Here is a 143507-nt window from a genome sequence, read left to right on the forward strand (position 1 = left end):
AATGCCTCTGTGTGTGTGTGTGTGTGTGTGTGTGTGTGTGTGTGTGAAGTGACAGGACTAAGGGCCACTCACACTTCTCCTTGATTGATGTCTAAGGAGAATCTTGAATAATGGCCACTTAATGTTAATGATGCTTATTTGGGCATTGGGCCAATGACAAGATTTGTGGTGTTTGGGGTTTTTTTTTTTTTTTTTTTTTTTTTTTTTCCTTTCCCTTTTGTACGTTTGCATATTGCTTAAATTTTTAAAGTCATGAACATCCATCATTTTATAAAAACAGCGATAATTCTGAAAAGTAGAAACTGGGGCACAGGAAATAGAGCACAGGAGGCAGTAAATCCTTAAGGGGCATTTTGCACCCGTCTCCATCCTGACTGCAGGGCTGGTGAAGAAGGTACAGTCCCAACATGTCCCTGACGTCAGGCACGGGCTCTGCCCACTGAGTCCACTCCTCACTTTAAACTGAGAACCTGGTGGGGTTCCTGCTGCGGGTTAGTGAGTTAAGAACTCAACTAGTGTCCCTGAGGATGGGCATTCGATCCCTGGCCTCGCTCCGTGGGTTCAGGATCTGGCGTCGCCATGAGCTGTGGTGTAGGTCGCAGATGTGGCTCAGATCCAATGTTCCATAACTGTGGCTGTGGTGTAGGCTGGCAGCTGCAGCTCTCCTTCAACCCCTAGCCGGGGAACTTCCATAGGCTGTGGGTGTGGCCCTAAAAAGGGGGGGAAAGGGGGGACTTGGGCTGACAGCTTTTACTTTCATCCCATTCAAATGTAATTTCATAAAATATCTATGAATGAATAATTTTGTGATCTAGAAATTTGCTTTATCATGTGCTAATGAAAGCATTTCTGGCTCATAGCTCAGGAACTAAGAGACTGCAGTTCCTAATGAGCCACGAAAAAGCCCTGGGACATCAGATGGCGGCGCTCCTCCTAGAATATATTTGGGACCCGCTGGAGGGTCCCATCTGATCCAAGTGTCAGGATTCTGTGTACGAGTTGACGGAGAAGCCTTCTGGAGATGAACCCAGGCTAAATGCAATAAAAGCTTGCAACTGCCTGATGTCACCTGAGAAGGATCTGAATTTACGTTTGGGTTCCTAAGGAAAAGAGCAATGATGGATTGGTTAGGTCTGCACTGTTATGAGAGGAGATGTTGGAGCAATAAAATCTCTCATCTGGTTCCAAAGTCTTTAGACGCAAGCAATGTGATCGAAATCTTTGTTTGTTGCTGTTGTTGTTGTTTTTACTTTTAGGGCAGCCCCCGCTGGGTATGGAAGTTCCCAGGCTAGGAGTGGAATCAGAGCAGCAGCTGCCAGCTATGGAATAGCCTCGGGAACGTGGGATCCAAACCTCATCTGCAACACACATCATGGCTTGTGGCAATTCCATATCCTTAACCCACTGAGGGAGGCCAGGAGTCTGCATCCTCCCGGATACTAGTAGGGTTCTTAACCCGCTGAGCCCAACAGGAACTTCAGAACCTTTGTCATGCTAACTCCTCAAGACGCATAAAATTACCTGGAATACTGCAGAGTGGCACCTGCCTCCCCAGTTCTCCACCTTTCCTGCTCTCCCAGGAAAAAAATCCTTGTGATTTCTTCTTTGATACACAAATCATTAAGAAGTATGATATTTACTGTTGACACTTTTGGGGAATTTTCCAGATGTCTTTTTGTTATTGGCTTCTGTTTAATCTCATTGTGATCAGAGAACGTTTTTAGTATGACTTCGAACCACTTAAATTTATTAAGACTTGTTTTTATAGCCTGGGATATCATGGGTCTTGGGGAATATTCCTCATGTTCTTTAAAAGAATGTGCATTTTGTCTCTGTTGTTGAAGATGTCAGGTCAAGTGGGTTGATGGTGTTGATCGGTAGTAAGAACTTCTACACCCTTCTTCATTTACTATTTGTTCTATCAAGTACCAAGAAAGGAGTATAGACGGCTTCAACTGCAATTGTAAATTTGTCTATTTCTCTCTTTAATTTTATCATGGTTTTTGGACATAACGTTCTCGTACAACATACATATGCATTTAGAATTGCTACACCCTGCTCATAAATTAAATTGCTCTAGGTATGCTATTGAGGTTTATCATGTTCTGTTTTGTTTTATTTTATTTTTATTTTATTTTATTTTATTTTATTTTATTTTATTTTATTTTATTTTATTGTCTTTTGTCTTTTTAGGGCCGTACCTGAGGCATACGGAGGTTCCCAGGCCAGGGGTCCAATCAGAGCTATAGCCTCCGGCCTACACCACAGCCACAGCAACACCAGATCCGAGCTGCGTCTGCAACCTACACCACAGCTCATGGCAACACTGGATCCTCAACCCACTGAGCGAGGCCAGGGATTGAACCCAAAAACCTCATGGTTCCCAGTTGGATTCGTTTCCACTGCGCCACAACGGGAACTCCCCTTTTATTTTTTTTTAATATAGTGATTTTTTTTCATTATAGATGGTTTATAATATTCTGTCAATTTTCTACTGTACAGCATGGTGACCCAGTCAGACATACATGTATGCATTCTTTTTTCTCACACAATCATGCTCCATCATAAGTGACTAGACATAGTTCCCAGTGCTACACAGCAGGATCTCATTGCCTATCCATTCCAAAGGCAAGAGGCTGCATCTATTAACCCCAAGTTCCCACTCCATCCTACTCCCCTGACTCCCCCCACCCCCCGGCAACCATGAATCTGTTCTCCAAGTCCATGATTGCCTTTTCTGTGGAAAGGTTCATTTGTGCCATATATACATTCTAGATATAAGCAATATCACATGGTATTTGTCTTTCTCTTTCTGACTTGCTTCACTTAGTATGCGAGTCTCTAGTTCCATGGATGTTGCTGCAAATCATTCCCTTTTATAAGTGATTCTCAACCCTTTTGTCCGAGGCGCACTCAGGAGGAGCGGATGATCCTCAAGTTCATTGCCCAATCCATTCCCATTTCTAAACAACTGCCAGGGAGCAGAAAAAGATTAATCACATTAAAAGCTGTTCTACTAATATAGGTACCAATGTGAACCTAGACACCGTTGAAAACCACCTATATTCAAGACCATGCTGATGATTCACTGATAACAAAGTGTGCTTTCCCCAAATTAAGGACATTTCAACACTTTACCTACGCTCTTGATCTAGAGAACTTCGCAATATTGGCAAGAAGTCAAGAATCCTTGATGAAAAGGAGTTCAGTAAACTCCAATAATGCACTAAATTTAATCCTTAAAAACGATAGTTGTTAACTTTTAACAAGTCAGTGAGTTACTGCTGAGCAAACATCAGCCACACATCACAACAAAAATCAATGGGGTTGTACATCATTCACTGCTAAAAATTGGACCCAGAATGTGCATTTTACATGTTTGTGACTTTACAGGAGTCCCTTACCTCCCACCAGTGGGCACTGGACTGAAAAACACAACTCTGTACGAGGATTCATTCAAGAAACTGCTTTCAGATTAAAGTGTCAGGACACCCTCTGCTTCCCCTGAAACATCACAATGGTCTTTTTCACACTGATGATGGTACTCACTTGTATCCCTTTTCTCTTTGACCACCAGGAAGCTCAGAGCTCAACTTGCAAATCAAATTTTAGGACCCTGTGCCTAGAATGTTTTCATCCTCAGTCTTGTATCTAAAGTCTTAATCATACTGTTGATATTGTTCTAATTTATTGAACATATTTTTTATCAGCCATCTCTATCTTTTTTCTTATTTGTGTGTGCATTGCACAAAACACTGGCATGCATAAATAAATGCATGACTGTCTGTGGATCACTTCAGATAGTCCCACCACCCATGCATGCAAAATTCTTTCTGCATTCACAGCATATGGAAGTTCCCAGGCTAGGGGCTGAATCGGAGCTACAGCTGCCCACCTACGCCACAGCCACAGCAATGCAGGATCCAAGCCGTGTCTGCGACCTATACCACTTCTCCCGGCAACACTGGATCCTTAACCCACTGAGTGAAGCCAGGGATCAAACCTGCGTCCTCATGGATACCAGTTGGGTTCGTTTCCGCTGCACCACAATGGGAACTCCCATGCATGCAAAATTCTTGATCTCGGCTTTCCATTCTGCTAGTCCAGCCCCTTCCAAGTCGCTAAAAATACCATTGTGTATTTACAAGCCTACGTCTTCTGAGTTAGAGGAGAGACAAAGTCAGCTTCCTGCCGGCCATGCTGGCGTAAAAATACCCAGGAACTGCAGACACGCCGGGACCTGGTGGCATGAGGTGACTGAGGAATGAGAAGCTATCCTGGCCACACGGCATCGCAGTAGAAGCTGGCTGCCAGGGATGGCTTGTGCATTCTGCTAGGGGGGCTACCAAGGTCTAGAGTCCCCGTGAACATGACCTTGTAATCTCAGTTATGTTTTATTTATGGGGAGTGGTGGCACAGCGAGGGTGTGTTAACAAACAAAGATGATTGCTTCTGTGCCTCTCTCGTCCTGAGGTAATTAACACACAGTGATGCACCAGTTGGGGGATTCAAAGAGCCGACAACCAACCTCCGTAGGAAAATGATCTGCCACACTCAGGCCAAAAGGCGGGAATCTGGAGAAATCAGGACATGTTTTATTTTTGGTTAAAGGTGCATCATTAAAAGGCACAGCATACATTATCCTTCCTTTTAAAAAAATCCATACAACATTAAGAAAACGACGGAGTATAAAATGTCAGGGGCAGAGACGTGTGGATTTGCAGCTGTTGGCGAAGTGGGCCGGGGGCTCCCTGTGTATCTGGAATGGCATAAATTAAAACTATTGACTGCCACCAAAACAGCATTTGCAATCAGCTCGATGTTGCAATGTGTTATACAGACCATTTGCTTTTAAAAAAATGAAAATATGAATCAAACTTGGATGACAAAGAAGTTCAACTTCTCGGGAAAAATCAAATACATCATCAAAAGGTCACAATTCGTAGACAAATTGCCGTTAAAATTTATGACTTGTTTGCAAAATGTACTGTTGATCATTGGTAACTGCTAAATGCTTGGGCACCTTCCGACAAAATAAATAAATAAATAGCGCACTCCGCGTGCACTGGGGGGAGGTATAGAAACCACCTGGGCTGCTACCCCCTGGCTGAGGGAGGGTGGCAGCTGAGGCCTGGGTGAAGCAGATGAAGGATTCAGGGAGCTCAGAATCCAAAAGAGAACATCCGCCAGGCTGACCCACGATGGCCCCTCGGGAAAATGAGAGATGGCCAACAGCCTAAAAAGCACACATGTCTAGAGTATCTAAACATTAACCAGCAGATTCTTGAGGCCCCGGGGGTGGGGGCGGGGGGCATGCTTACACAGCCTGTGCAATTCCAACCTTCCCGAGGGCCCCACCTCTGACCCACTTCTATGCCCCCTTCTCCACAATCATTCCCTCCACAGCTTGGAGCTCCCTGGCGGCAGAGGCCACGCCCAGGCCCGAGTGCCCCCTCCCGCGCCCAGCAGAGCACCCAGCACCGAGCAGGGCAATGTGTAGGGCTTGGTGGTCTCTCCAGCATCCCTTCTTGCCTTGGGCGGCAGCAGCTTCAAATCTGGGGTAGTGGAGAAACGGACTCCCCTCTCCGTCCCAGTCCTGGGTCCCTTGCCACTGTGACTGTTTTAGAAAACCAGTTGGTCAGAGTTCCCCGGTGACACAGTGGATTAAGGATCTGGCATTGTCACCACAGTGGCTCAGGTCACTGCTGTGGCTCAGGTTCAGTCCCTGGACCAGGAACTTCTACAGGCTGCAGGCACAGCCCAAAGAAAGAAAAATAAAGAAAGAAAAGAATAAAGGGAGTTCTTATCATGGCTCAGTGGTTAACGAACCTGACTAGTATCTATGAGGTGGCAGGTTCGATCCCTGGCCTTGCTCAGTGGATTAAGGATCCGGCGAAGCTGTGAGCTGTGGTGTAGACGGGCAGCTACAGCTCCAATTTGACTCCTAGCCTGGGAGCCTCCATATGCTGTGGGTGTGGCCCCAAAAAGGCAAAAAAAGAAAAAAAAAAAAAAAAGAAAGAAAGAAAGAAAACTGGTTGGCACATGGCTTCTTCTGGCCAAGGAACCATTTCAGGCATAGCCACGTGGTCCATTTCAAGCTGATGAGACGTGAAGGGGCGTTGGCCAGGGAATCTACAAAAGGGCAGCTTCCTCTGAAGTCAGGTCTGGCTAAAAGGACAGGGGCAGAAGTGATATTCGCCAGTCCCAGCCCTGGCCCAGGAGGACATCTGGGTGGGACTCTCCACATCACCCAATGCTCAGCGCAGGGCCTCCAGCCGAGACCCCTGTGGAGCCCAGATCAGCGCCACCCAGTAGAACTTTCTGTGAGCATGGACGTGTTCTATGTCCATGCTGCCCACTACGACGGCCACTAGCCACGGGTGGCTATGGTGCCCTTGAAATGCGGCCAGTGCCACTGAGAAACTGAATTTTTAATTTCATTGATTTTTAAACCAATTGGAATTTAAATGGTCGCTGGTGGCTACCCGCTTGGACACCCCAGTTCTCAAAGGTGGCAGCAGCCCAAGATGGAAGGGGCTGGAATCCCTGAATCTCTCCATAGAAAGCTGCCCACCATTCATTTTACGGGACTGTGACATTCACAAGAAATCTGCCTTTATTATGTGGAGTCACGGGATTTTGAGACGGTTCCAGCTGTCGCATGAATGATCCCAACTGACCCACTGGTACTTATTGTGTGTTTACTCAGTACTCCGTGCCAAGCACCTTGCGTGCCACGTCTTAGCTAATCATCTCAGCAACTGAAGGAGGTGTAGGCAGTATTATCACCCATGTTACAGATGAAGAAACGGAGGCCTAGTGTGGTCACACAGAGAGAAAGAGGCCGAATGGGATCCCACCCAAGTCATACAGCCCCCCCGAGGCTGAAACAAGGGGCCTGGGCGGGCTGTTCTTATTGGGACCTAGAGGGAGTCCGTGGCCACGTTGGAGATGAGCCCCCCCAGAGTTCTGCACCCCAAGGGGGCCTCAGAGAAGTAGGCTTCATGGCCGAAGAGGTGCCTCTGCCTGACGGTCTCGTTTCTGGCTTTAGACGTCTCCCCGCCCCGCTGCTCTGACAGCGCTTCTTCGTGGAGGGCAGCCGACTCCCGGGGTTCTGCACCCCCCACAACAGGCGGGTGTTCCCACCCCCGAGCACAGTGGGACGTGCCTCCTTCCTCAACAGAACCCTCAGGACCCGCGATGCTAAACGCCACAGGGAACCATGCTAGGGCATCAGTGCCCAGAGGTGAGAAAGATCTCAGGTGTGGGATGCAGGGGGTCCAGAAGATGGGGCGGGAAGGGACGTTGAGCCACGTGTCCTGTAGGATGTGGATGTGAGGGCACAGGTGTTCCCAAAGGAGGGGACAGCATGGAGAAAGGCCAGATGCTTGGGAAGCGCGTGGTGTTCCCAGGGGCAGGAAGCTTTGTCTGAGGGCTGCGGTGCGGCAGGTGAGGCGGACCTGGACCGGCCGCCACCTTCTGCTGTGCATCTAGGAATGTGAGTGCTTCAGACCTTTCCTCATGCATCACCTCATCAGTCTCCCAACCACCCCAGTCTGCACTGAAGGAAGCAGGCTGAGACTCGAGGCCTTGGAAGGAGCAAGGACAGGAGCCCGGAGGCAGGCGCTGACAGGGGTGCAGCCTGGGACCACCTGCTCTGGAGCCAAATGCTCATTTGACCCCCACAGGGCTTCTCACAAGTGGCCCCCCAAAACCCTACATCAGAATCTTTCAAGATTTATGTTTAAAATGAATATTCCAGGCCCCAGACCTCCTGATTGAGAAGCTCAGAGTGGCATGTGCTGGGAAGCTGTACCGTGTGTGTGTCTGTCTGTCTGTCTGTCTGTCTTTTTAGCACTGCATCCATGGCATATGGAGGTTCCCAGGTTAGGGGTCTAATTGGACCTCCAGCTGCTGGCCTACACCACAGCCTCAGTAACATCAGATCTGAGTGCCATCTGCAACCTACACCGTAGCTTGTGGCAATGCTGGATCCTCAACCCACTGAGTGAAGCCAGGGATCAAACCCGCATCCTCATGGATTCTAGGCGGGTTGGCTACCGCCGAGACACAACGGGAACTCCTGTTTTAAATGCAAGCTTCATGGATGATGCTTCTACCAGTTAACGTGTGAGAACTAGCAGACCAATCAGGTTGTTGGGCTCAGGTCTTCAGGGAGCCAGCGGGCCTCTGGATGGTGCCACCATTCCCTAGGGACCTCAGGATGACCCAGGTGGGTGCCACTCAGCATCTTTGCCCAGAGAGATGCTGGGGGGCGGGGACGCGTGCACTGGGTGTGCGAGGCAGGGATGGAGGAGAGGAGAAGCCAGAACAGCAGGCGAGCCAGAGGCCAGGGAGACTCAGGACGACAGACGGCAAGAGCGTGGGGAGAGAGGCAGGGGAGGGGGCGTGGGAGAGGCTAGAAAACAGAGGGAGACAGTGTGACAAGTGTGGCTCCATCTGCCAGGCTGCTAGCCCCTCCCTCGGGTGCAGGCAGGCCAGGCAGGATCGGCGCCCCAACTCCTGAGCGGGCCCCCGCCCCACATGCCAACCACCCTCTGCCCAGCTGCCAGGCGTTCGGGGCAGGGCCAAGTGGGTGTCTCGGCGACTGTGGACCATGAGGCCCCCCCTAGGCGCACACATGGTGGGGGGGTGGGATGGAGCAAATGTCCCCGTAGTCCAACCCCAACAGCTGGCAGGAGGCAGGCGCCAGGCTGCAGGTCCTTGGCAGACCTTTCCTAGTGGACATGGGTGGGAGGTAGAGGCAAAGAGGCTGGAGTGGTAAGGAATGCGGTTGAAGGCTTGCTGGGAACAAGGGACCACAAGTGGAAAGGGAAAGAGAAAGCACATGGAATTTTCTCGGCATCTTCCATGCACCAGGGGCCTTGGCTACCTTTTCTTGTTTGATCTTTACAACAGCTCTGCAATGAAGAGAACTTGTCCCCATAATACAGATAAGGAAACTGAGGTTAAGAGATTACAGAGCCCAGGGGAGTTCCCGTTGTGGCTCAGTGGGTTACAAAACTGACTAGGATCCACGAGGATGTGGGTTCGATCCCTGGCCCCACTCACTGGGTTAAGGAACTGGCATTACCGTGAGCTCTGGTGTAAGTCACAAATGCGGCTTGGATCCCACATTGCTGTGGCTGTGGCACAGGCTGCCAGCTGCTGCTCCAATTTGCCCCCTAGCCTGGGAACTTCCATATGCCTTAGGTGTGGCCCTAAAAAGCAAAAAATAAAAATAAAAAATTTAAAGAAATAAAGAGATCACAGAGCCCAGGTAATTAGCTGATAAGAGGCAGAGCCAAATTTCCTACTTAGCCTCAAGTGCATCCAATTCTAAATTCCATAGTCTTTCTACTGCACGAATGTTTCCAAGTTCTTAAGAAGGCAACGAACAACACACAAGATTTTGAGAACAGCTCAAAACCAGAGCCATCACAAGGCAGTCACAACCAATCGTAGATAGGGAGCTTCAGACACAGCAGGAGACTGGAGGAAAGCAGAATAGTTTCAGCAGAATGTCTTGGGATGGCTGCATGCGGGTGGAGGGAGTTATCTATTTATAATTATCTATTTATAATTCTCTACTCACCATCTTCTAAACAGTATTGAAGAAGTTACAGTAAGATCACATGTACAATAGAACTGTCAAAATAGAAACTCAAAGATAGTACAGAAGAAGGGATATTTTTTGAAAATCTCAAACTAATAGGGAGGCTGGGATTGAACATTAAGTTTACGTGGAGCTTCCTGGCAGTTATGGCAAAAAGGGAAATGTAACCAGCTACATCATTCAAATACAAGATGAACTATACGGATGTATCAAGAGAGAGATTTATTTCCCAACAGTAAGTCCTAGAAATCAGGGATAAGGGTTCCAGGTGAATAAAATGTCACAAACACTTGTTATCGCATTATATTTTTATACACACAGACACACACATACATAACTACATATAAAAAAGATGTGTGTATGTTACAAGATACAGTTATATGTAACTACACAACTATGCTTGTATATATAACTCTATGCATTCTTATGGTTTTATATATAATTATCTATGTAGTATGTAACTATAGTTATATATACAACTGTAATTATAGTTATATAGTACACAGTTATATGGCACATATTTAACATAGCTTGTGTGTGTGTGCCTAAGCTCAAAAGAAAGAAAATCCTTCCTGTAATAAACCATAATGGAAAAGAATATAACAAAGAAAAAAATATATTTTATATATAATATGCATAATGAGTCACTATGCTGTACACCAGAAACTAGCACGTTGTAAATCAACTATACTTCATTTTTTTCATGTTTTTTATTGGAATATAGTTGTTTTACAGTGTTGTGCCAATTTCTGCTGTACAGCATAGGGGCCCTGCCATACCTATACATGCATTCCCTTTCTTATATCATCTTCCATCATGGTCTATCCCAAGAGACTGGGTAGCATTCCCTGTGCGGGACAGCAGGACCTCATTGCTTATCCATTCCAAATGTCATAGTTTGCATCTATCAAGCCCAATTTTTAAAAAGTTAAGTTGGAGGCTGAGAGCTCCGGATTGGTCCCTGGGAAGCTGGGCACCAAGAACGGAGCCCTCTGTGTAAAGCCTGGATTCCGAATTGCTGCTCTGGAGGCAAAAACAGGACAAGAATTGCTACACGCCCTGGGATGCACAGGAGGAGTGTGTGGCCTCTCTGGGCCGTGGGTGGAAAAAGCACTGGGGCCAAGCCTGTGTGGGATCCCGGTTTACACGCCCTACTTGATCACCTGCAGATGCTGGGGTCCGACAGAATCAGCCTGAACGTGTTCTAAAGGATGCACTTATACCAGAGCTCATTGGACTTCCAGGTGGGGGTGGGGGTGGGGGGATGCACAAAGATAAACACACAATCTGAAGTCCCCGACCACCAAGGAATCGGAACCGGCAGAGTCCTCCCTGGAAACAAACAAGAGAGAACGAGAGAACCAGGACGATGCACAGACCAGAGCAGAGCAATCAAATTACTGGGTTCAAGACGTCAAAGGACATAACGGAAAAGGCCTTTAATGGCTTTTCTGTTTGTTCTCATTGGACGCAGTTGGGAGAATTGCTAGGTGACAATAACTGCTTCTGTGGCTAGCCCTGGCAGTGACCATTCATGGCAGATGAAAATATCCTATTCCAATGAATTGCGTCCTAGGTGTTGCTGTAGGCAAAGCTGATCACCTCTCTAGAGCAGTGTCGGGATGCTGTGCCTGGAAATGAGCTGGAACATGAAATTCAGAGAGAACTAGGTAGCCAGGGTGGGAGGTGGGGGGGGGGTACCTTTACTGATACACGTGGTCAGACTGTGGCGAGAGTCTGAGCTCTGGTCCCCTGAAAGAAAGGGGACAGCCGTTAGGCCCAGTTAGAGGTGCTTAGAGTTTCCTGCATGGTTGGTTCACCAGATATGGACGCAACTTACAAATACTTATTAACTGCATCCTCGTCCTGTCTCTCCAAGGGAGTGCCTGGCTCGGCTTGGGCTGCCAGAACAAACTGCGAGAGCCTGGGTGGCTTAAAGAACAGAAACGGAATGTCTCACCATTCTGGGGGCTGGAATGCCAAGATCACAGGGTTGACAAAGGTAGGTTTCATTCGGAGGCCTCGTCCCTTGGCTCGAAGGGGGCCACCCTCTGGCGTCACGCTCCATGAAGCCTTCTTGGTGCGCACAGGGAGAGTAAAAGAGCGAACTAGCTGGTGTCTCGTCTTGTAATGACGCTCAGTCCATCATGAAAGCCTCACCCCGTGACCTTCATTACCTCCTAAAGGTCTCGCCTCCGAATACCACCCTGCTGTGGGGTTAGGGCTTCAACTTATAAACTGGGGGGAGGGGAGGCACAAACATCCTGTCCAGAGCAGGTGGGCACTGTGATTATTCCCGCTTTTACAAATAAGGAAACCGAGGTACAGCCAGCTTAAGGGATTGAGCCAAGATCCCCAGCTCCGAAGTGCTGGAACCAAGCTCTAAGCTCAGGCAGCCTGCACCCTGACCGTCTGATCTTAGTGACTATGCTGTGCCGTTGCTTCGCAGATAGGTATTCCTGAATTCTCTTGACAACGCAGGGAGACACATGCCATCAGCATTTAACTAGAAGCATCCCTCGCTTCCCATGCCAGGCAGTACCCTGATTACCTTCACACCTGACCTCTGCTTGTCATCTCCACCTCTCTGGATTTGAGTCCGAGCTACCAACTTCTGTCCCTCCACCACCTGCTTTACCTCCTGTTCAGGACAGTCCACCCTCCACACTCGGCCAGAAGAGTCCCCCTAAAATGTAATCCAGAATCAGGCACCATTACCCTTCCCCTGCCTTTCCTTCCAGCAGTCGGTTTGATATGTGTCTTCATCACATATCTGTATATAACAGACCCTGTAATGTGCTCATTCTAAAACCTAACATCCCATCATGGACCTCTCTGCAATGCTATTGAGGTTTGCTCCCAGAGTATTATTTTTGATATCTGCATAATATTCCATTACATGAATGTCCTATCATTTCACTTTTCTAATTCCACGTCATTGGGCATTTGCTGCCTTACAGTTTTTGCTATTATAACTATAAGCTCCATGGGGAGTTCCCATCGTGGCTCAGCGGTTAACGAGCCCGACTAGCATCCATGAGGTTCGACCCTAGGCCTTGCTCAGTGGGTTAAGGATCCATCGTTGCCAGGAGCTATGGTGTAGGTCACAGACTCGGCTTGGATCTCGCATCGCTGTGGCTGTGGTGTAGGCTGGCAGCTACAGCTCCAATTGGACTCCTAGCCTGGGAACCTCCATATGTCGCGGGTACAGCCCTAAAAGGACAAAAAGACAAAAAAAAAAATTAATGATAAGCTCCAGTGAACATCTTGTGGTGAAATCTGTGACAGAAATATCTTTAGGGTGGTATTTTAGAAAAGACATTATTTCCAAGATGAATCAAAAAAGACAAGTTTTCCTCTGTTGCAATAAGTGCCAGGCTTGGGGCTGTATAGGCATCTCCCAGCTGCCCAGTTGATTCTATTTGGAGTCTTTACCTGTCTTAGAAAATCGTCATCTAGAACGAATGGCTCCCAGAGAGAACAAATACTGCAGAGACATTTACGAGAGGCTCCCTGACACACAGTATTCCCTTCAATATTTTCCATTGCAAAGGCAATCAGAGTAACCTCCTGAAAGTGTGGGAAAGGTAGGAGAAATTTCTTTCTGGCGAGGCTCCCCCTCAAGCACCCATAGCTGATATACAGCCATTGCCACGCACAGGTGGAGCCAGATAATTTGGAAATCGCGGTAGGTGAGCATGTTCAACTCTATTCCAACTTAACATTATCTCACATACAGCTTTTCTACTGTTACCAAAGCCATCAAACCCCTCCTTTTATTTATGTATTTACTTTGCCTTTTAGGGCTGAATCCACGGCATGTGGAAGTTCCCAGATTAGGGGTCGGATTGGAGCTGCAGCTGCCAGCCTACACCACAGCTCGCGGCGACGCCGGGTCCCCCCCCAGCGAGCACGACCAGGGATCAAACCCGCATCCTCATGGATACTCGTTGCATTTGGTCCGCTGCACACACAACGAACTCCCAATGCCCTCCTTTTAAATGGATGCAAATACTCCATTTGAACAAACTCTTTCTCATTCATTCATTCCTTTTTGGTTGAATAAAGGCGATGGCATCAACGTTTTGCCATCATGTGTGTCATTGGCTGGGATGCTTCATCCTCATGAATAATAAGCCGTGTGTCTGATTCTTTTTTCCCTTCGGCTACCAAGAAGCTTAGCCTCAGATTTATGATTTCAGGGTAGCAACGCGTAGCCTGCTTCTCTAAGGTGTATTTTTACATATGTGTATTTGCCTTACTCTATCTTTTCATCTCTCTGGTCTTGATGTTTTATCACTCCTTTACAGTTTATTAGATTTCCTAGCGGCCTCCTCAGAGCTTTCTGAAGGGAAGGAGGCATGCAAATTACTAAAAAAGAACTTAATGAAATGTCGAGTTGATCATCTGCAGGCATGTAACCCTTTTACTCGTCAGGCAATGCTAACTAGGGTACTTAGTACGGTTTCTGAGAATAACCTGACCAGCTCAAATAATCAAAATATCATGAGGCCTTTGCTATTCACTACCCCCAGAGCTTTCAAAAGCAAATAGATGAACATGGGAGAAACGTGATAGAGATAAGAAAACTGAACCCTCAATCACACCACCAAACACAGGCCAAAGAGCTGAGTCACACGGAGCACCAAAGGTGACTGGAGGTCTGAGAGTGGCACCTGGTTACTGCCTCATTCTTCCTTTCACTTACCGGGCTCCTTGGTTCTGCACAACTGCTTCCCCACCGTATTGTGGGACACGGAGCAGATGCTGCGACCTGTCTTGTTAACGGAAGGGAAGAAGAGGAGGTACATAGAAAAAAAGAGGGAAGGAGATGTCATCTTTGATCCTCAGTCGCTCTTTGCTTTGCTGGAAAGCCTGCCTACCCTCAGGAAATCAGCCTGCAATCCTTTTGACCCAAAGAAGTTTCACACGGCCTCGGCCCATGAATGACACGCCAGCATCGCATTGTATCTTGGGATGTGGACAGGGAGAATGTCCGCCCATTTCTTCTGGACAGGACGCCAGAGTTCACATCCTGGATGTGTCCTAAGCTGGACATTTCTTATTTTTTACACCTTTGATTATGAACGGTCACAGACACACAAGTGTATTTTTGTCATGGCCTGTGAGAAAGAAACCATAGAGAAGGAAGCCACCTTGGACTGTGGTGGGATACAGTGGGTTCCCTGATCTGTAATCCTGCAGCCTCCTGCTGGACCCTGCGCTCCCACACAGAAGACAGAACCCTGACTGTCTGTTCAGTCCCTGCCTCTCCAGCTAACTGGGAGTCACCCGGGCTGTGGACTGCATCTCCAGGGTCTGGGAGTGTGGGGTACTCTTTAGAACTCCAGGAACGTGAAGGGGATAAATAACTGAATAGATGGCTGAATGTCCCACGTTGCTCACTGAAAGGTAATGTCTTGGAAGGCAGGAGTGACTCTTAATGGTTTGTAACTTCCCAGTGGAATCTATGACACAGCGTAGATCTTTGATAAGTGCTTATGAAGGGAACAACTTATGGATGGTTGGACGGATGGATGGGTAAATGGATAGGTGGAAGGATGGAATAGATGGAAAATGGGTGGATGGATGAATGGATGGATGGATGGATGGATGGGTGGATGGATGGATGGATGGATGGAGGGAGGGAGGGATGGATGGATGGATGGACAAATGGATGGATGGGTGGATGGATGGATGGATGGGCAGATGGGTGGGTGGGTGGATGGATAGATATGCTGTACTTTTAGGGTTTGGGAGAGATTCTTACATTAGGTGGGCTTGAACTAGATGACTTTCAAGAGTCCCAGTCAGCTGTAAAGTTTTGCTTCTCTATGGGCCTCACTGTGCTTTTCCAACATGCATTTTCCTATGCCATACCCTCTGCAAGGCATGTCATTGCCCCTTCACCCATCCTCATCTTCCTAGTGTATCCTTACTCATCTTTCAAGGAGCAGCGCAATTTCCATAATCTTCCCTCTCCCCAGCTCCCTCTTCCAGGCTCCTCTCACTGCCCACATTGGCCCATCCTGCAGCCTTGTTTCATAACGCATTTCTCTCACTAAACGAGGAGCTCTTTGAGAGCAAAGAGCAGGCCCTAGACCTCCCTGTGCACCCAGGCCTGACATCCAGCTCAGTCTTTGCTTTGGGAATTAAATAGACTTTTGAGCTCAACCTGCTTTGGCTTCTTTAGAGCATCCCAGATGGTATTTAACCAGCATCCTCTAAAGCTGTTTTGAAGGTTAGACAGTTCAGGCAATTAGTGACTAAGATTTTACCTGAACGCAAGAAAGTCAGAATTTCGGCCTCTGTGGCTTGAAAGTTACATGAGTTTCATTATATATTTCATCATGTTAACAATAGAGCTTTTTAAAAAAAGCTCTGCTCATCTGGTTTTCTCTCCAAAGCAGAAGAGGCTTTCTAGCTTTAATTACTGAGCTTAAGGTTCAAGAGCAAGTGGTCCAGTAGCCTGCTCTGATGCCCTAACCATGCTTTGAACTGCTCAGAAAGTAGAAAGACCCATGACTTACAGGGTAGCTGTAGACTCAGGGTGCAACCAGCAAAAACATGGGAAGTTTCTATTCTCAAGAACCCATTCTCCTCTCGATTTCCATAATCTGAATAGGGAGCATTTTTTACAGTAACCCTCCCATCAAATTTTGTTACCCTGGGCACACACAGCACGCTCACCAGGGTCCAACTATCTGAAGGCAGAACGGGTTTTTCCAATGGGGTACATATATTGTATATGTAACGGACTACTACTCAGCCATCAAAAAGAACAAAGTAATGCCATTTGTAGCAATGCGGATGTAACTAGAAGTTACCATACTAAGTGAAGAAAGTCAGAAAGAGAAGGACAAATACCACAAGATAGCACCTATATGAGAAATCTAAAATATGGCACAAGCACCCTATGTACGAAACAGAAACAGACTCACAGACATAGAGAAGAGACTTGTGGTTGCCAAGGGGGAGCAGGAGGGAGTGGGAGGGAGGGGGAGTTTGGGGTTCGTAGGTGCAAACTATTCCACTTAGAACAGGTAAGCAAAGAGGTCCTGCTGTCCAGCACAGGAAACTATATCCAGTCTCTTGGGGATGGACCATGATGGAAAATAATATATATTTTTAAAAAAGGATGTAAAAAAATTAGGTCCTTCCGGGTCACCTTAAGGCTCCATTTTACAGATGGGGAAATGAGGTCCAGAAAAGGGAAAGGACTGGCCCAAGGTCACACTGATACTGATGTGACAATGAAAACTGAGTTGAGCTTTTCCTTTGCCCTGCTAGTAATCTCCAGTAGGGGCCCCCTGGGAGGGCCAAGGGAAGGGACAGGCTGTGAGTGTGAGCGACAGGCGCTCACAAGGGTTAACGCCTTATCCCCAGCAACCTTTTTGTACTTGGTTTAGGTGTTTGTTTCTCAGCCCTAAGACGCAAGTTCTTCCTCAAACAAATGAGCATCTCTGTGTATTCCAATCAGAAAGCAACTGAGCATTTCAATGCTGCTATTTACACGGTGTTCCAGGCAGAAAAAAAATCACTAAGTCTCCAGGACCTGTGTTTTAAAGCCAGACTTGGAGCCCAGCACCTGCAGAAAAGAAGAGACTGGCTCTTTGGGAATTCGTACTGCCTGCAGCCCTGGAAAGGTAGGCAGGTCTTCTCCTGCATAACCAACTCCGTTTTTGGTGCTGGAGTTTAAATCCTGCTTCGATGCATCCAGTGGTTCGATGGGTCCTTGAGAAAAGAGTGACTTTTTGAAAACAGGACGCAAAGGAACATGCCACCTTCATTTCTCCTATCTTCTCTGTGGGCAGCATCCATGCAGCATCTCAGCAAGCAGGCCCTGGTCTTTCCTCTTCTTTTCTTTTCTATGGCTGCACCCATGGCTGCACCCATGGCATATGGAAGTTCCGGGCCAGGGCTTCCATTGGAACCACAGCTGCGGCAACACCAGATCCTTTCACCCACTGCACCGGGCCAGGAAGGGAATTGCGCCTCTGCAGCTACCCAAGTGGCTGGAGTCAGGTTCTTAACCCCTGGCACCACAGCAGGAACTCCTATTTTCACTTTTTGCAAAGTCTCCTGGCAAAGGTTCTCAGGCCGCCTACCTTGGTACCTGGTTCCTAGCTGGTGCCTAGTGAGTTTGCAGAAAGACGCCTGAGCGGAAAGTTCTTGTGCTTTTAAGAGGAGGAAACAGAGGAGGGGTCAAGAAACCGGTGGGTCTTTGGTGTTCGTTCAGGAGTGCGCTCTGACTCTCACTCACGAGGAGGAAAGCAATGGTTCTGTGGTGCCTGGGTGGCTGAAACCCAGTGGAGGGCTGCCATCTTCCTCCTCCATCTTGTTGGTGGCTCAGGGTGGGGTCCTGGGAAAAACCAAGCTGAAGCCATTTCCCTCTGAAAGACCTTGCCTCCTCCGCCTCCGGATCTGTGAGCTTTCTCCTCCAATCTATCAACATTTGGCACACGGGAAGGGAAGGTGGGCCTCCTGCGTGATCGTGTTAGAACTCACAGGTGGCTGGAAGGGGCTCTCCAGTCCAATACCCTCACTTCCCGACGGGTACCCAAGCGGACAAGCCCAGACCAAGGACCCAGGGCAGCAGAGCCTCTGTCCCGCTCACGTCTGACCCCTCGATGCCTCATGCAATGGCTCTCCCTGGGAATTCAGGAAATGTTAGCTGAATTAACCTAGACCCGAGCCTCATCATTCCCAGACAAGGACTTTTTCTTCTAAACCACCTGTTCTCAAGCCTGGCTGGGTGAGAGTCTCCCAGATCACTTTCAAAGATACGGACACACGGATCCCACCTCCAGAGATACTGATAGAAACTGGCTTGGGATGGGGCCTGGACGGAGATTTTTTTTTTTTTAATTTTTTTAAATTTTTGAATCAAAGTATAGCTGATTGACCATGTTGTGTTCGTTTCAGGTGGACAGTAAAGTGATTCAGTCATACAAACTTTTTTTCAGATGCTTTTCCCTTAAGGGTTATTACCAAATATATGAAATATAGTTTCCTGTGCTCTACAGTAGGTCCTTGCAGGTGATCTATTCTGGACACGGGGACTTTTTAAGAAAAAAAAAAAAAAAAAAACACCTCCTGTGTGATTCTGAGATTTAACCAGGACCGAGAACCACTCTTCTGTACCCCAGAACCTCACTGGGGTCAATGAAGAGGAGCATGGGTCTCTCGTGCCATTATTTCCTGGATGTGGGAATAAGGTTTGGGTCAGGAGAAAAACGGAGAAAGACCTTCAATTCCCCGTTGGAAATAAGCTGTCCCTTCCCTACCCTTGAAAGACACAGAAAAGGACAAGGTTTGGAGATCAAGTTAAATGTCCAATTTATTTTTATAACTTGAAACCAGAACAAACTTGGTTTTGAACAAGCGTACAAATGAAATGGCAGACATGCTGAACTCAACATTGTGACATTAAGGGGAAAAAGAAGAGGCCCCAAATCTTGTACAGAGAATAAAAGGAACAATAAATATTTTACTAAGCCATATTGAAATGACCTCCTGTCATCTCAACATTTTATCCATAATAATAAAAAAAAAAAGTGCCTGTTTCTTAAACAGAGCACAAATACCAAGCAATAATAAATAGTTCCAAACTTGTAGTAAAAGACAGAACCTCCAGGTAAACAACAAAAGCTCATACAATAATAGAAAAGGTAGTAAAAATATTTCGCCTTGCCAGTACAAATGCAAATACTTAACTCAATGTAACTTTGCTTCACAAGGCTGATACAAAGAGCACCAAAGTCATGGGTTTGTCTGTGTTCCAAAAAGCCTTTGACTGTCACTCAGGACCGGGACAAAAAGGCCCATTTCCCTACTTTTCACATTTTGCCTAGAGGAATTCAGCCTCCTCCTCTCCCCATGAAAGACCCTCCAATGGCAAGTGGCAGGTTCCAATTTGGGGCAGCTTTGAATCAAGTGGTGGCAGCATGGAAACCAGCCTGAGGTCGGCTGGGTCCCCACCCCTCCCCGGGGCTCGGGCCTCTCTCTCACGGAGTCGTCTGCTTCAGCGTTGGCTTTTTAAACATGAAAGAGAAGCCACGTACTCTTTTCTCTGCCTTCGTCATCGACAGAGACACAATCTTTGTGCTTTAGGATGGCTTAGTCCTGGCATTGGGGTGACTTTGCACGGGCTGGCACGCGCTGGCTAGCATTGGTAACTACGGGAGGATCAAGACCGAGGCTCTCGGGGACCTTCCCGGGGCATCCAGGGTAGCCCCCGGGTCTTGGGGACAAGCAGGCAGGACAGGGACATCTCAGCTTTATCTCGTACTTCCTCCCCTTTTCTTTGCACTTTGCAAAGGTAAGTGGCAAGAAGGAAAGGGCGTGTGGAACAGAAGAGCGCCCAGAAGAAAGATTTCTGCATTTGGTAAAGAACTGCTCAAAAGGATGCTTGGTTATACTTTCATAACCTGAAATAATGGTTTCTTAGAGTTCCTGAAATTAAAAAAAAAAAAAAAAAAAAAAGGCTTCCTGATATAGGTTTTTTTTAAAAAAATGTATTATTCCCTCATCCAAAAAAACCACCAGTTTATTATCTTAAAGCTACCTGGCTTTACAAAAAAAAAGGGGGGGGGGACAGAAAGGGAGAAATAAATCAAATAAAAATGAAAAGGACAAATCAAAGACCGACAGAGGCTGGAGGATGGAGAGGAAATGCAGAAGAAGCAAAGAGAAAGAGCTATGGAAAGGCACCGAATTCAGCCCAGGCCCTAGGCATTCGGAAACTGACGGAATGTAGGTTTCAGAGAGAAAAGCAGCAAAGCAGGTAAGAAAGACAACAGGCCAACCCTCTCCATGGAATATAAGGTCCTGGTTGTGACAGGGACTCCGATTTGATTTGCGCTGGTCCCAGCCACAGATCACGTCACCTGCGCCTGATACGCCAGCTCCCTTTATTACATTTTTCTGTTTAATGTTTTCTCAAGGACTAAAGAAAGCTCGGTGTGCACTTCTTTCTGCTCTGAAGGGCGGGAGATGTGGCGGTGGCGACGCCACGGTGGTGACAGCAGAGGAGGAAGATGCTTTTGGCCTCTCTTCCTCCACAGCTGCCACCCTTACCGATGGCCTCGGAGAGAAAGGGAGGACAGTGAAATGCTACCGACATCTTTACAAAAACTGATTTTTCCACTCAACACGAATACAGAATTTCCCGTCTGGTCTGCTGTGGCCACACCAGGGAGCCTTGATGCAAGGTTGGGGGCGTTCAGAGTGAAGCCCTATCTATTCCAACAGTCCTTTGTCGAGGCCAATTCCGACAAAAATATATACAACTAAAATGATTTGTGAACCAAAGCATTTACCTACTTCCTTTTGTTTCTTTTCCTCAGAGGTTGTCAAACAACCTTTTTTTTTTTTTTTCTCCTGTACAATAGGACTTAACATACAAATTTTTTTTTGCAATATTTTATCCTGCCAAATTAAAAAAATATATTATGGCAGCCTGCTTGTTTTTGTTTTTTTTTTCTTTTTATTTCCAAATTCACTAACAAAAAGGTACATTAAATCCCTTTAAAAGGACAAGCTTACAGTTAAAAAATTACAAGCTCCAGTAAAAATACAGCAAGTGCCTACATTATATGAACCAACCAATATATCCATTCCAGAGGGAGGTGGGAGGAGAAAAATAAGTACAGATCAGAAATGTGGATTTTTTTTTTTCTCTGCAAAGCAATAACAATATTAAGCACTTTTTTTTCTACATACTTTTTCTACATGGTGTAGCAATCCCCTTTTAATCCCCCAATACAAGTTTCTATACATTTTTTTTTTTGAAATAAAAATTCAACACCCAAGGCAGAAAAAAATTTACTAAAACTCCGACTTTACAGTTACTGTGACAAGAACAAATTATTAGAGACCCACCATTTAAATTTTACTGCAACATTTTCAAGGAAAAGAAAAGGGTTTTTTTTTTTTTCTTGTTTTGTCAAATGCCCAGGCATTCTCGATTATTACAAATACTGGTCCACTTTTACAGTAATCAAGAAATTTTAATATATATAATATATACTAAAACCCCGTCACCAAAAGAAAACAATATACACGCAGCCGTTGTGGCATTTTTTTTGTAACCTATTAAGCAAACTTTGAAAAAAAAAATGATCGCTCCAACACACATACACACAATTTTTTTTTACCCTTGTATGTATCCAATACTGTAAACGTATTTTTAAGACAGAGTGCACTAAATTTAACTTTAGAAAAAAATTAGCCGTTGTTCCTGAATTGTTTTTGTTTTTTCATTCAACGATAGCAACTTGTAACTTGTGTCACTTGAGTTTTAATTCAGCAGTAAATCACCTCCACTCCACATGTAAGCAGCGTTGTCCCACAGACAAAAGGGGCTGAGGATAATTCAGCTAGTGATGTCCAAGGTTGTGCTGGGTTTATTTCTTCATTTGATTGGGTCTTATGGCATTGTCATGTCTTCAACCAGGATTTTTAAAAATTTATTTAAAGGAAATGTGGCTTTGTTTGTTTCTAAAGAAATGTACTTTTCTCGTTTTACTTTTTTAAAAAGTCTTTTCATTTCAAAAAAAAAAAAAAAAGGTTTTGCATTTGTCTCAAGAGACTCAAATAGGAAGATCAGTTTTCAAGGCACTCACATCAAATTGAATGGCAGTAGAAAAACTGTCCAATAAATTATTATTTTATTTTGTTCTTTATAGTGCCAGTATTGTGAATGCCACGCTTAGCAATACTGACACTCAATCTCAGCGGTCCCTTGCAGTTTAACCCACCTCTGGGCCAAAATGAAGAAGATGCTGCAATTTCTTGTTTAGAAGCCATTTAATTTAAATGCAAACAAAAGCTTTAAAGTGCGGGTCAACAGAATCCAAATGTCTAATCTCAACAGTCCAATGTTTAGTACTTTCCAACCTAATGGGACAGAAAAACAAACAAACAAACAAACAAAAAACACACACACCAAAAAAAACCTGGGAAGTAGCGCTGGGTACCTCCGGGTGGAACTCTTCCCGATTTCTGGTAAAAAGGGAACTGAAATTCACGAGATTTCCCCCTGCCTGTCTGCACCAGGGCATCAGGATGCATGACAAGAGAGAATGCGAACTTCCCTCATTTTGCCATCAGGACACTTGTCTGCTTGAGAAACGATCGGTTGTCCCCTGTAGCAACATGTGACTTAGGATTTCTGTGGTGGGGGTGATTAAAAAGCTAGAGAGAAGCAGTCAAGCCAGGAGACGCCTGAAAGGACACCGCTGGTTTCTTGTGTTTGGAGTTCCTGCGGGCCACCACCATCCACCCCCCAAAAGTATCCCCAGCCCATCGGAGGCAGTCTAATCTACCGCAAATAGCGAAGGGGGCATCTCAGGGCACATCGACATTCCAAGAAATGGAGATCGGCCAGAAATGCACAGTTTTAGAACGCTCTTGGGCCATCTCCCTCAAAAACCCCTGGGTCTCTGGCAGTGCTGAGGTTTTTTGGTGGGTGGGGATGCCTCTCCCCACGCCGCCACCACCACGCAAAGGTTTCCTCATGTACGGTAGGGTTGAAATCAACACAGAAAAGGCCTCTGTTATTTGGGACAACATCAGTGCTGCATCCCCATATTCCAAATCTGAAACAAAGTGCTACAACTTTAAAGATTGTTATCGCTGTACATCTGCACCCCCCCTTTAAAAAAAAAAACAAAAAGCATGCCACTTTTTATTTCAGGACTGAAAAAAGAAGGACTAAAAAAGTAAACAACTTTCAAAGTCATTTAAGTGTTGGCTTCTTCACAAGAAATTACACATGCTTAGCTTAGATTTCAAAAAAGCAGCGCCCTCCCCCCCAAAATTATAATTTAAAAGATGTTTCCCTTCTAGATAGCTTGGGAGTCATTGCTCAGGCTACTACCGGGTTTAAAAAAAAACAAAAAAGGAAGAAACTGAAGAAGGGATGGCTACCCAACAAAATCTCTTAAAGGAATTTCAACAGAAAGAATAATAATAAAAAGTACCTGCACATGCCAAAAAAATTACAAAACCCAATAAATACAGAAATTATTGCACAGTTAAAAGGCTCCACAATTTTTACTGCCTTAATCAACCCTCGGGTTTCCATAGGACTTCGCAGACACAGGTTAGGTTGGAGGGGCCGCCTCCCCCGGGCTGCCGAGTGGCGGTGACGACGACGACGACGCGGCGGCAAGTCAGCATTCTCTCGCTTGGCAACGGGGCCACTGTACAGGTGCGCGGGGGCCCGGGGCCGCGCGCGCTTAGCTCCTCTCGGCCTGCTCGATTTTGACGTCGTTAGTCAGCAAGTGCTCGCCGTGCCACTTTTTCATGTGTTTCTCCAGGGTGCTGTAGACGCTGAAGGGCATCTGGCAGATGTCGCAGCGGTACACCTCCTTGCCGATCTGCCCGTGCGTCTTCATGTGGCGCGTGAGCTTGCTGCTCTGCGCGCACGCGTAGTTGCACAGCTCGCACTTGTAAGGCCGCTCGCCGGTGTGGCTCCGCCGGTGCACCGTCAGGTTGCTGCAGTTCTTGAACACCTTGCCGCAGTACTCGCACGTGTCGCTGCGCCGGCCCTCCTTGGAGCTCGGCCGCCCGGGGCCCGGGCCACCCAGGTGCGGCGTGCTGCCCCCGCTGGCCGTGCCGCTGCGGCCCGACAGGCCGCCGTCCAGCAGGTCCCCGGGCGGCGTGGAGAAGCGCAGGCTGCCGTTCTCGGACGAGTGCTCGGACGACGTGGCGAAGGGCGACTGGCGCGCGTCCGTGAAGCCCAGGAAGGGGTCCTTCATGAAGTGCCGGGACGCCGCGTAGCCCACGAGCCACTGCGAGTACACGTTCTCGGACGGGATGAGCGCGGCGGGCGGCAGCTCCAGGTCCTTCTCCACCTTGATGCGCTTGGCCGCGCTGTTGAGCCCGGGGCTGGGCAGCGGCGCCGGCTTGCGCGGGAAGAGGCCCGGGAAGGGCTCGGCGCCCGGCGCGAAGCCGCCGCCGCGCCCGTTGACCGCGCCGCCCGGGCCCGCGTCCCCGCAGCCGCCCGCGTCGTCGTCGTCGCCCGGGTCGCCGCCCGCCGCGCGCTTCAGGAAGGCGCCGCGCTTCTGCTTGTCGGCCAGCAGCTCGCCGTACTGCGGCAGCGCGCCCAGGCCCACGTTCTCCATGACCTTGCCCAGCACCAGCGCCTTCTCGTCGGCCAGCGCCTTGGCCGCGCCGCCCGCGCCCGGCACCCCGGCCACGCCGCCGCCGCCGCCCCCGTTCTCACGGTTGCGGCTCAGCTCCGAGTCCATGCTGAAGCTCGACTCGGGCCGGCTCTCGTTCTCCAGCAGCAGCTCCTCCTCTTCCTCCTCCTCCTCTTCATCCTCCTCCTCGGGCTCGTGGCCCAGCGACGGGTCACTCTCGTGGTGGCGGAAGTCGCCGTCGGCCGCCTTGAGGCCCTCGCCGGCCAGCTCGCTGGTGCCGGGCTCCGGGGAGCTGGCGGCCGAGAGCCCGTCGTCGGAGCGGCCGGCCAGCGAGCCGGCCTTGTGCATGTGCGTCTTCATGTGGCGCTTGAGCTTGCTCGCCTGCGAGCACGCGTGGTCGCACAGCTGGCACTTGTAGGGCTTCTCGCCCGTGTGGCTGCGCCGGTGCACGATGAGATTGCTCTGGAACTTGAAGGTCTTGCCGCAGAACTCGCACGACTTGCTCTTGGCGGGCGGCTGCGGGGGCGGCGTGCCGCCGGGGGCATGGGCGGCAGCGGCGGCGTGCTCAGGAACGGGGACTTGGGGCTGGGCTGGAAGGGGTTCAGGAGCCGGTGCATAGGGTTGCCGCGGCCCGGCGACACAGGCGGCGGCGTGGAGCTGTTGCCCGCCAGCTCGCGGAGCCGCCGCGAGAAGTCCATGGCGGGCGAGTCGATGGCCATGGGGTTCAGGCGCATGACTCGGTCGAAGGCACTGGGGTGCTGGGCGACGAGTCCCATCTCCTCGGCACTGAGGCGGTGCGGGTCCAGGTGGTGGCGCGGCGGCGGGCTGAAGAGCGGCGGCGTGCCGGGCAGGCGGCCCTCGCCGAAGCCCGGGTGGTCCCGCAGGATGGGGCCCGTCATGCGCAGCAGGTTGAAGGGGTTGCTGTCGCCCAGGAAATTCATGAGCGGGGACTGGGCCACGGCCTCGGGCCCCAGCGGCGGCGGGATGGTGAGCCGCGGCGTGAGCGAGCTGCTGGCCGGCCCGGGCTCCAGGTAGATGCGGAAGCCGTGCGTGTTCTGCGCGTGCTGCAGCAGGAACCACGCGCTGTTGAAGGGCTGCTTGCATGTTGTGCAAATGTAGCTGGAAGGCTCATCTTTACCTGGGGAGACACACGGACAGAAAGGCAGAGAGAAAGCGTGAGAGGCGGCCAGGGCGCGCGCACCGCAGGGCCACTGGCCCTGGAGGGCATCCGCGGATGTCCGCGGCGGCCGCCGGACCCCTCCTGAACAGGCCCAGGCCTGCGAGAGCGACATACCCCCGGCAGAGGGACCGGGAACCTGCTCTGTGGGCAGGTGGTCGACAACGCCCAGATGGAGCATGGACTTCAGCCAGTTAGACCTTGGTTTATGCCCCTAAAATACAGGGTCCCTTACACCCATTATCTCAAAGGCCAGAGGAGCTGTGTTGGGGAGAATGCCTGATTCCAAGCGCAGGGAGTATCGGCCGGCTGGACAGCTGGACGGCAGAAAAGAAGGCGGAGCACACGTCGAGCATTCAGCGCCCTCCTCACACCAGCCACAGTTGGATCCGCATTGTCAAGCAAGGCCCTGGGGGCGTTCAGAGGGCAAGAATTCTCGTGGGGGCTGTCCTGTGCCTTGCAGGGGGTTCAGGCGCATCCCCAGCCTCTGCCTACTAGAAGCCAGGAGCACTCTGCTCCCCAGTCATGAGGGTCAAAAATCTCTCCAGGCACTGCCAAATGTGGGGGGGCGGGGGACTGGCAAAACTGCCCTGGCCCCCATCACTCAGCAAAATATGATCCAAGGAGGTTCTGAAAAACACACTGAATCACCTTGTAAACATTTTAAGGGAACTAGCTGATACCCCTGTGTCGTTTAGGATTTTTTTTTTTTTTTTTTTTTTTTTTTGGCTTTTCTAGGGCCGCACCCATGGCATATGGAGGTTCCCAGGCTAGGGGTCTAATCGGAGTTCTACCTGCTGGCCTACGTCAGAGCCGCAGCAACGTGGGATCCGAGCCACGTCTGTGACCCACACCACAGCTCACGGCAACGCTGGATCCCCGACCCACTGAGCAAGGCCAGGGATCCAACCCGAATCCTCATGGATACTAGCCAGGTTCGTTTCCACTGAGCCACCACGGGACCGCCCAAGCACTGTCTAATTTCAACACGGATGTGTAGCGACAGAGGAAATTCAGCATGTTGTAAAGATCACGACTGGGTGATGGCTCCCACCCGCATTGCTCGAATGGCCTCACACAAGTTCCCCCCCAGCAGTAGTGTCTAACCTGGCCTCTACAGACGCCAGGCGGGGGCAGGGGTGGCCACTGGCCTACGTGAGGTCATGAAGTCCTGTGCCAGAAATGCTGAGTGAAGGAATGTCACATCTGACAAGACAGTCAGGATGAATGGCAGCAAGCAGGGATTTGTGACAAACTGGCACTGGTGGCATCAGGAGCAAATCCGAGTGGACACTGGTGGCACAGAACCAACACGTCCCTGTCTGTGTCCCTCACTGGAGCAGTCACTGCATGGAGCCTGCATGTTCCATCCAGAGCCGGTCCTGTGGCCGCTGTCCTTGACCTACAGGTGAAACTGGCTGCGTCTCCAGCCAGACTCTCTCCTGATGCCTCCCGTGGATGGGGCGGGTGTGGGCAGGCCCTGCCTCCCACCATCAGATCTGCTCACTGACCAGGGAAGGAAAAGGGAACAGGACATCACAGCCACAATCTTGAAAACCCCCTTTTGTTTTTTCAGACTTTCTTGTACCTGGGAGATTTGAACGCTGATAAAGTACAGTAGCTGCAGGCATGTTCCTTACCATAGGCTGGGTCCGTGTGTGTGTGTGTCGGGGGGGGGGGGGGAGCCAACCCCCATCTCCCCGGGAGATTCACCCACAAACTACGCTTCTCCAGGGCTTCACCCTTAGCAGTAAAAACCAAGCGGCTCCGGGACCAGATGCCCCGAGTTCTGTACAGTTTAGACCCAACAGGTACCAAGGGCCTGCACCCCCGCAAACCAGGCAGGGGGGCAGGGTGGAGAGTCTCCCAGACACAGAGCCAACTGGGCCAGATCACCTACTGCCAGAAACCAAGACATGCCTCCCAAGCCCGGTGTCTGCACGCGGGCCTCACTGCACACTCGTGTCTTGTTTGGTCTGCATGTTTGGTGGTTGAGACCAGTGTGGGGAGCCGGTATAGGCGGTGGGGGGGTGGGGGGAGAAAGGAAAAAAGAGCTCTAAAGTTCAGAGCTTCTTCTAAGTTCTTCTTCTTCTAAGTTCAGCTTTACCTCACACACAGCTCCCAGAGAAATTCTGAGACGATTCTCTTTCTCCAGGATGCCTGGGTACCTGCCTTCCCCCAGTTACATCTGCATGATTCGGTTCCCCATGTGGGCACCTCCGAGGGGGGCTGCCCCCCCGAAAACAGGCAGGAGGCCCTAGGCTGGAGCAGGCAGGCCGCTGCACTCCCCAGCCCCCCTTGCTGTGTGCCACACCGCTGGCACAGAAAAGCACCTGCTTCTTGGCGGCACCGGCTCCTTCCCTAGCTTATTGGTTAATGGATGTGGGGAGCAGAACTCTCCCCTCAGACAGGCTCACAGGAGGACTGGCCAGCAGCCATCGTATGCAGAGTCCCCCTCAAACTTTTTTCTGGAGCAAGGCACAATAAATAAGTAATACATAAGAAGATAAATAAAAACTCCCTTTCTGACCAGCCGCTAAAAACACAAATGAAGCGCCACTTCCACGAGGTCATAGGCCTTCACGTGAAGCTCTGTACCCTGGCTGCAGCCACTCTCATTAATCGAGTGACGGCCCACGGCTGCTTGGCTCCTCGTGTTTTTAAGTCGGGCCCCCTCCCTTGGCCCAGTCGCCTTTGTCCTCATCTTCATGTCCTTCATGTCTCCAGAGCACTTCCTGTTTCTTATTCTGATGTCCACACAGTTTCTAGAAAGTTTTATGGCTCCTGAGGAATGCAGGTATCAGAAGCCAGCGCAGAACTCCCGGGCAGGCCAAGAATGAAGACTGCAATGCAGCCAGAATGGCCCATTAAAATATATATGTATTTTTAAAACTCAAATGGCAGCTGCCGAGAAGCATGTAGTTGCATGTTCTAAAGAACTCGGATGTTTCCATTTCTTGTTTAAAATTAAAAAAAAAAAAAAAAAGAGCAAAAGATACTTTTAAGATTCTAACTGAAGCCGCCTGGGGAGGAGGTTACCTGTCCATCAGGTGGGGAAGCGTTCTGTGTTGTATCCATCGAATGGGATCCCAGGGCCCCTCTTCCCCCACCCCTGAACCAACTTGGTTCCCCCACGTCCCTCCACTGCAGGTGGCAATGTTCATTGCAGGTGACTCACTTCCCAGGACCTGACAGCTTCCAATACTTTTTAAATCTCCCAGCCCTCAAAGGCGCTCCCTAAACAACGCTCTTTCTACTCTCCTGGAATTTCCTTTGAAAATAAAACGTTCTTTTCCATGTCACCACTCCTGGTTATCTTTCGCCTGGAAGTAGCCTTCAACACGGGGGCTGCTCGCTTTTTGAGAACTGAACCATGTCAGAGAAGAGCCACTTGGAACATTTTTTTTTATTTTTCTCTTCGCCACCTTGCTGAGTATTTTAAAGCCCCCACACACATGGTCGCAGACGGCTCGTGTTTAAACGCAGAAGACCCCTGGGAGCCGGCTGCTTCAGACTCAGGGCTGTCACCCCGTCCTGGAGCTCCAGGCCACCTGCCGGGGGAGGGGGCTGGAAGATCCACCTTCGCCGGCGGCCCAGAGAGGATCCATGTCCCAAGACGCTGCCACTGTGGCTGCTGGGGTTCCAATGGATAGGTCCATGCCGAAGAGATTCAGAAGCAACCTAGCCAGCAATGCAGCCTACAGACCCAGAAACGTCAGCTGCACTCGGATCCTTCCATCGGGCTTGGAGACACAGAATCCAGGGCCCACGTTTTCCTGGTCTGCTTGCGCGCTTCCTTCCTCAGACATATTAGAATCCACTGGACCTTCTTGGCTCTGCACGCTCCAAAGGGAGACCTGTATGTTTTTCTCAAATTCCAAATCCTCCCTGCAACCTCTCAGTTACGAGAACCCTGGACAGCAGCCCGGGTGCCTACCTCTGCCTTATTTGCGGCAGAGTGATATCAATCGAGGTACCTAACCTCTCTGAGCCTCGGTTTCCTCATCAGTGGAGGGGGAACAACACGCCTGCTTCCGAGGAGGGACGAGGGAGCAAACGAGATCCCGCACGTGGACACACCCGACAAAATCTGCGCATCACCGTGCAGGTGTTACGGCTGGGCTCTGCATGTTTCATTTTTTTATGATCCGTCTTGTACCTGGCAGTGGCTGGTTCAGGGAAGCCTTCCTGCGTAAGGCTGGCAGTAATAAAACCGCGGCGGAATTTTAAAGCAGCCTGCCTGATGCAGTCGAGGTGCCAGGGAAGTCAAAACATGCAAACGCTGAGGAAACATCATTTTTTATTGTGACTCTTGGGAACCAACCTGCAGTTGGGCTCCTGCAACGCAAGGCTACTCTCCCTCTGCTAGGAGCTGTTTGGTGTTTTGTGTGTTTTTTTTCTTTAATGAGCATTTAAATAATTGTTCATCCTTATTATTCGGGTTCCTGAAATAACACCAATAAAGGTATCAGGGATGCTCAATGAAAAGCACACCTGAGTTATTATTCAATAAAAAGGCCGTAATTGAGCGCCAGAGTTTAAGAGGCCCCTCCTAAGGCTAAGCGATAGCAAATAGAAGGGGATTCCTGCCTGGGGGGAATGTGGTCGTTCATGGCTGCTCAAGAGGGAGCGGCAAGCAGACGCCACCTCCCAGTTCAAGCAGGGGATCGCCAGCCCAGGTCTTTCTCCCCCAAAAGCTGGAGGCAGAAATGAGAAGCCTGACACTTGGACACGAAAGTCAGAACTGGGTCTTGGCTTCTACACAGAGCACTCTGCAGTTTGCAGGGCTCTTGACTGTTGGTTTGGCATTTCAGCATCCCTCACGTGACCTCTGAGGGAGGCAGGTCAAGGACCACACGCCTGCCAGCGCGTGATGAGCGGGAGCTCAGAGAAGCAGCTCAGGCTTCCCGCTCCATCCCAGCCGCCCCCAGCACCCCTGAGAGATGGGGCGTTCCCTTTACATGTGGCAGGTCCTGTTTCACAATGGAAAGGCCGAGGTCCTCCTGCCACACCATGTGTGTCCTCCCCGTGACGGGCGTAGATTTCCCACTGATGGACCACAGTCGGGTCCACCAGGGTCCCTGGTCTTGGCGGGGACGTGTTTCACGGAGCAGGTGAGCCACTCAGGACCTGGTGGGGGATCATGGGATGCCAGGCAGACCCGTCCAGGGGCAGGCTGGCTGCTGGACCCAGGGGCCCCTGGGCAGGCCCCTTCCCCTTTCTGGATTTCGGGGTGCCCAGTGTCCAAGAAGAGGGCCGGATTCACTGGTCAACCACCCAGTCTTTCTCCAGAATCCATGCCTGCCAACAACGCCATCTCCTCCGTCCCAAAGTGATGGCATTTATGATCACTATTGTCTCTAGGAGGTCCTGTCGTGGCTCAGCGGTCAAGGAAGCTGACTAGCATCCATGAGGACGCAGGTTCAACCCCTGGCCTCGTTCAGTGCGTTAAAGATCTTGCGTTGCCGTGAGCTGCGGTGTAGGTCACAGATGCGGCTCAGATCTGGTGTTTGTGGTGGTGGTGTAGGCCAGCAGCTGCAGCTCCAATTCGATCCCTGGCCTGGGAACCCCCATGTGCCGCGGGTGCAGCCCTAAAAAGCAAAAAAAAAAAAAAAAAAAAATCACCATTATCTCCCGATCAGGAGACCACTTATTGGGCTAAAGACTGCCTCCCCTTTTCCCCTTTCGTGACCCCAGAAAGAAAATGTCCACTGGTCTTGGTTAAGTTTTGTGTTCAGATTATTTCTGAGCCTGGTCATTGATTGACAAAACCTATACGTGTCCCTGCTTGTTCTGAATGCTTCCTCTCAAACAAACCTCAGCCTCCCCAAGACAGACGGCGGAGCTAAGGGAATGATGACAGCAGTCACAATAAACCATTATTAAACCCCCGACATCAGCCGCCCACAGCCAAGAAGAACTGTCCTCACCACAGCTCCCAAGGTCAAGAACTGTCATGGGCACCATTCTACCGAGGAGGAGAGTGAGGCCTGGAAGAGAAGAGGGGTTTGGCTCAAGGCCACACAGCCAGATGTGCTCCAGATAAACACCCCCAATGGAAAGCGGAAAGGGCACCGACCTGGGCGCCTCCCGCTCCCAAGCCCAGGGACCCGGGGGAGGTGACGGGCCCATTGTGTGTCTCTGTACCTCACCTTTCGTTCCAACCACGAGCTAGCGAAACGTGGAGATGCGTTGTTCTTGACTAGAACTGCCACAACTTGGTGAAATCAGGCCGATTATCTCATGGAAAGGTAATAAAAGCGCTTGGCTGGGTGTTGCTGCTGCTGGGGGCGGTGAAAGTAGTAAGAGAACGGCTCCTAATAACCAGTGTGCCTGGTGATGAAGGCCTAAACCAGCCTCTGTCTAACAGAGCCCACGCCCCACCACCAGGGCCCGTGCCAGGCATGCCCAATCCCTCCCCGCACTTGCCCTCCGGGCCTCGGAATCCTCTCTGACCCAGACAGCCATCACCACCACACCGAGGGGGTGTCGGCCTCGCTGCGGTTCCTGGATTCCAGCTCACATGAGCCCAGGACGTGGGGGACCAGGACCGACAGGGCTGAGTGGACGAGGTGGCAGGGTGTGTCCTGCTGGGAGCAGTGACTACACCTGCCTCTCATTCATTCATTGAACGGGCGGGCACTGGAGACGCTTCATCCGCTAGGAATCTGCTGCTACCGAGAGACAGTAGCGCTCAGATTGGGGGGGGGGGCACCTAATAACCTCGGTGATTTCATGAAAAGCACGGGCGCTGCCAGGGCGGCGTTCAGGGTCCCGGGAGAGAGACGCGTTCGAGGGCTGGAGGTGGGGTGAGAACCTGCAACATGAGTATCATGATAACGGCTTACGGGAGCCATAAAGGAGGCTCAGAGAGTGGACGTAAGTTGCACGAGGCCACGTGACTGGCCTTGGGTTATGTATGTAATAAGGATTACCTGGGCCGGATTCCAGGCTCCCTCAAGACCGGGACCCTAGCTGATCTTGTCCACGGCCGTGACCCTGGCCGCCGGCAGGATGACTAACGCACCGTGCCTGAGAATCGCCAGTGCCTGTGTCCGTGCTGTGTTCTGTTTGCGCCCCCCTGGCCGGCGTCGCTGGGTCATCACCAGCAGGACACGTCATCCCCAGTGTCTGCCCAGGTCTGGGTGAACCTGCCCAGGCTGTGCCGTCTGCCCTCCGGGCGAGGCCGCCTCAGGAGCAGGGCGCAGCTCAGACTCAGCAACGCCCCGCTTCCCGGGCTCGCCGGTTGGGGCCCCACCCAGCACGCCCACGCCTCTCTGCTGGCTGTGTTCCAGCCACCGGGCACGCTGAGATGCCAGGTGACTTGAGCAGAGCCCAGCTGCTCCGCCACCACCCTTGTCCACCTCTAAGCCGCCCGGGGAAGAGCGGGTGAGCGGGACAGCCGTCCTCCCTGTGCCCGGAGGAAGCACCGGGCACTCCGCCTCCAGGATCCAGCCAGACTCACTGCCACCTGCGCACTGGCCACACACCCTCCCGTCCTCTCCTTGCCTGAGCTTTTTACACCTCTTTGCACCTGCTGTTTCTGCTGCCTGGAAGGCTTGCCTTCCTTCTCTCCCTGCAAGACATCTGAGACCCAGCCCAAGGGAGCCCCCCCCCCCCCGAATTCCCACAGCCTCTGGGAAAGCTACTTGACGCTGGCGACACACACCTTGGCATCATCCACCCTGGACTTTGGTGGGCCGGACTCCCATCCAAGCTGCACGTGCCAGTGGTGGACTTGGGCTCATGACTCTGGAAAGTGAGTTCTAATCCAGATTTTAACTAAATGGGGAACTCGGTCTCATTAAGTTAAGCAAGGGGCCCAAGGTCACATAGCTCCCGGGTGACAGAGCCCAGATTCACGCCTAGGTCTGAGCCCAGGGCCTGTGCTGTGGCCAACACACACCTGGCCGCCCGTTCACCAGGACTGCAAACTGCTGTCACCGGCCCCAGCAAAGTGCTCCTGCACCACGCACACCAGCGAGCTGGCCAGCGCCAGCAAGCTGCAGGCTCTGGGCAGGAAACGCCACCCGTAGCTTGGCTGAACAGAAAGAGGCCTAACAAGTGAGAAACCTCACTCAGCAGCAGTCCACCTGCCCCGAGAGCAGCGGAGGTCAGCGTTGTGTTCCAGCTGCCCAGAGTTAACTTGGTCTGAGGAACTGGGCCTCCAGCCCTCACTGCAGCCTCAAATGGAGGCCCCTATGTCCTCCTAGACAGCCAGGTGCACAAAAACACCCACGGATCTAGCTTCGAACAAAAGAGCATCCGGGGAAGTCACAGGACCCAAGGAAAAGGAGTCTTATCCCCGCTTTCTCATCCATTCACTCATCCGTTGTCATTGCGTGCTCGGTGCTAGTCCGCACACACACAGGGACTCCTTGGGGGCATGGGCCACGGGTGGGGGGGCAGGGAGCAGGGGTGGGTTAAGCTGTGGGCACAAAGGATTCTGTGGCACAGCAGGATCTGCCCGGGGGACCTCAGAGCCTCCAGGGAAGGGGCAGGCAGGGCAGGGCGGGGGTGTGCACCAAAGAGAAGGCAGCTCCTCTGTTCCCACCTAAGGAGGTGGGGAAGGGGGGCTGGGAGAGGCGCTGAGAAAGGCTAGCACGGGAGGAGAACTCTGCAAGGGTGCTTCCAGCCATTGGATCCATCCCCTGCTCATCCTGCAGGGTTTCCAGGACAGAGCCGTCCACACCCGCCCACCCTCATCACCCAGACCGAGGCTCAGAGACCCTGCCAGGAGGACACCTGGCTCACGTTCCCATCCTCCTAAGAAAGCCAGGGAGCCTGTCCGGACCACACCCAAGGTCACACCACATCTGGCACCCCAGAAACCATATCGTCGGAGCAAAAGATGAGAGGCCCATCTCGACGCATGTCTGCTGTGTGCCAGGCCCGCGCTGGGCAGAGGGAGGCCCTCAAGGAGCCCGCGGTCCAGGGCAAGATGCTACTGACACCATGGACATCCAGGAAGGGCTCAGGCCACTGGGTCCCTAAGAAAGGCTGTGCCACGTGGTCCAGGACCCAGAGGAGGAGACACTGACAGCCTGGGAGGGTCAGGGGAAACTTCTCCCGGGGGACCCCAGAGCCAAGCTCAGAAGGAAAAATGAGTCTAAAGGGTGTGCCTGGCTGAGGAAACTGCACGCACACAGAGGCGTGGAGGTGGGATCCTGGATTCACGATGGGAGGACCTGGATGTGGAGCTGAAAAGGGAGGTGAGATCCATCCGAGAAGGCTCGGAAAACATGCGAAGAAACAGGACCAGGTACAGACCAAATGCCATGGCGGCGAATTCCATCACAATGAAAACTTTGATTTTTTTTTTCTTCTTCTTTTTACATGTAGGCCACACTCAAGGCCTACTTGAATCACAAATTGTTCAGTATAACAGAATCTCGATACAACAAAGGGGTGGAGGTGAACCCCTTGCAGAGTTTTGCTTCAGACCAGGCCCATTCCTTCCAAATTATGAAAACACTAGATAACAAAGAATTGAAGCTGGAGAGGAGAAAACACAAAAGAGGAAATTTAAAATCCAATCAGTGAGGACCACTAGCCAACGACGGAAGCTGGCGTCTAAGTCCCCTTCTCCAGAAGAAGTCCTATCATGCTAGCACAACTCCTGTCCAAACACCCAAGGCTGTGAAGCCACCTTCAGGAACGGGGTGGTCCAGCTTCTCAGTGGTACAGGGACGTATTCAAACTGAGCCACAGCTGCAGGCACCATGCACCCTAGATTTCCACAGAACAGTCTCGCTTTCAACTGCTCGATTCTGTGGTCACACCAGGTGTGCAGTTCAGGCTCAGGAAACAGCCCCTGGCCCAAACCCAAGTGACATTGCTGATCGTGCGGGTATCTCAGGGCAGGCTGAGAACTGCGGGGTTTGCTAGTCAGGCGGAAGAACCAGAGGCTGGACACTGGAGTGGTGTTATACGTGGCAACTCATTGACAGTGTTTTTGAAAAAATACAGCACAGGAGTTCCCGTTGTGGCTCAGTGGTTAACGAATCCGACTAGGAACCATGAGGGTGCGGGTTCGGTCCCTGCCCTTGCTCAGTGGGTTAACGATCCGGCGTTGCCATGAGCTGTGGTGTAGGTTGCAGATGCAGCTCGGACCCTGCATTGCTGTGGCTCTGGTGTAGGCTGGCGGCTACAGCTCTGATTTGACCCCTAGCCTGGGAACCTCCCTATGCCGCAGGAGCGGCCCAAGAAATGGCAAAAAGACAAAAAAAAAAGTACAGCACATTCCTCAAGACTCTCTTTATACAGATGACCCCCTTTGCACATGGCACTCAAATGCCCTGGAAATAACACCTTCCCTGAAACAGACAAATGCATTGTTAGGGTCCCCTGAAATGTGCCTTCTATAGATGTCTCTGAAAAGGCCCTCCGCTTGCCCAGTGGGTGCTGATGGGCTGATAGATGAACGGACCCCCCCCCCCGCCCACAATCCCACAAGACAGAGCTTTTCTGAAAGGATTCTGGAACTCTGGGGACAGGGATTTCACAGAGAACACGAAGAGGAAGCAGAGAGCTAATCATCCTTATCATTTAATGGAAAAATCAAGAGTGACTTAAGAAATAAACAGGCAAAAATAATCCAGCAGTGAGCTGCATGCGCGCTCGAGCGCCGTGTACACACGTGGGCACACGCCGGGCACCTCGCACGCACACGTTCTGGCTGGCCCACCCGGGACGTCTCCTTTCCCAGCGACACACAACCTCCTTCGAGAGGCAGGCCCCCATCCCTCCTTTCCTGAAATCCACAAAAATCTCCACCCTTCCACCCCAAGAAGTATTGCAGGGGCAGTAAATCTCGATTTAATGGAGTGTCCGTGGAGCTGGGAGGAGATAACTGACGTTATGGAGAGCCTGGCGGCCGAGTTATATAGGTTAGCGAATGCAAAAGGGACTCATAGCCACACGCTCCAAACAAGCAGTAATCTATGTATATTGTTCTGAGTGGCGTTAGAGCAAAAGTGTTCGGGTCCGCGGGGATTGATAAAACACAAGAAAACAGCAGACGTGCACTTGTAAATTTGTCTCATTTGTCTCTGAAGTTAAAGGTTATTCCCTTGTTCTGAATTTGTAATAAAAACATGCTAGCCCAAGGTTTGTGGAGGAGGTTTGAATATTTAAATGGTGTATAATGATAGGCAATTACAGGGTGAAAACTGGACCTCAGGAACGGGAGAGCGCTGTCAGGATCACCCAGTGTTTTCCCACCGATGACGGTGTCTCTTTAATGCATACGCGCTTCCCACCCCGACGCCACTCCCCACCCAAAGGGCTGCAGGGACCATTGGGAGATGCCACCGCCATAACCAGCAACCACCCAGGGTTTGCCTGCATGGGTGGATTCTTTTCTTTCTTTCATGTTTGATTTCTCAAGTATACCTAGTACATCTCAGCGCCAGCCACGAGCTGAGACCGGGTCATGACTCCCAGGACCACCTCTGCACCCAGCTGGTCCGTGCCTGCCCGGGTGTCACGGGAGAAGAGGGCAGGTATCCAGAGGGGCCTCTGTCCCCACGTGGTCGCCCCGCTCCCCAGCACCCTCCCTGGAGGAGAGCAGGACGGGGGGCGGAGGGGGGGAAGCTGGAGGGGAGCCCCAGCCGCGTGCCCCCCCCCCACCCCGTGGCAGGGCAGCGTTCCGGCTGGAGCCAAGGTGCCCGCCTGGCCCCATCCAGGTTAACCAACTGCAGTGTTAGAGTAACTCCAGCCAGCTTGTCACCGAGCACAAAAGTCATCAGCGAGTGAATGTTCTTTTCTGCACCACAATTAAGACGAATCAATACGACGTGCCACAAATGGTATTTTACTCTCAATAAGAACTCGAGCTGAGTTTATTCAGAATATTTTAGCGCTTCCCCGGGGGATTTGGGGCCGACGCAGATGGCAAATAAAGTACTCAGCCTAAGGCTACAGCACATTATGGTAATTCTAATGTCAGATGTACTTTAATATACAGCTCTATTTAATCACCCCATTATTTCACATTTCCATATGAAAAACCTGCGGCACTTCTGCGGCGCTTTGCCTCTGCCGCGGTGCCAGCTTCCTCCAACCCGCGGGCAGCCGGGAGATGGTCATCCTCGCCAGGCACGGCTCACAGCACCCGTTTCCGGTGCCCCGGTGCCCAGCGGAGCGGCCAGCGTGATGGAAAACCAGAGGATTCGGAGATGTACCAAACGGGAGGGTAGGGAAAGAGAAACGAGCATCCCACCCCCACGCACTGGTCTGTGCAAAAATGCAAGGAATGCAGGGGTGTGTCACACACACACACACACACACACACACACACACACACACACACACACGGGAGCCGGGAGAGGTTTTCACCACGATCGCCATGTGGCCCCTCTCCAAACCCCAGCGCCCCACATGACACACGTGGCTGGGTGGCCTAATGACGGGACCTAACCACGTCTAGATGTGCCTTCTGCCCATGGCCCAGAGAGCTGTGCCCGCTGGTCGTCACAGCACTGCCCACCCACCCGCGAGGGCGAGCAAGGCAGCAGCGACGCCAAGGGGCAGGAGGAACCATGCAGGGGCAGAGGAGGCCATCCGGTGACAGAGGAGGTGAGGGAAGCCCGAGGTGGAGTGGGAGGGGCCGGGGAGCCACAGCCCCAACTGTCCCTGCAGACTGGAGCCAGGGCGGCCCCCTGAAGGGTCCTGTCGGGGTCTGCCCTAGAGAATCTGAAGCCAAGGTGCCTGGGCCCCCTTTGAGGGGAGTCCCGTGAGTTCCAATGGCTCCAGCACCTCAAGGCTGGTGGGGCGGCCGGCTGGCAGGGAGAAGCCGGCGCCGGCGGAAGCAAGGGTTTGGGCTGAGCCCAGGAAATCACTCTCACGCTGTCACATGCACACTTGGCCACACGGTGTTCAGAAAGCCGGGCACAAAACCCGCTGACGGCCCAATTCTAGATTTCTCAAAGATGGGTGGCTGATGGGTGAAATGAAACCTGGCACCTGGCACCTGGCCCCATCAGGTGACCCACGAAGGAGTCAACGTTTCAAGCCACAGAACAGGATTCCTGGAAATGGTTACAGAAATCATCCTGCCTGTGAGAGGCCAGGGCCCGCTCCGGGGGAGGGCGGGGGGAGGGAGGAAGGAGAGGCAATGACACCGAAAAAGGCCTAGCGAATGTTGCCAAAGGCACCAGCAAATGCCTCAGATCTGTCCATTTACCAATAAGACGATGGGTTACCTAATTCTAGCAGATCCGTCTTAGAAGCTCAGCCTGGGAACATTGTTGTTAAAGGAAAAGTCTTGATTATTTGAAGGTACAGACTCTGGCCCTACCTGGCCATTCTAAGTCCCGTGGGTACCACGGGGCCAGACAGCTCGTCATCCCACGTCCCCCACACACCAGGGTCGCCCCTGAAACCGGGAACAGCGTTTGGCTTCTTTCTAAAAGACACTTTTCGGGGGGAACTCATTCTTAGGTGCCAAGGCCTTTGAGTCCACTCTGTTATTATTGGTTATGCGTGAACCTAAAAATAGATGCTAATATTCTCCACTCCTTTTCCTGGTTGTAGTGACTGCCAGTTTGGGGGGGGGACCCCACTCCAACAGTGGTTCTGAACTGAGGACTATTTATCCGCTCTGCAAGAGGAAAGTGGGAGTCGGGGGACAAAGCAGAGAGGGAGAAGGGGGGGTGGAGAAACTCTGAGAGGCCAGAGCAGAGGAGGTGGGGGGGACCTCATCGTTGACTTTTGGCAGTAAATGAACTTGTGGCACCCCAGATCAATTTCATCATTATGGAAATCATTTGAATTCCAGAGGTGCCTGGAGCTTTGGATTCGGGCTCCTAGGGAGCTCTGTGCCTTGGAAAGGGGACTGCCAGCCTGAACAGGCGGGGGCAATCGATGTGTCAGCACACATAACACCCCCCCCGCCGCCCCTGCCACCAAAAAAGCCTTCATCGTGACAGACGCCTCCCTGCAGAACAGGGCTCGGCCACCAGTGCCGGGGTGTCAGGGGCTGCCCTAGATTCGGCTGCTCAGATGTGAGACTTGCAACGGCGGCTGCAGGAGATGAAAACCCAAATATACTTCCTGAAGTCAAAGAGATAAAAATACAATTTCTGCTGCGCACGCCACTCTTTTACAAGGCAGCAATACTGACGCATGGGGGAGGGGGGGAGGATGACCACGCACGCTTAAGCCATTAAAAAAAAAAGCGAGAGAAAGAGATTACATAAAAAGTACAATTAAGGACCGCTCAGAATCCCGAGGCCTTGGAGAACGTGCTGCCTCTGGAATATTTTTAGAACAATCACTGGAGTGATTCTTCTTAGTTGTAGAAATACTCCAAATCAGAAAGTCAATTTTTCCTCTATTTGCAGAAGTGAGCCGGCTCCACTGGACGGAATGCGTGTGTTTTGCTTGGCGGCTGCTCACAACGCTGTCTTGGCAGCGTTTCCTTGGAGCACGCACGGGAACCTGGCGCTCACACACAGTAGCACTTTCATCCGAAGCGCCCCAGCCACGCTTCCTAACAACAGCCTGGGAACTGCAACCCCCCTGGAAGCCCAGCTCTTTAGAGGGGGAACAGAGGCGGGCTTGGGGGGGCCCCTCTGGCCACAATAGGGATTGTAAACTGGGGCTGGTGCTTTCAATAAAGCTGTTAAAAGGCGGAAAATAAAACAATGCCAGCAGTTCTGGCCACTTTTCACCTCACCCCCTGCCATATACACACACACGCACACGCACACCCCTTCCCATAACTCTGCCTTCTCTTCAGTTCTGGCCCAGAGACCAGATTATCTCTGGACCTGCTAAAGTTTGGATGGCAAGGGACACGACGGCCAGTTCCAAACCATGTTGGGGCTGGGTTCTTGGGCCTAACTGGTCTGATTCTCCTGCTTGGCAGCCTTGGCTGAACGTGAATGGGCAACCTCAGCTGTGAGCTTCAGTTTCCTTCTCCACAAATGGGGTGAAGACCCGTATTGAGGATCCAGGATACGGGTGTAAAGAACCTTACATCTGGTCGGTACCCAACAGAGGAGGCTGTGCATGGGTAAGAATGGGAATGAGTGAATGAATGAGCGAACAAATGGGTGAATAAAGGGAATGAACAAGAGAGTGAACAAAGGAGTGATACACGAGTGAGCAAATGAATGAATGAGTGAAGCAATGAGTGAATGAATAAGTAAATGAATAAATGAGTGAATAAATGAATGAATGAGTGAATGAAAGAGCCAATGAGAGAATAAAGTGAATGAATGATTAAGAGAGTGAATAAATGAGTTAATAAAGGAGTAAACAAATAACTGAGTGAAGGAATGAGTGAATGAATGAGTGAAGGGATGCACGGATGACAGCAGAAGGCGCTGGGACGAAAGGGGAAGAGAGGGGGCGCTCATGAGCCCGACCCTCTCCGTCCACTAGTCAGTAGCCCTGGTTCCTCACCCCCATCACGGGAGTCATCACTCAGAAAGGGACTTCCAGGTACCATTTCGTTCCCTCCTTGGCATCAAGCAATGTAGTTATTTCAGCCTCTTAGAACTGGCTCATCACCACTGTCTCTGCTTCACACATTCCTCTTTCTTTCTCTCTGTGTTGTTTACAAAGGTTTCATTATGTTTTCAACTAATCAGAAAGGCCCCGCTAATACACAATTAACATGTGATTATAAAAAAAAATTAAAATAGCTTCCAGAAGAAGGAAATGTAATTAAGTAGAGAATGCTTTTCAATAAGTGCTTGCTTTAACCCATTGTCAGAACACAGTCTACGTTCGTCCACAACGCCTGGAACAGATGCCAAGGGCAGAATGTTAAAAGCAAGTTTAAAAAGAAGGACCTTATTTTCTGGGGGAATAATAACAACCAACTTGGCATAACATGCTGGAGAACTCCGATTCCGGCTGCAGAGGGCTGACCTTCCCCCCTCCTCTCACCACTCTTTTCTGTTAAAAAACGCATCCCTTCTAAAAAATAAAAGACACAATGAAGCCCCAAATCTAACATCATGCATGAAACTGAGTGAAGAAACAATAGCCACACACACACACACACACACACACACGTACAAACTCCACCATAAACAGCAGTTCTAGTCCAGTTCTCAAAGAGAGTCTGATATCACCACTTTTTAATCAAGTCTGGCATCATTTCATTTTGGCCAGATTTCGGAAGGGATCTGTCTTTTTAAAAACCTCAAATCTGAAGAGGATTTTGAACCCAGGTTCGAGAAGCAGGCTGACCAATCGAAGGGTTTAGTTTTCTGCCCCCCTTTGCCTGCCGCCAACTCAAATCAATTCTCTATGCCAAGGAAATCCAGCCATTCCACGCGCCCGGATGCTTGTCAACGGCAATGAGGGCCCTGTGGCTTTTGATGGTTCCTGCCAACCAATATGGCGCCACAGCAGGCTGCAAAGTCAAGGAGTTCCCATTTCTTCAGGGACGCGTGTGTCCCCCGGCACACGAACCACCTGGCCTTCGCCATATTTCTCCCAAACACGATGGCGTGGAAACAACCTTGGGAGGCCGGGGGCTGGTCACAGGACCACTCTACCAGGCATGCTGTCCTCTATGCCTGAGCACAAAGCAAACGCTCCCAGCCCCAGAATGTCCCCAACCACAGAGGCAGCAGTCCGTGAAGGGCCGAGACCCCCACCCACCAAGAAGCTGGGGCTTTCGGACAAGTGGCAGCAGGCTTCTGCCCTCTGGGCCACTTAGGACACTGTCCTGTGCGGCCACCTGCACCGGGAGCAAAGGACGAGACACTCCGCAGGCTTCTGGTCTCAGCTGGTGATAGCTGGGCGACCCCAGGCAAGGTGCTCAGCTCCTCTGAATCTGTCATCCAGGGTGACAGTCCTTGTCTGCAAAAGGGCCTCAAGAGGAAGCGAGCATCTCTGTCTTACTCAAAGGGCTGAGGTGTCCAGCCTGAGGTCCTACAGGAAGTGAAGGAACAGAGCCCCAGGCCTGGACAGTACGGCCCCAGAGCCTGTCTTAACCATGCGGCCAAAGCCCTTGGGGACAGCGGGCCCCAGGAGCTGGCAGACCAACTGGCACGGGGTCAGCAGGTCCTCGTCTCATTCCACAAGGTACGTATTTTTGCGGCAGTCTGCGGAGGAGGAGCCCGAGGCTGAGGACTTACTCACGTCTGCCCACGGCCACCCAAAGTGGAAAGTCAAGGCAGGCAACAAGCAAGGCCGCCCAGCCCTCCCCATGGTACCCGGAGGAGGAAAGACCCCCCCACACACACAAGTCACACGTGTGCTTGGCAAGCCAACCAGGATTCCTGACCCTGGCCTCTAAGGGCCCTCGACAAACCCAGCCCCAGAGGCTGGTCTGCCCTGACCCAGGGCTCCCTCTGAAGAAAAGGAAGAGAAGCCAGCAATGAATCCCCCCATCTCCTCCAGGGGTCCCCCAGCACACCCATTTCATAGAGACCGAATGCCGAATGCAACAGCATGCCCATAGCTTATACTTCCCAGCTTAGCACCCCTCATCACCCCATCCCACCCACACCCCAAGACCCAGGACCCCAAAAACAATGGCCCACATTTTCCAGCGTTTCTTTGCTGACTTCTACTAGGGTCGTTGCCTTGGATTCAGATGGAGAATTCAAGGCTCAGAGAAGCAAAGCGATCTGCTTGAGGTCACACAGCTCAAACCCATCCAGGGGCCAGCAGTCCAGGTGGCACTCAAAACCAAATGGAAATCCATTTCCCAGTAACAGCACTCCCACCTCGCCCCCAAGCGACAACAGATCTCTCCATCTTTGAATGGCTTCATCACTGGGCAGCATCTGACACATAGTAGGTGTTCTGTCAGCACCTGCTGGACCGAAACCCACCTGCCACCCAAAAGAGCCATTAAGATTCTGCAGCTAAGGAGTTCCTGTTGTGACTCAGCATTAACGAACCTGACTAGTATCCATGAGGATGCGGATTTGATCCCTGGCCATGCTCAGTGGGTTAAGGATCTGGCGTCGCGGCGAGCTGTGGTGTATGTAGGTTGCAGATGCAGCTCAGATTTGGTGTTGCTATGGCTGTGGTGTAGGCTGGCAGCTACAGCTCTGATTCGACCCCTAGCCTGGGAACTTCCATATGCCTCGGGTTCGGCCCTAAAAAAAAAGACTGAAAAAAAAAAAAAATTCTGCAGCCGATGCCTGCCCCGCACGTCTGCAGGACGCAGCAAGAACTGACAATCCTTCCTAGATAAATATCTGGAAAGAAGTCGGGAAACAATTAAAACTAGGAGCTAATAAATGATGGAGAAGCCCATGAGCCAAGTCCTGGCCCACTTCCCAGTCTTCATTCATGCATCAAAAAACCCCAGCGGTCCGAGGCTTCAAGAGGGCAGCTGGGCAGTGGGGCTGTCCAGCGTAATATAAATGGGAATTAGATATGATCAAATGTACTCATTGCATTCCCAACAGCAGACACTATCTCCCGACGCCCCCTCCCGCGTCCCCCCAGCCAAGCCCCCTCCTCGGGAACTCGAGACAGATGATCTTGTAACCAGGCAACCAGGCGGAGGGAAGGTTCCAGAGTTCCTCCGCTGGCGCGCGGCGGGCTGCGTTCTGCTCGGGGTGGCTACTGGGGTGCAGTGCCGTGATACCCTCTTTTGGACCATAAAAAATGGGGGGGGCGCTGAGGGGCTCCAGTGTCTTCCCTTTCACTCCAAGCCAGGCCAGTGGCCGGCTTTGCAGGGAGACAGGTCCTGACCCCCCAGCAACAACCATGGCTACGGATGGACCTGCATGTGATGCAAGGTCCCAGGCCACAGTCTTCCCAGAAAGACCCTCCCTCAGAGCAGCCCAGCCTCCTTGACTCTTTGCCTCTGCGGCTGTTTTAACAAATGCTCCCAAGATTCTGGTGAGCCTCAGAGGTTCAGCCAGGTCAGTGGCACCCGGGCATATATGTGCCTGCAAAGAGAATGCCCTGCACCCACATGAGAGGGGGGACGGAAAAAGGATCCTGGGCTTCTTGACCGACCAAACGGACGCTCTGTGAGCAGGGAGCACGTGCAGCTGTCCACCCTGACGAGTCAATGCTTTCAAGGCCCTTTTAGACACATCGAGGGCTCTTTCACTGGGCACCTGGCACAAGCCGGGGGTCCCCACACCCAAGGTGACACTGGCTGCTCACGGGGTAGGTGGCTATTGGGATTATCATGCTGATCCTGCTAACAGTGAGGCTCGGGGACAGAGGGGGACATGCAACGTGTACCACGAGCAAGGAACTGGCTAGGAGCTTGGCCAGAAGGATTTGTATACACGTTCCCATGAACTTTACTCTCACCCGCCAAGTATACGGAGACCCAAGATCCACACCTGGGAGCCCACTGCGTGATGCGCCCACGCCCGCCCTGCACCCTCCCCAGGCAGAGCCTTTTGTTAGTGGCCATCCCATTTTAGGGCGCTGTGTGGGATTATGCTGGCGGCAGCCAGCGGACAAGTGAGAAGAGGACTGCGGGCAGACGTGCACCTCCGCAGAGGGCCTGGCACCACCCCTGGGGTCTAAAGACCCCCCTGTTCCCTTCCCACCAGCCGGCTCAAGTCAGGAGGCAAAGCAGAGTCCACATACTCTGAATTCAGGGCAGAGCAGTCATTTTCCTTCTTTCTCTCCAATATTCAGAGCGCACTCACTAAAGAAAATGAGTGACGTTGGAAAATTGGAAATTGCAAAGAGAATCATTTTTTTTCCAGGAGGTTCCTGTGGGTATCAGAGGGCGAGTAAGGGGAGGAAATGAAGGGGGGGGGGATATCACCCGAGTATCTGATCCGATTCGCTGACAACACTAAGATACACACACACTCCCCACACCTCCCTCTGCTTAGCCGCGTGAATAAACAGGAGTGTGTCTCGCATCTCTATCTGAATGGAAATGACCGTGGCCAGAGGCTGGAGTGGAGAAGAGGCAGAGACCACAGCCCATCAACTCAACACATGGCCTCATCACAGGGCCCCACTTCTGGACCACGCAGCCTCAGCCCCGGAGGAGAAGAGCCCCTGACTCCCCATGTGGGGCCGCAGGCAGGCCATGGAAATAATGCCGATAAAACTAATAATGCCTCCCGATGCACAGGGATCCGAGCCTCCCAGGTTGGGAAGCTATCCATCACCGCCGGACTGACACACGCGCTCTCAGCTCCTATCCCCCTGTTCCATCTAAGGGCTGAATGGTTTTCTGGGAAGTGGGAGGAGCTAATGAAACCACAGGCTTGGCAGAGCCCCATGCAGGGAGCCCGGCTAGAAACGTCTCTTTCCCATCAGCCAAAGTCACCCCAACTTTAAACCAAAGTTACTGCCCCTTCTGACTTTTAAAGGGACACCTTCTCCTCGGAGAAAACGTCGCGGATTGAGATTAGGGTACAGAAGAAAGTAAGAACCAGGTTAGAGATTGGGATACAGAAGAAAGTAGGAGCCAGGTTAGAGACTGGGATGCAGAAGAAAGTAGGAGCCAGGTTAGAGACTGGGATGCAGAAGAAAGTAGGAGCCAGGTTAGAGATTGGGATACAGAAGAAAGTAGGAACCAGGTTAGAGACTGGGATACAGACGAAAGTAGGAACCACCAAAGTGACTTCCCATAACATCTTGGTGTTCCCTCCCGGTCACTTTTTCGGGGACTTAGACACACACGCACAGACATGCACTGATTGAGCTCTGACTGTATACAGTTTGGGTCTGCGCTTTTCTCTCTCGATACTACATTGGGACCCTCCTCCCACCTCGCTAGAAACGCCGTGGAATCGTGATTTGTAATCGCTATGCCATGTCCCATCCCACGGCTGGGACACGGCTCAGGCAGCCCTCCTCCTCCTCTTGGAATCTACGTGTTTTCAAAACCTGCCACTGCGACAAGGACCCCGCAGCTTATGCATCTGTGTTATCAGGCACATCCCTGGTGAGTCGTCAGGGTGGCGTCCCAGGAGTAGAATTCCTGGGTCCAAGGCTAGGAAGGCTCTTGTCCCGTGTTCCCAGCCGGGCCCCCCAGCCCTCCAAACACCGCTCGGCTTTACGACTCACCCTAAAAAGGCACAGGACTATCCGTGGATCTGCAAGTCAAGAAAGCATTTTGTTTGCTCAGTAATTTTGGAAAAAAACCCTTCCCCAGCGGGGTTGGCAGGCATGTGCTCTCCTGGTCCCTGCCAGGCTGACAACCTGTTGTGTGGTTCCGCCGTCTCCCCCACGCCCCCCGAAAGCAGGCCCTGGACAGATGACCCACCAGTGAGAGCCTCTCTCGGACTCAGACGCCCCAGACGCCCGCTCCCCATGGATCGGGGCCATTGTCCACACACAATCATTTAAAAAAACCAAACAAACAGGACGAGCACATCACCGATACTTTTGCGAGATCCTTGTCCGCTTTCTGAAAATGCGAGATAATGAATAAAAATGTTCATTACGGAATTATTCACTTTCCTCCCTGATTCACGTCCTGGTAATTACCGTGACCAGCCTAATAAAAACTGCTACAGACCGAGGGTCAACTGGCAGTTAGAAGTGTTCATTTTCATTTCAATGTGTTCATCTCTGGCTCCTAATGGCCTCATTTTCTCCCATGCTCCTTAATAAATACCACTGAATTACAGGTTAAATAGCTAAATTAAATTATTGCAATTACAGCGTGCAGAGCCCTGAATCTGGGTTTACCTTTCCCAGTTCAATTAGAAGCGAAGTTTCAACAGCCGTGGAATTGTGATTGCTGTCGATATTCTCAATTGCCGAGACGCCACGCGGACGCCCAGATATTTGGTGAGAGGGTTGTGTGTGTGTGTGTGTGTGTGTGTGTGTGTGTGTGTTTTATTCCCCCTGCCTGTTTCTGAGGGGCTGATTGGAGCACTCTCGACTGAAACAAAATCACACAATCAAAAGTGGTTTTTGGAAAGAGACCACAAGGCATAATTGATTCTTCTCGACTGAAAAGGGAAAAAGACTTAGCAGGGTTCTGGCTAAATGTTCTGTGCGTGTGTGTGTGTGTGTGCGCGCGCGTGCACGCGTGTGTGTGTGTGTGTGTGTGTACGTACACAAAAGGAAACCCCATCTTCTGAAGGGGAAAAGAACATTTCAATAAATCCAGATCCTCCCTCCTTCACGCCACCGGCCCACAATTATTTTACGGGTCCACATTAAAGAGCTTCCTCATTATTTAAATATATTCGAATGATTGTTGCTATTGCCTCGCCGCAGGATTAATTATCCAACATCCCTTATAAGACAGAGTGTCTTAATAATACAGAGTGCCTGGGAAGGGAAAAAAGAAAAAAACACCTCGCCAGTTCTGTTTCCCCAAATCCCAAGATGTGAGAGTCTATTTCTTGTGAAAGAGCTCCCCCTTACTTCATCCCTCTGCTTCTAAAGGCACCAAATTCCACCACGGACAGGGACTCCTGTCTTGTTTCAGTTTTCTTTTCTTTTTTTTTTTTAACAATCTTATTAACCCAGGGTGGGTGAACAGCAGTGAACCCCCTCCCCCGCCGGCTCACCCGCGAGTGTGCAGAGATCTGAGCTGCTGCGGGGTCCACACCACGGACAGGCGAGCCCACCCACTGCCCCGGCCTCGGCGCCCAGGCCTGGTCAGACTGCTGGGAGGGTGGGTTCCACTCGGGTGGGCAGGGGCGGCTGAAATCCCGTTTGGAGCTTTGTCATCCCAGTTTCAGGAAGCCCACAGCTGAGCTGGTGCCAAGCACTGAAAGGCCGGTTGCACTGCACGGTCAGTGCCAGGGCTCGAGATGCTGGCACATCGGCCATCAGGGCCAGGGGTCTAGGCCGTGCACTTGGCTCCAGAACGCACAGCTGGCAGCCCTCCAACCTCGACAGGCCTCCTCTGGAGGCCAAGGGCGCTTTGTCTGCTCCCCCAAAGGTGAAGGATTCTCAGCCCAGTACCTGGGGATGCCACCTTGGTCGTGACACTGGGGTGGGAGGCATCTGTGTCCTCTCCCCCTCCTGCCCCCACCCGTGCTGTGTGGCCCGCCCCTCAGGCCAGGTTCCTGGTTCTGGACTCCCCAGCACACGGCAGGAGGCTGGCACGGCCGCCTCCAGGTCAACCCAGAAGGAACTCGGGAGCAGGGAGCTCACTGAGGACAGGGCCTGCATGGGGGTCACCTGGGGGGCCCTTCCCCAGGCTGGGCACAGACCGGCCCTCCATCAATATTTGCTGATCCAAACTAAATGGGAAGCCTCCCCTCTGCCAAAGGGAGCTGGGCCTCCCCACCCAGGGCCAGCTGCCTCGGGCCTTTCTGCCTCCCAGACCACACTCTGCTGACCTAGGGAAGCAGGCATAGCCCGGCCCGGCATGGGGAGGCGCGGCCTGGGCCTTGAGGTGGGTCAGAGAGTGGACACACATCGTCCAACTTTCCAGGCCCCCAGCATTCTCCTAAGGACGGGAGCAATGCCACAGAGCATCCAGTTTCCCAGGAGAAGTGGCCAGCGGCCCATGCAAATATTTCTACAGAGGAAAAAGCAACTCCAGCCAGGGATTCCTACCCCTGGAAGCCAAACCGAGACTCATTTTAAAGAAAGCCTGAAAAACAAATTGACCATCAACGGCTTAAGAGTGATCACTAGTTGAAAAGCTGTCACACACAATTAACACATCAGACCCTGGGGTTGGGGGGGGGCACAAAAGGTGACAGGGCAATGCTCCCGTGCACTAGGGCTGCGCACGTCTAGACCCTTATTCGAGCCCCGTAACCATCAGCATCACCAGCTTCCCCAGTTTACAGATGACCACGGAAGGCTCAGAGAGGTGAAGTGATTCTTCCTAAGTCACACAGCTGGGAACCCTCCATCTCCCAAGACAAGGGAGAAACAACAGACCCCCAAGCCTGGCACCTGTGCACCCCTTGATCTGCTGCTGGTGACCTGTTCCACCCCCTCTGCACCGTGTCCTAGGCTCCCGACGTCAAGCTGGCTACTCGCAGGGCCCAGAACACCCCGAGTGCCGTCACTCCCTCCGCCTCCAGTGGCCTCCCATCCTCCACGGGGAATGGCTTTGCCTCTTTCATGTCCCGGCTCAGGCCCCTTCCAGAGCTCTCAGCCTCCCTCGATGGTCCCTGAAGGCATCGCACGGCTCCCAGTCCCTTTGCCCGGCATCCTCCAGGGGCTGAGCCCTCATCTCTGTATCCCGCTGCCTAGAACAGCGAACAGCCTGCGCCTGGGTCTCTGGCTGGGGAGGGACTTAGGCCAAACGACCCCCCCACCCTCCACCAAGAACCCTGGGAACTTGGGGCAGGGGCAGCCACTGAAAGGTTCTGTCCGTGGAGACGCGCAGAGGGGCCCCTGATTCCTGTCCTCAGCCGTTTGATGCCACAGCCCACCTGGACAGAATGAATGGCAGCTGCCTTTCCAGGTGTCCAGCATGCCCAGGCACCAGGCTGGGCCCTTCCACGCGTTATCTCAGTTAACCCCCCACTTCCCAGAGGAGGAAACAGAGGCTTAGCCGTGGGAAGAAGGTTCCCAGCCACCGAGCACCAAGGCAGCAGCTGCTCCTCTGCCCGCCGGCCCCCTTCTCGTCCCTGCGGCCTCAGCAGACAGAAAGGGCGTCAAGTGCCACGTGAGCAAGGACCCACGAGAGCATCCACAGTGAGCTCAGTCCACGCCTGTAAATGCCACCACCGGGGTGGAAACAACGCAGACGTGCCCAGGCTCTGAGCTGACGGGGATGCAGGTCTAAAAGGGACCCCCCAACACACACACCTGAAGGCATCGTTACAGCCCAGCACAGCAGGAAGCTGCCACCTTGCTTCTTGAGGTCTAAAGAATCCTTTTGCCATACGCCCGCCCCAGCCCCTGTCACCCCACCTTCGAGCCAATGGGCATCGCAGAGAGGTCCTGGGTGCTGGGTGGCCCCTGTCCTCCCAAGACTGCTTCAGTCGGAGAGGCTTCTTCCTCGTGGGTCTGCCCCTGCCCCAGACTTCCAGGCTCTGTGCAGCCCCCAGAGCGGGGACCCTCTGGGACCCCACTCAGAGCTGACCTTGGAAATGGAAAAGGCCGCCCGGGCGTGATGACGGGGTGTGCAGCTGAAGGGGGACAGTCACCGCTGTGGGGGGTTGCTGCCGACGGGATCCACCCCCGAGCTGTGTGGTGGCCCCTGGTGAACTTGGAGACCAGCCACTCCCTGGCATCGGGCAGAAGCTGAGGGCCTGTGGACCCGATACTGAGCTCCCTGAGCGCCTCCTGTCTGCAGTGATGAGGCATCGTGCCCTCGGTGGGGGGGATGGGGGCATGGTGGGGAGGGAGGCAGGTGGTGGGGGAGCCAGAAACTTGTGCCCCCCACCCTGGCACCGCACCCCAAAGGCACTCAGACAACCCCTTCCCCCAGGCAGTGCCTGGCAGGGATCCCTCCTCTGCTCACCCCGCAGTCACTCAGAGCATCAGTGATGGGCGAGCGCTGGCCAGCAAGAAGCCGGACATTGACATGTGCTTCCAAAGAGTCCAGAACCTTCTCCCTCAAAGGTGACCCCCCTCTTTCCCTGCACCCAGGCAGAGGGGGAACCTGCACCCAAAGGCTGGAAGGCATATGCTTCAGACTAAACCGAGCACCAGCATCTCAGTTCCAGCCTTGGGTCCCTGAAGGTAGTCGCGAAGGGCATTCTCTATTCAAACATGTTAAACGTGCCAAAATCTAAAGAAACCCATGAATTTATCTACAATAAGGCCACATGGGCAACGTGAACACGACTGCTTGGCTTGGGTCCTAATTTAAGCCCACCTGGGCTGACAAGACCTCTTATCAAAGGGTACCTGGGACAGGACAGGTGGGCCAGGTCCCAGACCTGTGGGCAGGTGTACAGAAGATGCAGCGTCACTAAATTACTTTGAAAAGGCAGTTTCCATCGTGGTTCAGCGGTAACGAACCCAACTAGTATCCACGAGGATGCGGGTTCGATTCCTGGGCTCACTCAGGGGGTTAAGGATCCAGTGTTGCCATGGGCTGTGGTTTAGGTTGCAGATGCAGCTCAGATCCCGCGTGGCTGTGGCTGTGGCTGTGACTGTGGTGCAGGCCAGCAGCTGGAGCTCTGATTTGACCCCTAGCCTGGGGACTTCCATAAGCCATAGATGCAGTCTTAAAAAATAAATAAAAAGGAGTTCCCATCGTGGTGCAGCGGAAACAAACCCAACTAGTATCCATGAGGAGGCAGGTTCGATTCCTGGCCTCGCTCAGTGGGTTAAGGATCCGGTGTTGCCGCGAGCTGTGGTGAGGTCAGCGGCTGCAGCTCCAATTCGACCCCCAGCCTGGGAACCTCCATATGCTAAAAAGCAAAAATAAAAAATACATAAAGAAAGAAAGAAAGAATAAAAACATAAATTACTTTGAAAAGGAGGGTGAAATGGTCGTTACTTAATGGAAACGCAGTCTCTCGCAGCCATAGGAAGAGAGAATGAAAATAAAACAGTCGTGGAAGGAACGGTAGGACTGGCCGGGGAAGGGGAGAAAGAATTCTGGGGCTGGTAACTCGGGGGGCTCGACCCTCAGCCGTTTCTTCCAGGCGGTGTGGCCAGTGGTTCTCCAGACCCTGAAAACAAGCACGCAGGGACCACCCTACCTCAGACGCCAGGGCCAGCTGGGCTCCCAGAGAAGTTGAATCCACACTGTGGGCCCCATCCCAGTTCTAGACCGCCTGGAAAAATTCAAAGATTTTCCCAAAGGCTCCGCCTCCCCCCCTGGACATTAGACACACGCAGCCACGCAGGGCAAGGTGTCAGTGACCCTGGACCCTTAGGAAAGGGGACAGCCGAGTCTCAGCAGCTCCCGGCCTCACCCTGGGAGCTTCAGCAACCTCTGTTTTCTGGAAAAGGAAAAGCAGCTGAGATGTTCAGCACATCTTGGCAGGCCTTGCCCACCTCCCAGCCTTTGTGGAATGAGGTCAGGAGTAAGGAGATAAACAAACTGAAAGTCACTGCTAATGAGCAGAACGCACAGAAATTTCCTTTTCCTATATACCACCCCCAGCAATCAGAACAAAATGCCACGATAACTACCTCTTAACCCACTGTGGAGCCACACCGCCCTGCTTCCAATACCCTTCCTTCCTTGGCAGAACAAGCTGGTGACAGAGGGTCAAGGTCAACCCACAGGGGCAGCCTGTACAGTGAGGTCACGCAGGAAGGGAGCCTGCGGGGCCAAGGCCGGGGCTTCGGGAAGGGCGCACCCAAGCTGGCGAGGTCCATCTGCCCCAGGCCGATGCCGCTGGCTTCCGTGACCAAACCTCTCCCTCTCCAGGGAAAAAGATGCAGAGTGAGGTCTGGGGGTGCCGAATAAGAGGACCAGACCCCCTCTCTCTGACGTTCTGTCTCACTTTCTGCGCGGGTCGATGTGAAAACCTGTCTCCATTTTTGGATGCCACAGGCCATCGTGATGCGTCCGCGTGACACTCACGGCTCCTCATCTTGGAGACCCGACAATGACAGTTCTTGGACTGGCTGCCTGTTTTTGTAAAAATAAAGATTTATTGACACTGCCACACCCACTCAGTACACACTGTCTGTGAACACTCTTGCCCTGCCATGGCGGAGCTGAGTAGCTGCAAATGAGAGGACAGGGGCCCACAGAGCCTCAAATAGCTACCAACTGGCCTTTTATCTTAGAGGAAGCCCTGCCTGATCTAAAAAACTATGGGATGGAGTTCCTGTCGTGGCGCAGTGGTTAACGAATCCGACTAGGAACCATGAGGTTGCGGGTTCGGTCCCCGCCCTTGCTCAGTGGGTTAACGATCCGGCGTTGCCGTGAGCTGTGGTGTAGGTTGCAGACGCAGCTCAGATCCCGCGTTGCTGTGGCTCTGGTGTAGGCTGGTGGCTACAGCTCCGATTGGACCCCTAACCTGGGAACCTCCATATGCCGCGGGAGCGGCCCAAGAAATGGCAACAACAACAAAAAGACAAAAGACAAAAAAAAAAAAAAAAAAAAAAAAAACCCAAACTATGGGATGGACGCTCCTAGACTTGAAGCTGATCTCTGTCCTGAACCATTCAGCTTGTATTCAGATGCAAATCCAAATTCACCAGGTTTCCCTTTTTGCCAAGGCCGCCGGGAAGTTCAGAGCTAAATTCTGTGCTCCATTGCAGTGCAGGTTACCAGAACAACCCTTTCCATCCCTTGAATGTCTGACTCCCAGCCTTTCAACATCGTTTTAACGCTTCTGATACTGGTTCACTCAAGGTAAGAGATTGTATAGTCCTTTCTCGTGGAGGCAGTTATGGCACACATAATAAAGGGAAAAATAGCAAGAGAAGAAGACAGCACGCCAGCTCAGAGGTCCCTCTGCACCGTAAGCCTCTGCAGCCCCCACGCTCAGAACTCACCTGGGCAAGGGCTCCCCCTTCCCTTCCCTTCCAATCAACTCCCTCCAGCTGAGCCCTCTGGACTGGGGGTTCCCGCACGAAGCCGGGCGAGCTTTGGGCACACGCTCGGGTCACAGACAGTGCCCACCTGCTTCTGGTGGGCAGGACATTCCTCTCTCCCCCAGACCCTCCCGGGTGCTAAGGCCTTGCCCTGGGTGCTGAGGCCAGAGACCGATGCACAGAGCTCAAAGCACAGTCAATGCCCTGGGGGGAGGGACACAGGTAATGGGCTCAGCCCAGGGGTGTGTACTAAGTGCTGCCCGGGGGAGCAGGGACCAGAGATGCGGCAGGGAGCGGGCTCTTTGGGAGTAAAGAGGCTGCTGGGTGACCGAGGGGCTTGCTGGGCAGAGTCCAGCCAGGTCAAAGGGCAGTGGTACCCAGGGCCCAGCAAGGAGCCCCGGAGGCCAAGCTCAGCCACCTGCCAGCAACCACCAGCCCTCAACAACACGGTTCTGGCCCAGCAGTGTCCCACAGCAACACCTGGCAAGCAAGCTGCAGGCGGGCTGGGTGACCCGAGCCAGCTACAGATGCTCCCTGTCCTCGCCCCCACAGCGCCGCAGCAGCCGTAGGAAGACGGGAGACAACAGGTGCACCAGCCTGGCGCGGAGACGGTATTTCATCAACGGAAGCTACGACGGGGCCTGGTTGGGACGGCGGGGCCCAGGGGCAGCACTGAGAGGCGAGTCCAGAGGCCGTGGAGGCTGCAATGAGGAGCTCCTTCCCCCCGGGCGAGCCTCAGAGCCCTGACCTTGAAAAGCAGGAGCTGAAGGGTCGAGTGCCTCGTCCTCCTGAGCAGCACTGCCTGAACTTGAGTTCAGCCAGGTCCGCCACCCCCTTCTCCCTACGGAAAAGCCCAGGTGTCACCAGGGCGTCAGCCACAGGCCCTGGGACTTCGTGGAGCCCTGGATCCCAGGTGTGGACAGGGATCTGCCCCCACAGAGGCCAGCGTCTCCGGGGCCGCCATCCCGCTAATCAGCACATTATTTACTTGGAGTTTATTAGGCGGTTGCTGCCACTGGCTGCTGGCAGGCGTGCGTATTTACACCTGCTTTCTCGAGGTCTCCTGAAGTGTGGACCTAAGAAAAGGCCATGCGCCACCGATGGGAGACTAACGCAAGCAGAACCAAGTGTGGGGCTGCGTTTAACAAAAGGAAAGGGGCTTTCAGGCCCTCTCTGGCTTGACTGCAGGACTCTGGCTACTAACACCTGAAGAGGACACGCCAGCTGTCTCCATGCTGTCTGGGGAGGCCGGGAGCAGAACTTCTGCCCCCAATTCAGCCAGACTTGTGGAGGCCCACCTGGCCCAGGGCACGATGAGGGGAGTTTGCTGGAAGGACCCCTCTGGCTTTCCACGCACCCATCCCCCAGACGTCATCACGTGCCTCCCGTGAGCCGGGCAGGATGCTCACATCAGAGATACTGAGGTCTCAAGACGCGGCCCCTGCCTTAGCCAAGGCCTGTCTAGAGGGGAGACAGGCAGACAGGCACCCACGCTGCAGCCAGGCCAGGGCACCCAGGAGGAGGAAAGGAGTGACGCTGTGTGGGGAGCATGTCCCAGGGCAGAGGACAGAGACAGCTGCCCCCCGAGGAAGACCCTGGACTTCAAACCACACCTAGAGGGAGGGAAGGAAGGGCTGGGGCCTCGGAGACCTGGTAGGAGCCTCCTTCTGCAGCTTCTTTACAGCCACGCGGTTCTATAGGAGAGCCTCGACCTGCTGAGCCTCGGTTCCCCATCTGTGAGATGGGAGTGGCCATCCCATGTCAGGGAGCTGTGACGAGGATTCAGGAGGTAAAGGGGGAAGCACAGGCTCCCACGGGGCCCCAGTGTCTCATCTCACATTCCTGCTGGACCCCCAAACTCAGCTTTTTGTTGATCAAAACACACAGCCTGCGCTGACATCAGCAGTAATTCTCAGGCGACTAAGGAGCAGGCCACGGCTCTGGGGTGGAAACCCATGGAGACCACGGAGGCCATGTGATGGAACAAGCCGAGTCCCAAGCCAGGACCAGGTCAGTGCAGGGACCTCCCCGGCCTGGAGCACCTGGCATGAGCAGAGGAGAGAAGCGGGCACCCACAGTCCCACACTCTGCCTCCAGGGCTCACAGGGATCTCAACCAGGTACCAGGGAACCCAGGTCCCCAGTGCCAGGTGGGCGGGGAAACCGCAGCCTCGGGGCTGGGCAGTCCACTGCTCCAAGCGGTCAGGCCAGAGCAAGACCCCAGAGGGTGGGGCTGGGGCAGGACCCCAGAGAGCCCACCTGTGGCTCGGGGGAGGGGTCAGAGCCCCGGGGCTGAACAGGTGGCGTCAACCACCCTCCCCGCCTCTAAGTCTGTGACCTCAGCCAGGCCTCACCTTCTGCGCGTCTCCACTTCGACACTGGGCAACATCGTCTGCCCGGAGGGTCCGACTGGCCTCTCACACACCAGCCCCTCAGCAGGGCAGCCACCATCTTTCCAATGGCAGCGCTTAAGCCAAGACCTCCCAACTGTCCAATAACCCAGAAAGCCCCATACAACCCAGGCTTCCCCTCGAGGCTGAGGAGACACTGCAAGCTCTCCTACCATGCCCTCAGAGCAAAGGCATACCCGAACGGAAATTCAGTTTCAACTTCTGAGCCAGTGGGATCGATTACTAGTGGCTGCCTCACCTATTACTTGAGGTGCTCAGCCCCAGGCTCAAAGGAGACAGGTGCTGTGATCGACTAGTGATGTCTGCGATGGGTACAGGAAGGGGCAGGGGAGGTACATATGCTATATACACGCCTGACCCTAACACATCTCCGGACAACAGAATCCGATTCCACCAGGAAGAAACAAACAAACACAGATGGAGCAAGGATGGTAGAAAATAGGAAAGCTGGTACAGCGGGTCCAAAAGAATGGCCCAGCACAGGGAGGGGAGGAGGAAGAGTTGCCCAGACTGTCCATAAATCTCTGGGATTTACCAACAACAGTAAACACAAGGCCACAGGTTTTCCAGTCCATCTTGCCTACAGAGGTGTTTACTGAGAAGGTTTTCTCCAGGGAGAAGTAACTGAGAATAGATCTCTGCTCCACTAGCCACCTCCCGGCTCCAGCCCTTTGTTCTGGGTCTGGAACAGGCTCCCAAAGGAAGCCTAGGTCAAGTCCATCATCCTTTCTCCCCAGGGCGACCTCCTTAACACAGGCGAACCTGCTGCCACCGCGTCCAGAGGCTCTGACATGCTGGCTCTTCTCCCACCCAGAGGTGCCCTTCAAACTCTTACCCACCCTGCGGAGTCCCCAACCTCGGGGTCCTCCGCTCTTAACCTTTGTTTATTTTCTCGGAAATTTAACGGGTAAACACGCTGCCTTTCCAGCCAGTGCCTCTCAGGATCTGCATGGGCTTTCACTTCTTCCTCAAAAAAGAGGAAACTTCAACTCCACCTAGTAGCGGTAAATGTCACATCTTGACAGTTCCACACTCAAGACACCACACTCCGTATCAGATGCCAAAGCAGAAGCCTTTCCATATCCCTGGCTGCCGACTTCCACAGGTTCCCTCCTCCCCCCACACCTTCCATCTTTCTCAGATGCAGCCCTGAGCACACTTCTCCTGCTCAAGGATTCACCTGAGTGGTGGGCAGGTTAGAGCATCTTGTGGGATAAAGAGAAGCAAAAGCAAAATGGACTCCCCCCTCCAAAAAAGGCTAAATTTCCAAAAATCAAATGGCACACCTGAAGCCGAGGGAGGTAATTCCTGGTTGGTCTGACAGCTGCATGTGCAGAACCTCAGATCTCATATGTTTCCTCAAAATGCAGCCCTGCAGCTTCCCGGCCCAATAGAGACTTCCCAGGACACTCGCTTGCTGCCTCCCTGCCCCCCAGCTCCGGTGTCTGGGCCAAAGATCAGCCTTCCTGTTGCCCAGGCCCACGGCAAGAGGGCGAGGGGAGCGGGGAGGCGTGGGACACAGTCAAGGGGGCTGACACTGTCCTCCAACCTCCCCCGCCTGCCCGGGCTGCTCTCCCTCGAGCAGGATGCTCGGCCTCCACGTAAGAAGGTCTGAGTCTACCCCCCTCCCCCAGTGACACCTCCCTATCTTGGTCTAGGACTTGGGCATCGCAGGCTTCGGGGAAAGATACACCAACTCTAGAGACCAGTTTCTAGGAGGGAACGAAACCCAGCCTCTGCATCCTCACCTGAGCAGGAAACCCACCAGGGGAGCGGGGCCCTGGGATTCTGTGCCAGGGCCAGGCAGGGAGCAGGGAGCCCCCTCCGCCCCACTCCCATCTGCTTCCAATTCGCATGAGCAGACAGATATGGAACCTTTTCAACTGGACATTAATCATTCGCAGCAATTAGATCCCGGAGACCTCGCAGAGGGAGTCCCATTAGCCCAGGGGCGAAGGAAGCCCTGAAGCGCTGCACGGCGCGCGGCTCCGCCAACCTAGGTGTGCGACATAAAGGGAAATAAAGTCCCGGGCTTTGCGCCCTCTCAGGTGCCGCGTGCAAAGCCCCAACCGTAATCAGATGGCAGCAGGCCGCGATGCAAAACGCCTGGCGGATTATTCGGCAATAAGGTATAATTGAAAGGATTAACATGAATGCGATGCTTTCCTTCCAAAAATTCGAGGAACGCCAGAACGACTCTCATCTGGGCTGGGATGACTCATGGTTTAATAGAGGAACTTAATTTTCACTTCTGAGGAATCTGGGCTCTGGGGGAACATTGTCTAAGAAACAGTCCTTATACCCCTCCCCATGACAAGAAGTACCGCCCCTCCGGAAGTAAAAATAAAGGTGCCCCTGCCCGTCCCTTGTCTCCCAGAATGCACCACAGCCACAAGGGTCAGGGCGGGGTGCGGGGGCCTGGACAAAGCACGATGTCTCTGGGAAAAGGGTGGAGTCCAAGGTCAACCAGGCAGGTCCTAACGTGGCTTGGTGGCCAGGGACCAGTCCCTTCCTGTTTCCAAGGTGCTGCTCGGGTCCTGCTCACCCAGAGGCATCTGGCAACACCGCCCAGGGGCACCTGGCATGGTGGGCCGTGTGGGTAGAAAGTGAGGCTGCCCACCAGCACAACGGGCACAGGGCATCTTTCCCCTGATCCCCAAAGGCTCCGTGTGACACAGCACCCATCTCAGCATCCGATGCCACAGCGTCCTCCTCCCATCAGCTCCCAGGAGACGGCGCCTCAGGATGCTGACTCCTCCTCCTGCTGGAGCCTGGTCCGCACACCCAGCAAGGCCTGATGGAACCAGGGCTCAGAGGTCGGAACAACCTGCCACCGCCCACCAGCTGCCGCGTGAGTGGAGGTGAGGTTCCGTACCTCTGTGACGAGACATCATGCAAGTTCCAGAAACGCCTATCCCTTCCCAGACCCCTCCTTCCCGACACAGTCCGTCGTCCACAATCCGCGTCCAGACCCTGAGTCCGTCCCCACAGAGACCCTGCTTCCCAGGGACCTTCAGGACCGCCTCGCTCCGTTCCAGGTTCCAAAGAGTGTCGAGTTTTACATAAAAACTGAACCCAAGTTGAGCATCTGGGGTGCAGATTTTTTGCAAGCAGCAGTACCTGGCAAGCCACTGGTTTTCTGCCTCTTTACCTTCCAGGCTGTATCTTATTTACATAACCCCCAGCACCCACACGCTTCTGGTTCCTAAAGGGGAGTGGGGATCAGCCAGCCCACTTGAGGCCGCGGCACCGAGTACCAGCATCACAGCGCTGAAGCGGCCCGCAGGTGAGAATTTCCCATCAAGCATGCCTGGACAGCGGATGCTCCAAGATCACACGGAACCTTCGAAGCTCATCGCGGCATCCTGGCAGCTGTCACCAGGCCGCACACCATTCACCAAGGCTTCCACAGGACCCAACAGTGACCAGGACGGCGCCCGCCACCCCTGCCCCCGCCCCGCGATGGAGAGGACCTCCCAGGTCCCCTCCCCAACTGCTCCCCACCGCGGCGCGGGCCAAGGGAGAGGCACAGGGAGAGGCACTCGTTTCTAAGTTGCAGAGAATGTCGTCTACCGTTCCTCCAAATTTGTCACTTACATCCCATTAGACTGTAATTATTTTTTAATTAAAACTAAGAAAACTGGCATGCCTGTGCCGACTTTATGCATCTGTTATGGGTTAAAATAGCTTTTAAAAAATGTTTCGGAGACCGCAGTCTATTGTGGCCACGGCCTCTGCCAAAGAAAACGCAAGCTTGCTTATTTTCTCCGTGGGGCGCAACAGCGCCTGTGTGTGCCGGAACAGAATCGGCTGGCCGTGAAAAGAATTCTAAATAAAACACAAACATGGAATTTGGCAACGCCACAGAAGCAAGCTTAAGACTAATTCCAGCATGCGGACGGCTCTCACATAGTAAGTCTGGCTCCAGCATAAATGAAACCAGGCCCTGTAAAATACCAAGCAAGTTAGAATTTCAACTTAAAGGGGCAGAACGCTGGTTCCAGGTATAAAAGCTTATTAGGCCGGTTGGCACGGGCTCCATAAATCCATAGGTTATTAGCTGTTTGCTTTCAGCCGATCCCTCCTTAAAGAGATGCATGTTAAGAGAGAGAGACCCAGAAATGAAAACCATCACTTTGCACTTGACTTTCAGTGCAGTGGTTCTGGAACCACTGTGTTCATTATCTCAATTAGGGGAGAAAGACAATCAGACCTCATATACACACAAACCCAAAAGGGAGGGGAGGGCGAGGGGGGGGCCAAAGGCTGCGAGGTAAGGACGCCCATCGCCTGGGAAGGACGAAATGGTCCCCCTGGGAGCCAGAGAGGTCAGGGGGCAGGTCTGAGCCACGGGGGTGGGGGGCATGCAGATGCCAGGAGGATCGCGGTAATACCTACAGCCATAACAGCCATAAAAACAGTAGAGTAATGCCTGCCCCTACTCACCTCCTCCACACACCAGCGGCAGCTGGAGGTGGGCGTGTAACAGGGAAGGTTCTAATCTAATCCAGCCGTTCAGGGCTCTCAAGTCAGACTCGCCTCAGTTTCCACATCTGCAAAATGGGGACAACAGCGCCTCCCTTGCAGAGCTGGGCTGAGGAACGCTGAAAGGGTTTAGCAAAGTGCCCCCATCAGGGTCGGGACTCGACCCCAGGCGTCCACGTCCAAGTTGGCATCCCCCCATCTCCCCCCACCGCACACCCTCCCGGGCGGGCGCACTCAGGACTGGCCACACGCTCCGGGCCTGGGAACCGCAGTCTCCCTCTGAGATTGGGGTGGGACGGGGGACGCCGTCTCCCCCAGAAGGGACGGAGAAGGCGAGCTCACCCCCAGAGAAGGCGAGCTCCCTCCCCAGAGGGAGACTTGGCCTCAGCGCCGAAACCTGATCGCACACAGAGCGATCCAGGAGACGGCAAAGTTCTGGGAGGAAAAATAATCCAAAGTGTCTCCACCATAAACACCCGGCACTGGGCCGGGGCGGGCGGGGAGCTGCTCTGTGCTGACAGCGCCCCCACACCACAGGCCACTACCACCACGCACGCACACACACCAGGGTGCCCACCTCCATACACGCGTACACACACGCACGCACACACAACCACACGCACTCACATATCAACACACATCTACGGTCACAATCACATACATGCACATACATGTGCGTACACATGCGTGCACAACTACACACTCGCACACACATATGCACACACACACATGAACATATGCGGAGATATTAATGCACAAACACACAGGGCCTTTTATTACGGGGTCTGTGCCAGTCCCAAGGCCCCTGGCAGAGGCAATGGGAAAAACCAGGGAGAAAATTACATGAGGCAACGTTTGGCTCCAAAGGAAAAAGCCATGGAATGTTCTCCCTCAAGTCTTGGTTATTTCTTGTAGGTCCACTCAGACCCGGGTCAGCACAGGAGGGTGGGGCAGGGCGGCCCCACCCAGAGGGAATCCCTGGGCCTCCTGGTCCCAGAGCTGCAGCAGATTCAGCCCTCCCAGGGGGCCCAGTGTGGCCACAGTGAGGTCACTCAAGGACTGTCCTCCCCGCAAAGACATGCACAGCAAACTGGGGGCCAGGACCCGGCTCCTGACCCCGGTCCCCGCCCAGCTCCACAGGCCACCTGCCTTGGGGCCTCACACACGTGCATCTTCCTGAGAAGACGCACCACGTCTCAGACGATGCAGACGAAAATACTCCTGGCTTCTCAGAGCCTATGTCCCAAAATAATTACATTTTCTTAAAAAAAAAAAAAATTATAGGCAAGTATGTGTCCAGCTATTTTTAGCTCCTATGCAACTCTACTAATTTTTCTCATAATAATCACTGCAGACTTTTTTTTAAAGCTACCCCCCTCTCTGGTAACAACCGCGTTCTGTGGCATGGGGCCAGAGCTGGGGGGCAGGGGACACAACCTTCCACACACCGTGGAGGTCTGAGTCCTGCCCAGAGGTGACAGCATCTGAGAGCCACCCGGTTCCTGGGGAGAGGACCACGTGGCCGTCCCATCGGACACCAGCTCCAAGTTCAACCTGACCCACCTTTGGGGGACACCTCGCCTGTGCCTGAAACTGCTGGGATCTTGGGAGTTCCCGCAGGGCACCCACCTGGGGTTCCTGCCCCGGAGGGCACACCGTGCAGGAGGGGTACATCACGGGGTGAAGGGCAGACGCCGAAATGAAATGTCCCTCATCCTTAGAATCTGTGACTGTGACCTTACTTGGGAAAAGGGTCACTGAAGACACAATCGGGTTCAGGAGCAGCGATGACGGCCCTTCTGCATTCTACCCCCGGGGGCTCCAAACCCAATGCCGATTGTCCTTTCCAGGTTTTTTGTTTTTTGGGGGGGGTTTTTGTTTTTTGTTTTTTTTTTTTTTTTTTTTTTTTGTCTTTTTGCCTTTTCTAGGGCCGCACCCGCGCGGCATACAGAGATTCCCAGGCTAGGGATCGAATCGGAGCTATACCCACCAGCCTATGCCAGAGTCACAGCAACGCCAGATCCCAGCCGCGTCTGCGACCTATACCACAGCTCACGGCAGCGCCGGATCTTTAACCCACTGATGGAGCCCAGGGATCGAACCCGAAACCTCATGGTTCCTAGTCGGATTCGTTTCCGCTGAGCCACAACGGGAACTCCCTTTTAAATTATTTTTTTTTTATGTTCCCTTTTTTATGGGTGCACCTGTGGCATATGGAGGCTCCCAGGCTAGGGGTCAAATCAGAGCTGCAGCTGCTGACCTATGCCACAGCCACAGCAACACCAGATCCGAGCCGCATCTGCAACCTATACCAAGCCTCATGGCAACACTGGATCCTCAACCCACTGAGCGAGGCCAGGGATCGAACCCACATCTTCGTGGAGACAACATCAGGTCCTTAACCCGTGGAGCCACACCAGGAACTCCTGTCCTTTTAATTTTAATCATCCACGAGAGAAGACTGACACCAAGGCGGAGGCCAGCTGACCAGGGAGGTAGAGGCAGGAAGGACACAGCCCCAGGCTAACGAATGCCTTGAGCCACCAGAAGCAGATTCTCCCCTTCAGAGGGAGCCCAGCCCAGCCGACACCTTGCTTTTGAACTTGTGGCCTCCAGAACCGTGAGACAGCGACTTTCGTTGCTGCTACTGCAACCCCCAGTAACTAAGGCAGGGCCACGGGGAGAAATCACAGCAATAACCCGCACTGCAGCCCCTCGCCCTCTCCCTGCAGCAAAGCACCCAGGGCTCCGAACCAGAGTGGCAGACCCAGGACGCCGCCCTGTACTCCACCTAAGGCTGCCCTCCAACTCCTCCCAGCCCAGCGGGGTGGGCAAGGCTGGCGTGGTGACAGCAGGCAGACAGGAGATGCTCAGAGAGGACGGAGAGGGCCCAGGACACCAGCCAGCTACCCTGCCCCCACGTGTCCCCACTCTGAACACCCACTCTTTCTGCTGAACTGAACCCAAAGCAACGCCCTGAGGACACAGCAGAAAGGAAAGTGAAAACTGTCCATCTGCAGAATTTCTCACCGCCACCCCCCCAACTCTCAAGCTAGTGAACTGTTTAGCTGACTGCAGAAAACCAGCATCCTGGGAGATGAGAGCTGATGTCAGAGACCCTCAGAGAACCCTGGAGGCACTGGCCCGTGATCACGGCCGCAGGCGCCAAGGCTGGGGTCAGTGGGGGCCGATCCCACTCCAGGCTCTCAGGTGTATTAACCACATAACTTGGGCCGATTGGTATCCCTACACCTGAGGCTCGGGGTCCCCAACGACAAACTCCAGAGGTCAAGGGCGGGGGTGGAAAAACAGGGCCCCTGAGCACCGCTGGTGGGAATGAAGGCAAAGCCGCGCAGGCACCGCGGGAAACGGGTGGGCGGTTCCCGAATGAGTTAGACCCAGAGTTACCGTACGATCCAGCAATTCCACTCTGGCCATTCACCCCAAAGAACTGAAGGCAGGGTCTCCAACCACGAGGCGTCCACCCACTCACAGCCGCACTGTTCACGGCAGCCAAAAGGTGGCAACGACCAGCGTCCATCGCACGATGAATGGATAGACTGCGCCCCGTCCACACAGCGACTCTTACTCAACCCGAACCCGGAGGCGATGCTGACACCGGCTCTTATGTGAAGGATGTGATGCTGCGTGAGATGAGCCCCGCATAGGAGACCCCCAGGGCGGTCAAAGTCACGGAGACAGAAGGGGAAGAGTGGCTGTGGGCTGGGAGGCGGGGGGTGGGGGGTCAGTGTTGACGGGGACAGTTTCAACTTGGGACGACAACGAAGTTCTAGAGACGGAAGGTGGGGACGGTTGCAGAACAATGTCAGAGGACTTAACGCCGCTGGGCTACAGTTACAGTGGTGACGTTTATGCTCCGTGCAGTTTATCGCAATTAAAAAAAAAAAATCCAACAGGCCGAGCCTCACACCATCATGCGAAAGAATGCGTGTACAGAGCCCGTGCACACAGTAGGCCCTCGAGCACAGATTCCCTTTACTATGATATCAAGAATAAAATGAGGCGCTCGTTAATAAAGCACCAGGGGATTCTAGAAGAGGGTGCCCGCATCAGAAAGGACCCGTTAAATACAGCTCCACGGCCAACGCCCGGGCCCAGAGGGGCCTTGTCCCCCCAGCCATTCCTCACCTCTTATTAACAAAGGCAATAATTAAAAATGGCTGGATTTATGCAAAGACTCCTACCACCCCGTCTCTGCAGGTAGAGACGCCGCTTTCGCATTAACCTCCTTGCAGGAGTCCCGCGCCCTCTGATCCCTCCCCCTGAAATCATAAAACACAGGCGTTCTTATTATCCCGGGCTCGGCCAGCCCTGAGCAGCTCCATGATTTATTGGCGTGCCCCTCGCCCTCACACGTGCCAGGGAGAAGGCCCGCGGGTGGGCAGTCTGGAAGCCAGAAAGCAAGGAGAAGAGCAGGCCGTGGCCCCCCAGACCCAAGAGGACCTGGGTTCAAATCCCACCTCTGCCAGCCGTGCCATTTCAGGCAAGTCACCTCACCTCTCTGGTCACAGACTTCTCACCTGTGAACTACAGAAGATGTTACCTTCCTAAGAGAGACGCTGCCAGGAAGCTCAAATGTGTGGGAAGAGCCCTGCAGAGAGCCTGACACACAGCGGGGTTGCAGGAATGATGACCTGGGGTGCGGACCAATGACTCTGATCATAAAGAAAATTCTGCCAAAGGCACCCACCCCACCCCGACCACACACCACCCCCCGGGCTCTCGCTATTATGGAAGAACGCCCGAGGAGGCGGTGGCAGTGTTGAGCGGGCTACGAACCCCCACAGGTAGAATTCCGGGCAGCAGACCTCCACGCAGAGGGACCCCTGCCCGCCGAGGGTTTCTTCCCACTGCTTTTTGGATTAAATTGGCCAGCCTTGATTATGTTTGGATAAACTTTATTTCATGGTTTAGACTTTTGGGGTTTGATTGTGAAATACATACAGCACGAAGCCCCTCCGCCCTGCCCGGCCCTCGGGTTGGAAAGTCAAGTACATCTAGTTCGCCCCCACCACCGAAAAAAATTTTTTAAAATTAAAAAAAGTAACAAAAACACCTCCAGCTGTAAGGAGGATGCAAGTTGGTTTCTCTTGCGTCTAAGGAACTGGGTAGGAAAATGAGGGAACAAGGCGTTCCCATCGCGGCTCAGCGGTCACGAACCCGACTAGTGTCCCTGAGGACGCAGGTTTGATCCCTGGCCTCCATCAGTGGGTTAAGGATCTGGCGTGGCTGTGGCTGTGACATAGGCTCCAGCTGCAGCTCCAATTCAACCCCTAGCCTGGGAACTTCCACGTGCCTCGGGTGTGGCCCTAAAAAGACCAAAAAAAAAAAAAAAGAAGAAGAAGAAAAGGAGGGAAGTGACATCACTCCCTGCATTTCTGCTTGTTCCCAGGCGGCAACACACCTTGTCTGGGTCTTGTCCTCCATCGGCACTTCCTGAGCACAGAAGGCAGGGCCCGGCCAAGCGCTGGGAAGACCCGAGAGGATCTACACCGACCTGGTAGAGGAAGGAATTTGAGGGTGGCTGGATGACAACATCTCGTCCCATGCTCCTGGCCTCTTCTTCAACCTCAAAGCTGCCCTCCGGCGGTATGAAGTCCATTCTGCTGTGTCCTCTTAAGTCACTAACAACCCGGACCTCTTTGGGGCCAGCCGGGGCTACAGAAGGCTCACTGGGTCAGTGGGACCTCGTGGCAGAGGCCCACACCCACCTCTGTCACTGGCCCACACTGTGGAAGAAGCTGGTCCCCACGGCCGGCCTCGCCCTCTCCCCAGTAGACTACCGGGGCCGTCCCAGCTCCCGTGAGCCCAGTTGTTTAATTTTCTTTAAGCAGAGAAAGGCATCTCGAGGCAGAGACAACCCCCCGCCCCTACCCCGACAGCCCCAGGAGCTCACTTCTGGATCCCTACATCAAGGCCAGATCAGGCACCAGCCTGACCGGGGAAGGAAGAAAGGAAAATGCAGGGACCATGTCTGCATGTGGTTTCCCACAGGCCAGTGGCTTTTCTGCTGCCCACGTCTGAGCTCCCAAGTAGCCCAACTCGAAGCCAGAAGGGAGAGCTGAGAACATGACTCCAGGGCTGGCCAGACCCAAGTTCCAGTCTCGGTTCTGCTGTTTGTGTGCTGTGTGACCCCCGGCACGTTGCTTGGCCTCTCTGAGCCCAGGTACTCTCCTGAGCAAAAGGAGGGGGCCGCTTTTCCTTATGGGATTTATGAGGAGAGGTGCCTGAGCGAGGTATGCAAAGCACCCGGGACAGTGCTGCACACAGTAGGCCCTTTAAATACAGCAGCCAGTCTCAGGAGCAGTGGTGGCCACAAGCCTTTCTTCTCTTTCACGGAAACTAAGAAAACCTCCCAGGCAGGACTTTCAGAGATGGCAACCAAGTCAGCATCCGGGTACTTTTCAACAGCCTGGCTTTCTCCTTCCTGCCTCCCCCACGTCCCTCTGCCTTGACCTCCCCACATGCAGGCAACCAGCTAAGGCCACCTCAGGATGAAGGTCAGGTATTGCTAGTGTCCCCATTTCCCAGGTGAGGAGACTGAGGCTTAGAGAAAGGAAGCGGCTTGCCCAGGGGCCCATATTCACACCCAGACACCTTAAGAATAAGGACCAAGCATCTCTGGAGCCTCCCACAAGGCCTGCAGCTCCTCCTCCTACACGTGTCCACCATGGCATCTAATTTCAAGCACAGGCGTTCCCACAGTGGTGCAATAGGATCAGCGGCATCTCTGCAGTGCGGGGACACAGGTTCAATCCCCGGCCCGGCACCGCGAGTTAAGGATCCAGCATTGCCACATCTGCGACCATACTTCGCAAGTGCAGCTCAGACCTGATCCCTGGCCTGGGAACTCCACGGGCCAAGAGGCAACCAAAAAAGAAAAACAAAATTTAATTTAATTTAAAAAAATAACTTCAAACCTAAATCCATGGCCCGGAAGAGATGCCTGAGATGAGACAGGGCAGCCAGCGATCAGAGCACAACAGAAAGCTGGGACCCCCGGCAGCTGACAAAAGTAGGGGTCCCAGAGGCTACGGAGGACCTCAAAGCAAATATTCTCTCTGTTGCCAGGTCTATAAGCTACGACGTGGCTTCAGCCCGATGATGAATTTCCTCCTCCATTTTCAACAGAACGCAACAGGGCCAGCACGGCCCGGTGGGAGGAGCCTGAGGGACGCGGTCCCAGGCAGCTTGCCGCCCACAGCTTGTGGCCTCTTCCCCACTCTGCCTCCATGTCCCCATCTAGGTAAGGAAGGGGTTGGGTGAGATGATAATCTCTGATCCTAGAGCGTTAAAAATTAACTCAAGCCTTCAGGTCACCCGTGGAGGACCCGCTTCTGGACCATCCATCCCCGCTTTCGGATTCCCTTTCAAGCTACAGACGGTGGCCGCCTGGCTCTGAGACCCCGGATGCCGGTGGCCAGGGCTGGTTCTTCACATCCACTAACTGCTTTAAAGCGCTGCATCCAGCGCTGCATTAAAAATTAATTACACATGCTATTTTATTGCCAGTGCATAATGTAATGAGCACCAGCTGTGCTAAACAGCCAAACTCCTTTTTAAGACAGCTATAAAAAAAAAAAAAAAAAAAAAAAGAAAGACAGAAAGAAAGAAAAGAAAAGAAAGAAAGAAACGGCACTTCCAAATGCCTCTCCTGTCAGAGCAGAAAAACAGCAACATCTTGTGCGGATTTGAACAGAATTCTTTGATTTAGCTCTGCTTTCAGAACGTCTGAAGGGCTGGCTTGGAGACGGAAACGAAATCTGGCCAGGCTGCAGCACCTCTGCTCCAGGACATCGCTGGGACCCCCTTTCATCCAAGGACAGCCCCAAGGGTAGGTGGCCCTGCCCCCCACTGGGCAGCTCTGCACTGCTTCTGCCCCACCCCCACCCCCCACCCCGATCCCCAGCTCCTCTGGCACCCATAGTGCTGGAGGAGATGTCACTTTGCAGCTCTGGCCACCAGGGGACTTTTCTGGAGTCCACTCAAGCCCTGCCACCCTCGGCCACCTCTGCCAGCCCGGAGAGGCGGCTCCCTCTGCACTGGGGGCCTTGCAGCTCTCCGTGGCCTCTCCCAGCACTTCCTCCAGTTTCGGAAGGAGGCGTCTGGGTTCCAGAGGCAAGCGGTCAAGGGCAACCTCGGCAGTGATGTGATCCCCAGAAGCCAGCAGACACTGGCGCAGACGCCAGGAACCTGATGAGCTGGACCGCCAGCCCCTCTCGCGAAGCAGACATCAGCGCAGGGCGTACAGATGACTCTCTGAATTTTTAATAACTCCCCCGGGAGCCCGTTTTCCACAATGAGCTGAGCCCCGTCGACCTTGGGACCTGGTCGAAGGAAAGAGCCCACCACGAACGCACCTTCATGGAATCGAGAGAATGGCGAGGGCGGGTCTGGAACCCTCCCCGACGCCGCCGTGTTTCTGGTCCACGCACGCTCACCCACACTCACTCCTCTTCTTCTCCCTGTACTCACCCCTCCCTCCAAGGTCTCCATGGAGGCCCCCAGGCCCCACCAGGGCGCCTCTGCACCCCCTGCCCCAGAATGGGGGTGCAGGGCCAGCAGGGGCCTGGAGAGCACGGCCACATAAGTCCACATCGCCCTGTGACTGCCCAGGGATCCTCCGGTGTTAATCAAACCCAGTCCAAAGTGAAACTACAGCGTGCGTCTTGTTCTGGTATGAAATGTGCAAAGCACAGACCATATCATTAACATAAAACTTCCAGAAATAAGGCCACTTTCCAGACAGACTGTATTAATTGCATCAAGCTTCCACAGCTAGGGTGGTCTGATCCACACACAGCAGATCCCATTGGAAGGTTCTGGTGATAAAACCAACACAAAACGAACACTGGGATATAATTGAAGGAGGAGAAAACGACAGATTCTACTGTGAAACCTACTATTTACGCACAGGTATTCTTTTATCTTTATTGTCCCTTTAACCCATGCCAAGAAACCCCAGACTAGTTAAATAACACAGCAAGTACAATTTCAGTAGAAAAGTAAATTGAATTTAACTTTACAAGATTGCCCTGTGATTTCAGCATATACTAATGACTGCAACTGACTCCTTCTATTAAATCCAAACACTTGGCTTCCCAGGGCCGGGATCCTGTGTGTTCTTGCCCAAGACCTTAAACTTCACCAAGCGTGCGTATTAATCACTGTGGCTGATGACCACTGGCGGCTCTTAAATATGCAATGAAGTTTCTCGGTTCCTGTTCCAACCTCCCAAGGAGGAAGCCAGCCAAGAGGCTAAATACCTTTAAGAATGGAAACTAGGGATCCAGCTTGACCATGATCTGAGACAGTCAAGGGGCCAACGGCCGTTAAGGATGGGAACCAGGGATCCAGCTTGAAGTCGGCATCCACATGGTGCCCGGCAGGTCGGGGTACGAGGTGGTGAGACATCCTGCTGGGGCATGAATGTCTGGAGGGCATGCTTGGCAAGACGGATTGTTCTCGGCACCTGGCACATATGACCTCATTCAATCCTCAGAGCAATCCTTCAATTACCCCCATTTTATAGGTGGGGAAACTGAGGAAGAGGGCGGAAATGACCTGTCCAAGGTCACCCAGGGCACATCAGCCTTTACTCCGCAGTCTGATACGCTGATGACGGCCTCCCGATGGCGAAGACCTCAGAACAAGGAAGGGTTCAGGGGATCCACAGCCCCCCGGTTCTCAAACGGAACACCCCACCCCTGCCCTGGGAACCCTAGCCAAGTCCCACCCGCAGGCAGACACAGCATTTCAGTCATCGACTGATCAATGTTCTGTCTCAGAGATCAATATGAGGAGCCTCGAGGCTTGGGGAGGGTTTTTTGATTATTTTGTTTCTTTTTACGGCCGTACCTTCAGCATATGGAGGTTCCAGGACTAGGGGTCAAATCAGAGCTGCAGCTGAGGCCACAGCCACAGCAACACCAGATCTGAGCCACATCTACAACCTACACCGTAGCTCATGGCAACATCAGACTCTTCACCCATGGAGCCAGGCCAGGGATCGAACCCACATCCTCATGAAGACTATGTCAGGTTCTTGACCCGCTGAGCCACAACGGGCTTTTTTTTTTTTTTTTTTTTTTTTTTTTTAGGGCTGCACCTGTGGCATATGGAGGTTTCCAGGCTAGGGGTCAAATCACAGCTGTAGCTGCCAGCCTACACCACAGCCACAGCAACATGGGATCCAAGCCGAATCTGTGACCTACACCACAGCCCACGGCAACACCAGATGCTTAACCTACTGAGCGAGGCCAAGGATCGTACCTGCGTCCTCATGGTTACCAGTCAGGTTCGTTTCCGCTGCGCCACGACGGGAACTCCAAAGCCTTGTTTTTAAATGTTACATGTATACCATAAATATATACATGCGTTAATATATATATTTACAGAAGGGGAAACTGAGGCCCAGAGAGGTAAAACGACTTATTCAAGGTCATAGGCCAGGTGGAGTAAGGGCCAGGACCACAGCCCCAGCCTTCTGACTCCCCAGACACCTTGGAGAAGTTCCTACCTGGAATTTCTCAGGGAAGAAATGTCAGTTTCCAGGAACACTCAGACTCAAAGGCCCCTACTATTTCCACGGAGTCAAAAAGCAAAGGGGACCCCTAGTCCCTTCTTCCCACTGTGACCATCAGAAGGCGATCTGGGGGTGGGGTCCTGGGAGGCAGGGCTGTTTGGCATGCCGCCAGCAGGCAAGGTACACAGACACACACACCTGTGCGCTGTCTCCCCCACATTCGATACCTAACCACAAGGGCATTCAAAGGCATGACACGGTTACACCGAAGTTTTCCATGTTAATTTGAAGAGACAGGTTCAGCACATCCTGATCCGAAAAGGGACAAAACAAAGCGAGTGAGGCCGGCGGCCCTGTTCCATCTTTGCCGAGGACTGGTTCCTCCGACCAGGTTACCGGGAATGCAATGACTCCATTCCAACTACAAATTAAACAGGTACTAAAAACACTTAAGCCAACAGCCCAGTGCCAGGGGCCGAAGCCACAAAGGGACAAAAACCGCTGGCACAGGATACTTCCAGGTATTGAAGGTGATCTGAAAATATGATGGTGCCACCAGGCCCAGCCTAACTACTGCAGACCCAAGCATGCTGGGGATCCAGGCAGAGCGTCGGAGGCTGAGAGCTGGCTCCTGAGGACATTGGGAGCTGGTCCAGGGACCCCAGGAACTGAAACTGTGCCTCCCTACCCTCCCAGACACTGCCAGCCAGCCTGGGGGCTGCCCAGGGGCGCTGAGCCTTCATGACATCAAGTTCTAAAATCCAAGAAGGCCTCTAAGCCAGGTGGGCCAAGCCAAAGATGAAGCAGGTGCGGAAGGAGCAGCCCAGGATCAAACCCCACCTCTGCTCCTCCCTCCCCTCCCCACAGGTCCCCATTCCCACCGTGCCACCCTGCCCGCCAGACTGCAAGCTGCTGGAGGGCAGGGACCTGCCGTGCTGGGCTGCACTGTGGTTGGCACAGTGCCTGCAAACTAAGTGCCCGAGAATGAATGAATGAGTCAGTGATCGAATGAACAGGAACCATGACACCTCATGTCCCTGAGCCTCGTTTTCTCATCTGTAAAGTGGGGATAGCAAGCCTACCTGCTAAGGTGATGGTGAGGCTTAAATTCAAGAACATTCACGACATATGCAGCACACGGCAGGCACTCGATACACGGCCCCTAGACAGGGCGAGAAGGAACCCTGGATGGAGGGAGGCAGCTGGCTCAGTGGAAAGAGGGGTGGCCTTGCCAGGAAGTATCCTAAAGACACTTCCCTGTTCTGGGACCTGGGCCCAGCCACGCACCCCTGGCTTTGCTTCCCCATCTGTAAAACGGGGATGTTAACAGCTCCGCCCTGCACCACAGCTTCCAAGCCGAGCCTGAGCCACCAGCAGGATAAGCCAAGCCCCCAGGCGGTCACTGCCAGAGAGGTCATGTTTCTGCACCACAGAACTTGACCACGTCCAGTTGTAAACACCCGGGCTGGGCTTTGATAGTGCGGCCCCCGAGCAGCAGTAAGGCTGCAGCCTGATTTAAAGGAAGCCATGGGAGCAAGGCAGCCACCCAGCAAGCAGGGATCATAGCCCAGAGCTGGGATGGGAGCCCCATTCACCATGGGCACCGGGGCAGCCTGAGGCAGAGAGCCGGCTTCTTCGCAAGCCATGCAGACTCCTTCCCAGGCGATGTAGTCTTTGCTTTGTGCATTCAAGACACAAGCCCAGGACTTATGAAGTCACCATCTGTCATGGGGAGGGGTGAGGCAGGCTGCAGGCCACCCAACCAAGCAGGAAGGCCCGAGCAGCTCTTGACCCTGAGCTGGGCTGCCCTCTGCAGAGCCGTGGTTCCAACAGGAACCATCCTTTGGGGCAGCTTCAATTAAAAGTAAAGCCTACCCAATAAAAATCATTTTCCCTTCACCATCCGCATCGAGAGAAAGCCTGCAACATGCCTGGGGACAAACAGAACCTGCCCCTGCTCTCCCCCCACCCTCTCTTTTCCTGGCTCCTGCCTGGAAACCAGACCCCGGGGCCCTTACCACCACCTGCATCTGTGTCAGCATCCAGGCTCCTGTGGCCTCAGTGCTCTTTGCATCAGGCCCTGCCAAGATCCTGGGCAGGAGCAGCTGGGGTGGCAGGTCCCTGCCTACAAATTCCAGGGACCCCAGCCCACAGGAGTGGTTTGGGTTTTGTTTGGGGAAGAGAGAAAGGATGCCACAGAGAACAGGGGATGTTGCCGCACTGGCCCGGTCCGCCCATCTATGGAACGGGCAGCCCCCCGGACCCCAGCCCGGCGCTCAGCCCTGCCCCCACACACCCTGCCAGGCTTCGCTCCCTCCCAGGGCCAACACTAGAAGACTCCTTCCGAGTGACTCTGTTTTTTTCTTTCTCAAAGTTAATGGGCAACACATTCTCACAAAGAGAAACTCAGCGTTTTGGACGGTTCCGGCAACGTACACAGACTACCAAGGAATCTTCTCCTAGCAGCGTCTGGGAGGTGGGGGGTAGTGGCTGGGTCGCGGGAGGGGGGTGGCAGTGACGAGGGCAGAAGAAAACCTCAGATGTTAAGCGTTATCCAATTAAGCTTTGGCTAAACAGCCCAGAGAGGGGACATCGGGAGGCTGGGGAAAGCATTGCGGGGGGGACACTCTCAGGACGGGGGGCGGCGTGGGTGGGGACCGCTTGACGGATGGGGACCAGGGCCCGGGTGAACAGTTCTGCTGACATCCTTCACCGTTTCCCCAGCACCTCCCCAAAAAGGCCTTGTGGGGCGCACGTCGTCGCACATCTCCCCTGGTCCCCACCTGGCCCCAGCCCGCCTGGGACAGGCCGCCAGCGGGGCACACCCCCCATCCCCGGGAGCCCGCCCCCCCACCGCGTCATCACCGTCGTGGTCGGTTACCTGACAACTGACACTGGCATCCAAAGGGAGCCTCCGTCTGACCCTCACCCTGAGTCCCGTCACCCGAGACAGGGCGCGCGCTGCAGCACGGCAGAGCGCCCAGGGCGCGCAGAGGTGAAGTGATCACGGATGTGTGAGGGTGGGAGGAGGAGGCAGCTATGGGGGCCATCGCTGGCGGCTGGGCAGGCCTGCACGGCCCTGGAGAAAAAACAATAGAAAAGGCTGGTCAGTCGGACCCTGGACGGGGCGAGGGGTTGGGGGTGCAGAACCGGGGCCCGGGGCAGAGGGCTGCGGGCCATTCTTCCAGGCTGGGAGGCCCGGGGTGCCGGGCGGGGGGCGGCGGGCAGTGGGGACTCAGGCAGGGGTGGGGGCAGGGAAGTGGCGGGGCCTGAGAGGTCCTATGCTCACAGCGGCCAGGTTGGGTTGTCTCGAGATCAGACTCCCATCCCAGGCAGGCCCAGTGCACGGGGCCGGGGCAAAGAGGGGCCCCCTGATCCCAGGAGGGTCTCCCCAGGTTGGGGGCTTCGGGAGCACACTCCCTTTGGGGATTTGCTTCCCCCAGATCTGAGCCACCCCCTCCGGAAGAGCCAGGAAGTCTGCGCCATGGGGATGGGCCGGCTGTACAGGCCTCGGACAGCTCCAGTCCACCTCCCAGCGCCAAGGATCTGCTGAGCCTCCGGCCCCGGGGGACCGCCAGCTGGTGTCTCTCTCAGCCCACACTCCTCCTCGACACGGACACCCACACGCAGCACCCAACCGAGGCCTTTCCGAAGGCTCTGACTGCCCCCCCACCCAAAGCCCTGGCACTGCCCAGCATCCCTCCTCGCACCTCCCAGCTCTGACCTCCACGACGCAGGGCCAGGGGCCTGCCCGTCTCCACCCAGCCCCCCAGCCTGCCTGAGCTCCCCGGCAAGGCCTGCATTTGATTTGGCTGTTTATCTTAAATGGCTAAGAGACCACCAGGGCAAACCATTTGTGTGAAGCCCTTGCCAAAACCACAAGTGAAGAAGCCCAAATTCCCTGGGTAAATAATTGAGCGGGGAAGCATCAGAGAGACAGAAGAAAAACATCACCAAGATGACGGGCACCTTGGCCCCCAGCCCGCTCTACCAGGGACACCCCCCCCAATGCTGCTCAGTGCCCCCCACAGGTCTGCGGGGGGAGGGGAGGGGATCTGCCCACGCTGTGGCCCCCATGAGGGGCCCCCGGGTCCTGAAGAGCCACGAGGCCCCACAAGCCCACTGACAGCCAGCAGCCTGCCACTCTTCATCTTGAATGAGCTTCCCAGCACGCCCTTGGGGGCAGGGCTCCGCCGACCCATTGCACAGACCAGGAAACTGACAACATAACCACAGAAAACTGCAGACAGCAGCAGCAGCCCCGCCAAAACCTTGGCTGCCTGGTTCCAGACAGGGCTCTTTCTCTGTGTCCCTGTCTCTCCCAGACAGGTGTGATCCAGGACTGGCATTAGAGCAGCTGAGGACACCTGCACGTGTCCTGCCAAGAGACCAAAGCTAGCACCCCACCACCTCGGCCCTCTGGGCCAGCGAAGACCTTGTACCAGGCTAGTCAGGGCCCGGGGCGTTTCTGAGCCCATGACAGCCCATGACAGGTGTGGCCAAGACCCCATGTATAGTCCCAGGCACGGACGCTGAGAGGGTCCTGCCCCAGATTCAGCGCAGGCCCTCGAGAAAGTTCAGCACCTGATACCAGCATCACCAGCCTCCTCCCAGAAGCCCGTCCCAGCCGGCCGGTCCTCGCCCAAACCCCACCGGCACTGGACACACGGCGCGTTCATCTTTGTCTACTACATCAGTCCAGCCTTCGGGCCACGGAAGGTTCCGGGTCATCATAACTGTGACAGCAGCCTGGAGGTGAGCACCAACCACAAGGCGCTGGGCGCAGTTCATCACAAACGCCCTGCCGGGCAGGGAAGACCACCCCCATTCCTCAGGGGAGAACGGAGGCTCTGGCAGCTCTGGACTTGAACCCAGGTGTGTCTCCAAAGCCTGACTATGCCCTGTCTCTTTTGGGGGCTGCAGCTGGGGTGGAGTGACCAAGATGTCCCATTAATCCTGAGAGGAAGGGTTGCAAGGGAGGAGGGAGGAAGCCTGAGGGTCCTAGGACTGGGTCGGGCCTCCGGAAGTGGCCAAAATCAACTCCAGGCCCCAAGGTTCTGAGTGAGGCCACGACACAGCCACCCCCAAACACCAAGGCTGAGAAACCCAGCTGGAGCGCCCAGATAACTGCGGTCCCAAGCCAGGACGGACACAACCTGCGTGTCGGTGGCTGGGAGGAAGGGCAGGGGCAGGTCCAGCCACAGCCTTCTCCTCCTGGAAAGGTGGGGCTCAGTTAAGCCAGAGTCTGGAAATGTCAAGTCGCCCCCCACCTCAGGCAGGGATGGGGGCTGGGCCGCCCCCTGGAGACGCTTCAGTCAAATTCTGGCCTCAGTGAAGCCCACCTGCTCCAGGGGCTGGCCTGATGGAGGGAGGGGAGGGGGCAGAAGGGTGAGGGACTCCCAAGCTTAAGCTGCCCGCAGAGGGCCCTCGGGGGGCTCTCAGAGCACCCTCTCTCTCGGGAAGAGGTCCCCCATCCTATCCCGAGCAGCTTAAACCAGAGCTCTGCCAAAGTCCAAAAAACGCTCCTCTGCAACTGCAAAGACAAAGGTGATGCCAGGAGCCACCTATCCTGGGATTCCAGGAAGCGTCGAGAAAAGCAAGTCCACGGACACGGAAAGAATGGCTGCCAGGGACGGGGGAGTCAGGGCTGGTGGGAACAGGGCTTCTTTGGGGGTGATGGAAACATCTGGCACCAGCAGTGGCGACGGCCGTCCAACACCGTGAACATATACAAGGCCACCGACCGCACACCTTCAAACGGTAAAATGTCACCTTCGAATGGTGGATTTTACAACATACGCATCTTCTATCAACTTGTGTTTTGAAAGCTCACTGTGAGACTGTCTCTGGCCGCAGCACCTGTCCCAGGCCACCTCCCAGCACGCGGGAGCTGGAAAAGCACAGCCAGGGAATCCAGGATGCACACGACAGAGCACCTGGGACCCCGGGCCACGACTGTGCCCTGACACAGGCGGAGGAAGCCGGGAGCACAGAGGCCACGCTCTCTCCTCGAGGCCTGGGTCACAGCCTCCTCTGCCATCTCTCGGCCACGTGACCCAGGGTGAGTCACCTTCTCAGCCTCGCCTTTATAGGAAGGTCGGGACACGCCTGGCCAGAGCCAGGCTTCTAGTAAACACTCAATAACCGTCACTCGTATTCTCTTATTTTCCATTCTGGAACTTTCTCTCCTCCTGACCAGTTTCCCCCCCCCCCCCCACAGCAGGGCGGTGAAAGCCTTCTACACAGGCCTGCAAGGCAAGGCACTCCTCTAAAGCAGCGCTTTCTTCTGCGGTCAAGGCGGGCTCCCCCCTGGAACTGAAACAGACACACGTGCAGGGAGGTATGTGGCAGGGGGACGCCGAGACGCCATCTCAGCTTTACCCAGGATCCAGGTGGCTTAAAAATAAAACCCCGGCTGGCTCCGTTCCTTATCATGAAAGTTCACTTTCATTAAAGGAAAAAGAAATAAATGACGCGAGATATATATATATATAAATACACCATCTCATTTAAGCCCAGCAGACGTCCTATCAGCAGGTGCGAGGACGCTCCTCCCACAAACAAGGAAACAGAGGCTCGGGGTCCAAGACCACAAAGCTCACGGGGGCACGAAGAGGTACAAAATGTCCAAAACTCAGACCCCTACCACGTTTCGTAAGCTCCACCCCGGCTCATTTTGCAAGCCTCCCTCCCCCGCGGGGGTCTGTGACCCATCTCCCTTCTAGAAAGGGCCCTGCGGCGGCGCCTGCCTCCCTCCTCACACATGCGCACTACCCCGCCAACACGCCCACCCCGACCGCCCGGGCGTGCAGACACAAAAAACTCCCTGGAAAAGCCCCAGCCTGGTTTCGAGGGGAAGGCGAGCCTTTCCCAGCGCTGCATCCTCCGCGTCCCCACCCACACGGGAGGGGGGATACAGATTCCTAGCTGGCGAGAGGCGCTCTGGAATACAGCGTGCAGGAGATGTATATTTTTCTCCCTACTGCTGCCTTTCAATTGATACATTTTTTAAGCCAAGAACTCCTACTGATAGTGCAAAAATGAGTCATAGATCAAGGAGAGAGACAGACAGGGAGCGAGCGCATGTGAGTGAGGGCCACTGGCAAGGAGACCTGACAGTCCCGGCGCCCCCTCCCCCCATGCCAAGACATTAATTCTCACAAGTCGGAGAAAATTACTATGCATGAATGCAAAAAGCATGATCAGGAGTAATTAACATGGCTTCATATGCAAATTTTATTAATGCAGAAGTACAAAGTCATTATGCAAATGAGACTTACGTCAACTCTCTTGACAAATATTCATCTCTGAGGCTCAAGTTTCTTCCCTTTTTATTTATTTATTTAATTCCCCCCCCCCGTTTTTTTTTCCTGGTTTTTTTTTTTTGTGTGGTGGGGGTTGGTGTTTTGTGTGTGCATTTTTTTCTTTTTTTCTTTTTTTTTTTTTTGCAGGTGGGGGCAGGTAGTGCTGGTGGCTGCTTTGGTGGCAGCAAACCACGAGGACTGTTTGACAAGTTTGCAGAGTTGTTTTTCAACGGGAGAAATTTATTCTTGCATTGTTGACTTTTTTCGGTGGGGGGGGTTGTTGGCAGGTATGAGACAGCTCATAGGAGAAGAGGAAAAAATAAAAAATAAAAAAGCTCTGGGCAGCAGGCAGCCAATCAAAACGCCAGAGCCTGTAATGAGGACGATTGATGGCTGTTTGGCTTTTACTGCAGGGTAATGAACTAGACTCTAGTCTGAGGAGGGGGAAAATATGAATATTCATGAGACTGTGCTCCTGCCTTTGATGATTAAAGAAATTTTTAATATTCAAATAAGCACTTGCCAAGTGATTAACAAAGAACATGCACGCAGAAATATGGAAATGGGAGCTGGGAAAGATTTGAGAGGCGAACAGACTGCAGGAAAGGCAGCCCCAAATTTCATAAACAAGATAGGCAGATAACCCAATTCGCACGCGGGCAAATAAAAACATTTCTTTCGGATCGCTTAAATATTTTGCCAGCTACTTTGTCTTAAGGATGATAAAAATGCTATGTATTAAAGGGGAGGAGGTGGGCTGGGGGGAGGAAGCTCAGGAAGTCAGATGCTCTGCTCACATTTAAGAGTCATTACCCCGATCCTGGCCCCCCCCCCACCCCGACGGGAAATCGGGAGTCTTTCCGGTTTGCAAGAGACACAAGATGGGGGGACAGGGGCTCAGATTTGCAAACCCAGCGCCAGAGGCTCCGTGTGGGGCAGCGGTTGGGCCTGGGTCCGCATGTCCGAGGCACGTGGTCAGCACGGTGCTGCTTCGGGGCTGGTCCAGGGGCCCAAAGGCGGGAGACCTCCAGCCTGGTCCAGCGGGGAGGGGCGTGACCCTGGGGGTCCCCAGCCCAGAGCGTTCAGGGGCCCTCTGCCCTCAGGCCCTGGTCAGAACACCTTAGGAAGGTAGTCGCAGGGACAAAATGGTCCATCCTGAGATGCTGAGAGGCCTCGGGCTCCAACACGGGCCGGGCCTGGGCCTCTTCGATGCCAGGGAAGGACCCCCACAGACCCCGCAGGCCCCAGGAGCGTTGTGCAGGGGCCACACGCTCCTCTTTTAACAGCTCCACCACAGCTTCACATTGAAGCGCATAATAACAGTATTAGCTGGTAAAACGATCCTGCAGTTAAAATACATCTAATTAGCAGCCGAGGACATCCATTTTGGCAATTTCCTATTTGAAAGAAGCAGAGTGTTACCTTAAACGAGACAGGCCGGGCGTATTCACCCAGCAAGCCCTCGCCTTCCCCTCATCTGTCTCCTTCTCCCTCTCCCTCTTTTGGGGGGACTGGGGGTGGGTAGGGAGTGGGGAGCGGCTGAGACAGCAGGAGTGGAAAAGAAAGATTCTTCGGCGTCTTCTTTGTTGGTTTCAGGCTACGCGGGTCTTGAGGGAGGAGCGCTCAAAAAATTAATTCCTTCCCTCTACAGGTATTATTGCGTGTCTTTTTCTTAGTTTTTAATTACTACAAACTAAGAAACCAGCGAAGACTAGAACTTGTTTTTCAGTTCATTATTATACACACACACACACACACACACACACATACACACATACGTATATATTTATGTGTATATAAAGAGGGAGAGAGAGAGCGAGAGAGGGACGAAGCAGAGAGAAAAGGTATCCCAGGCTTTAAGTGAATACAGTAAGCCAGTTGCCATGAGAACCTGCAGGCCCAGGTCGTCTGGTCCCCAAGGCAGGCCCTGAGGGTGAGTGGGTGTCGGGCATGGCTCAGTCCCTGCACCAGAGCTTTGGAAGGACCCAGAAATTCTCTATGGGGACCTGGGACTTCCCAGGTCACACTCTGCACCCTTGGATTCTCATTTAGTCTGAGCACCCATCGGGGGGGGGGGGGTCCCCTGCTGCAGTGGGTTTGGGCTTGGGGGTGCATCACAAGGGTCCGTGAGAGGAGAAGCAAGGAAAAGGAGAAATCAGGTCTCCCAGGGTTTGCCCAGCTGTGTTTAAAGCATCCTTCGGGGTCATTCCACAGGAGACATGAAAAGAGAGATCGGCCCTCACACTGCAAACAGCAGCCCTCTCACATGGCTGGGAGGGTGGGGGTCCCAGCGCAGGGGAAGGGGCTGCGTGGCTTCCCTCATGGCAGCCCGGTCCTGTCTGGCCTTAGAGGGGGGCAGGGGGGCAGGGCAGCAGGGAGGCAGGGGCGGGCCCGAAATGACATCTCTGGGTTTAAGGCTGGGTCTGCTGCCACTCCCCCAGGGACCACCCAGGGACCACCCAGAGCCCTGTGTGAAGACCAGGGCCATCTTCCAGCACCCTTGTTCCCAAGAAGGCCACCTGGCACCCACCAGGCCGCCTTCCCCTACGCGCCTGCGCGCCTGCTGCCTCACGCAGTCCTGGCAGGGTGAATCACCCCTCAAACTATTTTTGCTCCCCGGTGTGCTGGAAGTTTGATGCATCCCAGAGAAGGGAGAGGCCAGGCCAGGAACAACTGTGCCCACCCCCCCAAAAAACACCACCACCAAAACCCGTCTCCCTCCTTCCAGCAGGGCCCGGAAAGGGAACACCCTCCCCAGCAGCCACGTCCTGCAATTAGAAGCAGGCACAGAGGCGCACCCCCTGGCCAGCTCCAAAAGCACCTGTTTCCATGGCTGCCAACCCCAATTTCCTCAAGATGCAAGCAGCTGAACTACTCCGGGGCAACAGATCCCCTTTCCTGTGCCCTGAGCCAAGGATCCGTGAAGTTACGTCACAAATTCCAAAACCTTCCCAAAGGCCCCGGGAGGGAGCGGAGGAAAAGTCAGGCGCTGCTGGGGAGGCAGGGCGTGGCGGAAGCACATTCTGTCACCTATGGGGGTAAGACGGAGGTGGCTGACCCCACGCTCAGGGCTGACCACGCCAAGCCGGGTGGCACCTGCAGGAGAAAGCGTGCAGACGCTCCTTTTGCTGTCATTTGGGGAAATCCCTGGAGCTCTCTGAACTGCTGGAGTGCCAGCAAACACAATCATTTGTCCTCCAGCCGGAACTTGAGGCCTATGCACTGTGGCTCTGGGACACCTGGATAAAGAGGTATGAGTCCTCTGCCGTGACCTCAGCAGGAAGGGTCGGCCAACTGGGGGTCCCTCCGATCCTGGCATGGGCAGGTCTGGGGACAGCAGAAGGTGAAACCGTGTGTTTCACTGGCTAGAACAATGTATGCACGCTCATCTATTATACAGAGATTATACATACATGCACGCACACATGCACGCGTGCATAGATCAGCAACGTGGACATGTTAAAATGTCTGCATGCATCCCACTGTGATGTAGAGAGGCAAGGACAAACTGGAGTTGACAGATTCTCTGAATCTCACCAGCAAAAACAGCCAACCCACACCTCGCAGAGGAATTTCCCCTTTGCCCCTGCTTTGGGCCTGCCCTCCGCGTGGAAGCTGGGTAGCAGCTTCAACCTGTAGCAGTTTCTGCCCTAAAGCACAACTTATCCAAGATCCTCCAGTAATGTTCTCTTGGAAAAAGAGAAGAGCCACACACAGAATATTACCCGTGTTTCATGAAGCCCCCCTGGACGAAAAGCTCAGTCCATCAATGGAAGTCAGAAGCTGGTTAGACCATTTGGATTTCAAGCAGGAGGAAATCTTTCGGGAATGGGGTCAGGATCCCGGGACCCTTCCCCAGATGGACCTTAGAGGCCAGGCATGCCTTGGACATGCCCCTCCTCGTTTCAAGCTGGAGGGAAGAGGGGGGATCCACCGTCAAGACAGAAGTCTCGCGTCGCATGACAAGGGCAGCCCGGAGGTGATTCTCCAGATTTGGTACCTACAGTGAGGTTTCAATTAGCGCCATGTTTTGTTTCTCATCAGCATCCGCTGTGCCTGGCCTCTAAGAGATGCCCGGGGAACACTGAATCCAGACACTTGTTTACACCGGGGTAGCTTAGAAGAGGGCACGGTCTACAGGTCGCACAAACGCCAGCATGGACCTTGCCGCGTGCAGGGTGCACAAGGGAATAACAAGGGGAAAGTCGGAACCGGGAGACTCCCAGGGAATTAAGAAGGAAAACCAGGCAGCACAGCCCATGAAAAGAACCTGAGCGCCCAGCAAGGTGACTGTGATGACTCCAGCTGGGGGCAGGCGGGACAAGGGACGCCATTCCAGGGGCCGATGGAGTCCTGGGTTTGAGGGATGGTGGCGTCACCCGCCTTCATTCAGGTGAGCCCAGAAAATCCTACCTGGGCAATAAGAAAACGGGTAACCACGAGGGCCAGCAGGGTCCACCCTTTTAGAGGGACTAGAAATTTAACTCCATGAGTCAACTGTTTAAAAAAATAAAGGAAGAAAAGGAGGGAGGAAGGGAAAGAAAAAGAAAAAAACCAAATAATTGTATTTAAAAAAAAAAACCAAAACTATAGTTTAAATGCTTTGGGGGGGAAGGTTAGTTGCATTTATTAGAATTACATACAATTGATTTCCACTGTTGTAATAAAAAAAACAAAAAAAAGACCCAACCCAGCTCTCCTCCAGATTGTGTGGCTGATTGAGTCTTTCCTTTTCCTCTCTTTTTACCTTTTGCTAATGGACACAGAGAAAACCAAGGTTCAATGCTTTGCATCACCTAAGAACAAAATCTTTCTATGGTCTCTTTATGTTTCTCAGCCAAGTCTGAAATGTCACTGCCTAAAACATGGAGCAGGCCTGTAATTACTTTCAACAAAGTAGTTCCTTGAACTGAGTTTTCGGTACGTAGATGGCATTTAATATACATATTGTGAGCCTTCCTTTCAGCACAAGGTAGCATTTGATGGCGAAAATCACAAATTTTCTTCTAAGGGAGCAAATCCGACAGCCACCTTCTTACTGATTTTTCGACGTGAAATCATTTTCCTCTCCTGCCACACCAACAGTGACGTACAGTGTGTGCCCAACAAAATTTGTAAAAATTAACACTTGGCGGGATTAATTTAATAAAGACGGTTAGCACATTAACACTGCTCCTTACAATTCAATCGAGCCGCGTTCCCGGTGCCGCTGGAACAGGGGTTTACGTTCAGCTGAGGTTTATACCGCTATTTAATGTAATTAAAGAAACCGGTTGTGCGGTCCTCCACGGAAATATCATTTCTATTGCAGAGTATTCCCATTAGAAATAGGGGGGGAAATCAGAGCACGCTGACTTTGATTTTGTGTAATTTTTTTTTCCCTGGGCTGTCTTTGAAACGGAGCTGATGTGCAGGACCTCAAACTGTATTCACTGCAAAGATTCCCTGATAAGACCAGCCTCGCCCCCTGGCAGGAGTGCCCCACGTTTCTGTGCCATTGTTTTGCTTGTGAAACTGTTAAAAAAAAAAAAAAAAAAGAATTTTTTTTTTTAAATCTGCGGTCTCTATTCAGCTGTAATTCTCTGCTCAGCAAACAACATCACATTATGAAAATGACTTTTCAGATAGCCCCCAGACAACGTCCTGCACAAAAAGCCAGAGGCAGCGAGGCCTCCCTGGCTGTTCGTACAGATAAAACAATGACAAGCGGAGCTAGGATCCCAACAGGCTCCAAACCCCCGAACCTGGACCAGAATCAAGCATCACAGAGGAGGTTTGCAGCAGGCACTGCTCAGGAGGCCTCGGAAACTAAACAGACACATAAACCAATCCGAGAAAAGAAAACAAAACAAAACAACTTTGCCCCACATCATCCAAAACGGCAGAGAAAATTAAGTCCTGGGGCTGAAAAGAAGGGACCCTGACTCAGCTCTCGGGCCGAGACAGCCTCTTCTCAGCCGGCTGCCTCCTGCCCTTGAAGCCGCCAAGTGCAAACAGAAGTGAGACCCGGTTCTAAACCCGCTCCTGCTCGCAGCAGGTCCCCACGCTGTGGGGGTGACTGGGTGGGTTTTTTTCCCTTCTTCCCTAAGTGCATTTTAATACCCGTACTCTCCCTCCTAATTTCTTTGGGGGAAAGGAAAAAAAAAAAAAAAAAACATTAGTGTCACTTAAAAAAACGTCACTCTGTTTTGCAAAATCCAGCAGCTTCCTTGGCAGCGAGAAAGGCTGGCTGGCATTATCCCCTCGTTTGACAAAACTACTATTTCTGGGCATGTGCTCAAAAACAGGTAGGAAGCAAATGCTGAGAAATAAGGAAGTAAAAACAGCCAACAGATTTTTCACTACCAAGAACGCCAAGCGTAAACATGATTTATTTAGCTGTGTTTAACGTGTCTGTCCTCCACGCAACTAGGAGCCCACTTGGGCTGAAGGAAGGGTGGGGAAGAGGGGACAGGCGGGGAGGCGGGGAGGGGGCACTGCAGGGGACAGAGAGGAGAGGGGGCAGCCCCAGGCCGAGAGGACTTTCTGAATGCTTCCGTTCAGAGTTTTAGGAGAACAAGACTCTTTTGCCCCCAAACCCATGCATGTGTCAAAAGAAAGCAGCAGTAACGCGCTGGTTAATTATCGAGCTGCCCCTAACAAAAGATAGAAGACCCAGTTCATACAATGTTTACATGGGGCTGCGCCATCCTGTCCCCCACTTGTCACTTGCCTTCCTCTTTTGCAAACCAAGTGGGCTGGGTGCAGGAGACCGGGAGAGGAGGCCCTCCAGGTTTTTTTGGGGGGTGGGGGGGTGCTCCAAGGTTCCAAGTCCAGATGCAGGGAAGAGGGGGAAATGTCACCGCCTTCCCCGGCCACCCTTGCATGCCCACGTGGAACTGACTGCGATCTGTCTTCAATTAAGGAACACCAGACAGCTTCTGGCTCCAAGCCGGCCCCGACCCAGACTAAGGGATCTGCCTCGCCCCCTCCGCCCCACTCTGGCTCCGAGGCCGATGCCAGGGAACTGGGCTCCATGGAGAATGCCGTGGAGAAGGCCCACTGCCCCCCTCCACCCCACCCCAGCCTGGGGTCTTGGGCCTCCTGGGTGACCTGTCCACATATACTGAGAAAGCAGGATTTTCCAACAAGCAGGACTACATCAGAGGTCTGGGGCCCTACTAGAGGTGAGTCCTACTGAAAATCAGATTCGGGTTTGCTGGAAAAAAGATCCAAGCCTCTTCAGAAGAAAAACAAACCAAAAAAAAAAAAAAAAAAAAAAGTAAGAAAATCAACAACAACAAAAAATGTAAGATGAAGCCCCAACAGGACACTTGGGGCCTCCTGTTTCCCCTGTGAAGGTCCCATTTCGGTGCAGCCAGCTGCGTGCTCGGTGGGCAGAAATGCCCATTTTTGTTAGCTTTGAGCACACCAAGAATTTCCTCCCCCGGCTGCGCCAGAGCTCCTGGTGCTCACCTGCACGTGGCAAGACGGTGCACTTAAAGGCTGCCTGCTGGATGCACTCCTCCCCAACCCAAATTGACCCGTCCTTTGCCCTGGGGCATGCCTGTCAGAGGCCACAACTCTGTATTAAGATTCTGAATCACATGATGGACCCCAATAATAACAAAGAGCTGAGGGAGAGGGGGGCAGTGCCCTGAAATCAATGGGGATGGGGAGAGGGGCTTCCTACTGGTTGGAGGGTCCTAAGTTGACCATTTAAATCCTGCCCCCTTGCGCTCCCCCAAAATCTTTACTCGCCTTTGTCATCCCCTCCCCCAACCCCCCCCCCCCCCGTGCTGAAAATGACACCCTGCATAAGGAGCTATTTGATTCCTTTCCCTTTTGCAAATTAGTCACCCTGCCCCCAGGGGTGAACCCTAGCAGGCTACACGCTGATGATGTCTTTGCAAATCAGCAATTGCTTCACTCTCACAGAAGGGGTTGTTTTCAGGGCTACACGGCGGGCGTCAACAATTGGGTACCCCCATTTTACAGATGAAGAAACAAAGAAGCGAACAGGCTGGCCCCGGGCCATTTAGGAACAAACCCTTTTTGAGATGTGCAACCACAGGCCTACGGCTGGCATCGCTTTTCAACAAGCCCCACCCCCCACCCCCAGCCCGGGTTCCAGCAACAGCAAGTACTGATCTCAAGTCCGACCAAGGCTCAGAGGCTGCTCTGGGAGGCCTCGCTCCTAGAAAATCCTAGAGGAAAAATCTAGATTTCTCAAAGTAATAAAGCTGATGAGGCTTCACTGCATCCCTGAAGGCGGCCTCCCCAGGATCCCTTGGGCTACCAACTCCACTGGTATTTCAGCACCATCCAGCTGACAAAACCCCTCATTCTCAAGCAACTCTCCCACACGGGGCTCCCGGCACCAAGCAAGGCTAGTCACCTGTGCCCTGCAGACCTGTCCCACGGCTCAGAAAAACACGCCACAAAGGCAGCCCACCTGCCATTCTGATACCAAAAGGTGTGTGCCTTCCTTGGGGACCTGGGGCGGGGGCGTGCAGGAGGTGGGAGGTGGGGGGGGGGGCTGCAGGCTCTCTTCGAGGATGCTGCACAGAACCTTCCACCACTCTGCCCCAAGCCTTAACCACAAGCTAGAGGGAGAAATCACTCGTAATTTTTATCCCTGTTGAGGCGCCAAAATAAAGAAAACAGAGCTAAGGTGGCCTCCTCCTCCTCGTGATAACCATTCCATCAGCCATCACACGTTTATGTGCCTTTCAAGCAAAATATAAACCATTACCCACCACCCACCCCCCACACCCACCTTTTCTCAAAAATCCTGAAACGTACATCTCTCTAAAGGAACTCTAGAGGCCTACGATGGGGCCCCTCCAACACACACACATAATTAGTGTTTCATCTTTCTTTCTGTAAAGGAATCCGGTAACATAAATATTAATCAAACACGAGAATCTGCCTCTTCAGTCTTGGACCATTACGAGCGCCGGATTGTGATTTTACCCGTATTTACAGATATTCAAAGGCAGATTCTATCTTGTTAGAACTGTTATAAATGGAAGTCTGAGAAATCAACGAGCAAGTTCAGGCAGATATGAAAACCTTCCTGTCCAGGGCTGGCAGCAGCCTTGAGTTCCCAAGTGCTGAATTTGTTACCTTTTCTGTAGGCCTTTCAAAAAAAAAAAAAAAAATTGACAAATGCCTCCAGATTCCTCCAGCAGAAAAGCTAGCCCCTCAAAGTTCGAGTTAGCGACATCTGAGGGGTGTTTTAAGATCAGCTCTTCCTCAAAATGCCACTTCCTCAAAATCCTTTCACCTTTGAGCGCACAGAAAGTGCCGAATTAATATTGTTATGATGTGGGTCAGCCCCAATCAGAAATATCTAGGGATATACACATTTTTTTGAAATTATCTTGACTCTTGTTGCAGCAAGTAGGTTTGGTTTGCTTCAGACCTCTTTCTGAATAATGGAAAATAGAGACATGGTTCCAATTCTCGCTAGAAAAGCCGTCACAGGGAAGGTAAACTTTTAATCTTCCATAGGCAAACAGCATACATTTTGATTTCCAGAGCAACAGCTTTGGGGAAAATGTTTGAACATTCTCTTAAGAGCTTTGCGGTAAATAACCCTGGGCCTCCAACCATTGCTTTTCTGGGTCTTTGAGGGCCGACTGGAGAGCTTTGAACAATTGGGGGCCAATTTTCAGGGAGCCATAAAGACTCCTAGTGAGGTGACCATTTGCATTCAGTTTCTCTTTGGCTGGGGGGGGGGATTGGAGTGAGAAGGTTGGGGCTGCGGGAAGGACTGACCTTGACTTTCCTGTGATTCCAGGAAGCTTTGTGCCCCACTCTAGTGCAGGGTTCCAGTCCCACACCTTTGGGAAAACACTTCTGCTCGTGAGTGTTTTAAAATCCCAGCCCCAGGAATTCCCTCTAGAAAAACAGGCTCCCTCTCCTGCCCGAAAATCAAAACAAAATAAAACAAGACTCCAAAGAAAACCACTTTGGGACGGCGCTGTCTGCCCTGGATGGACGCTCTAAAGGCACAACCTTCTCACCGGACCTCACCTGCACCTAGGGGGCTGCCGGGGCTCTGTCGGGCCAAGGTGGGTTGACGAGGGCGGCCCGACCCTCCCGTGCCTGGGCAGCAGTTGGAGAGGGGATCCCCCAAGGCCGGGGACCAATGCCCGGGAAGGAATGCCACCCCAGCGAGCAGCCCCGCCCCTCGCGCGCTGCGGTTTCGGGGAGGGAGGCCACTGGCAGGAGTTTTCAGGGGTCCTGAAAAGCAATTCCCCACGCCCGGGAGGGTCACCAGCGCGGGCGCACGCTGGGGGACCGGGAGAGGGCGGCGGGAGGAGGAGGGGCGGCCCTGTGCGCACAAAAGGGCCCCGGGCCGGCGGACCCCCGCCCTCGACCTCGGGTCTCCGCCCCCATCCCTCTCCGCGCGCTGCCAGGGACCCGGGCTGGCCTGGGGCCAGGGGCGAGCTCGCCGGGCGGCTTCGGAGCAGGGGGCCGCCAGGGGGCCGCCAGGGGGCGGGGGGCCGGGGCCTGGGGGAGGGTCTCGGGAAAAAAAAAAAAGACTCAAGGGCTGCAAAGTGCTCAGAAGAAACCTGCATTCCAACTCCTTCGGGAGCCGGGTCCTGGGGCGTCTCCGATTCACTGCACGCTTCCCCACCCCCGCCCAAAGAAAAGTTGCACGGACGCGCGAAAGAAGCCCCCTCCCCTGGGCTAACCCTACGACTCTCCCGTTGTCCCCCTCCCCCCCCCCCGCCTTCCTCGGACCCGGGCCGAGAGGGGGAGGGGAACTGTCACGGGAGGAAGAAAGGAGCGCGCCTTCCTGGTGAGGCCAGACGCAGGCAGGGTCAGCTGCGCCTCCGCCCGCCCCTCGCCGCCCAGCTCCGGCAGCTGGCCCATTAAGCCCCCGAATTATGCATGGGCCTGGAGCCCCCTCGGTTCTCCCGCCCCAGGAAGACACAATCTACGTGCACGGCGGCCCGGGGCCCGGAGAGAGTGGCCGATGGTCGCACAGCCGCGCGCCCGGGGGGCGCAGGCCGGAGAGGCCACGGGCGAGTCAGCGAGCCCGGCTGCCCAGCGGGGGCCAGACGCGCCCCAAAGCCCCTGAGCAGCGCCTCGGCACCCACGGCGGGACCGGGACGGGCCGAGGAGAGGCCCCGACCGCAGGGGACGCCCCTGGAGCAGTCCTTAAGTTGCCCGAGTGTCCACCCATTAACCCATCCCGGGTCGGGAAGGGCGGGCCGCCGGAGACCCTGACTGAGCGCGCACCACCCGCCCCGAGAAGGGCCATTGTGTGCCGGGTCTGGGCAGTGCAGGGACACTAATGGACCCCAACCTTGGAGCCACCCCCAGAGGGTGGGGCCTGAAGTCCCCAGCCAGCGTGGCAGGAGGAGCTCTGTCCCTGCCCCCTCCCACGGGGGAGGGGATGACTTGCAGGTGGTGGGCGCCGTCGAGGGGACGGCTGGGGACCAGGCTGGGGGTGGGGGATGGGGTCACTGGAGATCCGGAGACGGAGCCTGAGGAGTCTTACACGTTGCGACCGTCGGGGCACCCGGGAAACCGCATTAGTGGTAAAGGCAGGTGGTGCCGGTTTCATGGGAGCGGGAAGAGGCGTCTCAGCGTTGGGAGGATTTTTTATGTCCATCTTCCCGCCCTCCCCCATAGCGTTAGGCCGGCGGCCGCCTAGGAATCAGGCTCCCTCACAGCACGCTGTTCTGCGGGTGTCCCGGGCTGCTCCAAGCAGCAGGACGCCCGAGGCCGGAGTGTGGCCCTTGTTTGGCTGTCTTAGGCCCCCTTTGTTTCTCTCTCCCCTTCTCTCCAAAGCAAAGGCCAGGTCAGGAAAATTACATCCTTCTTCCCAGCGAACCGAGTCGCCTCGCCCCCTTTGCAGGGAAAGTTTTACAAGCCAGTGATGTCAGTGATGCAGGGAGAAGCCCACACTGTTTAGATTTCTTAATTGGCTGGCTTTGAACTCGGGGTGGGAGGGGGAACGAATCCACTCTGGCTCCCTTGGTGAACTTAGTTTTGTGGGGTCTCACAGCCTCCCTGGTTTTAGCCAGTTGATGGGAGGGGGGGTCATCAAAGATTTGTCCTGTTTCTCCTTTAAGAGAGAAAGAGCTCTAGATGGCTGTGGTCACACTGAGCCCAGGACAGGCAGCCCATGGCCCCCAGCCCCAAGGGAGGGCCCCCTGGAACCTAGCGGTGGTGGGGGGGGCTATACTCTCCAGATGCAGTGCTCTGGCCCCCAAAGCCTCTGAAATAAGGCCAGTGCTTTCTCCACTCGTTTGCAAGGATCCCTTTGGTACCTGAAGTCAGGAGAATAGAAGCGTGTTTTCTGGGCACTGCTGGGTTGGTGCTGTGTGAGCTCCATCGGAGCTCGGGCACTGGGGCTGTCAGGCCGCGGGGCTTTGCGTGCATGGGTTTGTCTTGGGTGGGCAAGGACTCAAGCATCTGTTTGTATCTTGGAGTCTGGATTCATCTGTCTACACCTAAGGCTGTGTCCCCACTTGCAACATGAAGGCCACGGAAGAGGCTCAGGGTACTCAGCCAGGGTCGGCAGCCCAGATCAAACGCTGCCTGGGCTTAGAGAACTAGCTGGCTATTTCAGGCTGGAAGCTTCACTCCATCCTTGGTGCATGAAAATCACTGCCCCCTCCTGTCCACACCAGGAGTGGGGTTTTCTGACCTCCCACCAAAAAAAGCCATCGTGCTGCTATTTTCCCACACAAAGGAGCCTGGGGTCCCGGCTTCCTCGCTATCCCAGCGGCGGTGGGCAGCCCCTCTCCTGGACCTGTCCCTCGCTCAAATGATCCCACCTCTCCCTCCCAGGCCTCCCCCTCCACGCCCACCCCCCTCAGCAGAGACTCTTTTCCTGAGCCCCCAGGTGGCCCTCCAGATCAAAACCAGGGGACCAGGAGGAGGGCCCTAAGGAAACCCACTTAAAACCAAAAGGAAGCCTAGAAGCCTTGCCTTCTCCAAACAGGCCTACCCACCCCTGAGTCCGGGTCAAGGCCTCCAAGTCCTGACTCTCTCCGCCATCTGGTGCACCTCCCTGGGCTCCATCCAGCCAAGCTGACACCCCTGCCTCCTGAGGTCACTGGCTACCACCTAGCAGTGTCTGGGCCAGGATGGGTCCAGGTTTTCTGGGGCCTGAGGTTTATACAATGGGGGATGGGTCCTCTTAGCAGAAAGAACACACACCAAACCACATCTACGACATCGACAGTGCCCAGAGGGGGCCCGAGTACCCAAGGGACCCAGAGCCTAAACTCCAACAATCTCACAAGTAAGCACCAAATCCACCCAGAAGAATTTCCAGTCTGGGGCAGAAAGAGGTCCTGTTTATCCTTTAATATGTACTAGTTTTCATTCTCGGCCACCAATTTCTTCAAAGAAAACTGACTTCCTTATAGCCCGAGGTAACAGATGCGGAAAGTTCGCCAAGGCTGCTGGGTAGGAAGGGGATCTGGGTGGGAGGGAGGAGTCTACTGCGCCCCTGACCCCTTCCACACACACACACACCAGGCTCTTGCAGCTGTTAGAAACCACTGGTGGCTCCTGCTCAGATTCTACCTAGGGAAACTCAGGCCCAGAGAGGGGCTTGGGTCTGCCCAAGGTCACACAGCATGTCCGCTCCCGGGTCTGGGGCCAGAGTCCACCACGCCTGGCCCTCCCCATGCTGCATCCAGCAAGCCCACCTGCCTGTTACGACTCCGGCCCTGGGTGGGGATCAGCTCCTAACAGGTTGGGTTTTGCACACGCGTGGGCAGGAAATCCACAGACAGGTAGGACAGGGAGAGGCCCACTGTTCTGATTCCTTCACCCCACACCAGACCCAACGTCCTGTCACGAAGTGCCACCTTGGAGTGGAAATTGGAAGCAGAAGGGGCCAGTGCCAGCTACAGTTGAAGACCTGCTCAATCCCGTCAGCCCCGGGAGGGGGGCTCCCTGGCAATGACCGGTAAGGACTCTATGCCACCCTGTGGAGGTCACTGGCTGGCAGTCAGAAGCCGGGTTTCTTTCCCTTTTTTTGTCTTTTTGCCTTTTCTAGGGCCACTCCCATGGCACATGGAGGTTCCCAGGCTAGGGGTTGAATCGGAACTGTAGCCGCCGGCCTAGGCCGGAGCCACAGCCACGCGGGATCCAAGCCACATCTGCGACCTGCACCACAGCTCACGGCAACGCCGGATCCTTAACTCACTGAGCAAGGCCAGGGATCGAACCCACAACCTCACGCTTCCTAGTCGGATTCATTCACCCTGTGCCACGACGGGAACTCCAGGAGCCTCGTTTCTAAGCACCACTGCTCAGCACCTCCCAGGGAGGCTGTGCAAGGCGCTTCACCTCTCTATGACTCGGTTTCCTCATCTACAAAATGAAAGTAATGTCTGATTTAGGGCCCTGGCGGGGCGGGGACAGTGGATGGGAATGTGGCATGAAATACCACCACAGGAAAGAGCCTAACTACCGGAGTTTACACCCTGGGCCCCTGCTCGCTGGCTGTGTGACCCTGGGCGAGTGACTTAACGTCTCTGGGCTTCAGTTTCCTCTTCTTCAAAGTGGGGTTGCTCGGAGGGTTACAGCAGTTCACACGCGTAAAGCCCTTCAAACAGCGACTGGCACATGGTACGCTCTAATAAAGATGTGTTAAAAATCCAAATGCGAAAAACTCAATCGTGTTGTCTCCTGAGAGACAAGAGGAGTCCAAGGGCACAGGGGTGACAGCCAGGCTGCCTTATGTATACAGCTCAGCGACAGAGAGCCACTCTGAAGAGATTCTAGAACTGGGGGTTATGCATCAGTCAGGCATGAAGATGGGGGGAGCTGTCAAATGCCTAATAAAAAACTCAAGTCAACTGCTAACTATTTACTGTCAAATAAAAACACATAAGAAGAAGAAGAAGAAGAAGAATTGAGGCTGAATGTTGGTTAGTTTCCCCGCTTGGAAGCCCGGCGCCTTTTTCTCTCACTCTCTCCCTTTATCTTCCTTCCCCTTTCCTGCTGCTCGAAGCGGGACCCACCTATGCAAATCACAGATAATAAGGTCCCAAACCTAAAAAAGAACAAAATAAAAAGGACCCTCTAGCTGACTGGTATTTTGTGCCTTCTTTTTTTTTTAACTCAATTTATTTATTTTCTTTATTACTCAATGAATTTATTACATTTGTAGCTGTACAATGATCATCACAATCCAATTTTATAGGATTTCCATCCTTTTGAATTCAATGCAACTTTCAACTACAACTCCGTGCTACAGTCATGCCATGTAGCTGCTGACATTCTTTTTTTTTTTTTTTTTTTTGGTTTTTTTTTGTGTTTTTTAGGGCTGTACTCACGGCATATGGAGATTCCCAGGCTAGGGGTCGAATCGGAGCTGCACCTGCCAGCCTACACCACAGCCACAGCAACACCAGATCTGAGCCTCGTCTTCGACCTACACCACAGTTCACAGCAACGCCAGATCCTTAACCCACTGAGCAAGGCCAGGGAACGAACCCCAAACCTTATGATTCCTAGTCAGAATCGTTTCCGCGGTGCCACGATGGGAACTCCAGCCGCTGACACTCTTTGCCGAGGTTTGGACAGGTTGCACAGTACCTGCCGTCGACTGCTTCCCTGGGAAGCCGGCAGGCCTGAAGGGGGTCACTCACCCCCATTTACAGGTGAGGAAACCAGGGCTTGGCCAGGGGAATGGCTCACCTCTAGCCGCAGGGCTGGCCAGCCTGCTATGGCAAGAGGTCCCCTGTCCCCACTCAAGATAACCGGGGTCTGGACTCAGCCCTGCCAGCAACCAGTTACACCAGCTCAGACAAGTCCCTTCACAGTGGAGAACGGGGGCCTGGCAAAGACATCCTTCCAGCTCAGGCCAGGAGGCCCCTCCCCCGTGCACCCCACCGGTGACTCTGTTATTAACAGTTAACCATCCACAGGCACCTACTGTATGCATACGTCGTCGAAATCCAACCTCATAACAAGCCTGAAAGATCAGGATTAACTCCATTTTATAGGAAACCGAGATGTAAAGACGTGAACACTTGGCCGAAGGTCATACAACAAGTCAAAGGCAAAACCTAAATTCCAGCCCTGGTCTGTCCAATTCACATTTGATTGCTTGCTCTTCTGCCATTCGGCTCTCCAAAGGGTCCCGCCTGAAACAGGTTCCAAAGGCTGCCCTGAATGGGGTCTTGTGCCTGTCACCAATGGCTCCACCCGCCAGGCAGAACTAGGCTAACTCTCCAAACCCTGTGAGGGAAGCCAGGCAGACCTGAGTCTGATCCCACTTTGCTGTGTGACCTTGGGCAAGTTCCTTGACCTCTCTGAGTCCCAGCTCAAATTAGAAACAGCCATCAAAGTGGAGGTGACAGTATCCGTTGCAAGACTGCCATCTATTTCAAGGTGAGATAACTCCAGAAAAGCAGCGGGCATGGCGGGGGTGCCCAGGCTGGCCCCCTCTTCCCCACCACCCACAGTCCCTGCTCAAGCTCTGCGGTCAGCCCTGCAATGCCCGGGACCCCAGCCCAAGCCCAGGACGGTGTCCCCCAGACAGAACACTCAATTATTCCTTGGTGCAGACAGAACTAATAATTAGCTGTCACGATTTAATAATAAAAAAAGATAATCCATGCCACAACACACATGGATTTAACTAATCTTAATTTGAAGGGAAAATAACAACTCTAAATATATCAAATGCAAGTTTTTAAGACAACCTGCAAGTGGGGTTTATCTCCAGTTTCCAGCACAAGCTAGTTATTTAGCTTCTCCCACTGGCCAAGCTAATATGCTTTTTTTTTTCCCCACATTTATTTTATTTATTTTTTAAAGTCTGAAACGAACATCCACAGAGCAGCATGTAAATCCTCTGGCTGAGCAGAAGCCCTTTTCTGCGATGCAGTCTGCCTGGCCATGGGGTCACTGGGACCCCAAACCTCACCCCCTGGGGGGGACCCACCATCTTCTGTCACCAGCTGCCTGTCTCCAGCACTTTTCCAGAAATCCGACACTTGGGGTTTGGGGGTAGGAAGGGCAAAAGGCAAGAGCCCACAGCTGACGATGCATCCTATCCCTTTGGGCTTCATTGGTTATGGACAGTGTGATAAGATGCAAAAAAAATAAAAATAAAAAAAAATAAAAGAAATACATGTGATCCGAGGCTATCAAATGGGACCGCTAAGGAGAAGCCAGGAGGACATGGCTGAGGGAGCTGTGTCCAGGGTGGGTTTTCAAGAGTCGGGCTGAGAAAAGCAAACACCTCATGCTTCCAGGCAGGGTCCCCGTGCTTTTCAAAGCTTTCCAGATGCCTCCACTGCTCAGGGGTCTAGCCAGACCCTGGGCGCAGAGGGCACTTAACAAGTCTCATCTCATTTAGTCCCGAGCATGAAGTCACAAAGTACGTGCAGACGGGGACACCGAAGCTCAGAAAAGTGAAGTGACTTGCCAGGGTGGGCAGAAGCCCAGACGCCACCCCACCCCAGGGCAACCAGCCCTCAGGGCTGTCACCATATGACATTAATGTGACTGAAGACAGGGGAAGGTGGGCCAGGGGACACACTGGATGGGACAGGTGACCGTGGTCCTGAGGTTGTTTCTGGCGGTGACATCCTCAGAACAAACGGGCAATTTCTCCCTGGTCCCCGGGAGACGTGCGTTCATTACTCCAATGCCAGGAGCTGACGGAGCAGAGAGAGCAGGGCACCTGCACCCGTGAGGGAACGGGCAGGGCGCTCGTATTTGCAGCACGCGCCCCCTGTGCCGGGCACACATCATTTAAACGCCGCAATGGCTGTGGGGTAGGATCCCGGATGAGGAACCCTAACCCTAACCCTAACCCTAACCCTAGCTCAGAAGGTCAAGCCACACTGCAGGAGGCTTGGGCTCCCCAGGGCAGGCAGCAAACCCAGACACCTCTCAACCCCGCTCCTCCTCTCCCCGCCTCAGGACGCCCTTCCCAGAAAACAGCCCAGGGACTCAGGCTCTTCACAAGCCCTGGCCCTGCATCCCTTGATGGGCTGGCGGCTCCCAGTCCCCTTGATGGTGGCCTCCCAGCTCCATCAGAAGCCTCTGCAGAGGCAGGGAGAAGGCACCTGCACGGGACCCGAAGGGACATGAGGCACCCCGCACAGGTGGACCTATTTCAGATGCCTGCCTCTGACCCACGCCAGCACCCCGTGCTCTTGGGACCCTGGACATGAGCTCCAGGGACTGCTTCCGCCCACAGTCGAGGAGCCGGGCCCAGGACGAGACGGGCACACAGCAGGGGCAGCAGGGCTACCTGCTCACACTCTGGCCATGTCCCCATGTCCCCCAGGCCGGACAGAGCAGCAGCCTGGATGGCCAGCCCCCTACCTTCCTTCCACCCCCTGGGGGTTCTTTCAGGTGAGGATGTCGGGGGGGAGAGGCAGTAGGTGCTCAGGTGTTGAGCGCGTAAATGAATGAATGAGTGCCCTCTAGGAGACGAGGCTTCAGAAACGTCCTCCTTCCATTTCTCCTACTTCTCTACCATTATAAGAAAAAAAAAAAAAGAGTTCCCATCCTGGTGCAATGGAAAAGAATCTGACTAGCATCCATGAGGTCGCAGGTTCGATCCCTGGCCTTGCTCAGTAGGTTAAGGATCCAGCGTTACGGTGAGCTGTGGTGTAGGTCACAGACGCAGCTCGGATCCTGCATTGCTGTGGTTGTGGTGTAGGCAAAAGTTCCCATTTGACCCCCTAGTCTGGGAACCTCCATATGCTGCAGGTGAGGTCCTAAAAAGCAAAAAAAAAAAAAAAAAGAAGGAATAGTTAACTATTGCCTTCACGCCTGTTTCCAGAATACCAGCCCAAGGAAAGCGTCCCACCCTGGCGTAATGACTGCAGAATTCCAATGTGGGTCTCACCCTGGGGATGCCCTTAACGACGGAAGGCATCCCCCATATTTACAGGCCAGCCCTGCATCCATCTTTGGAGCACCTGGCAGGAGGAGAGTGGGGACCCGTCTAGACAACATGCAGATTGCTGGCTCCAAGAAGGGGAGACCCTCAGGAACCCCTGGGTACCGCACTTCAGACTGCCAAGCCCAGAGCAAAGCCCCAAGACTCAACAGCGCCCCCGCTTCCCGCTCACCAGCTACCCACGCGAGCCAGCCCTGGGGACGACAGAACCATGGAAGAGCTGGACATCCCCTCACAGCAGGGCCAGGAAGCAGGGACAGGAGAGGCCCGGGCAAGGCCAGCGGTGCCAGGGGGCTTGGGCAGCAGCTGTGCGGATTTCCGGACGCCCGGGCGGAGAAGCGCCTGTGATTCCTAGTCCCCCTCTTAAAATATAAAGACTCAATTATCTTTGAGCAGCTTGCTTTACACATGAATTGACACATTTATTTTACAATAAATAACTGAAAGTTATCTGTGTTTCCTTTACTGTTAATCTACACAGAGAAATAATAAACAGGGCTTGTCTACAAAAATGCAACTACTGCAGTCCTCGGAATTCAATTAAGCTAAAATAATTAATGCTCCCACCATATTAAATTACTTTATACATTTGAGCCACTGAAGTTTTTCTTCTTTAATCTTTCCTTTTTATTAAATAAAAAAAGAAAGAAAGAAAAGTTAGTGCCCACGTTGGGAGGGGAAAAAGCAAAAAGGGAGCCGGCGAAGGAAAGACAGGATGGGCTTTTAAAAGGGAAGGGCCGTCTTCAGCTGACACAGCATGGAGACGGTTTTGTGCCTTTGATTAAAATAACATTTTAAATGCTTTGAACAAACACATCTCTTTAGACTTCTAAGGGATTATTTTACATATTTCTTCGAGAACGAAGAAATCCATTCGTCCTGTTGCTGCACAGTGAAAGGCCAAGAATAGCTTTCGTCACACATAGAATAAAAATACGGTATTACGACCCGAGGAAAGGGGGCTGGGGAGGGGCCAGGGGCTGGGGGGAGGGGGTGGGGGAGTCAGGACAGAGCTGCCCTGGAGATTCACTTGGCCTTTTATGAAATCATATTTAGTCGCCTTCTTAAACACACCTCCCCACACTGCTCTGCAGCCTGGCATTGGCAAAAACACCTTTCATGTGCCACAAGGATTCGGATGGATTTGGGCGAAAGCAAAAAGTCCTTCCACTGAAACAGGAGCAGGGCCCGCGTCTCCGGGGCAGACGTCACCCCCGAAAGGTCTGTGTGCACGGATGGACGCCAGGCATGTAGACCAACTGGGGAAAACCAGCCCTCCAACGTCGTCAGACAAAGAAAGGGGTGGGGGCCCCCGACGGAAGGGGCGCGGCACCTGTCCTGCCCGTGGCTCCGGCCCTCAGGAAGGAAGGATGTTTCAGCTCTGCACGGCACCCTGAAACACCAGACTCTCTGGGACTTGAGCCTGCACAGGTCGGACACCTTTCTCGATGCCCTTGGCAGCTTAGGATTGTGGGAGAGTCCTCGCTAGGACCCCACCAGAAGGCCAGGCCCATGGGCCAGTCCAGTTCAAAGGGGTTTCCCCTGTCCCCGACAGGTGCCCGCAGGAATCTGCCTGCCACTCCCGCCTCCCCACAGGCGGGAGAGCTCATGAATCCCACTGTACGGATGGGCAAATGGAGGCCCAAGGTCACGGAGCTGCCAGGCAGCTGCCGCAGGGCAGCTGGACTGGCTGCGTGAGCCCCCCACCCCCTGGGGTGATAGGGAGGATATGTCCAAGCCCATCCGTCCCACACGTGGGGACAGTGCTCCGGTGACCTCAGGCCCACCCGCCCAAAGCCTCAGCCTGTCCAGCATCTCCACTGGCTTCCAGAACCAAAACACAGCGCAGACGGATACAGAGTCTTCCAGCCGGCCCCCCGGCAGCACCAGCAGGGACCCCGCAGGAGAAAAGGTCCCCTGACAAAGCATTTATGGAGCCCCTGCTCCAGGTAACACGAGAAGGAACGAGTCTGGGACCCCGCAGGGGCCACAGTCCACTAGCAGCATCTGAACCCTGGCCTGCACATGCTCTGATGGCGGCTGGCTGCAGGACAGGCTGCCGCTTCCAGGAAACAGGCCAACCAAGGCCCACAGCTCAGAAGTGTGAACCGGAAGCAAATACTCTGGGCTGCACAGAGCGCGGGCTCCCTAGAAGAGGCTCCGGCCTGCCATGGCTGTGGCCGTGGCCTTGGCCAAGGCTTGGAGAGAAACTCACTGGGGTGAGGAGAGCTGGCTGGAGGAGGCAAGCTCCTACACCTGTTCCACAGGAGGTAGGAGCCAGGCATCCAGGTGGCCGGGAGTGGGGGCTCCTGGGGACTTGCCCAGGCCGGCCCTAAGATCAGGCAGTACCAGAAGGGTCCTCGGAGACCAGGCCGGCCCTAAGATCAGGCAGTACCAGAAAGGTCCTCGGAGACCAGGGGCCTAGCCTCTCTTTGTGCAGATGGGAAACTGAGGCCAGAGAGCAGAGGGGCAGGGAGGGCTCCCAGCAGGCACCACCCACATGCAACGTCTCATTAAGCCTCCCAACGACCCCAACCCCGGTGACAGGGGGTCTCAGCAGCTCCATCTCACAGACAGGGAAACCGACTTGTCCAAGGTGTGAAGCACAGATTCCAAGCCATGACGGTCCAGATCCACAGCCAGAGACCAAGCCGAGAACACCCGCAAAGTGAAGGCCAACTAGCTTTCCGAACTCCCACCCTGGATTCCTGGATCACACCCCACAAGGGAGCCCACGACCAACGACAGAGCAACCATCAGCCCGCGGGGCCGCTCTGAGCCCCACTCCGGCCCGTCTCCTCCTGAGACCTGGATGGCGGCCCCTGGGCCAGGGCGAGCCCGCCTGGTGGCCCCATCCGGGGGGTCCTTGGGCCCTTCGAGCACCGACACCCTGCAGAGCGAGGGGCCCAGGCGGGCGTGGGACCCGGGAGATGGCTTCGGCAGCGGCCGGGCGAGCCCCGCGTTCCATACCTGCCATGTTCTCCTGCTTGGGGCAGATGCCTTTCGTGGGCGAGAGCAGGTGGTCATCTTCGTCGGGGGTGACCTGGATGCCGATCTCCACCGGCTCGGACACCTTCCTGAGCTCGGAGCGTGAGGAGGGCGGCGGACTGCCCTTGTCCAGGCCTTTGTCATAGCAGGCACCCAGGCTGCCGCCACACTGCTTCTTCTTGTGCTCTATAAAAACCAGGATGTCCCCCAGGGGGAAGTTCATCTGACACTGTCCGCAGGTGAGCAGGTCAGGGTCGGGGCCTGCCACCATCAGCCCCAGGCCGCTGGGCTCTTCTATCTCCAGACCCTCGTCTTCTTCGAGGATGGCGGCCTCCACATGGTCAGGTTCTGCTGGAGAGAGAAAGGGGGAGGGGAGGGGGGCAGAGAAGACAAGATGGGCTTAGGCGGCCACAGGACCCGTCGCTCCTTCCAACCCGTCCCCCCCAGGAGGCAGGGCCCCCGCCGCGCGCTGCCGAGAGGTCACCACCACGTCCCTCCCAGGACCCCTGCATGCCACCGATGGGCAAACCAAGGCCCCAGGAGCCCACTGCAGCTCCCAGAGGTTGTGGCTTCAGCAGTGCAGATCTTGACGGCTCTCTAGTTTATTTCTTGCCAATTTCACTCTCAACATGGCGTGCGGGACACACACACACGTCCACGTGCACATATGTCCACACACAGCCTGGTTTCTGGCCCAACCTGGCAGGCTCAGCTAGGGAGATATCCCTGAGACCCTGCGACATCTGGGTATCACCGGGAAGCTCTGAACCCCCCGCCTCGACGTCCAGGGAGCACCCCAAACCAAATACATTGAGAGCCACACATCAGGCTGCTTTTTTTTTTTTTTTGAAGATTCCCAGGTGATGCCGCTGGGCGGCCAAGGCTGACAACTGTGAGCCAGAGCTGTTTCTCCCTGCGAGCTGCCCTCCCCCGTCCCTCCCCCTTTCATTCACGTCCTCCCCCATTCATGAGCGGCCTGCTCGCATTCCCCTACCTGCGCCCTGGTGGGCACATCAGACAAGGAAACCGAAACTCAGATGGGAGGGCAGCCGAGGGAGGGCCAGGCCAGGCCTTCCGAGAGAAAGAAGCCCACAGGCTCCGAGAGCAACAAGTGACGGGTTGGTTCAAAAAGAAAAACCCAAGGAAAGAACAACAACCACAACAACAACGCGGGGAAGAGACGCGATGCAGCAGGCCGGCCGGCTGAAAGGGGGAGCTGGCTTTCCTGCCACACGCTCTGCTCCTGGTCAGACGGCCACTGCTTTGTAGATGTTCCAACACTCGCCCACTCCCCCCCGGTCCATTTTTTGCTGGTTGGTTTTATTTTCAACTCCCGGAAAAAAGAAAGAGGAGAAAATAATCCTTCAGACGCCGCAAGCGTTTCTTGGCAGATGACACACCACTCTTTCAATGGGCTGTACATGTTCATATTTCTCTAGCAGCCCATATATTTCTTTCTTTCTTTCTTTCTGTTTTTTGGTTTTTTGGTTTTTTGGAGGGGGCAGGGGACCCAAATATTCTGAAGCGAATAAATGCCTCCAAAAGCAGCGACCCCCTCGGGGGGAAAGTGGGAGACGCGGCCGCCGAAAGTGTCATCATAAGGGGAGCAGACAGCGAGGCTGCCTTGTCCTCCGGGTCTGAGCCAACTCCGGGTGGAATTTTTCGAGAACAAATGTCGGTAGCCGTGTAGGCAGCACAAGGGGCGGCGGGGTCTTCGGAGGGGCCAGCCAGAGGTCTGAAACCCGAGGAGGCAGGTACACTTGACGTGGTGTGGCATTCAGGAAAGGCTAATGAAAACCACAGGACAACAGAGGGAAGAACCGAGGCAGAGGCAAACACATTCCCTGGCAGTGAAGTTATGGACGGGCCAGCGCCAAAGAACAGATAATTTAAGGAAAAAATTCTGTGGCATCTTCCATCCTACATGGAAATCACTGCTGTGTAGTTTCTGAACACCAGCTTCTTCAAGGCCCGCGAGGGTCCACGCCTAAGACTGGGTGGGGGGGGTAGACGGCACAGGACGTGCAACACGTGTGTGAGCTGGGCGTGTGCGGGTGGGTGCGCAGGTCTTGCGGAGACGGGACGTGACAATCTGAGATCCCCCCTGTGCTCCCAGAAAAGCCACCAGAGCCCTGGTAGCCCGCGTGGAAAAGGCGGCAGGACAAAAACACCCCACAGATGAGGAAATCCGAAAGCCCTCGTCTGCGTACCTCTCACAAAAAGAACCTATAAGGTAAGAGAAGCAGTGGGCACAAAGGCGGCCCGAGGAACCATTCATTACCCTTGAAAAAGAAAATCGGAGTTGACTTGAAAACGGAGTTGGAAGACAATGCTACATAATTAATTTACCAATTTATTTTATGAAAAGATGCTTGGCCAGGCCTTCAAATGTAATCACAACCCTCACACCCAACAGTGGTTCTAGGGGGGACTGGGTTCCCGCGAACGGTTTGTCAGAACGTAAAAGGTAATTATTCGGTGCCTCTTTTTCCCTTTAATGATCTAACATTGAGCAATACTGTTTATATTGAAAAGCTCGCACCTTTAATTACCAATTACATATACATAATTTCAGAGCCAAAGGAGAGGGCTGTGAAAACAGTTCTTTAGAAATATAAGGATGTATTGTACGCCATTTCCAGAGAAGGAACTCTAATACATAGGAGGAGGATGTCAAAATATTGTTTTGTTAAAAAAGAGAGAGAGCGCGCGAGAGAGAGGGGCACAAAGGAAATGAGCTAAAAAGCAAAAAGGGACAAAATGAAATCGAGAATTCACATGAAACCGGGGTGAGTCTGTGAGAGGGAGGGCGGAGGTCTCGGCCCTCCGGAGGGGGCCTGGCACCTGGCTGCATCCGTAAGGGCATCTGATAAAAAAATAAACAAAGACAACAGCTCATCCAGCCACATCCCAACTGGATCATCCTTTCAGAGAGCAGGGAGGTGTTTGCCGTCGTCTAATTTCATCTTTGGTTTCCTCGTTTGGTTTTCCTTTGGTTTGGCTTTTCATTAACTTTTTCAGCCGGCTTCGTCCGTCCTTTTTTCCCGGTGGGAGTTCTGCGATGCAGGAGCAGCTCCTCTTTGCTAGGGGGCTGGAAGCTACCTCATTTCAAGTTTATTTTCTCACTCGAAAGGAACAGAGGCTACTGGAGAAATTAGCAAAGGACAGGCAGGCCTGTTCGCAAGTGTTCCTCCCTCTCTTCCATCTTTTGCTGAGGACTCTGTACCAGCGCGTTTTCCTTTTTCCTCCACCCCCCCCCCTTCTTTTGGTAACATCTGGTATTCTTTCCTTTATTTGGCAGTCCCTGCCTTTTCGCTTTCCTCGTGCAGCAAGCCCTGTGAGCCCCCGTAATTGAGTTTGAAAGTATCCGAAGCCGTTCACTGAGCACAGGTCTGATTTCTGCCTCCAGCCCCCTCGCAGCCAAGCAGCCCGGGCAGCCGGCCTCTGCGGAGGGCCCGGATGGGCAGACAGCCCTGAACTGGGCCCCCCCACCCCCTCTCCAGACCCAGGCCCGGCTCGCTGCCTCCGCCAAGGATGTTCAGGAGGAGAAGACACACCAAAACCTCTCCCCACTCCCACTTGCAGTGTTGAAAGTCAGACTCCCTAGGATGACAGGGGACATTCTCCCAACGCCCAGGAGCTCGGCTTCCTCTTCCCGCCCCAGGGGGCGGGGAGCTCTGAGCTGCTGCTGGAGGCATTTGCCAGGAAGGGAGCAACGTCACCCGCCCCTCCCCAGGGTTCAGGCAGCAGGGTCACCCTGAACCCCCAAACTGTCAAACTTTTAGGTCAGACCAGGGGTGGGGGGGACCAACACAGCTTTACTGAATCTCATTCTCAAGGCTGTCGGAGACACCCCCCAAGGACGGGCTGTGGTTTCATTTCCGCTGGCAGGCGGATACCGAGCTGGGCGTGTGGGGTGTGCGCGTGCATGTGTCTGAGTGTGTGTGTGTGCGCGTCCCTTCTTAGAACCCTAGCTCTGATGGAAGAAATAAAAGGAGAAAGAGCCACCTGGCCAAGCTCAGAGATGGGCACAGTGAGATGGGCCTGCCCCCACCCACCCCCCAGAGCCCTCCTCCCTGTGTCCCGCGACCACCTGGCTAGGGCCCCGCAGCCCCGCACAGCCTCAGAGAACCGGGCCTCTGCGGTGACAGGCAGGATGGCCCAAACTGCCACCCAGAGACAGAAAGCACCAGGAGATGGAGAAGCCACATACAAACAAAACAGCCTTTGGAATTCCCAGATCCCACCAACCAGCCCCCGGGGCTGCCCTTGCCTGGCCCACTCAGGCTTCAAAAGAAGACGACCAAGGGGCAGTATTTTTCCCCTGCGCTGATTTCCGCTTTCGTGAAAAACTCCCCAAGTGTCAGGCAGCCCCGGAAAACACTGCTGCCTTCACTATTCCGAGCCGAGGAAAGGAGAGGGCTTTCTGCTAAAATGTTGGACTCGTTAAGAGGGAAAATGAATGAGGGCAACAGACAACTTGTTTCGATGTCAGATGCCAGGCTGAGGTGGGTTCTTTCTGCCACGTGGAATCCCAAAGCACGTGGACAAATGTATATTTACCCATATGCACACGCGGACTCTGAGTTCATGTTCTTTTTACAACAAAACCACATTTAATTTACAAGCCTAGGCCTCCTCCCGGCTGCTAAATGCATTTAGAAGCAATGAAATCAGGGTTCACAGATAATAATGGACACTGTTGTTAAGTGGCTGGGGAAGCACTTGATCCTGACGCCAACTCCTCCAAGCCTCAGCCTGGCTGGGAAGGAATTTGGGCAGAAGACAGAAATGGAAAAGGCACCATGAGCTCCGGCCCGGCCGAGCAGCCCACAGGCCCCCAGCAGCTGCAAAGGCTTAGCAGCCTTACCTGGCCAGCGATTTCCTCGCACGCTGGGTCCCAAGGGCCCCACCCGCCCCGGCTCCTCCTCCAACAACTGCCCCTGCACCTGCCCTTGGGGGCATTCCAGCCAAGGGGCCGGCCTCCTGCTGTCCCCAGAGCACAGCGTGTGTGTCCGGCTGAACACACAGCCCCCGTAACCCGGCACTGATTCAAACCCCAATCCCTATCTTTAATGGCTAAGCCACAGACCAGGAGAAGGAGATGTCCAATTAGGGTCTCCGAGGGTGGTGGGGGGGGATGGGTAGGGGAAGGATGTGGGCGGAGGGGTGCCAAGCTCTCCAAATCGTGTGCCACCAACGTCACAGCCACCATGCTATTTGTACGCGTGTTTACAAGAAAGGTTCAGCAAGCTTCCACACGCCGGAGCTCTGCATCCGACTGGAGACTTTTACACCTGCTTGCTACGAAGCCGGGGCCTTTGCCAGCCAGTCCAGGCTCACCAATAATCTGCAAAAGGATCTTCTCATTCTCCTCCCGGTGAACGCGCAGGGAGGGAGGGAGGGGCCGAGACCCCTGTGACACCTAAACGCCACCCAAACACGCACCCGACGGAGCACAACACTTTCTGAGCTGCCAGCAATTTTTAATTTATTGGATCCAAGAGAAAATAACCATCATGGGGAGAGGGGGGTGGGAGGGGGGAGACGGGAGAGAGGAGGGGTCAATTCTTGGTGGAGAAAATAATCTAGACGAGATGACGCTGCAAGCACGACAGGAGGCTTTACGAAGTTCTCTGCACACAGGGCCCGGCAGAGGGGTCGGTCAGACGTAACGGGGGAGCCTCGGCCTGGCCGGGCACTTGTTCCCAGGGAGGCCCTCACAGGCCGCGAAGAGTCAGGGCGTGTCCAAGGGTGGGGGCCACAACCCGGGTCCGGCCCCATGTGCCCACCAAACTCCTGCCTCCGTCCCCTCCCAGACTTGCTGCCCTCCAAGGAGACGGGGCGGAGGGAGGACTCCGGCCCCTTCCGGATGCCACATCCCTGGAGGTCCAGGCCCTGAGCCTCCCTGAGACCCTGAAAGACCACCCCCCCAGCACCCTCAAATGGGCCGGAGGGACAGGAGCCCACGAGGCCCCTGCCTGCTCGGTGCCAGACACAGCACACACCTCAAGATGAAATATGCAAGGTCTCTGGCATCAGGGCCGAGAGAAGGGTATGGGGACTTCTGCGAAACATGGATTTCGCTTCTTCCCATGAAAAGGACCCGGGGTCTGGCTGGCTGGGCCTGCAGGTGGGGATTCCTGACCAAGGAGAGGTTTGGGGTGCAGGCAAGACCCAGCCAGTAGGCTCCAGGCAGGGACTTCCGAGGCTGTGGCGAGCTCCCCCAGAGACACACACATCTTCCACGCCCCCAGCCTGGTTTCAGGATACTTGGGCAGATCAAAACCAGCTCCCTGAAACACACCACAACTTGCTCACAGTCTGTGAGCCCCCTCTCCCCGCTCCCCCACGGCATCCATCTCTCCAGATCCCCCAAAACTGAGCTCCGGAGACGAGAAGCAGGAGCAAGACCCAGGGAAGAAGAAAAGCAGCGTTCAGGTATATTCCCAGAGCCCAGCCATGACGACAGGGTTTCTAAGGAAAAAAGAAGGTCAGGCCCATGATCCCAAAGAATGGAGTGACCTCTGTTTTGATAAACAAAATAGTTCTTTAAAGAAAAAATTTATCACTCCAGAAATCCTTCTAAACACATTCAGAAGATTCTGTAAAACTGCAAACGCCTTAAAGCTTCAGAGACACAAGGGGGCCCATAATGATGCGATATAAAAGCATCCTTTGAGGCTCCACAAAGAGATTTGTTTTATTTAATGCTGTGCGTTTGCAAAGGTGCCACACAGAAGGAAAGAAGGACCCCACAAACAGGACTCCAAACTGCCTGCCTTTAACTGGAGGAGCTTCTCGGAGGCTGACAGAAGACTAGCAAGGACCGAAGCTGCTTTCAACATCTTATTTCCAGGGTAGACATTTAAACATGGTCCCCTCCCTTTAAAAGAAAAAAAATCTCAGGCGTGCATCCATTTCTAAGGTACACGTTCCTCACAAGAACCCTGGCATTCAACTTTCCTGAGTCCTATCCGCATGTTGTTTTGGTCGAGAACTCGTTAGAACATTCTCAGATGGGTTTGTATTTCAGCGGTTCAGTCGACGGGGGTCATAAAAATGTTGTGTAAAACAGAGGATTTTTTTTTTTTCTAACTTTCAAGTTACCTAATTTTGTGTGGTCTGGGTTTTCATTATCATAAAAGAGCCCAGGCTAGCTAATGCAACACCCGAGGAGATTATCAGCTGCCTGGGAAAAAAAGAAATAAAGAATGAATTTCTTGAATTTCAGCAACTACACAAAAGACTTGCATATGTCAAAATGCCGGACGCAAGTCCCCGTGAATGTAGGACCATTAATCAAACCGCGATCTGGTGTCACTTTTGCCCGTAAAAACGATGCTGTCCCCCTCACCCCCCTCCCTGGCTCGTGCAGAAGACGCAAGAAGTATGTCCCTCTGCTTTCATGTCTCTCCAAATACGCTGCTCGCGGCACTTTTTATACACGCCTGGGGAAAACGACCGCTCCTAGGGGGGCGGTCAACAAATGCCTTTTCTTGAGGAGGAGGGAAAAACTCTCAAGTTCTCCCTGACTTGGTTCCCTGGGAAGGAAGAAAGCTTCGTGGGATGGGAAGCAGGGGGTGGGGGACCCAACACCCCCCACCCCAGGCCCCATCATGAGTCAATAAAGAGCACCGGAAAGTGACAAAGCCAGACGCAGAGCAGCTGGGGGACACAAACATTCACTCCTGGTATTCTTCTGTGCCCGCTCCCCAAGGGGGGAGAAAAAAAAAATGCCAGTCGGCCTAAAGCTGACACCATCTTCGGAGAAGGATGCTGGGCGGGCATCCCTAACTAGACGAGGCGGGACAGGGCACCGTCCCCAAAGAGCACTGACTTTCCCTCGTCCTCCCAGGTGTGATGACAGCATGAAACCTCGTCCCAAGTCCTTGGAGAGTTTCAGCTAAAGGTGGATCTAACCGGACAGCCAGAGGGGCCTTCTGTAACCCAGAGCAGACGCAAGGGATTGTGCCCAAAGGTCAAGAACCACATCCTCGACCCCATCTTTGCCCCGTATCTGCCCTTTTTTTTTTTTTTTCTCCTTCAAACACTGCCCTCTCTGTGGTTCCCTCACAGCTGGTAAAACTCCCCCAAGTTCCAAGGCAAAGGATTGGGGATTTCTGAAATGAATCTGTGTAACAGTTTCCTGCAGGCCAGAGGCCACTGCCCAAGCCCAAGGCTTCGAAGTGACAGGGACGCTTCCTCTCTGAGTTGTCAAACGCGCTCTCGCTGCTGCAGTATGCTTACCACCGGCTCGATTCAAACTGTCAATGAAGTAGAGAGATCATCAGATAAATGGCCGGCCCTCCGTCCTGGGAAGTGAAGGCTCCTTCTCGGGCTGATGACAGCGCCAGGCTTTTGTCTGACCTAATTTATTTCTCTTTCAGGTTAGAATAAAGCACTCCTTTCCTGTCGCCGTGGAACCTCCTCTGCCCAGATACTGAACTCAAGCGTGAGACTCAGGGTTAACTGTGCTGTCTGCAGATTTCTTGAACTTGGAGAAGAAGACGTTAGAGACGCAGAAATCTGGTGATCAAAAGCACACCTATTCCCCCGCACGAAATGACACGGTTAGGGGAGACACGGTCTCATTAAAAGCCATCGGGTAAGGGCACCCTTTGGGGTGAAAGGTATTAGCCACGCTGGGTCTAGCAAGCATATACCCCTTCCAAACCAAGTTGCACGTGTTATTCGAGTTGGCATTTTATCTCTTTGGGGACTGGTGCTATTTCCCTTAGTACAGAAGGAACATGACCTAATAAACGGAATGGAGAAATCCAAGTGTTATAAAATCTGAGCTGAAAGGATTGCCATTCATCAAGCTGTTTTAGATACATGACTCTCCCAAAGCAGCGATTCTCGGCAGAGCCCTGGGTCAGTGACATGCACCCCAGGAAGCAGCAAAATGAGGTGCCCTCTTCCCAGACCCCCTCGCCCCAGCATGAGTGTCTCAACGGCCAAGTGGAATTTTCAGAAAGTCAAGACCACAGACTAAGGGGGGGGGAAACACCCGTTCAAAACTAACAATTGTTAATTGTTTCATTTTTTTAAAACAATGAAAAGGAAAGAAAAAGAAACTTGCCCTCATCTGCCTCGTGAGGGCTTGTAAATCAATGCCCATAGCTTGAAAATAGATTTCTCAAACTTATATTCTCATTCTGTCCTGCTCGAATCTCTGCAGGAAAATCAATATTACAACTTCACACTTAAGACATTTTGCAGCAACGTAAACTGCTTTGGCGGCTGATGGAAGCCGGATCCGGCCCCTCGCACGGCGGCTCCACGGATGACACGGGCACCGAGCTCCCCCTAGCTGCCAAGTGGTGCCAGGCGCGGCTGGGCGTTGCAGCCTTGCCATCAACCCAAAGCCAATTCAACTGAAAGTTTATTTTGGAAAGTATTTTATCACAACAAGCAACAGAGAATGCAAAGCGACGGGGAAAAGAGATGAAAAGGGGCAAGGGAAGGCTGGTGTGAGCCGCGTGCTAAGCCCAGAGACAGCGCCAGGAGCTTGATGCAGAGAAGGCACGAGCAACCTGCGGGCTCGGTCTGCAGTCAGCAACTGATCTGGAAACGGTTCTGGCGAGCTTCTAGCTCACCTGAGACAAAAATCTCATTACTGTCCAATGCACCCGAAGCTGGCCCTTCCTTCGGTCACTAAGACCCTTCGGGTCCTGCACCACGTTCAGCAAAGCCTCACCACCCAGCCATTTCCCCCTCTCTCCACGTTCCCAAGGCCGGCTTCACCAAAGCAACTGCATTCACTCCAGCACTTAAGAAATTACTCGTTTTCGGTTGTGAAATATTTGGAAGGCCAGACAAAAATGGCCAAGGCCAAAGCACGGACAGAGAGCAATCTCCTGCCCTCAAAACAAACAAACAAAAATGAATATGCATCTGCACATAATATTTGGGAAAGGAAAGACGACCCCTTTAAAAATCTTCCGGGTTGTTAAAATATGCTCATGGCTGTTTTCTCTCAGGTGTGAATTACAAATGAATAAAATCAGCCTGGATAACACCTCTGATGAACACATCTTTATTCTCCCTCAGAAGCAAGGCAGCTGACTTCTGTCACACTTTTAATGATACGGGGTTCCCTTCTGTGCACAAGGACACAAACTTCACTCGCCCCCACCCCCCACCAAAGGAGAAAGAGGGGCCCGGGGTCTTGGGAAATTTATCCGAGGCCCAGTTTTGAAAGATACGCAGACCCGAGCTATGGGAGGCCCTGGTGAGTTCACATAATGCTAAGCACAGCGGCCTTCAAAACCTCCAGCTACGGCCAAACCTAATTTAAAAGGCAACCATGGAATTAACACAGTTAGCCTAACTTCCGCGTCAAATCTTGGGTCTCGGGTTGTTTTGCAAAAGCGTGAATTCCGATGGAAGATCACTAATCGTCCAAGGAAACTTGGTGGTGGCTGGCTGAACACGCACCTCCATGGGCTTGTGTCATCTACCACCGGCTCCACTTCTCCTCCTCCGAGAGCCTCAGAGCTCCCGTGTGGACCAGAGATCCTTCGCCTCTGCGCTCAGCCGGCTCCCAGCCCCAGCCTCTGCCTGGCCAGCCACTGCCCCTCTTCCTCCCCTCCTGACAAGTGTCACTGTGTTGTGTGGTGTTTGTTTGTATTCATAGCTGGGGCTGTCCTCTGGTTTTAAAAAGCCAGATCCATCTGGGTCAAACGTTGTGAAACAAACCAGAAGCCTAGGGCTTCATCCCCAGCTGTCTCCCACCCCCTACCTCCCTGCTCCCTCTTCTCCCGGACCCTGTCTGTACATCTAACCAGCTCATTACGGCGCCCTTCTCTGACTCCCCCTCCAAGATTATCCACGCTGCGTGTTTCTCAGGCCGTCAGTTATCCTAAGTTGCATCATCATCTTTAAAGAACCTGAGGCCCGGCGGCGGGCTGCCACCCAACTGAAGACAACCGCTTTCTTCTTTCACATTTAAAATCTAAAATGGGAGCCTTGCCTCCCCCCTCTCCCCCACCCCCCCATCAGGGCTGTGACAGCACCCATGTTGCTGGCCAGGGCTCCAGAGCACCCTAAGGCCACGACGCCTGCATCCTTGTGAAGAGGCCCTGCAGCCTCAAGTGCATCCAAAGCTTGCCTTTCCCCTGCCTGCACCCCCATCCCCGGGTGACACAGGACAGACAGAAAAGCCAGCTGCTGTTGGATAATAAATAGCCTTGTCTGAAAACTGGTTGGACCACTCTCCCTGCTTAAGCCCCTGCACATGCCCTGGGCTCCGGGTGCCCCTGCGAGGAGGAGGCGACGGGATATCCCTGGCCCTCTGGTCTCCTTCTCCCCACCTCTCCTTCCCTGCCCCTGCTTCAGCGGCAGCCGGCTTTCCAGCACCACTCTGAGCAAGGCTGAGAGAGCGTGGAACAAATGAAGGACGGAAGGAGGTGACACCCCTCGCCCCCCACGGCCAGCTGCCACCAGTCCTTCTGGCCAGGCCTTTCTCCTGAGGTCCCAGGAATATGCCAGAAGAGGAGAGAGCAAAAGCAAAGCAAACCTACCTGCTTCTTTCCCCCCTTCCACACAACTGCAAACACTCCTGGCTTCTTTGCTGCTGTACCAGCTTGGCAATGCAGCCCCCCCCCAACAACTCCCCCTTCCCGGACCACCCCCACCCCCCAACATCCCCCTCCTCAAAAACAGCCCTTGCAAATATACAGAGGCTACGTGGGGCAAATTGCCTCCTGGAGAAATTAGGCGTCTGCAAGCACAGACATTCTAACAGCCACTCCACCATCTGGGGGGGGGGGTGGTAGAATAAGCAATTGCTAAGGCTTGGTAAAGGACAAAATGTCAACTGGTGAAAAGGACCTTGATCAAACCAGGCTCAGATCTGGTTGCAAAACATTTTGTTTTAAATGCAACCAGCGAACCTTCTTTGATGTTAACAAGGGTGCAAAATCAAAGCGAAGGCCTCTTCCCTCCCACCAAAAAGGCAGCCCCTCTCCCAAGGCAAGCCCACTTTAATAGCTCTTCCCCTCCCCAAAAAATAATAATAAACCCACAAATTCTTACTAATGTATCTGCTGTAACAAAGGAGAGATGGCAGCAGCAAAGGCTCCGAGCAGATGGCTCCTATGCTGGGTTTTCAGGGGAGGGGAGAACCCCTTTATATATTTATTTATTTATTTAAATTTTTTAAAATATAACATAAATATTCGGCTCTCGGCCGCCCCGCCGCCAGTCCTCGGCGGCGGCTGGGCGCGCAGCCCTCTCCAGCTCCCCACCAGCAGCCCGGCCCCAGCCTGACGAGGTGCTCCAAGGATTGCAAGGCACACAACCTGCCCGCGGTTTCGATGGCACCCAGAGGATGTTTTATTTCTATTGCAATTTTTAAAAAGAAAGAAAGGTTCGAAGATTTAAAAAAAAAAAAAAAAACAGGAACGGCGACCCAGGCACCACGAGAGAAAAGACCGCGGGGAAAGGTTTGCGCGCCGCGAGGCAGCGGCCCCGCGGGCTGCGGCGGGCGGGGAGCGCCGCGAGCCGACCTTCGCCGGTGCAAGTGTGCAGGCACCCGGGCGAGCTCCCCTGCAAACCCCGTACCTGGCCCGCTCTCGCCAGCTTCTTCCCCGTGCCTAAATAAACCCAACTGGGGCGCTGGAGGCTGCTGCGTCTCTGCCCCGCTGCCTGACTTTGCCCGCCCCGCCACTTGCTTGAAATCCACACGATTTCAGACAGTGGATTTCCACGGCGACCTGCCTTGTTTATTTAGACAGGGAAGATGAAAGCTCGGAGATAGGAAGATGGGTAAGAAGAGATTGATAGGTCTCTCTCCTTTTTCCTTTTTTTTCTTTCTCTCTTTTTTTTTTTTTTTCTTTCACTGTTTTCCAAGCACATCCCTCTTCCCACTTCTAGCTGACAACCCTTTTTTCCCCCGTGTTGGGGATTTTTCACCAGCCCCCGATGCCCCCACCTTTTTTGGGGAGTGGGGGAAAGAAGACAAGATCATCCCAGGAGACGAACGGAGGTGGGGAAATGGGGGATGGGGGTGCAGGAGCCCGGCAAACAGCCGCGCAGCTGGATTCTTTTGCAAATAGCAAGAGGAGGGGAGAGAAAGGCGGCTGCGGAATCCTAGGACCAGCGTGGCCGGCGCCCTGCCTGGCCGGGTGCAGCAACCGGGACTCGGAGCCGGCGGCCGCCCCTCGCCCCGCGTCTCCCCCAGGCCTGAGCGCACCCCGCTCTCCTCCGCCCGCGCCGTCAGCGCGGACCCACGCGCTCGCCAACTTTTCCCCACTTCCCGGCTCCCCCCTCCCCCTCCGCTCCCCCAGCCCCCTCCCCCTCCTCTCCAAACCCCGCCACCAGCGCCGCCGCCGCCACACACGCCGCTCGGAGGGGCGAGCGTCCAGCCGGGCTCCGCGCGCACACACACACCTCCTCCAGCCTGCGCGCCCCCTCCCCGGCCCGAAGCCCGCTCCGCAGGCCCCCGAGCCCAGGGCGCGTCTGACTGCACGGCGCCCCGACTCCCCCGGCTGCAAAGAAACTTTCCTAGGGCCCCCGCCCCTCCTACCATGCTCTGGGCCGACGCCGCTGCCTCTGCGAGCCGCCCGGGCCACCGGCCCGGCGGCGCCCGGCTCCGTGTCCCCAGCCCCGGAGCCCCATCCTCCGGCCCCTCGCGCGCACGCCGCAGACACTTACGGGTGATGAGCTCCCTCTGGGACAAGTGCTGCGGGTTGCCCTGTTTGCGGCGGGACATTGCCCCGGCATCTATTCTGGCATCGCCCGGAGAGCTGCACTGATGGGGGCGCCGGGGGAGGGGGTCCGAGCCGCCGCCGCTGCTGCTGCCGCTGCTGCCGCCGCGCCGCTGCCGCCGCCGCCGCCGCCGCCGCCGCCGCGCCTCCTCCTCTGCCCCGGTTGGTGTTTTGGTTTTTTTTTTTTTTCCCCTTCCTCTCTTGCCCTCTCTTCCTTCTCTTCTTCTTCTTTATTTTGCTCTTTCTTCTATGCTGTTTTTTGTTTTGTTTGCCAAAAGAAAAAGAAGAAAAAAGAAAAAGAAAAATCTCTCGATCTAAAATAGGAGAAAGGCAAAAAAAAAAAAAAAATCTGTTGCTTGCCGCGGACTGGCTGGTTTCTTTAAAAATATATTCTTTTGAAGGAAAAAAAATCGCTTACACTTCTTCAAACTGCTTGGCCTCCTGGACTTCCAAATGTCTTCTTGAACTTAAACCGGATTTTGCACCGGCTCCTGACACTTTCTTTCAGGGTCTGGTAGGTGGAGAGCGCACTTCTACCAGGAGGGGGGGGGGGGAAGGGGGAAAAATGCAAACAAATAAAAAATAAAAGAAGAAAAGAAAAAGAAAAAAGCAAAGAAAACTTGGGGACTTGTCTCGTACCCCCTCACCCCGCCCCCTCAAAAAACCCAAAGCAATGTAGAACTGCCCCGGTTCGGTTGTTTCTGGGTTTTCTGCGGGCCGCCTGTTTTTTTCTCGGAGACTGACCCTTCCGAGGCTCTGGGGGGACTCCAGGAGCTGCTCCTTCCCAGTTCACCTGGCAGGCTGGCGCCGGCCGGAGAGGCTGCCGGGTCCCCGCGAGCGCTCCCCAGCGCTCCCCTGGCGCCGCGGGCCCGGGGGGAGCTGGGCTGAGGGGCCGCTTGCCCAGTGCGCCTGGGTCGGTGCGGGCGCGGACTGGGAGCTATAGATTGCAACGTGAAGATGGCGGAGTCCGGGTTCTCTGGGAGCTCTCGGTCTCTCTATGGCTGGGGCTGCCTCTGTACAATGGGATAAAATTCAAGTTCAAGTGCGGACGTGACGTTTAATCTGCACTAGAGACAAAAAGACCCAGAGAGTCGGAGCACTGGGGGCGACTAGCGGTGGCTTTTTAACATTGTACCCTGTAAGAGAACAAGAAAGCACATACACACACACACACACACACACACTCGCGCGCGCGCGCACACACACTCACACACACACACACACTCGCCCGTGCGCACACCCGCTGTCCAGGCCGGCCACACGTGCAGCGTTTTTGTGGCTCTTCTCCCTGCGCACTGACAGCGCAAAAGGGAAGGGGGGGAGAACGATGGGCAGGATATTTTTAAATAAAAGAAAATCCTCTCCATCCCTCCTCCCCTCCAGGGAGCAGGACCCCCTGAGAAGGGGGGCGGAGTGCGGTGTGCGTGGAAGTAAGTGGAATTAACACAAGTCCCCACCCACTCATCTGAAAGCCTTTTCGGACTGGGTGGGGAGGAGTAGATGGCTGTGAATGAGGGTTGGGGTCCCCACGGGGACTGGGGGGGGGGTTGGTCATTGCTTCATCTCCCTAGAAAAGTGGCTTGGTTGTTTTTACTTTTGTTTCATTGAGGGGTCGAGGTTAAACTTCGCAAAAGTGTCTCCATATAAATCCTGATATTCCAAACTCTGGGAGAGCGAAGTGGACAAAATAAAAAGAGACTAAGAGGAGATTAAGAGCACATGGGGGGGCGGGGGGGATGTGAGACCTTGTGTGAGTCCCACTTGGGAAGGAATGCTCCTCCGAATCTGTGAGTTCCCTCCACCTCGCCCCCACTAACTCCTGGGGGTCAAACACCGGCCCCACCCCCCAACGCCGAGGTCTGTGGCAAGCGCGGGGGTGAGGGGGCAGGGGTGCTCCACGTGGGAGAGATTCTTGAACATGGTGACCCCACAGTAGGTTTGGCTGGGTCTTCGAACACACTCGTGTGGGTGACCCCCCCCAGGTCCCCCGGTTCCCTCCCACCTCCTGACAAACGCTGCGTGCGACCTGGATGTAACGCCCCCCAACCCCAAAGCTCCTCCGCCCAGGGCAGGACTTGAAATCGCCGGTCAGACTGGGAAGGACGCAGCTGCCGTGTCAGCCGTTTCATCTCCCGGCGAGGACAAGAGGAGTTGTGGGGGCCTGTCGGTGGCCCGGGGACAAGGCCAGGCCGCGGGCCGCGTGGACATCCCCCGCCCTCCCTGTCTCTCCCCAGGCCGCGGCCAACTTCATCGGTTCCGCGACCTGACCTCCCAGCTGGGCGCGCCACGCGGCCGGCCCCCTCGCCCTTCCCAGGGTTTCCCGGGTCTGGGCCGGGAGGCGGCCAGGGCGGGTCGGGGCCTGGCTCAGGGCTGGGCTTCGCCCGCGAGCCCAGCTGCACCCACCCCACCCCGCCCCCAGGCCGGGCTCCGGCGGCCTCGCGGGAGCGAAAGGCTGGGCCGTGACGCCTCCGGGCGCGCGGTCTCCCTCGGGGCCTTTTCCGGGGGGGAGCAAAGGGGAGGGTGTTCGCCCCCAGGGTCTTGGGTGGGGCGACGGCACCTAGAACTTAACAGAGCGCAGAGCCCGTGAGAGGAGACAGAAAGAGCTCCCTGCCCAAGCCACCCCTCGCAAAAATAATAACAATAAAATGTGCCCTAGCATGCAGTTTTGCGGACCGGGCTGCAGGGTCGGCAGACGAGCGAGCGGGCTGGAGACTGGGCGGAGGGGGCGGAGTGGGAGGTGCGGCAGGGCGGGCGGAGAGCGAGTCGGCACCCCCCACACACACACACCCCGTACCCCGGACTGCAGGCTGCTGCCCACCGCCCGCCACCCACACCCCACCTCCACGTGGTCCAAAGTGTAGAAGCACCGCCCTCTCCTCCCATCCAGCCCCACCACGAAAATCTTTCCAGGAAAGGGGCCTAAGTAAGAAAAAAATGCCACACGCACCTTTAATAAACTTCTTAGGAAAACCATAAACCGGACAGCCCAACTCGCCCAACATTCTTAAATTTGGGAGAGAGGGTAACTCTCTTTCTGGGAACTGGCGATGTGAAGTCCAGAGAGGGTTAGCGCCCTGCCCAAGGTCACACAGCGCAGGGGGCTCAGGTCTGGACTCCAATCGTCACGGCTTGCCTGCCGCCCCGCGCCGCCTGCGCTCCGGCTTCCGAAATCCCGGCATGCGACCCTCACCCTCCCAGGGTAGATAACAAGGACCGGGGACCCGGTCTGTGGCCGGAGAGAACAGGGCAGACCCTTCTAGAACGGGGGCCCCGCTACGGACTTCGCAGGGCGCTCGGGGGCCCTGGCTGCAGCTGCCAACTTGTGCGCGTTCGGGCGGCGGGGTCTGGAGAGGGGGCATCCCCGCCCCACCCCAGCAGGAAGTAGCGGGCAGGGGGCGGCGCGGGCCGCGACTGACCCGGGGAGCACTTCCTCATTGGCCCCGCGCTGCCCCGACGGCGGGAACAGGGACGCGCAGGCGGGCCGGCGCAGGGCTGGACAAGCCGCCGCCCGCCGGCGCGCTCCACCTCGCGGCAGCCGGGGAAAGGCTGCCCTGCCCCTGCCCAGCCCTGCGCTGGCCCCTTCGCCCTCCTCCTCCTCCTCCTCCTCTCGGGAGTGGCGGCCAGGCGCAGGCAGCGAGCGATCCCAGCTGCCGCTCCAGTCTCCTTTTTTTCCCTCTGCCCGTCTGGCACGGGCATCATTAGCGCTGAAAGCTGTTAATGTCTGGTCTCACAGCTCCCCCTTTAGTCTTGCTGTGCTCCCTGTCTCGCGTTCCAAGCCGGATCAATAGCCGCCTCTCCGCCGACCTTGACCTCTCCCTCGACCCCTCCCGGCTCCGGCAGCTGGCCCACACTAATGTTTCCCCACTCTCTAGATGCCCAGACAACCGGCAGGCGGGGTGGGAGCCGGGTGGCGGATCTCGGGCCAGAGCCTCGTCCCTACACCCTCCTTCAGGACCCCTGGCAGGCAGGCTGTCCAGGACCCTTCTGAGAAGGTTACTGCGCGCGCGCGCAGGCGCGCAGGGACAGACACACACACACACACACACACACACACACACACACACACACACACACACACACACACACACCCCACTCCTTGATCAAGCCTTTGTTTAGAATAAAAGTCACTCCTGTCCCCCAAAGGGGGGGTACAAGTGCTTAACATATGCAAATATGAGGGGAAAGTGCAAATACAATGTGGTCCTAAAAGCCACCAGTACTTCAGACTCTTCTCCAGCACCTGCTGCAGGCCTACTATGTGCCCAGCCCAGAGCCAGGAATCAGATGGAAAGGAATGCCACATTTTCTGTACGATCTTTGAAAAAAAAAAAAAGTCAACAAGCTTTTTGAACTCACAACTATTTCCCCGGTTTTCTAGCTGCACAGTAGTACATTCCAGCAAATAATCTCTATATTTTTCAGTCTCCTTAAATTTCTTTATTGAGGAATAGTTCGGAAATCATAAATCATTTTATCAAGCCAGAGTGCATTTTTATTAACCTCGTGTGGGGCTCTGATTCCCTGTGTGTGCTGCACCGAACATGCCAGGTAGTGGGGGCAGATTACACAAGACATGTGACTCTCAACCCAGGCTTCTTGCTTAAAATTCTCTGAACAATTCTCAAGACTTATCTCTTAGCTGAGGTGAGGCTCTCTTCGAGATTCTGCAATGTTATCTTTCCCTTCTGAGCTGTTGTGTTTTACTTTATGTCTTTACCCCCCAAATTGGAAAGAATCGAGATGAACAGCATCAGTAGAAATGGGAACTTCCAATATTTCTGCAGAAAGAAAACCGACTTTTCATTTGTCTCTTGAAACGCTGATCCACCCTCTAAAATGGAGTCAAATAACTCGGTAACAATATTAGCCACACATCTTCCCCAATTAGCTTGGGCTTCTTTTCCCGTGCTTTAAAAAAAAAAAAAAAAAAAAAAAAATCCAGGCAAATAGAGGGCAAGCCTTTTCACATTCACAGCAAACTGTCTGTTGATTTCTATTCCTCAGCAGCCATAAACACTATTGACGATGAAGATGAGGATAAATGAAATACATCCATCAGATGGGTGGATTGACTTGTTTTAACCTTCACGAGGAAACCGCTATGGACATACCAAGCTCAACATGTGTATGTACATATTAATAAGGCTCCCAAGATGGCCCTTATCTCCTTCCTTCCTTTTCTAGAACCTCCAGGCGCTGTCAAATCCAGAAGCCTAAAAAGACAAAAGAGGCATGTTAAGCTTCCTGGCATATCTTCTAGAATTATTATATGTCATTTCTGAAAATTACAGCAAATTTCTAGGAGCCATAAGCTCTCAATTAAAGCTTTGCTAGATTTGGAGGCGTTTTTTGCATTGTCACCTTAGAGCAGAGGCTGGACCTCAAAACTCGCCTTTCCAATAAGTGTTAGGTTGATTCTTTCCAAGTACTGAATTTAGCAGCATTGCTTTTGTTAAAACATGACATCATGGGCACCTTATTTGTTTCTGCAGTAACACTTGGGCTTGATAACGGTAAGAGAGTTCTGACTATTGCTTAACTACCCGAAGCCTTTAGCTCTAGGAAATCTGAGAGGCATCTTTGCCTGCTGTCTTAGAGCTGCAGCCTGCAAGGGGTTAAACCAAAGTCACTGTTCCTGATTCATGTATTATTTTCCTTAAAAAAAAAAAAAAAATACTTACCCAGCTCTCCGTATATGAAAAAGACTCACACCCACATGGAATGTTCCTAGCTTTGTCCCTGTCATCAGAGATGATATTGAATGGCTCAGTACGAGGGGATCTGGAACTATTTCTACAGCTTTTCTCACCTCATTTGGAATTTTCTTGCCTTGCTAATTTTAATTCTTTAGTTGAGTCATCAACTCAAATTTGGTATGGAATTGGCATCACCCAGTTGGTCGACTTGGGGGAAAGATTGTCCATGAAGAGGATCGGTCTCCACGAAATGCCCCCACCCACCCCACATACCCAGAGATCTGAGTGCTGTGAGGAGTGTGTGTGTGTGTGTCTGTGTGTGTCCGTGTGTGTTGTACAGAAGGGGTCTCTCTCCTGCTTTACATCTTGTCACCAAGTCTCCAAATTGTCCATCTGAAGTTGCAAAACACACACATACACCCCCCCCAACACACACACACACAGGCGAGGTTGAATTCTGGGGTCTAGTGACCGTCAGTCTACCCGATTTAGAGCACAGACGAGAAAGGGAGTTAAAATGCTTCCTTTGGGGAAAGAACTGGAATTCAGAAGGGAATTTTCAGTTCAGTTCCAACTCTGGCTGTCGGCGGCTGTCGTCAGAACTGGCGCTACTGTGAGGTGTCTGCTGATAGGAGACGGGGAGAGGCCGGGGATGGAGGCTTTTGCCATCACCTTCCTAACAAGGGTTTTATGAGGCTGCAAGGATTAATTAGTTTGTATCCTTAAGCAGTTCAAGGAGGAGGAAGTTTCCGCAAACGCGAAGCTGGAGTTGTATACGCATCTGACTCAGTTGTGGGCTCTGCCCCCCCCACCCTCCCCATCGCAGGCTCTGAAACCTCCTGCCTGTGCTGTGATGCGACAAAGGAAATGGTGAAAGGGAAGTGAGGGGGAAGCACTTGCTTAGGGAAGAACAGAGGAGAGAAAGAGGCATGAGTCAGGCCAACAACCCTCCGAAAAGCAAAGGCACCGCCAATGAGGCTGCTGCAAGGGGGCGCTTACCCCCACCCCCCCCCCAAAAAGAATACACCTAAAAACTGGCCAACGCCTTGTTTCAGATACGCCTTCCAGAGCTGGAAAAGACAAGGGGATCTGGGAGAGCTCATCTGTTGTTCCGTAGTTTTAGAAACAGCCGCATATGCTTTCCAGTGAATTCACAACAGAGGTAGTGTGTATGCTAGAAAACACTGAAGGGTCGTTCCTGCTATTGAACAGAGGAGGGTTCCGAGTGTGCACGGCCAGCGTTTGTACTGCAGACACAGTATCGGAAATGGAACAGAGTACAGTACGTGGAAGTTATACAAGTTCTTCCACTGCGTGCATCCGAAAACCCTGCATCTGCTTGAAGGCAGACAATTTACAAGGCTTGACTTACAAGGCAGACAACTTGCTACAACAAAAGATAATTAATGCTGCCCAGGGAAAACTGAGATGCTGAATTGCCCTGCCTTCTGGTATTAGCTCAATCCGGGTCCTTTAAAAAAAAAATATTTCAGCACTATTTTCAGCCTTTCGGGGTTGTTGAAACAACAATGGCTCCTAAAATATGGATGTGGCAATAACGTTTCCCATTTGAACTTGGGACCAAGCCCCTCTGCTTCTCTCGAGCTCTCCCTCCCTCTCTCCCTCTCTCTCTCTCTCTCTCTCTCACCTGTGTCCTGAAATGGAACGCTGCCCAGGAGCACAGACACCTGTCTCCAATGATCCACCCTCTAGACAGGCCGGATCTATGGTTGATTTTTTAACATCCGAATTTGGACCTCTGGATTCCAACGCATAGATTCATCAGCTGTTGGGACGTCGCACAGGCATCTGCAGTTTCATTATTTCTATCTGCTTAACAGGAACAATTAGAGAGCTGAAGAGTGAGGACGCCTGCTTGGGGACCGTTTCGGTATTGTACCCAGACCACACATTCCGGCTGGGAAGGAACACAGTAATGTATAAAGCATTAGTGGATTTAACACCCCGCGTTGTGTTTGGGGAATCGAATTGTCAATGCTTCTGGCAAGAACTCATACTCCAGTTGAAATCTATCAAACACCTTAATTAGCTCCGGGTACCTAAAGGCACCCAACCCAGAGGCAAGGTGGAAAGCAGGAGACCAAAGACCAGAGCGGCACAGAGGCGGCCCGGGTCTCCCTGAGCGCCCCCCAGGACCCCGTGGCCTCCGTTGCAGGACCGAGATGTACGGGGCCACCAAGAGAAGCCCGACAAGCCCCGCTCTCACCGTGGCAGCCACGGGGGATGAGATGGAGAGTGTTTGGATGGTTTGATGGGTGTCAGCTCACAGGATGGGGAGAGGCCACCGTGACACGAAGCCGTTGCTGACGGTAACCAAAGCCTTTTTCTCAGCCAACCGTTCCACCTGGACCTCTGCACAAATTATTGTTTTCAATTACCACCTGTGTATTCCTTCCCATGCAACTTATTGATATAAAATTACAGCTACACCGGTATAAATAAGTTATGCTGCAGTTGTAAAATGGAAGAAATTTTGTTGTAGCAATTATGTTCAGCAAGATGACAAAATAAATTTCCAGAGCTGTGCCTGCAGTAACCTGGGGAATTTAAACCTCATAATTTCCATTCATTTCAGATAATTTGGAGTAATTTCTATATGTAATAACTTTGTAATGAAAAACACAGCGGTACTGAAGTGATTTCGCTCTGTTTTTTTCTCCTATAGTATACATGGCACAAAATAAATGATAAAAATAATATTTCCTTTTTATATGTGTGTGTGTTGAGTAATTCCTTCAGCAAAAAAATCATAAACTAATACCCAGACTAAATCTCTGTCCACAAAATGAAAAATAAATTGAGTTAAAGAAAGTGGAAAAGTATGAAAGGCTTTGGATGTTTTATTGTGACTTTATTGAATTGTCTTATTCTCAGGTTGCTTCTGATCTCCGAAGGGTTACACTTCCCAAGTAAGGGGTGAACACAAGCTGGCCCCCAGATTCCCAGGAGGGAGCCGCAGGGAGACCCCCAAAGCTAGAATACCCTGGGCAGGTGGCAGTTTCTCCCCCAGAAACCGTTAGGAAAGGCGGTCTCTCCTGGGATAAGCTGGGCTGTCCCCAGTTGCTGCTTTTCATCAAGGTCTTTAACGGCAACTTTCTCTGCAACTGGAAACAACTTATTAGGCTTGGCAGTGGTCACGTAGGTCCTCCTTTAATTAAAGACCTGGCGTGGTGACGCTGCTTCCCTGGCTGCCCGCGCCCCCACCCCCCACCCCATGCCCTGCCCCACCTCTGACACCCGCCATGGATGTGCACAGCCCCCCATCACCCTGCGTCATCTGGCGGAAGCTCCCACTGCGTTGCTGCAAGAGGTGACAAGGATCACAGCAGCTGCGTTAGCTCCCAGTGCAGTGCAATTAGCCTCTGCCGCCAGCGCCCATCAAAGGTTTCCTCCCAAAGAAAAATGAGGCTGGGTCTAGATGAGTCATCTCCCCCTAAATCCTGCCTGCCAAGAGGGAAGGTCAGACCAGTTGTCAGCTCCCCCCCAGCCAGCGGAGAGGGTGGCCTCCTGCCTCCAACTCGAGTCCCGTACCCCGCCCACCCTGTGTTTTCCTGCCCCTTCGAGCAACCAGGGGTGCAGACATGAGGTGTCTGCTGTGTACTGGGCACTCACTGGCTGGGTGGTCCGGGAAGAGGGAAGAGGGGAGAGCGCTTTCCCATCTCAGCCCAGTGACCGCCCTTGTCACATGGGCTCCAGGGCACCTGGGGGCTGACCCGCTAAGCAGAGGAAAGGGGACATTTGGAACGTGGTAGGCAATCCCTGGCAGGTAGCATTCAGTCCACAAGCACCACTGTGACTCGTCATTTCAGCAACACACAATGATGGGTGCCTGCCACGTGCCAAGCACAGTATGGGGCACCGGGGTCCTACGATGGTGCTCTATGTGGGGTTATACCCAGCTGCCTCGTTCAGACAAGCCTGGCTTTGCCACACCACCCCTGCCCCAAGGACCATGTGCGGTACAGCAGTTACAGGACTGCAGTAGCGTAACACAGCCCACGGAAGAGACTCGAGGCCGTGCATCCTGCGTGCTGTAGGAACAAAGGAGCAGGGGGCAGGGGTCCTGGTCACAGAGCGCAGAATCCCTCCCAGACCTCGAGGCCTGCTCAGTCAGAGAGAGACTCACTCTTGTCCATCGACAGAGGGGTGGATAAAGAAGACGTGGTACCTATACACAGTGGAATATTATTCGGCCCCCAAAAAGGAATAAGATAATGGCATTTATGGCAACATGGATGGACCTAGAGATTATTGTACTAAGTGAAGTAAGTCAGACAGTGAGACACAAAAGTCATATGCTGTCACTTAGATGCGGAATCTAAAAAAAGGATACAAAGAACTTCTTTGCTGAACTGACTCACAGACTTTGAAAAACTTATGGTTACCAAAGGAGACAGGTGGGGGTGGGCAGGGGGCTTGGGATGGAAATGCTGTAAAATTGAGTTGTGACGGTGGCTGTACAACTATAAATATAATAAAATTCATTGAGTTAAAAGAGAGAAAGAAGCTCACTCGGTTTATCTTCTCTAATCCCGAGGAGAAAAGGACCTCCGTCCCCAGGAAGCCCAAGGCCAGCAGTGCTGAAGCAGGGCCAGAACCACTGCCAGGTTTGTTTCTGGCGCAACCACGCCACCAGCCTCCACCCAGGAGTCCCAGCCCTCCCGCCAGGAGCAGCGCGTGTAGCTCTAGATCAGCAAAGCAAAGCGAGCGCAGCCTGGGGACCCAGGGGACCCAGGGAGAAAGAAAAGTTGAAGAGAAGCAAGGATCGGGTGAGTGGAGGAGATGCTGCCTGCCCCCAGTGGGGACTGCGAAATCCAGGAAAGCATGACCGTGACTCTGAAACCAAATAATCCAGGCAGAGAGGAATGGGGGGAAGGGGCAAAGATAAAGACATCCAGGGATGCTGAGTCTCAGAAAGGCCTGACCAGAAGGAAGGGGCTGGAAGTGCAGACAGAAGGGGTGGGAGTAGCCAGAAAGGCCTGCCGGCTAAATTTTAGGACAGAAAAATCCCTACGATTGGTGGCAGAAGGCCTAGCTCTTTCCCTTCCCTGACATGAGTCTGTCCTTCCCGCAGCCTTGTGAGATGTGCAGGGCAGGTGCAAGCATCTCCCAGAGGCACGGGGGTCGAGTCCCTGGCTGTTTGCTGGGAGACCTCAGGCGAGCTGCTTCCCTTCCCGGCATCCCCAGTCCTCCTACGTTACATCCAAGGCTCGGGCAAGGATTACATCAGATAATCTACCTGAAAGCCATGCCCCCGCCCCAACACAGGGCCAGGCACGTAGTAGGAATGTAACAAATTATAAGTATTATTCTCATCATGCGGAGGCCTGATGCTGAGGCCAAGAGGAGATTCGTATCCAACCCAATCTATGGAGTATACCTGAGCTTTTCAGTTCAGGAGGGAAAGGCATGATTCTCCCTGGATTTAATTCATGAGCACATTTAACACATGTTGATGAAGCCCCTACTGTGTGCCAGGGACCAGGCTACCCTCTGGGAAGACCCAGAGGAAAACATCTTTATCTGGAAGCAGGTTTAGAGCACATCGCTGGACTCTGAGCTCCTCCAAGCAGACAGTGGAATCAGCCTTTTCTCCTCAGCCTGCGACAGGCACATAGTAGGTGATCAAGGAGCAAGACAACAAGACCTAATACATCTGCACGGGGGCCCGGAAAAAGCCAAGCCTGCAGAACCAAGGCTGAGAAGACACCCCTTGGGGTGTTTGCGAGCGTCATCTCGGCGACAGGGACCAGAGGCTCACCCTTCATTTCCTTCTCTTTCTCTCCAAAGCCCCCCCAGTCGGCATTTACGGCTTTTATAACCAGCCACAAGAAATTAAAAATTAAAAGTTGTGGCAGCTGTACTTCGTGTTAGGGGAGGGGGGAGATAAACAGACCACCTATGAGAAAAAGACTGGAGGGAAATACAGAAACGACAGCCACCACTGTGTTAAGATGGTGGGGTTAGAGGGGCTTTTAAAAGAACTTAATTTTCCAAACCTTCTGAAAAGTCATAAAAGACTTGCCATGCATTTTTAAATAAAGTTTTATAACAGAATCACAGGAGTGGTCACTGGGCTCTGAAGAGCTCTGTGGGGGCATCTGGCAGGAGGACACTGTCCTGGCACAGGGGCCATTCTGGGGGCAGGGGCCCCTGCGGGACGAGGTTGGATGGGACCCTTGTTAAGAAGCTGCCTGGGAAGTTCTGGCTGTGGCTCAGCAGGATAAGAACCTGATTAGCATCCATGAGGATGCGGGTTCGATCCCTGCCCTTGCTCAGTGGGATAACGATGAGGCATTATCGTGAGCTGCTGTGTAGGTCACAGACACAGCCCAGGTCCAGTGTTGCCGAGGCTGTGGTGTAAGCCGGCAGCTGTGGCTCTCATTCGACGCCTCACCTGGGAACGAACGTCCATATGCGGCAGGTGCAGCCCTAGAAGCTGCCTTCATTCCCTTCTGTTTGGGGGGCCTCCATCACCTGTGTGCCGGACAAGACTCTCTGAAACCCAAAGGGGCAGATGTTAAACACCCCCTCTCGGCACCCGCAGGGGCCACGGTGGAGGAGCGAGCGTTCTTTGCTTCCCACGGGGCCATCCGCCGCGGGGAGCCGCCTGGCTGGGCCCGGCGCTGGGTACGTGCTAAGTGGGGGGTACTTTTAGACACGCACAATAAAGAATGTCCTCTCGAAGCTTCCCCCTCCTTCCCACCTTCTGTCATCCGGGGAGATAATTCATTTATGCAGCTTTCACAGAAGACTGACATTTTCGACTTTTTTAGCAGAATAAATTTATAAGGTAAATTAGGGGGTGGGAACCCTAGGATCCTAGGCAGATTCAAACTGGTAATTACAGAGGCCTAATTATGTATTCACCGCAGAGCCTTCTGGAACGGGGACGGCTATGGGGTGGCTCTGAGTCCTCCTGCGGAGGACATACTCCCCTGGGAACTTCACAACCAGCGTTTGAGGAGCTGCTGCTTCCAGCCTCGAGCTGTCGAGGGGACGTGCTCTTGTCAGAGGCACCCACGCCCTGGCATGTGTAGAGAAACTCCTGGCCCCGGTCAGGACGCCCAGATTTTCCCTGCAGATCAGGGGGGCCTGACTTGGATAAAATCAAAGTTGTGTTCCTGTTTGTTTGTTTGTTCTGTCTTTTTAGGGCCATACCTGCAGCATAGGGAGGTTCCCAGGCTAGGGATCAAATTGGAGCTATTGCCACGGGCCTATGTCACAGCTACAGCAGTTCCAGATCCGAGCCGCATCTGCAATCTACACCACAGCTCACAGCAACGCCGGATCCTTAACTCACTGAGTGAGGCCAGGGATCGAAGCTGCATCTTCATTGATACTAGTCAGGCTCATTACCCCCGAGCCACAGAGGGAACTCTCTGCTGTTTTGTTTTTGGTTTTTTTTTATGACAGTTTTGTGGGGTTTTTTTGTCTTTTTATCTTTTCTAGGGCTGCTCCCGTGGCACACGGAGGTTCCCAGGCTAGGGGTTGAATAGGAGCTGTAGCTGTCAGCCTACGCCACAGCCACAGCAACGTGGGATCTGAGCCACGTCTTCGACCTACACCACAGCTCACGACAACGCCGGATCCTTAACCCACTGAGCGAGGCCAGGGATCAAACCCGCAACCTATGGTTCCTAGTCAGATTTGTTAACCACTGAGCCATGATGGGAACTCCACAACAGTTGTTTTAAAAAATCTTGCTCTGCCACATTTTCCCCAAATCCCTCCTAGAAGTCTACATGTGCCTCTACCAGCCTAAGGGATCAAGATTACCCCTGCTTGGCTGGGCTCCTTGGGAACTGACATTTTACTTCTCCATCTCATCAGAACTCAGCGCGGAGGCTGGCCTCTTTCCCCTGAATGAATGAATGAAGAGCAAAAGTGCACAGTGGCCCTCAGAAGAGGAAGACCCTGGGCCCCAGCAAAGTGATGAGCTGGCTGAACACCAGCCTTTCTCACTCATCACACGGCCACGTCTGGAGATTTCCACACACCTTCATTGCAGAGCCCACCTCTCTGTGGCCAGCTCCTCCTCATTCTCCGGTGCCCCCTCTGTTTTCCATGATGTCCGATCATTCTCTTGGGAAAGTATGGATTGTGCTCTGTTATGAATTGAATTGTGCCTCCCCCCCTAAAAAATACGGCAATCCTAACTGCTATACCTGCAAATGTAACCTGATTTGGGAAGTCTTTATAGGTATCGTTAGGTAGGGTGAGCGTCTCCCAGAATCCAGAATCCTGAATCCAATATGACTTGAGTCTTTACAAGGAGGGAGTTCCCTGGTGGCTCAGTGGGTTAAGGATCTGATGTTGATGCAGCTGTGGCTCAAGTCACTGCTGTGATGTGGGTTTGATCCCTGGCTCAAACTTCTGCATGCCGTTGGTGTGGGTGCAGCAAAAACAAAGGGGGGGAAGGAAGAAGAAAAAGAAAGAGAGAGAAAGAAAGAAAGAAAGAAGGAAAGAAAGGAAGAAAGAAAGAAAAGAAAGAGAAAGAAAGAAGGAAAGAAAGGAAGGAAGAAAAGAGAAAAGAAAAGAAGGAGACACACAGAGGGAAAGACAGAGAAAAAGGTCATATGTCCCCGGGGACAAAGATTAGCCCAGCATCCATGTGAAGCTAGAAAGAGATGAGAAAGCATCCCTCGTACCTTGTCCCTGTGACACCCTGATCTTAGACTTCCAGCCTCCAGAGCTCTGAGACCAAAACTGCCTGTTGCTTTAAGCTCCCCTGTTTGTGATGCTTTGGTTCCCATAGTGCTAGGAAGTTGAGACGTGGTCCCATGGGGTGCCAAGCCATGAGGGGGCACAGGGAGCAGAGCTGGACCACGAGGGCAAGGACACTGCCCTCGGGGGCTCAGAAGCCACAAGCCTTTCCTACAAGGCAGTGAAACTGTGAGAAGATTCCCCAGCATTGCACATTCACAAAGAGAATGTTGACAAGCTCGGCTGGTCCTCCCTGTTCCCCTAGAGAGAGCAGTGACAACTGGACTGGCGATGCCTTGAGGTCAAGACAATGGCAGGTTCCTCCTTCCACCTGGCACCCCGCGTACACCCCACGCCAGCCTCTTGTCCTCTGTTGGTACCTGCACAGACTTCAAACCCCAATTATAATGACAGAACTTGAGGAAAAGCAAAATTTCAGGGGGGAGGGGGTGACTTGGGGGGCCAAAGAGCCTTCCCATCAGCCCCCAAGTACCCCCCCATCCCACCCCTTCCCCCGTAAGCTCACTCTCCGTATCTACACAGGGTTGACTCCAAAATGAGCCAGCTCCTCTGACACCCTTCAGCTGCTTGAGGTGTTAGCTTGGCCTGTGGTTGGGTTTCATTTTCATTTTGGGGTTTAACAAACAAAGAAGAAAAAAGCAAGCAACAACAAAGCTCTGACCGCTTCATACTGCTGGTAGCAGATGACCCGCAGGGCAAGGGAAATGGAGTTGGGTAAAAGTGGGGTCTCTTGAGTTTTCCCAAAACTCTTTGGGGTGAAATAGAGCGAAGACACTCTCTTCGCTCCTCCCCACCCCAGACACGCCCCTGAATCCGCCTGGAAAACAGAACCAGCCCGGCTCCTACAGGTACCAAATCAGAAAGAAAACTCTTTACCTTTCTCCCCGACATGTACCCTCTTAAGACAGCTCCAGCTTGGGCAGAACTGGCTCCAGATGGCCCTGCCACTTCCGGCCTGTGCACGCAGCCGGGGGGGAGCCAACTGGAGAAGTCACACTTCTGAGAAGTGCTGGGTTCACACCCAGAGGCAGGGCGCCTGCAGCTTTGACCAAACGCAGGCACCACTGGCAGCTGGATGTTAACTTAGCTTGTCTTCCAGTTAGGCTGTGAGGGATGGAACCACAGGGCCGGGCTTCCAGACAAGACGTGACACCGTCTGTGCCCCTACTATGCGCCAGACAAGACCGTCTGTGCCCCTACTATGCGCCAGCAATGGTGGACGGCTCACATGGATTCTTCCCACACGCTCACCTTGTCAGAGCGCAGGAGATCGCATTTTACACGAGGGGACACCAGGTTTTGCACCTGCCCAGGGCTGCTCAGAGTTAGGATCCAAAGTCTGGTTTTCCGCCTGTGTGGGGACCATTCATTTCTCCATCCCCACATGAGCCAAGCTCAACCAGGCTGTCCTGCAGAAACCAACTCTAAAACAGTCGAGTTTTACACAAAGACACCCACTGTCCTTGCTGTCCTTTGCTTTGCATGTGAGCAGAACTCGAGCCCCTGTAGCCACACCTCACGGCTGCCGGGGCCATGGCTGGGGAAGAGGGACAGCAAAGCATCCCCTTGGCCCTTAACTGCCTCAGTCCAGAAGCCACACCCATCGCTTCTCCTCACAGCCCATTGGCCAGAGCTCATCATGTGACCCAACGTAACTGCAAGGGAGGCTGGGAAACGTGGACCAGCACCTGGGATGTTGGAGCGCTGTGCCTCTCGGCCACCGTGTGCAGAAACGGGGGGCGGGGGTGGGGTACTCAACTAAAAGGGACCATGGGCCTTAACTAGAAATTTCTGTACCAATCAACTTGGGGCAAAAGAGTATGGCGCCATGACAGTAATAACATAACTGCTTTGTTACATAACTGTACCGAGGATTCTTATTCTGAGCCAGTTGAGATTTTTTTCCCCCCATCCTCTGATATTTACTGATGGCACTGCTTCTTCATCCACTGCTCCCTCTGCTTGCCCCCATCCCAGTGCCGACATGTAGGCCTGCAGGGTACCACGGAGGTCTTAATGTTAGACTCTGCATGTGGCGTTTGCCATCAGAAGCAAACAAACCTGCAGGATGGAGAGGCGACTGGTCACCTTCTTGGAAAAAGAGGCCCGCAGATGGAGCCCCTCCAGTCCAGAAATGTGTCCATTGGACCTGTCAGTCAAACCAGACTTTCGAACTCTGGAGGGTGTGAAGCAGGTGTGTGGGTGGATACGAAGCACCCAGGCTTCCCTTCGAAACCCTCAAAATAGTGTTTGATGGATGGATTTAGATCAGAGAGCTTTTACACTGGGAGGAGCCAAGCGATGATGCTTGTCCACCTACCTCAGGAGGAAGCCTGAGGCCAGGGGAGGGGGCTCACGCCCAAAGGGGGAGCCAGGGCCCTGGGATGGGCCCCCGGCCCCAGGCTCCCGGGCCATGGCTGCAGCCCCAGATTTCCCCGCATCCCCTTTTGACCTGTCAGTCAACAAAGGAGAAGGGAGCTCTGGAGGCCCTGCAGGACTTTGTTTCCATTAGGCCTGACAGGGGTTTGGAAAAGCTCATGAATCCCAGTCACCGAGGGTGACACCCGGTGACAGGAAAATGGCGGGCGTGGGGGGAGCCTGCCATCGTGGAGGCGGGAAGGGGCAGCTCTGCACAGCGGTCCCCTCCAGCTCCCTGCCGTCTGCTGCCAGCCTCCCTGCGTCATTGCACACGCGTGTTCTCACTGGGTGCCACCCGCGTCCTGCTGCGGCCAGACCGACCAGCCCTCACCTCCAACAAGAACTCTTCCTCCAGGAAGGCCTCCAGGTCCTAAAGAAGCAAGGCCTGACTCAGGAGGGCCCGGGGCCTGGGGGGGGGGGGGGGCAAAGAGCACTGTCCACTTATACGTGGCTACATGCTGATGTGTGACCGGACCCCAGTTGGGCTGGGGGCCTCTCCCAGGAGCCTCGTCTTGGCCCACAGACCACCCAGAGGTGAGTCTCAGGGCTCTGCCACGTTCTCATGGTTGGTGATGCCCAGCACCCCCCACATGGGAAAGCAAGCCCTGCCCTCTGCCGGGGACACCTGGTGGCCATGGATCAGGATGGACGTGCATCCTCAGTAAACCCTGAGAGCTGAAGGAACCCCAGGAGAGCAGTTTAGCCACATCCAGTGATGGATGGGGAAACGGAAGCCCTGTCCCCTGCCAGGCTACCTTCTCCCTGCAACCAAGCCCAGCCTTCCTCCTGGCCCGGTGTCTGCAACAGGTGACAGAGGCTGCAACTCATGGTCCCTCCCTCAGGCGCTGGCTCTGTGCTCCCCCTTCCGCTTCACTTAGCCCCGTTCTCTGCTGTCCCCCACCTGGTCCACGACTAACTGTAGGCAGAGACCACGGCTCACTCAGCTGTGTGTCACCAGCCTCCACCCCAAGGAGGCTCCCAGGGTTAATGCACGGAGCCGGGGGCAGGGCAGGTGGAGGAGGGTGCTAGCATGATAATGGGGGTGATGATGGGAGTGGGGACCCCGGGGTGACCCACTGAGGTGCTGCCCTCGCTGGAAAGGAGGCAGCCTGCTTCCTCACCAGAACACAAAACCTGAGCCACAGCATGATCTCAACAAAACAAACACATAAAAGAAAATATCTTATGATTTGTTTTTGGCTGTGCCTGTGGCATGTGGAAGTTCCCAGGCCAAAGACTGAAACCATGCCACAGCAGCGACCCGAGCCACAGCAGGGACAACCCTGGACCCTAACCACTGGCAACCCAGGACTCTTAAGGTATTTTTAATACAAGGGAAAGAAGGAAAGGAGCAGAGAGAGAGGGGGAAAAAAAGGAAGGAAGAAAAAGGGCTGGTGGTACTAAAAAGGCAGGGATGGAGTTCCCGCTGTGGCTCAGCAGGTTAAGAACCCAACTGGTATCCATGAGGATGCGAGTTTGATCCCTGGCCTCGCTCAATGGGTTAAGGATCCCGCATTGCTGTGGCTGTGGTGTAGGCTAGCAGCTGCAGCTCCGATTCAACCCCTAGCCTGGGAACCTCCATATGCCGTGGGTGCGGTCCTAAAAAAGAAGAAAGAAAAAATCAGGTAGAAGGAAAGAAAGGAGACAGAGAGAGAAGGAAGGAAGAGGGGAGGCAGGTAGGAGGAGAAAGAGGGGGAGGGGGAGAGGGAGGAGCTGAGGGAGGGGGGCAAGGACAGACTGGAAAGGGATGTGACAAGTGACCAGCTAATTTCACTGAACTTGACTTTCAGGGGTCCCTTACAGGGTCTGGGCAGAGGTGGGGCCCAGGGGGACTCGGTGTCACGTGGGCCCCTGCGGTCAGCCTGCAGCAAGGGCTGTGCCTCAGTTCTCCCTGTGGTTTACCTTGTGGCCCAGGGGGCCAGGTAGAAACCGTGCGGCCCCCGCCAGGAGGTCCTGCGCTGGGCTGGCAGGGGCGCAAGACCCTCTCTGGGTTGTATCTATGCAGCCAGCCAGCCAGAGACTTCCTGGGTCCAAGCCCGGATACTTTAATCCACTGTGCCAGGCCAGGGATTGGACCTGTAGCTCCACAAGAACCTGAGCCCCTGCAATCATATTCTTTTTTTTTTTTTTTTTTTTTTTTTTTTTTGTCTTTTTGCCATTTCTAGGGCCGCTCCTGTGACATATGGAGGTTCCCAGGCTAGGGGTCGAATCGGAGCTGTAGCCACCGGCCTACGCCAGAGCCACAGCAACGCGGGATTCAAGCCGCGTCTGCAACCTACACCACAGCTCACGGCAACACAGGATCCTTAACCCACTGAGCAAGGCCAGGGATCGAACCCGCAACCTCATGGTTCCTAGTTAGATTTGTTAACCACTGAGCCACGACGGGAACTCCTGCAGTCATATTCTTAACTCCCCATGCCACAGTGGGAGCTCCCTCACTTGGTTTTTGTGTCCTCTCAAAAGAATCTTGTCCTGAGCCCCTGCTATGTGCAGAGGCCCCTGAGGTGAAAGACGAGAGTGGCAGGGTAGGGACCAAACTGAATTCAAATCAGAGCTCTGATACTTCCTGGCAGGCTGAACTTGGGCAAAGTACTTCACCCCTCTGAGCCTCAGTTTGCTCATCTGTAAAGTGGGAGTCAGAGCAGGACCTCTAAGGACTCGCTGAGATAATGCAGGTACCACACTGAGCATCTGGGTGGGGAAGGTTCCAGCACCCTACATGGGATGTGGATAAATAACCAGTACCAAACAGAAGGAAGCAAGTTCCAAGGAGATGAAGATGGAGGACGTGGTGTGAAAACAAAGGCAGGGAAACTCTGACTCGGCAGGTCAGGGAAGACTTCCCAGAGGGGGAGACTCAGCCCAGCATCGCTTCCTCCAGGAAGACCTCAGTGACTGCTCAGCTGGATCAGACCCCTCTGCAGGGCTCCCACCAGCCCTGGGGCTTCATCCATCATCATATCATGTCCCTCACTGGGCTGTAAATCGCTGTTGCTAAACTGCATGGGGGCAGGGACAGTGTCTTCTTTGCCTCTGAGTCCCCAGAGTCCCACACGAATGACACATCCTAGGCATGAAGTAAATGGCTCCTGTATCCGGGGCTGTCATTAACACAGGCTGCAGTTTTCTCATCTCCCATCTCTCTCCAGGTACCGCCCCAATTCTCCAAGAAGAGTAGATTCTTGTTTTTTTGTTTGTCTGTTTGTTTGTTTTTTAGGGCCACACCTGTGGCATATGGAGGTTCCCGGGCTAGGGGTCAAATCGAAGCTGCAACTGCCAGCCTGTGCCACATTCACAGCCATACCAGATGCGAGTCACATCTGTGACCTACCTACACAGCAGCTTGTGGCAACGCAGGATTTTCAAGCCACTGAGTGAGGCCAGGGATTAAACCTGCCTCCTCATGGATACTAATTGGGTTCTTAGCCCACTGAACCACAACAGGAACTCTGAGAAGTGCAGATTTTTTTTTTTTTTTTTAGGCCTGCACCCACAGCATATGGAAGTTACCAGGCCTGGGGTCAAATGAGAGCTTAGGCTTCTGGCCTGCACCACAGCCACAGCCACGCCAGATCTGAGCTGCGTCTGCGACCTACAGCACAGCTTATGGCAACACCGGATCCTGAACCCACTGAGTGAGGCCAGGGATCGAACCCGTGTCCTCACAGATCCCAGTCAGGTTCCCGCTGCACCACGACAGGAACTCCCTGAGAAGAGCAGATTCTTGAAAAAAGTTATCTACACTTTCTCAGCTGAATTCCTGTCTCCCATCCCCTCCGGAAGACACTCCATCAGCCTTGGCTCAGCCAGCTCCAGCCAGCTGCTCTCATCAAGGTCACCAGTGACTCCTCGCTGCCCGATGGTCGGCGCTCAGTGCCCACTGTGCGAGACATATCAGGAGCCTACTGACCAGCTGACCGCTCGCTCCCTCCTCCTCTGTGAGCTGCCAAGGGGCCACGTGCCTCTAGCTTTTTTCTCCTGCATCTCACTAGTGAGCAATCTCTCTTCTCGTTCCTCCTCCGCTCTTGACCTCTGGACATAGGACAGTCCCGGGGCTCACGTCTTAGACCGCTTCTCAATTTACACTCAGGCGTTTGGTGACATCAACCTCCTAAGTCCTTTATTTTTTATTATTATTTTTTTTGTCTTTTTTTTTGCTTTTTCTAGGGCCGCTCCCATGGCATATGGAGATTCCCAGGCCAGGGGTTGAATCGGAGCCGCAGCCACCGGCCTACGCCAGAGCCACAGCAACTCGGGATCCAGGCCACGTGTGCAACCTACACCACAGCTCAGGGCAACGCAGATCCTTAACCCACTGAGCGAGGCCAGGGATTGAACCCGCAACTTCATGGTTCCTAGTCGGACTCATTAACCACTGCGCCACGGTGGGAACTCCTCCTAAGTCCTTTAAAGGCTGTCTACACACCAGTGATTCCCAAACGTGTATTCCGTCCCCTGAACTCTGACTCCGTCTCCACAACCATCTGGTTGACCTCCTTACGGGGAGCCTAACAGGCACCTCACCCCCTTTTATTTTCTTTTTTAGGGCCACTCCCCTGGCATATGGAGGTTCCCAGGCTAGGGGTCAAATCGGAGCTACCGCTGCCGGCCTACACCACAGCCACAGCAACACTGGATCCGAGCTGCATCTGCGACCTACATCACAGGCCCCGGCAATGCTGGATCCTTAACCCACTGAGAGAGGCCAGGGATTGAACCTGTGTCCTCGTGGATACTTGTCAGATTCATTACCACTGAGCCACAACAGGAACTCCAAAACTAATTCATTTTATAAGGACAAATGTCACAAGGGTACTACAAGAGAAGAAAATGACAGGACTTTATCGCTTATGAACACAGAAGTGAAAATCCTAAAGACATCGTTGGAAACTTTAGTACCACCGTGTAGCACGAGGAAAATACATCATGACCAAGTGAGATTTATTCTGGGACTATGTGCTTGACTGACACATTGGTGTGCAGTGATACAGCACAAGGTGAAAAAAGCAAAAGAGTAGCTATAGCCTATTACATGTGCTACCAAAGGATGGGAGACATAAGAAAATAGGCCTGCCTCTGCTCGTGTGATGAACAAAAAGAGAAAGAAAGGTAAGCAACCCAGGGCTGGTGAGGCTGCTGACTGTGTCAGCGTTCTAGGCCTGCCATACGAAGGACCATAGACAGGGGCCCTTAAACTGAAACCTATTTCCTCACAGTTCTAGAGGGTAGAAGTTCAAGATCGAGGTGGCCGCAGGGTTGGAGTCTTCTGAGGCCTCTGTCCTTGGCGTGTCCACGGCCACCTTCCCGCAGTGTGCGTCTGTGTTTCCGTCGCCTCTTGGAGAAGGATGCCAGCGCCCCCCCGCCCCGGTTAGGACCCGTCCATATCCCCTCGTTTTACCTTCTGTACAGCTTCAAAGGCTCTGTCTCCAAACACAGCCACACTCTGATGGTTCGCACTTGAACAGGGATTTGTAAGGTGGACAGCTCAGTCCAGAGCAGTTCCCTGCAGGGCTCGGGTAAGAATCGGATGGGAAGAATGGAGGGGAATGGGAGACGGAAGAACAGTTATCCGACTGCATTTTCCATAACCCTGACCATGTTCTTTCATGTTCTCAGAAAAAAAAAAAAAAAAAGAAGAAACTCAATAAGGGGGGGGAGGGCATCTAAATTAGAAACCGAATAAAAGCCATATTTCAAATGGCATAACCACACTGAAGGGAAAGAGCTAAGTGACACAGGATTTGCATTATCTGCCCTCAGACAATAGAAAAAAAGAAACTTTAATAGATGCAAACACTTGCCTTTGGAGTGGATAAGCCATGAGATCCTGCTGTATGGCACTGGGAACTGTATCTAGTCACTCAGGATGGAGCAGGATAACGTGAGAAAAAAGAATGTACACCTGTATGTGTGACTGGGTCACCTCGCTGTACAGTAGAAAATTGACAGAACACGGTAAACCAGCTATAATGGAAAAAATAAAAATCATTATTTAAAAAAAAAGAAACTTTAAACAAACATGAATTCTAACTGGTAGCCTTCCTTTTTGCAGATGAACAGGGCTAGCAATTCTGAAACTACTCTCTGCACCTTCTAGGATGGGACCGATAAGTGAATAAATTGTTGGTAATAGGAGCCAGGCTTCCCACTGTTGAGAAGAGATTTACAAATGCGGAAAGAGGGGAAGAAAAGGGACTGTGAGGCTTTGTTGGATATTGGGGTTATATCCGTGTCAATGTGTAGTTTTTAACACATGAATAGGTAGCTAAATACAGAAATAAATATAAACGCCTGTGCGTGTGTGTGTGTGTGTGTGTGTGTGTGTGTGTGTGTGTGCAAAATGTCCCAGCTCTTGGCATTCCCGCTGTGGTGCAATGCGATCAGCATCGTCTCTGCAGCACCGGGATACAGATTCGATATCCGGCCCAGCACAGTGGGTTGAAGGATCCAGCGTTGCTGAAGCTGGAGATCGGATCCCTGGCCCAGGAACTCCCTATGCTTCAGGGTGGCCAGGAAAAAAAAAATAATAATAATAATAATCCCAGCTCTATCTGATAGCAGAACTGAGTAACAATGAGCACATAGCAAGACAAGACCCCCCGACTCTCCACCGAAGGAACCGACGGCTGATTCCAGGGCTGCGGCAGGGAAAGCGCAAGATGCACTTGGAATATCGCCTCATAACGAAAAGCAAGGAAACCCTTCAAAAAATGATGGAGACACGTCAAAGGTACAGGAGCCAGATCTAAAGGGCTTCCACGGGGTCAATCTCGGACAAGGCAAGCATTGAAATAAACAATGCCAGCAAATGATTACAGCCTGTGGCATAAAGTAAGACTCGAGGACTTCATCCTGGCATAAATAGATGAGGAGACTCTTCCTTCCAGTAGAAAGTCAACTAACATAGGTAGAAGGAATAACATCATTAGAAAATCACCGCTTGCTAATACTAATAATCATTATCATAATAAGCCATTCTATTAGTAGAATAAAAGCAGAGAGTAAAAATCATTCTAAAATACAATGGCCTGTGCTCCCCAAGAGTGTCAGTGTCATGAATTAGGAGACAGACTGAAAAGGCAAGACAAATGCATCCAACAGATGACCTTGGGTTTCCTTCTAGTATAAAGAACATTCTTGGGACAAATGGCGAGATAAATAAGGACAATGGTTTAGATGAGAGCTTGGCACAAACATCACTTTCCTGACTTTGATGACTGGACTCTGGTTATATAAGAGAACTCCTTGTTTTTAGGAAGTACAGACCCTGAAATATTTAGAAAGAAAGAGGTAATATATCAACATCTTACTCTTAAATAATTCAGGAGAGGCGTTCCTGTCGTGGCACAGTGGTTAACGAATCCGACTAGGAACCATGAGGCTGCAGGTTCGATCCCAGGCCTTGCTCAGTGGGTTAAGGATCCGGCGTTGCCGTGAGCTGTGGTGTAGGTCGCAGACGTGGCTTGGATCCCGCGTTGCTGTGGCTGTGGCGTAGGCCGGTGGCTACAGCTCTGATTCGACCCCTAGCCTGCGAACCTCCATGTGCCATGAGAGCGGCCCAAGAAATGGCAAAAAGACAAAAAAAAAGAAATAAATAATTCAGGAGAGAGAGAAAAATGAGAGGGAGAGAGAAGTAGAGATAGCGAGAGACAGGAAGAGAGAGAGAAAGTAACTGCAATAAAATATTAGCATGTGAGGAGCTGGATGAAATGTTGGAAAATTCTATGTGCTATTCTTGCAACTTTTCTGTCAGTCTGAAATTATGTTAAATAGTTAGTTGATGGAGTACATGGAATACCATTTCTGGCGCTTTCTATCTCCTCCTTGTGCTTTATTTTCCTTGGGAGCAGGTATACATGTCACTGCAGCAAATTTTACTAATTTTGTTGTCTTCCTTCACTTACCAGAACATAAGCTCATGAGGGCAGAAAGTTGGGTCTATTTTGTTCACTGCTGTGTTCTCAGCAGCGAAGACAGTGATGGCCACAGAATTTTAACAACAAACCTTCAAATGCATCCTTTGCCCAGAGTGGTGTTTAAATATATATTTGTTGAATGAATTAGTGGGGGGAGGGGATGAATGTTAAGCTGGCCTAAAAGCAGAGTTTGTGTGGCCTCAAGATTCATATTTGAAGGCAAACATGAATGGAAAAACTGAAGAGCGTACCCTCCGCAGCCTGTCCCTGGAATTTGCTCTGTTGAGCTGTTCACCCACCTTGGCTTTAGTGAGTCTATTCCCACCCCCGTAGGAGGGAGACCACCGTGGGTGTGGCCCCGGGAGAAATGCCTGAGACGTGGTTGTCCTTAATCCCAGCAGCCTCCAGAGCCCACCAGGATGCAGCCACAATCCCAGGACCCCGGAGTCAAACCTCCCCAGATACACTGAGTGTATTCACTGCTTTTCCTCGTAGGCAGGACTGGAGGGCGAAGGAGATCCAAGGACACCTGATTTCTAGCACAAGAAAGTTTGGGAACAGCTTGGGAAAGTGGCAATAGGAGCCAAGGGCATTAAGGTGGCAGAAAAGATACCCCTTCCCTCCTCCCTCGCTACCTCCCCAGAAAATTTGTAATCAGCTGTTTGCTTTAGCAACTCTGGTCAATTTATCATCATACTTTCCGCTTCTGTTTTAGAGCTGTTGTGCTCAAATTTGCTGGATCATAAGGCTCACCTGGGATTCCATAGGTGGAGTCCTGGAACTTGGCTGTTTGGTTTTTGCTTTTTAGGGCTGCACCCATGGCATATGGAAGTTCCCAGCCTAGGGGTCGAATTGGAGCTGCAGCTGCTGGCCTATGCCACAGCCATAGCAACTCCAGGTCTGAGCTACACCACAGCTCACGGCAACACCAAATCCCCGACTCACTGAGTGAGGCCAGGGATCGAACCTGCATCCTCATGGATACTAGCTGGATTTGTTTCCACTGTGCCACAACAGGAACTCTGGAACATGTGTTTTTAACAAGGTAAAGGCCCAGAATTCAAAACCAGGAATCTGTCTGAGAGCCTATGCCCTTCAACCCCTATGCCAGGCTCTTCTGATTCTGAGAACATCCAAAAAGTGTGCAAAAAGTAATTATCCAGATTGTAAATACTGTCACAATAACTGCTGCTTTCAAGCTCTTGGTGTGATGTCATGAATGTGAAATTAGAGATATTCACGACCAACTCCTGTGACATTTTAAGAGCTGGGTCCATACATTAACTTCCCTCACAAAAATGGAACACTCGAATTCTTACCAAAATGCCGTAAATAACTTCATGCCAATAGGTTCAACAATCTGGGTGAAATAAATTTTTGAAAGACACGCATTACCAACACTAACTCAAAAAGAACAAGAAAAAAAATAACCCAATAACTATTAAAGAAATTGAATGTGTAATTTTAAAATCCTCTCTCTCTCTCTCTCTCTCACACACACACACACACAAAATAATGCCAGGCAAATATGACTTCACTGGTGATTTCTATCAAACATTTAAAAAATAAATAATACCAGTCCCACATAAACTCTTTCAGAAAATAGAGAAGGAAGAAATACTCCCTAGTTCATTTTCTGAGGCCTTGTTACAAAATCATTACAATAAAGACATTAGAGAAAAGGAAATTATAAACCAAATCCCTTATAAAAACTGAACAGATTTCTTAATAAATATTAGCCATCAATTCTAGCAATATATAAAAATAATAATATATCATAACCAAGTAGAGTTTATCCCAGCGATGAGACGTCAATTTAAGATTTGAAAATCGGGGAGTTCCCATCACGGCTCAGTGGTTAACAAATCCGACTAGGAACCATGAGGTTGTGGGTTCGAACCCTGGCCGTGCTCAGTGGGTTGAGGATCCAGTGTTGCTGTGAGCTGTGGTGTAGGTCGCAGACTCGGCTCGGATCCTGCATTGCTGTGGCTCCGGCGTAGGCCGGCGGCTGCAGCTCCAATTCGACCCCTAGCCTGGGAAGCTCCATGTGCCGCGGGAGCAGCCCTAGAAAAAGGCAAAAAGACAGGGAAAAAAAAATTGAAAATCAAGCAATGTCATGTACCATTTTAATAGAAAAAAATGGGGAAGGAACATGATCATCTGAGTGGATGCAGAAAAAGCACTTGAATAATTTCAGCACGCGTTCATGATTAAAAACTCATCAAACCACAAATGGAAAGGAAGCTTCCTTATCCTGATAAAGGGTATCTACAAAAACAAAAGACAAAACCAAACAAAAACGCCATAGCTAACATACCTGATGGGAAAAAGACTGACTGCCTCCCCCCAAGGTTGGGCAAAAGCCAAGAATGTTGACCAGCTGAACGTCGGGCTCCTTCTCCTCCAGTCCCAACGGACATGGGAATCTGCGGGCACCGAAAGACAGGCTGGCGATGGCACAGAGCCACCTTACTCATTTTAGCGCCCGACTAGGAGCAACCCTGGGGCCTGTCCGTAGTAGAACGGATGCATAAGCGGTGGTGTGGTCCTAAAATGGAATACTACAGAACAATAAGAAAAGAAAGGAACCCCTCAAATATGCGTCGCTATGGATGAATCTCATGAAGCCAGATACAAACAGCTTCGTCCTGTCTGAGTCCTTTCACAGGAAGCTCAAAAAACAAGCAAAATAAGCCATGGCGACAGACGTCTGGATGGAGGGGGACATGTGAGGAAAAGCATTGAACGTGTGGATATGACGGGGCTGCTGGGGTGCTGATAATTTTCTATTTCTTGATATATGTGACGGCTACCCAAACAGGTTGGCTTTTCAGAAATTCGTTAATTTATACCATTAGGCCTGTATGTTCTCTGTATGTTCCACTGCAATTTTTAAATTACTTTTAAAATGATGGTGCCTCCACACTGCAAAATGCCATGTAACCCTTTTTTAATGAGGTAGCTTTCCCTACATGTACTAATTTGAACATCTCCTCAAGACACCTTAAGGGAAAATAACAAAAAAAAAAAAAAAAAAAAAAAAAAAGGTACCATAAAACATGATAGTAAATTTTAGGATGATCTATTTATTATGCGTTTAACTGCTGTATGTTTACACACATACCCATACATTTTAGATGGATGGATAGATACAGAAAAATAGATGTTAAACTGATAGTTTTGAATGAAGCCAGAGATACAATCAATTTGACATTCGAAAATGAGAGTCCCAACCAAGCATGAAAATTTTCTAAGGAAATACCTAAGTCACTGGCATATCGTGGAATATCAAGTATACGACCCCATGAGAGTAGGCCCTGCCGTTTGCAGACAATTGACTATACCTAATTTTAAAACAATAATAAAACTAAGTAAGAGTTGCTTTTGCTTTTTATTAACATCATGCACTGGCCTTGCTCAGTAATGCTAGTAATAAAATATTCCTCCTAGAAAAAAATCTTTTGTGGATCTACGTTCTAAATAATTGCTGCCAGTACATCTGAGTTTTAAGAATAGGCAGGCAAGTTTCAAAATTAGCACATTTTATTATTTACCTTTTTATCAAATATTGTATCCTACATGGAAGTGAATTTGAAGAACTTCCGCTAACTGGCATGCACCCAAATGAACTCAATTCCATGCGATCATTTGGAAAGCAAGTTCATAATGGCTGGAAATTGTGCAAGCTTGCAAAATGAGAGGTGTGGGAATTTTTGCTTGACATGTGCAAATTTTAGTTCATAAATAAAATATTTTACTGAATTTAAGTACAGTTAACATGGGTATTTCTTTTTTTCTTTCTCTCTCTCTCTCTCTTTTTTTTTTCTTTTTGTCTTTTTGGGCAGCATGTGGGGCACATGGAAGTTCTCAGGCTAGGGGTCGAATCAGAGCTGCACCTGCCAGCCAACCTCACAGCCACAGCAACATCAGATCTGAGCTATGTCTCCGACCTACACCACGGCTCATGGCAACACTGGATCCTTAACCCCCTGAACAAGGCCAGGGATTAAAACTGCATCCTTATGGTTACTAGTCAGGTTCGTTACAGTTGAGCCACAATGGGAACGCCCGGTATTTCTTTTTTTAATTGTTAATTTTTTAGAAGGAAATAAAAACATAACAACTATTACTGATTACTGTAT

General features: G+C 53.2%; 1 protein-coding gene across 1 annotated transcript; it reads right to left on the reverse strand.

The window, feature by feature from the left end:
- BCL11B (B-cell CLL/lymphoma 11B) lies at positions 23860–114589 on the reverse strand. Its single transcript, NM_001297633.1, is given in 5 exon segments — positions 23860–25302; positions 25305–25903; positions 74564–74761; positions 100852–101220; positions 114532–114589. Coding segments are annotated over 5 exon segments (2667 nt in total).

Source organism: Sus scrofa, chromosome 7 (assembly GCF_000003025.6).
Source record: "Sus scrofa isolate TJ Tabasco breed Duroc chromosome 7, Sscrofa11.1, whole genome shotgun sequence".
Lineage (NCBI taxonomy): Eukaryota > Metazoa > Chordata > Mammalia > Artiodactyla > Suidae > Sus > Sus scrofa.